The 144,179-nt window shown below is 36.0% G+C and overlaps 4 protein-coding genes across 5 annotated transcripts; all 4 read right to left on the bottom strand.

Moving 5' to 3' along the window:
* Positions 1-856: 856 nt before the first annotated feature.
* LOC308491751 (serine protease inhibitor Kazal-type 6) lies at positions 857-12,142 on the bottom strand (the record flags this gene model as incomplete). Of its 2 annotated transcripts, XM_081035769.1 has the most annotated exons (5): positions 857-902; positions 2,495-2,610; positions 5,330-5,404; positions 9,328-9,350; positions 12,085-12,142. In XM_081035769.1, the coding sequence occupies 5 exons, from the start codon at positions 12,140-12,142 to the stop codon at positions 857-859; spliced, it is 318 nt and encodes a 105-aa protein (XP_080891895.1). The 2 variants fall into 2 exon arrangements, with proteins under 2 accessions (XP_080891895.1, XP_080891896.1); XM_081035770.1 differs by lacking the exon at positions 5,330-5,404.
* A 20,348-nt stretch (positions 12,143-32,490) lies between these two features.
* Positions 32,491-36,276, bottom strand: SPINK14 (serine peptidase inhibitor Kazal type 14 (putative); the record flags this gene model as incomplete). Its single annotated transcript, XM_081035425.1, has 3 exons — positions 32,491-32,631; positions 35,203-35,246; positions 36,207-36,276. 3 exons carry the CDS (start codon positions 36,274-36,276, stop codon positions 32,491-32,493), a joined length of 255 nt encoding a protein of 84 aa, XP_080891551.1.
* Positions 36,277-46,753: 10,477 nt separating this feature from the next.
* Positions 46,754-50,646, bottom strand: LOC308491522 (double-headed protease inhibitor, submandibular gland-like; the record flags this gene model as incomplete). The annotated part of the gene is made up of 5 exons (XM_081035269.1): positions 46,754-46,799; positions 47,261-47,367; positions 48,547-48,589; positions 49,321-49,444; positions 50,580-50,646. The coding sequence occupies 5 exons, from the start codon at positions 50,644-50,646 to the stop codon at positions 46,754-46,756; spliced, it is 387 nt and encodes a 128-aa protein (XP_080891395.1).
* Positions 50,647-64,958: 14,312 nt separating this feature from the next.
* SPINK5 (serine peptidase inhibitor Kazal type 5) lies at positions 64,959-136,325 on the bottom strand (the record flags this gene model as incomplete). Its single annotated transcript, XM_081035550.1, has 31 exons — positions 64,959-65,093; positions 69,014-69,101; positions 69,905-70,032; positions 70,929-71,001; positions 71,785-71,912; positions 74,809-74,884; positions 75,038-75,165; positions 76,044-76,116; positions 80,755-80,882; positions 81,995-82,091; positions 83,648-83,775; positions 86,087-86,153; positions 86,808-86,935; positions 89,439-89,526; positions 91,527-91,654; positions 93,672-93,720; positions 96,016-96,143; positions 96,487-96,568; positions 97,869-97,996; positions 99,266-99,341; positions 100,564-100,691; positions 102,421-102,508; positions 103,884-104,011; positions 106,783-106,849; positions 108,344-108,471; positions 110,106-110,169; positions 111,911-112,038; positions 128,507-128,579; positions 130,391-130,518; positions 135,051-135,076; positions 136,271-136,325. The coding sequence occupies 31 exons, from the start codon at positions 136,323-136,325 to the stop codon at positions 64,959-64,961; spliced, it is 3,069 nt and encodes a 1,022-aa protein (XP_080891676.1).
* Positions 136,326-144,179: the final 7,854 nt, after the last annotated feature.

Below are 144,179 nucleotides of genomic sequence, written 5' to 3'. Positions count from 1 at the left end.
TCAAAGGGAGATTTTCCATGACTTCCATCTGGATTACTCAGAATGAGATATTTATGTCTCCAACTTGTCTTCATAAGATTGAGCCAACTACGTGGGGACTGAGCTTGTTATCAAAAGAACTGTGTTGTGACCTTGACTCTTCTACTACTAACGAGTTTTTTCATTTGGCAGTAACTAATTCACCTTTCTCTGGGCCTTAAGATTCTTCATATTTCATCCAGTTCTCTTATTTCATGATAAGACCAATTACTATATTCTTTAAATGTACGTGCTTTTAGAGACTTTACGTCTATTCAATGTTTACCGGATATTCACTCTTTATTGAATAGTTATTCACTACTTTCTATCTGCTAGAAACTGATGTTGCTGAAAAAATAATGTATGTCTTTAAATAGTATATAGTCCAAATCCACCATTTCATAGAGATGAAAAAACTATGGTCTAGAGGATAAGTGTCTTATTTTTATATAAAATGCTTTTCCTGAAATTGGGAAAAAACCAACATTACAAGAATAAGAGAGGAGAAGAAATTTTCCTAACATCCCACAGTGACTTCATAGTTGATTTAGATCAGAAAGACAGGTCTTTTTATCCAGGTTTATGTCAGGTCAATTAGTCCATATTGAGATCAAGACTTCTTGATCTCAAAGTAAAAACACAGGCCAGGCTTTTGCAGAATTAATTTTATTGTTAAGTGACTCAAAAGAAAAAGATACATGTTGAACTCCCCAAAACACAAGCAGCATAGGAGGTGTGCCTTTATAAATTTAAAAGATCTCCTAAAGAAAAATAAAAGCAGAAGCAAGAAAAGAAGGATGAAAAAGCTGGCAGGTCAGCACAAAACACTGGCTGTAATTCAGCATTTTCCCTGATGCTTTAGGTTGATCTTCCCGCCACTTTCCCTATAAAAGAGAAAGACAAATATATGCTCAGTGTAACATCATGTAATATTTTTAGTATTCATCACAGAGGTTGGAAAAGGTTTAACTAGGTCCTAGTCTATGTAAGCATTTGATTTTAAGCATCCATGTCTATAATTTGGCAGAGGTCGATGAAATGCACTCAGAGGTGACATCTGGCCTAATTACAGAAAGGATGAATCTTAAACAAACAAATTTCAGAGTTATAATAAGGCTTAGATCTTTCAATTTCAGTTGTTCCTTCTCTGAGAAGGAATGCACACACACACACACACACAAAACTGGAAAAGGTGAAAGTGACAGGAGAAATAATGACAACGAGACAAGAGTCTTATAGTTCTGTTCTGATACAAGACAGAAGAAGTTAAACCAAATATTCAGGCATTTGGCATTGTGTGTCAGACCACATATGCAGGCTTTCTTTCAGGAATAAGTGTCCATCATACCAAATCTCAACTTACCCTACTGCACTTCTCTTGGGAAAAGTTTGGTATTAATTAGTCAGATATATTATATATAAATGTAGGCACATATTTATTATGTATTGATTCAATATTTATTAATTTAATGCTATGTGCTTGGCTCAGTTTTATTGATAGAGAGTTACATAATCACCATGCTTAGGAATTTTACAGCAAAGTCGAGGGAAACTAAGACATTCATAGAAGAAACTCTAATAGAAGAAAATGATGACAATGTGAAGAAGTGAGGTTACTGTCATCTGAGTTAAACAAGGGTTATAATTCTCTTGATTTTTGAACAATCAGAGTAAATGATTGATTGATTGAATAAATTTTTATTCATTATAAACTATGTTCCATCAGAAACCTCACAGTCTATTGGCTAAAATCTATAGCACCTGTTGTGTTCTTTATAAACGTAAGTTCAATAAATATTGGCCTTTGATAGAATCTTCCTGGTATACTATCTGTAAAGTTCAGATAGTCTGGATAATAAAGGATGAACCTCTCCTCTATTCTTTATTGAAAGGCTCTTCTCATAAGACTAAAACAGAGGAATGAATGGGAATTGGTGCCTTAACAACATAGAATTTTGTCTCAAAATAACATGGATAAAATAATATTTTTATTGGTAATGAATTTTCTAACAAGCTTGTCATGTTTCTGATTTTGATGGATTTTCAAATTTACCTACATCACTAAAAATTTTCTTCATCTTCTCTAAAATTAATAATAGTTGTATTAGTAACAAACATAATTGAATAAAATTATTAAAATTTTTAACTAGAAACAAAAAAATAAGAAAATATATCAAAATTCTTAAGGTTGCATAATTTTTTAAAAAATTTCCCTAAGATGAGTCCAATATAATAGTAATAAAGTAAAGTAATGAAGTTCCTGTTTTCAAATAATGTATTATGTAAACTTTTTATTTGTTGTTGACCCATTTGTTTTCAACCCATTTGCCCGAAGCTTATTTCTTCAGTCTCTGGGGGCAGGGGGAGAGGGTGGTATGAGTAGACTATCTTTTTAGAATATCGCACAGAAAGTGTCATTGTGTTACACTGGAAGTTTGCGTTTGCAAGGGACAGGTTAGGTGAGCATGATACTTACGCCATCGCCTTACAGAAGGCACACTTATTGCCATATGTCTGGCCATTGGAACCACAGTGGGGATTCGATTCCCGAGTACAGTACACCTTAGGATCCTTGAAATCACCGCAGTCAATCTGTAGAAATAAGCACAGTGGCATGGACATTACTGCATTCTGTACGAGGGACAGTTCCTCAGAACTGAAGCTTTGGACAGCAAACTTAAAATTATGCACCTATAGAAATATATAAAATTATACACACACACACATATCCATATCTCATAGATACATATATACATATTTGTGATGTAAAGCTCTCTGAAATAGAAAATGGCTTTCCTTATCTTCTTCACTAACAGGTATTAACCAAAATTGAGTTTTTCTTGGTGACACACGAAACTCATTTCTGTAGTTATTGTATTCCGGAGTAAGTTAATGATGTAAGGCAGACGCCAACTCCTTACAATTAAGGAGTAAGGCAAATGCCATAGATATGACTTTTTGCTCCAACACTAACTTGTTCCAATGGAGAGCAGTTTGGGTCTTTCAATGACATTTGATTTTTCTTTTACTTTTCTTTTACTATATTTCTTTTTCTTTTATCTTTGACAGCACTCTTTCTGTATTGTTACAAAGATACAGACGCTACAGATACCATGCTATCTGATGGCTTGTTTATTTTCCCTGGGGCTGCTACGTCCATTTAGTATCTCCTGAAAACAAAATTCCACTGTCTTTATATCTCAGAGTCTGTTTGTAGTATTTCAACTTTTGTGCATACTATAATAATTTAGTAATGGCTGCCTAAGCTGCTCTATTTAGGATTCTGAGGTTGAATCCTACGTTGGTGAGAACACATGCTGTGACTGATGAAGAGTTATCATTATGAACTCTGCAGAAGGAATGGTAGCACCTACGCCATTAATATATCCTTCAGTTATTGTGGTCTCTCAGAAGAAGTCTGGAGTTTTACTTTTTTTTCTATTCCATATCCATTGAATCAATATTTGGGGTGCAAATGACATTTGAGTCATTTTATTCCAGGGTACGGGCAACACGCAATAGACAGAACTTCTCCAAATGTCCGCTGTGTGGAATGAAGTGAACTTTAACATGCGTAGAGGGACCATACTTTATCCCTCGCCTAGCTCCATTAAAATAATACTGTCTCACGTTTATGAATTGCTTCATAATATTCAAACCATATGGATTAAGTTAGATGAGCCTCACGATAACCCTGAGATATACATTGAGCAATATTATAATAACCAGCTTACAGATGTGAATACCGGTCCTCAAAATAATCAAGAAGCTTCCAACGCCACACAATCAGGAAGCATTAAGATTAGTGCTTGAACATACATGTATTTCTGCTTGTTGCCGATCCAGAATTTCCAACAATTTACTATGGTTGATTTCCAATACATCCTCATTGAGAGAAATAAAGACCAACTGTCACGATATAACCATACTTACAGTCAGGATATGTAGGCGTTATGAAAGTACTTTATTAGGGAAATATATGGGCATAGCTAAGAGGAATCATTTGTTTAAGATGTTAGCAAACAATTATATACTGACAAAGCTCTCCAAATGTTTGCATGGGAAAAATCTCAGCAAAATAGTCATACAACTGAGTTAAAAAATATTATCTCATATACCAGATGTAAGGCACCTGAGACTATTAAATACACGTTTTTGTTGAAATTTCATACCTGTACTATTTCACACCTAGTATGGTACTTCCCAGAGATCCTCTTAGGGCTTGGTTGAATAGAAGATATCTAGTTTTTTTTTTTTATAGTCTCACTACAATCCCACTTTTTCCCACTGCTCTTAAAGATAACTCCATCCCTTCATATTGCTTCTGAGACACTAATCTTTCCTGTAGGTCCCCAAATAGAAACAAGGCTGGAAAATCTGTAGGGGATGATAAACCATAGGATACATTTTTTTTCTCAAAAGCTACGTAACTATTCTGTATTTAAGTCATTAACATACACATTTGCAATTGTGTGCTTGGGTCAAGAAAGGACTATACCATATGATCTCACTTATATGCGGAATCTAAAGAAAAAATTAAGTGAATGAACCAATCAGAAACAGTTTTGGGGACAAAAAGGAAAAAACTGAGAGTTGTTAGATGGGGGGGGGTAAGGGGAAAGGTGAAGGGATTAGGAAACAGTTGGTAACCACAAATGGCCTCAGGGTTTTTGAAAATTAATTTGGGGAACGTAATCATTAATGTTGTAAAGATTTTGTTGGGTATCCGATGGACATGTGTCCTATTTGGGAGACCACCTCAGGGATACTGTGGATGCCTGATCATGGCATTGTACATCAGAAGCTAAACAATAATGAATGCCAACTATAATTTTATATATATAATGTGATGGCTTGGTGCGAGGTCGGAGGGATAGTGGATGGGGGGAGGGGGGCTCACAGTGTGATGGATATAAATGATGAACGTCTAAGTATTACCTTGTCTTATACACCTTTAACTAATAACTTATAAAAAAAAATTTTAAAAAAAGAATGGACTATAAACCACAGAATAATCATTGATATTTTCACTTGTTCCACAAGCTGCCATTGGGTAACTAATATGTGGAAGACATGGTCATGGATTCTCATGATACAAAGAGGAATTATTTATAAACACTATCTCAATAAGTTCACCATCTTATTTGCATTAGGAAAGCAGAGAAGAACGTAGATAATTACAACACGATGTGTGATAAATACCATAGTGGGACAAGCACAGGCAGTGTGAAAGCTGAGAAAAGGGCATCTCAGTGGTATCCGTATCCCTATAGTCAGGTCAGTAAGGAAAAGAAACAAGAAAGTATCTTACTTTAAAGAGAAGACTTCTTAAGCCACCTTTCCTTGGAAATCGACCCTCTGAGCTTGTGATCCAGCCTCTTTTGTCCTTTAGAAATCAGATATGGAAGTGGCACTTGGAAAGGGTATTCACTTGGAGAGTTGCTAAACCCCATCTTCCTCCCCAAACCCACTTTTCCCTTTCCATTTCCCCCTGGGAATAAGACTAGGAGGAGCAAAAAGGACTGTAATAAATAAAACCTAATCAATCAAATGGTGTATGAACCAACTTCCTTAGAACATAGATACATGTCATATTTCTAAATTGTAATATCCTTTGAGGATCCCTGAAGTAAGCTGGAGAATCGTGTCACAGAATTGTTCTGCCATTTGTCCTTGGCTAGTTGTGTCATCTCGGACAAAGCACTCACTATCTGAGCTTCAATTTTCTTAACCAAAAAAATAACTGTTGTCATGTTTCATTCCCAGGGCTGTTATTAGGATCAAATGGGGTCATAGAAGAGTTATAAAAAATTAGTGTAGAATGTTTGACACAGTCTTGGACTAGGCATGCAGAAAATAATCTTCTCATTATAGGCCTGCTTTAACTGTAGCTCTTACCACATTGAAAGGTGACTATAGCTCATACAAAATATTAAGTACCATTGGATGAGGGTCTTTATGTACTCTTCCAGCTTTGGTAATATAAGATTTAGCAGTGACTTCTTTCAATGAAGTGGCTTAAATAAGCTAAGTCCTTAGTTCTTCAAGTGGGTGGGAAAGATAACCATTGCCCAAATGCTTCCTTCTTTTATATCTAGAGGCCCCTCTTCATACACTGTGTGAGAAATTTTAGCATGGTGATTGGGGACATAAAGGGGCCACTCTCTGAAAGCTCCAGAAGTTGGAAAAGGTGAAGAATGCCTGCAGAGCCATCCAGAAATCCTTTCTGTGAGGCAAAGAGAGAGGCAGGAAAATGTTAGAATTGAGACTAGGAAGAGATCATAGCTCTCACAACCTGAAGAAACGTCAGTTAAGATTTCTGGATGTCATGCCTTTTCTCTGCCTAAATTTCCTCTCCTCTTTTATATTTTTATTTTGTCCTCCTATAAATAAAATCCAGATAACTGGTTCCTTACTGGACATCAAAGAAGGTCTAGACCACAGGTGTTAGGATTATCTTTCCTTCTTAAAGTTTCATCCATGAGGCATTTAGGGGGCCCAGGAGAGCTGAAAACCCCCTGAACGTATTTATAATACCCAGGTGTGCTGTAATTTTAGGAGATTGTCCTGCAGATGGAATTAGACTGACCCGGATTTGAGTTTTGCTTCTCCCACTTATTAGCTGCATTACCTTATGCAAACACCTAACTGCTCTGAGTTGAAATTTCTTCATCTTTAACTGGGGGCTGGCAATGTCTATCTTCTGGGGTTGTAATGCTAAGTCCTTTGAAAACAATTTGTAAAGTTTCAAGAATCATGTGGAAGATTGCTATTATAAACACTAAAAATGTAAATCGTACCACATTCGTGAATTTTTGGAACCCATTATTTCTTACCTATTTCAGTGAGGTTTTTTCATTGTTGTTGTCGTTTTGTTTTAGTTTATTTTAGATTGGTTTTGGGTTTAACAAAAGCCTCTACTTAATTTCCTTAGTCCACCTTCCAGGGACTAGTACTAGATACTTGGGTGCCAATGTTTAGTATCAGCCTGACCCCTTGTGGTTCTTCAAAGAACTGTACCTTCAAAAATATTTTGGAATTGGGGTGACCCGTTGGCCCAGTTGGTTAGAGCGCTGTGCTCATAACACTAAGGCTGCCGGTTTGATTCCCACAAGGACAAGTAAGCTGTGCCCTCCACAACTAGATTGAGAACAACAACTTGATTTGGAGCTAATGGGTCCTGGAAAAACACACTGTTCTCCAATATTCTCCAATAAAAATTGAAAAGAAAAAAAAAGAACTGAATCCGCTTAAAAAAAAAATTCTGGAATATAGTGACACTTTTGATACCTAGATTAGTTATCTTTGCTAATGGTGACTACAAAAATAATTTAATTTAGCTGGAAAATGAGCTTATATGGTCAGTAAATTAACTAAAAAGTCAGGATCATTGATATTTTAGTTTAGCATTTTAGTTCTACAAATAATATCAAGAAAATTTGGAAACACACACACACACACACACACACACCCCTAGGGTGTGAGACTTCATTTCTTTCTCCCTTTACTGAAAAATACTACCTATGTGGTTACATCAGCTTCTTTATTTAGCATACTAGTTTCTAAACCTCTCTCTGACTTGGCTTCTGTTTTCCCTGTTTTCAGATGCCTTCCACACTACCAAAGTGGCTCTAAAAATTTACACTTTTCAGGATACATTGGCTATTTATGAAATGTTCAGGAATTCTTTATGATATGTGTTACTTCTTTTTCAAACTTTTTCTTGACTTCTGTAACATATCAATACTCTGGCTCCCCAACTAGTTCTTCTCTATTCCTTTTATTACCTTTTTTACTATCCTCCTGAGTGTTATTCATTATGGTCATTTTCAGGAAAATTTTATATACTTGATTTTCTCTCTGATGATACTGATGAGTCCTCGACATTTTTTTTTTCTTGAGTCTTCATCAAACCCTCAAACTCTAATCCCTAATTGTCAGAAATATACAGGACACTTTTAGTCAACAATTGATTCATACTTAATACTCATTTATGTCCAAAATCTAACTTTTTATCTTTCCCTTCAAACTAATTTTACATTCTAATTTTTCCCTTTTACATAGTAGTACCATTCTTCAGATTTCTCAGCCTACCCTTAGATTAAAACAGTGCCATTTCTTCCCCTTTGCAAGTGTTACCTTTGGTGTATTTTTTTAAATCTCAAGTCTTCTTCACCAATTCCAAGTTTACTACCTGTGCCAATCTTCAAGATTTCTTGCCTGTGCCAATGCAGTAAATTCTGCTCTGTTTCCATTTCCTCTAAGTCTCAAAATCCCTCTTACACGTGGAGACAAGTAACCCTACGTTAAGCCACTGTGTTCATTATGTTACTCCTTTGTTTAAGAAGGGAGTATCCATTGCAAAATACATGCCAATTTCTGAGATACTAAAATGTGAAGGGGGAGAAAAAGCTCTTATGCAATATAGTAGGCATACTAGGGTTGGAAAATATTTTCAGTTCTTTGGCCAACTCCAACCAGTTGGCAGTAGTGTCTGCAAACTATTCATGTAAAGGGCCCTGGGGCACATCAGCGCTAACAAGAACTAGTGCCAAGGTCAAGTAGAAATGTTCAATATGGACACAGGAGCAGGATTGGAAGACCAAATACCACTGCCTATGTTGTCTTTTAATAGAACAAGAAATCTGGAAAAAACATTGGTGGATTAATTTGAAACAATATCAGCCAGAGAAGGAAAATAATTCATGCCCATTCCAATATTTAACATAAATTGTATTTAAATATGAGTGAACCAGTTTATACATACTCAATACAGAACGTTTTTGTCTACTCTTGGTTGTCTTAATGCTACAAAGGAAATAATAACGTCTGTCCTACCTTCTTCAGCAGCTGTTCATTATTAATCAATAATTAATTCTTTTACAGTTACCAAATGCTGCCATGTGGTTTATAGAATTTAAATCTGACTACAATTCTATGAGGTAAATAATATTATCCCTTTTTTTATAGTTGTGGAAACTGTAGTTCAGAAAACCTGAGTAACTCACCCAAGATTACAGTGAAAGCAGTGATAAAGCATACATGTTATCACAGATTTACCCTATTTTTATTACATTTGTTTTACTTTAACAAAATCTGAGAATGGATGTTTAGGCTCTTTTAAACTGAAAACAGGATATCCATAGAGAGATTGAAGCTAGAAAATAAATAAATGCCCCTGATTTCTGCATTTGGCCGGCTTGTTCATTGTTTTTGTTCTTTTTTCTCATAGCCAAACCTCTCTTTGGCTGGGGAATGCCAGCCAAGCACAACCTGAGGTCTGAGGAATAAATAAAAATATGCACTGACCTGTTCTCCTTGACTGAAGACACCTGGGGGGAAAAAAATCCAAACTGTAATTTCCGTATGTGCAAAACGTGAGCTTTGTAAAATTAGGATATCCTCAAGCCTGGGATGACAGTTGTTCTTGGTTCTTGTTCATCTCAACAAGTCACAGCATGGTTGTTTTATTTTTTGTACCTTCTTAGGGAAGCAGAGAAACTTGGAAAGTAATAGAAGGGGATGGACCACGATGAGCTCATATTTCTTGGAGGTTGGGTTGGAGTGAGAGAAAATAGTTGAAGGATCTGGAGATTCATGTTACAGCCCATGTTACACTGTTTTACTATGGGAATGACCTTATCATCTCTGGTCCTACTTTGGAGAAGTTCCATTGGAAAGACTTCTCTAACTTTGACACTCTGAGGTTCAGTACATTCTGTCCCTCTCTAAAGCCTTTGTTACAGGCAGTTTGGGAAGGGATTCACTTTGCAGTTTGTTCTGTGAGCCCCAAATTTATTTTTTCTGCCCTCTTATAGTCCAGCTTTAAAGACTTGACCCAAATCAAGTCAAACTCATTCGGCAAGGACAAACTCATTCTCTGTTCTGTGATTCATTTCTCTCGCTACATCTCTAAATTCCTGAAAGAGGGGAGGAAAAAGTCTACACCTACAGTCTTGATTCTCACAGTCTTAATTCTCCCTCCATCTTTTGATTACGTCTGTAAATTTAGGTTGTGGCTAAGTAGCTCAGTGGTTTAAAACACTGAAATAATGAAAGTCTTGGGTTTAGTACAGGTATGAGCTGCATTCTGGTGATTTTTGTGGAACTCCTAATGCCAGTGATACCTCTTACGTTAAGCCCAAAGCCACCTTGATGACAGAAAGTATATGAATAAGTGCGATCCTTCTCCAGTGCTGGTCAGCACTTGAGGATGACAACTGGATATACCTCAAGGTACATTCTCTATTAATGGGGATGAGGAGAGAACACGGCTTTTAAATTTGAAGGAAGTTAATGATCATCTACTTTAGTGATCACTAATCTTAATGGAACAGTGTGGCTTGTTATTAAAAATACAGACTTTTATGACAATCACTTGAAAATTCCATTATAGACCAAGTAAAGCCTGGAAGTCTATATTTTTATAACCACTCCAAGTGATTTTTACAACAGATGAAAACTCATTATTACAATTCTCAGCCATTTTGTCACTATACAAATCTTTGATCAGAAGATGAGAGATTTTGCCCAATGTTTTATATGAAGGAAATATCAAGGCAGAAGAATTAATATCAACAACACTTGAGTTCAATCTAATAGTCTTATTATTAAACTTTAACACTGGCAATACTAGGAGACATTTGTTGACCACTTACTATGTCCCGCCCACTATGTTCCGCACTTGTCATACATCCTTTCATTTAATTGTCCATGCAGGGACATTCCCTTAATATCCTTATTTTACAGATGAGGAAAATGAGACTCAGAAAGATCACACACCTATAAAAGTGAAATGCCAGGACTGAAAGTCATTTCTTTTGGTTTCAATATTAAGGCCTATCTTCCCAAATACCAATATATCTATGAAGGACCATATTTTGGTAAATTAAGTGTCCAATGAAAAGATCAGTTCACCTTCGTAAGCTAAGCTGTAAGAGCATAACAGTTAATTTCTGAGGGCATCTCAGCAAGTACATTTTAATATAGTCATATCTATTTTTTATGCCAACCCAGCAGTTGACAGCACCACATTCATGTTACTCAGCCTTAGTAGTCAAACTTATTCCATAATATCACAGAAATCCTTTATCCAACTTTTTTCATATTTCCAAATGTTTTTATGTAAGTATGACCAGTTTCCAGTGAATAATGACTTCTCTATCTGCTCATTCTCACTGAAAAATTGTTGTTTTTACATGCCCAGGCATTTAAAAATCTCCGATAGCTGCAAAAGGTCACTACAATTGTCACAGAAAAATGATAGACCAGATGTGGAAGGTCTCAGAACTCAGTCTCATTTGGAGCTTTCTACAAATGAGAGACTGTCTCAGAGACCTGAGCTATTTCTCCAGTCTGCACAACCCTCATTGGAATAGATGGGCCGAGGTCTTGGGTCTAGAGAGTCCAGCCCCAGCGGGGGTTTTTCCACTAAAACAGCACAAAGTAGCAAAATGAAAAAAGGACAGAAAGAGATACCGTGGCCCTGTTCGTTCACATGGCGCTCTGATGAAAAATATTAGATCAAAGTACGACTGTCCTTTGAGCAAACCGCATTGATAGAATATCTGACTGTTGCTCATGACGGTGGCCACAGGTGCCCCCTGCTGGAAGAATTGCATAGTTCACCAGCAGCATATAGGTTTCAGCATTCTAAGGTTTGATCACTTCTTTTCTGAAGGAGTCTCTCATTGAGTTTCCTATTTTCCCCTTGTTTCCATTTTAATGATTTGAGTTACAATTACTATATAAAAATAAAGATAACAGGAAAACTTTGCTTTGTCTTAGAAAACCAAGCTAGTATTTTAAACAACTAGTCATCTCCTAGACTGGTTTTGTGGAACAAACATAAACTGATGGCTAGAAGATCTGATCAAATTCTCCTTACTAGTTTTTTTTTTATTTTTATCATTATTACTATCACCATTTTCATCATCACCATTATGATAATTTCTCTTCTACATAAACATTGTTAGAATTTTGAAAGATGGTGGGCAAATACACTCGTCATTTCCAGTTCAGTATAAATATTGGATTTCAATTTTAAGGAGAAAAAAAAAAACTCACCTGAGAAAAAGCAGAAAAGAGCTAGAGAGAGGAGCAGAAAGACACCTGATATTTTCATGGTGCCAGTTAGCTCACTCAGATCAAGGCTGTTTGTCCTACTCAGGTTCTCTGTCAAGACACTTCCCAGAGCACTAACACACACTCAGACATATATGTATATACATATATATATATAGACATGATAGAGGGAGTTGGGATCTCCACCTTCTTTATAAGTCACATTCTGAAACCATATGCTGTCCTATACACTAGGCATTTATTAGGACCTGTCACCAACATAAATATTTAATGATTCCCATCAATCTTAAAATTAGGACAGTTATGTGAGTTGCACCTTAGATCTTATTAATAGAGGATGTCATTTACCACCGGTAGACTAGATTTTCCTAACAACCAATACACCCTCCCTGTTCTTCCCTCAAAGGTTTCACTACATGAAAGGGATGAGTCACTGGGGGAGCCCCACTTGATGTCTGTGACTCTTTCAAGACAAGTCCTACATGTCTGTGGTCTGGATGAGTGACAGCAGAGGAATGGAATCTTGGGTGTAACTTGGATTTTCAGACTTCACATCATCCAAGATGTACCTTTAAAAAAATAGGTATTCTATATAGTCACCAAAACTGCATCAGAAAAAGCATTTTCTGGGCAGGAATTAGCCTGCCAATTTTAAAAATCATTATTGTGGTCAAGTGGCAGTGATTTTCAGTTTTTAACATGGGAGGCAATGTATAATTTTTCAGTTTGTAAAAAATACACTATAGTTACTGAATTGAGGAATTTTGAAATAAGGAATATTTAATATTTCCCCTTTTCTACAAAGTAAAAACATTAGATATAACAAAGTTCTTTATGTTTTAACTTCTTGAAAGTATACTTTTACATAATTTCAGATGAATTCCATTAACTATCATGGCCAATTTAATTGCAAGACAGATCAAAGAGTGAGATTCCATAGCTTTTTTTGGGAGAACAAAAAATAAATAAACAATGGTTATAGTGATAATGAGAAAGTCTGTTTCAAATCATAAACAGCTACTTAAAATATTATGAAAAAATATAATAATTTAAAGTATGGGAAGAATACACAAAATGTGCCCAATTTAAACATAAATGATTAACTCAATGTATGTATGAATAACTCAGAAATTATACATCTAAATAATTGGTTTCCTTTTAAAGTAGTCACTTTGAGAAAATATATACATAGTTATTGCTCCCTGTATTTCAGGACATTTGTTTTCTTTCTGAAAATCACATAGTTTTAGAAATTTAATTTGATTTATCTCAATATTGAGGATGAATTTTCTGTCTTTGAAGAGTGTGAATATATTTTATTGAATTTTATAATTTAAGAGCTATTACTATTTAATAAAAAACATGAAGCATGACTGTGATAAAAATAAGAAGTTTTGTTATATGCTTTGCTGACAATTTTAAGAGACCTGAACTTAAAGGGAAGAGAGAAGCACAGGTAGGAAAAAGGAGAAAGGAATAAGAAAGAAGAAAACATATGTGCGTGGGAAGTATTAAAAGCGTTTACATTCTAAGGTGGTTTGATAACACACACACATACACAGACACGCACACACTCACATATACATGTGCAAGTCCTTTACAGAAAGTTATAGGTCAGATGTTAGACACTGAAGGTTTCAAAGACACTAACGAACAAACTTAAAAATTTTATGGAAATTTTTCTTGATCACTATGGGAAGAGGAGTCTGGGAATATTTATAAAAACAAAATAATTGGGAAATTGCTTAAGGAAAGCTATGGAATTTTCACATCACAATTTTGTCTACTTGTCACGATCTTTAATTATTTTTGCCTTGTTAAATGAGATAATATAAAGAGCAGTGGTTGGAAACTACATCATTTCATGGGCTTGGTTTTAGGTACTATTGCTGCCTTCCTCCCTCTTCCCTATTCCACTCCCAATGTTTCCTCCTGCCTTTCCCTTCTCCCCTTCCTTCTCCTTTTGGGATCAGAATATATGAGGCCTGTCTAAGCATAGCCTCACATCCCAAAATGGCCAGAGTTCAAAAGCATTAACAATAATAAACAAAAATGTCATAGTGGTAGTCAGTGACATGCCATCACAAAATCCATGGTGGCCTTCCTAAAATTTCTGTTTAAACCTCTCCTCTCCCAAAAGTGTCATTTATGATAGTTGCTTCTCATACTTTATTCTAAATTCTCAAAATCACGGTACACCTAAATGTTACTCTCTCTCTTCATCTTCTATTCTATCCTTCCCAACCTCCCCCATCCTTCGAGCTTTTCTTCAATAGGTGTTTTCGGTTGAATGATTCTTAGGTAGAATGGTTCTAATCCTCTTTTTCTGAAAGTTTTCAGTTCTGTACCAACATTTCCGCTGCTCTCCACAACAAAGCTTGGGAGCCTGGAAGCACTCATTAAGTCCTGACTCGGGGCAGATGTCTGGGAAAGACTGTTATATCAAAGGATTATATTTTAAGAAGCCTGGGGCCTTGAACAATAGAGTTTTTTTTGTTAGGTTTCTGAGCCCATGGGAAAGACAGTTTTTGTGTTTTTTTCTTTTTATAAAATATAAAAGAAAAGGTAGGAAACATTCTCTGGGAAGCACTTAATTAGTTCCTTAAATAAGAAGCTGAGATAATAGAAGGTTACATAGAAGTTGCAGGCATATTCGCAAACATTAAAGAAGGTATGTGTAAGTCTAGTCTTTTGGCTGCAAAGTAGCTGAGAACAGTTTGAATTCTGTTTTTTGTAACACTCTGAAATGAAAATAGAAAAAGTTTGAACAATCATAACATTGAAGGGTAGGTTTTAATGAAGTGAATCGTGAAAAAAAAAAGAAACAGGGAAAAAATAAAAGAAAGTGAGATGTGGGAAAAGGCAGTAGAAGTAAAGCCTTTTTACAGACAGTAGAATGAAGTCCCAACAGACGTATAGTTGATTCCCAAAAATTAGCTATGTGCATTTTCTTTTATGTAATTAAAGACAAAAACACTGTAAGATTATATTTTCCAAGTACCATTTATCATATAAACATGATTACATTTACTCACAAATATTACCATTCAGGGTAGCATACACAAAATCATCTACATTTTACTTAATACACATTTAAGGGACTTTTCAGGGTAATTCTGATTCTATAATTTCTGCTGCTGATTCTACAATATTGCTTCATCTATTGAGGTGCAGCTTCATTGCTTTTAAGCAGCTTAGGTCCGGGCCCAGGAATATAGGAGTACACATATCTGTTTATAGGTTTTAGCATTTTATTGGTTCATATACATTTCCCCCCAGTGTTGTTCATATGTAGTACGATGTGTTATTTTCAAATATCACTTCTCAAATAGTTATGTCCTTTTCTCCAAACCCTTGGACCCTTCCTCTATTTAGCATATGTCATGAGATAGACGCATATTTTCAAAAGAGGACAGCCAACACACCTTAATACAGGAAATCACTGCTCAGCATTCAATTATGATATGGCTTTTTTTTAAACATTAGCCATACAATAAACTAAAATCAAGAATTTTTTATTTGCAATAATCAATCTGTTCTTAGTAAAATGGCTTTTCTTGAAACTTCCATTGCACCATATAGGAACGAGGAAAACCCATTCCTAGGTCTGAAGGGAGGTGTCTGGGAAAAGAATAAAAAAGGGGTTCCAGAATTCAGACTTCAGCGGCCTGGCTTAATTCAAAAACCCTGGCTTTTAGAGAAGGATAAAGATGCCCCATCTGACTTGGCATGGGTGAACCAGGGCGGCAAGGGAGGTACCCAAGTATTTGAACTTGATAGCATTCTTACAAGGGTCTCTTACATTGCAATGATGTTTAGGAAAGGCAGATGAAATTCATAGTCTCAAAGACATGAGTGCTGAGAGCACAACGAGGAGGCTCAGAGTTGAGATAATACAACTAAAAGCCTGATAGGAGAAGTCACATAATTCAGCAGAGGGTGCTAGGACTTCAGACAGATAATGGGGGTAGGGGTAGGGAATACAGTGACCATGGGAGCTATGTTACACTGCAGCATTTCATGGGGAGATAGAAGTTAATATCCAGGAACCAATTGGTAAGAAACACCTCACCAGAGGCCAGTGTAGATGAGACCCTGTTCTGCAAATGTGAAGTTTTCCCTCTGGATCCAGATGCCATCTTTGGAGGAAAGGGAATGAGGAGAACCCATGAAAAGGGAAAGCCAGAACCACACTCACTTGGTAAAATGTGAGACCTTGATGGGGGAAAATTTTGTGCAGTACTTTCATATGTTCTTAGCAATTAATAGGCACTTGGAAAATGTTATATGACTGAGAATGAAATGTCTGTAATTGTTAAGATGAGTATTTTTGGTGATTACGGTAAAATGAAGAAAAGAACAATTAAAATAAGAAAAATCTCATTTTTTGGCACATGAACTTTAGCTTATGTAAAATTAGTTCCACTCTACTCAATGTTTGGTCCAAACTTGACCAATGTTTTTATCAGAAAAAAAGATAGACTTTTTAATTAATTGTGACCTTAAATGATATTTATCTCAGTCTTCCACTCAATACAAAATATGATCTGAAGTTCTAAGAAATACATAGTATTTTTTATACTTTGTGGTTCTGTGAGGGAGAAGAAACAGCATAGACTGATTCCAGATGGACCTGGAAAGTATATTCCATTTCTGCCACAAACTATATGATTTGAGGGATATTAATTAATATTTCTGAGTCTTAATATTCTTAATAAGATGGCTTTCTGGGTTATTTAAATGCATCTGATACTTATTTTTTTGGCTGAGATACACCTTCACTGTTTTATTGAGATTTTTGCCCTCAGTCTCTCAAAATTAGTTAATGTCATAACATTAGTGTTCCCTCCCAACTTTGTATCAACTATACATCTAGTGAACACTTCTTGACATCATAAATATCATTGAAAAAGTGTTGGACAAAACAGGCATGAAGCTATTTCACCGACTTACCTCCATGGGCATTGTACTGAAATTAACGTTCATATTTTTTCTGGCATGGCGCCAAGCTTATGAAACACAATGAGGCATATTTGGGATGACTTGCTTTTAAATAATCTACTGATCATCCTGTAGTCTTCCGGTAGACTACTGATCATCCTCACCTTCTTTCCAAAATGCCCATATTATCATATTTCCTGCTCCCCATCATAGACTCTACACTTCTTCCAAAATAAGCTCTTCATAGTTTCTCATTTATTTCCATTATATTTCTACCTCCCTTCCTTAACTCACAGCATTGCCTTAGCCTGGGATGTTCTTTTCTTTAATCACCACATGTCTAAATTCTCAATATCATACCATGAGAAGTCCAAATTACAATATTCTTCACAGAGCACCTCTTAATCCTGTAAGGCAGACATCTTGAACTAGAAACATGAAGATTTACTGTGGCTTGTTGCTATGTTGTATTTGGCCCACACGATAGTTTTAAAATTTTAAAAATAGTCCACAACTTTTAAACTTCGAGTATTTAACGAAAATAAACAAATAAAACATGAGATTAAAAAGAAATATTTGGGCCCTTTATTGTCAGGGCAAAAATCAGCTGAAGTTTAGTTCACTCATCTACCTTACTTGTTGCAGGCCCTAGAAGGTATTTTAGTGAGAATCTGGCAGTTTGACACTGGTAATCCTGATTCTTCTTAATTCTCATGACACATGTCTTTACTTTTCTTGTGAAACTGTTCTACTTTGTAAAATTATGCCCATCTGACACCTCTATTTGTCTAGAGGCTCTCTCTGAATAGAATCTATACCTTAGTAATCTTTTATCCTTCAAATTTCTGTCTTGTATTTAGCAACTATTTCACATTTATTTACAAAAAGTAAGATTTTAAAAATATGATTTGCATTATATATTCATCAGAGATCATTAGCTACAGTTGTAGCCAACATTTTCCACAATCTATTGTTTTCCTTTTTTGAAACATCTACCTGTAGTCATTGCACATTTTCTACAATTCCTTTCATTTCTTTCATTTCCTATAGACATATTTCAACAGGACTGCAACCTCACTAATAATTCTCTCTGTTCTTACCTGTTTTCTAATGAGCTGGAGGGAATTAGTCCAATACTCACTGATTCACATACAATATCACACAGATAGCCCATTATATGATTGGGAGTCAGATTTTGCAATTTGATAATGGTTGAATGGCAATTCTCTCTCCATTCAAACCACATAACTTGTTCCATTAATTGCTCCACTATCCACATTTCCTTCGTATCCCATTTTATTATGATCAAGGCTATCTACATTTCTTTATATTACTTTAACCACAATAAAAATCAAACTAAGTCATTTAGTTTGCTTTATGAAACTTTTGGAAGTTAACTGATGTTATGAATTTTAGTATAGTATTAAGGATTTTTTATTTCATTTAAAATGTTCTCTTCCTAATTTTCTTTTTCATATTTTTGTATATTTTTACATTGATTCATTTTTAAGGATGAATTTTGTATTTATGTTTTTATATTAAGCCTCCTCAAATCTCTTACTTTAAAATTCAAGTGTTATATCTTAACATTAATTTGGATAAAATTCAAGAAGAGATTACTATAGTATAGGTTTAGGAATACTGTGGGGGAAAATGCCATTATCCTTAAGTATCCAAAAAACACACACACACACACAAAAAAACTGAAAACCAAAGGTCAGGATAACTTTGGTTTTTTTGATTAGGCTGGTAGATCTGAGATATATTGGAAACATAATGGATTGAATATCGGCAAGGCATTAAATAAAGTCTCTCATGCTGTCATTGCAAAAGGATAAAAATCATGAGTAGATAACTATATCTGGTTGAATAACTGAACAAAAAGCTGCTGATGGATGAATTGACATAACTGAGAGGAAGAGAACGCTGTCCCAGTCAGGACTTTTATAACTGACTTAAATGAAGATATAGAAATCACGCTTTAAAAATAAAGTCATATCTCTGTTATCCTCTCGTTTTGTGGTTCATTTTCTTGACTTCCTTAGGTAGTGTTTCATCTTGTTCATTTTAGCCAATCATCACTCCCAAATGTAGAAATCTTTTTCACTCCTGACATGGAATCCCTCCTTTAATGATTGCATCAAATTTATCAATAAAAGTGTTTAAGATAACATGGGTCCAGTCTATTTCTGAGATCATTTATCTCTCTCTTCTTAGAGCTTTCTAAGTTGTTCCACAGACGTCAGTACTGAATTGCTATGTTACTGATTATTTTTTGTTTGGTAGTTTTATCTACAACATGAGATTATAATGATCTTGAGGGCAAGACAGGAGTTTACCTTATTTTTCTTTTTAATTCTCCTATTGATTTCCCTGGGCTGAGCCCATAAAATATTTTTTGAATGAAAAAATGCAAACTATTTTTATATTTATTTACATTTTTTACCTAGCAATCTTTTGGTTATCTTATCTAAACTGCCTCCTACACTTTGAACCCCCAACAAAATCTTTACAACATTATTTAATACGTTCCCCAAATTAATTTTCAAAAACCCTGAGGCCATCTTGTGGTTACCAGCTGCTTGAGGGATATAAATGATGAACGTCTAAGTATTACCTTGTCTTGTACACCTGAAACTAATAAATTAAAATAAAAAAAATAAATAAAAAATAAACTGCCTCCTAATTTTCTATTCCATTCTTTGAATGTTGAGGTTTCTCAGTGGTTTCTATCAGTTTGCTTGGCTTGCTCTCTCTACATTCTCATAGTGATTTGCTCATGCCTCTAACATAGTACTTATAACACTGTGTTAACCCTGAAGTCAAGGAGCTTACAGTTTAGCAAGTCAGATATATACAATATAATTCACATGTAATGTAATAACTTTCTAGAAAACATATTTTTTCAAAATTCTATGAGTGCATAAATAAAGATTCAACTAATTCTGTTAGGATAGTGTCATCCGAGGTCTCATAAGAAAAGAAAAAGATACACTTGCACAGGTGTGAATCTTGAAGGATAAATAAAAGTTCTGTAGCAAAATAAGACTGGTTGGAAGTGGAGGAGTGGTGTTGAAGAAGAGGAGGACACACAGGTATAGATAAAGGCAAGCTAAAATCTGCAAGAAAAGACATGACATGTGAAGACAAATGACTATAGGAACACCAACTACAACTACCTCAGTAGGCTAAAGCACAGGTTCCTTGCTAAAGGTGGCTGAAAAGGAGACTGAAAATAGGCCGGGTCCAAATCGGTCCTGAAACGTCGTGCTGTTTACACAACGCACAGCAACCTAAGGTGAAATGAATCAGACAATAATAAAAACTCTTGCTGGCATACTGGCTTTCTCTACTACCTTAAGTTGAAACGTTTATTCTCTCTCTGGCAAGTGTGATGGGAAAGCTAGGGTGAACTGTACTTTGGTAACAATGGAAATAAGGAAATAGTTTCAGTTCAACTAAATGTCTGGCTTTGCCTGTTCCCTTTGATGCTTAATTATAACCATCACGGGAAGCCTCTTAAATGATTGCTAACGCACTCTACAATATGAGGGAGAAGTTGGCCAACATCTTTTAAAATCACAATGAAGCAGTATTGCCCAGGTCAGGTGATGTATAAATAAATACAGGTGATGTATTTATTACAGACATTATTACATTTGCCCTAAATACTGGGAAAGCCTCTGCAAGAATTTTTATTTCTAAGTTCCACAACATTATTACTTCTCTACACATTCTTTCCCAAGCCTACCAACTCTGGTTCTGACAAGCTACCCCAAGGAAAAAATACCTGGGAGTGCCTCTCCATTGCTTAACAAAGCTTAGCCAATAAAATTAAAGAGCTTTAGCTTGGGATTCAGTGTTCTGTGATCTGACATACCTTCTGTGTCAATTTCATCTCCCAGTTTCCTTTCCCAACATCAGAGGCTCAAACCACTAGAATTTTGAGTATGCTGTATTTTCCTCTTTCTGTACTTTTGCCCATTAACATTTGCGCTGTCTCAAACACATTGTTGCTACCTCTGCCCATCAAAATCTGACCCAGTTTCCTGGCCAACCTAACATAAAGCCCATTCGAAAATATGTTCCACAGTTACCCAAGAAAGAACAAATCACTCTCTCTCTTCTGACTTATAATAATTACCAACATTTTATCTTTCACAGCATGTAGCATGTGGTATATTATGACTATACACCTACCTTCTAGAAGTTTTTCATTATTACTTAAAATACCATATAGCCTTTGAGGGTAGGGATTTATTTGACTGATTTATTTATATATCTTTCAGAACCACTAGGAAAAAAAACAGTGTTTTTTTATATTTAGTTATAAAAAGCTATTAGTTATTTAGCTATTTAGCTATTTAGTTATTTAGAAGCTAAATAACTTCTATTGGGTAGAAGGATCAATGCTTGTATGATCCAATTTACAAAAGCTTGATTTATTTTATTTAATTATTTGCACATAGAGGGCAATATGTATGACTAGGGCTTATTGCCTGAATATGCAAAAGACTGAACCCTGTTTGTATCAGTTAGTACAATCCAGTAGCTCCCTTATCTCCATACCCTGATGCAGGTAAATTGTGCATTATACTTTTTTATTACAAATTGTTTCATGTAGGATGATCTCAGTTGATATAACAAATTACCCCCTATGTATATTAACTTACACAGGAGGAAGTCTGTTTCTCAGATGAGTCTCTCAGGCTTATAGGCAGCTTTTCTCCAAGTTGTGATGGACAGATCCAGTCTCCTTTCAGTTCTGGCTTCCACATCTGGCTCAGATTTGCAATGCTCATTTGCATCAAGGTGATGGGAAGATGAAAAACACTGTGAAGGGTTCACACCTGATTCTTTACCAACTTGGCTTACAAGTGAAACAGCAGTCATCCTTGATGAGAATTAGTCACATAATCATCCTTATATGCAAATGGAGGTAGAAAAAGCAAGCAAGCGCCTTGTTGGGCTTCCACTCCCCAGCAATGAGTCTATATTATAGCAGTGGAGTGTGAATTTTTCTAGACAATTTGCCCCTGTAACTACCAGACAGCCATGCACATCCTTTTCCCCACACTTAGGACATACTTATTCGACTCCTCATAAGACACAATCTAAACCATTAACCAGTCATTGCACGAGCTAAAAGTTCAGGATTGCTGAAAGTGGTGCTTTATGGAGACCTGTGCATTATTATAAGGTATGCTATCAGCCCCTATCTCCTCCTCCACATGCAATGTGTAATAGAGGGGCTTCGACAGGATCACCACAATTCAAGCTCCCATTCAGAAAAAAGGTATAATGAGATACATGGACATCACTGGCACATAGCACTGATAAACTCCTGCTTACCTGGGCTGGTGAAAACTCCGGCCCTGGTAGAGGGGGCACATTCTTTGATAAGACTCTGAATTTGTTTATCTGAAACAATGCCCCTTTCCCTACTTCTTTGTAGTTTCTGGCTCTGTCCTCTAATAGGATCTTACTTGCTCTTCTTTCATCAGTGACCAGTCTGAGATGGAATTGGGAAACATGTTTACCTTTGGGGCTGCACTATTTTCAAAACCTACTTCTTTACGGTCAAGTTCAGGGGTTTCAAACTTATTGAAGGTAAGAGGCTCCTTTTTCTGCGTATCGTTTCTCTGGCAAATCAATCCTCAAAATTTAGAAGGTCCTTGAACTATTTCCTTTTACTTGTGTCCATATAATACAGGTAACGATGTTCAAAGTCCCTTCTAACTTCAATTCTAAGGCCTGTCCTATGACTTTTCTGTCTTGATGCTTTTTTTCCATATCTATTATTTAACGGTGGATAGCTTGTGGCATCTGAAATAAGCTTAGTGGGAAAATAGCATCTTTAATGTGATGTTGGCAACAAACCTGAATGACTTTTTTAAACTGAGGAAATGCATGTGGCTTTCGTTACTGAAGGGCTTTTTGAGTTTTATTTCTTACTATGTGGGAGTCTAGAAACATCATTTTAATCTCCTCTGAAACCCCACATTTCTGTGTTCTCTACATTGTCTTGAATTTCTATTCATAAGCCTCAAAATACTGCAGCGCTATATCCTAGACCAGAGACAAACTATAAATCCCCTATTGCCTGCTCCCTGCCCCCATAGATTCCATAAATAGAATACAATTGTTGTTATTTTATACTACTAATTTAAAGTTTGTTTGTAATGCAGAAGTAATAAATGGAACTAAATTTGGTGTCTGGAAATTATGTTTGGCAATAATAAAAATCTAAACATGTGTCATTGGCTTTGGGACAAGGTGGTAGGCAGAAGCTTAGAAGGATCTTGAAGAAACAATTAGCAGAAGCCTGATAAGCCCCACGCAGCCTGTTGGAAATAGCATAAATAAAAATGGAAAAGGAAATGTTATAGTAAACTGGAGGAACGGCGACATATTTTATTTAGTGTTGAAAAGTTTAGCAAAACCGAGGTCTGGACTAATGTAGAATATAGAAAATTATCATCTAATGAGCTGATTGATCTTGCTAAGCAGAATTCCAGGTTAAATGCTGAAAATATCAACTAATTTCATCATAAGGCACAGAAAAAGAGAGCTGATTTAAAGGAGGAATTATTCAGCTTTCAAGAAGAACCTAGAGGGAACACAAAGGACCTAGGACTTTCTGGATTAGAAAGCATGATTGTTTCTCAGCCCCAGGATCTCCCAGAAAGTAGACTTGGGACAAAAATAAAAGCATATTTACTGCCAGTAAAATATCTCAAGGTAAAGATATATCCAAGTATGGAACTGTCAGACCCTTTTAAACCACAGTTAGTTTTCAGGTGGTCCCGTGTAGGCCCTTTGTAGTAATCAATAGACCTAGGTATCTTAAGGATGTGTCTCATAAGTTCTGTGTGAAACAACAGAGCTTCCAAATGCATTGTCTGTCAGTAACCACACAGGGACCAAAGGTTCAGAAGGGCTTTTCTTGAATAGATTTGAAGTGTGCCTTTGCCCAATAAAGTGTAATGCAAAAATTATGCATAAAGAACTCAAAACATTTTTGAAGACATTAAGCTTAGACTCAAAAGGACAGATAATGAAAATGAAGAAACCGTGTTTGCGCAATTGGATACAAAACATCTATGGGCAGGAAGCAGGCTAAGAAAATTACTCAGCTGTAAACAACAGGCCATTTTTTATGGTGGTGGGGAGGGGAGGTGACTCAGAGGGAATAACCCACAGACCTGAGGACACAACCGAAAACAACAGAGAATACTCTCAGGTAGTAGCAACTGGCCTTTATGAAAGAGCTGGCAAGTTGTGCCTGGTTATTAGAGGCTTATGATGAAGGAAGTGGCATGATAAAAATTATATTTAGACAGAATTATTCTGTCTGAACGCATAGTGCTGGTGTATAATGTTGAAGACAATACTGAAAGAGCAGACACAAGAATGGTAATTAGAAGATTATTATAGTAATTCAAGTGAAATAAGACAGTGGCTCGTACTAAGGGATTAAAGTGGAGGTGATAAAAAGTGGTTAGCTTTAGGGTATATTTTGAAGACAGAGCCAACAGAATTTGCTGACGGATTACATGTTGGGTGTGAGAGAAAGAGTGGAGCGAAGGATGACTTTAAGGTTTTGGGAACTAGAAAAACTGGAGTTGCCATCCTTCGCTCCACTCTTTCTTTCTATTGAGTTGGGGAGCAATAGGGAAGAAACAATTTTGGGGGAAAGGATGTCAAGAGCTCAGTTTAGGACAGAATACACGAGATTTTGATTAGATATTGAAATAAAAATGAGGCGTGGGCTATATGTATATAAGAATCTAGATTTGGGGGAAGTCTGACTTAGAAGTCAATTTTATTAATCTTCTCAAAAGTACAGATATGAGATCTAAATCTGGATAGAGGCAAGATCACTAAGAGAATGACCATAGGCAAAATCCAGAATAGGTCCAAAGGCTGAAACCCTATAGCCCTCCACTTTTTAGTGGTCAGCTGATGAAGAGGAACTTGCAGAGAGAAGATGGAGTATCTCTAAGAGGAAGTTGTTATGGAAGCCACATGGGGGAAAAACATTTTATAGAGGAAGGAGTGTTTAACTGTATGGAATGCTATTGATATGTAAAATGAAATGAGGATTAAGAATTGACCATTGGCTTTAGCAACATAAAAGGACATTGATAATAAGTTTTGTTGTAGTCATAAATGGAACTTGATTCGACTTTATTAAAAATAGAAAGAAATAAATTGGAGTCCGTATGAATAGCCTACCCTTTAGAGGAGTGTTGGCTTAAAAGGAGGAAGTTAATGAAGAAAAATCAAGGAAGATATGGAATCCAGGAAGTATTTATTTTTTCTGTTTTATTTTTCTGAACGGTAGAAATAACATGAAGTATATAAGCTATGGGAAAGGTCTAAAAGGAAAAGTAAAATTGAGAATTCGGGACATTGATAAAATTGCTGAAATAGCATTCCTGTGAAAACAAGAGTAGATGAGCTAGTGAGCACAGGAGGAGAGGTTGGTCTTTTATTTCTTAATAAAAATTGTGTATATTTAAGGTATACAACATGATGATTTAATACTGCGTTTCCCTGAAAATAAGACTTAGCTGGACCATCAGTTCTAATGCGTCTTTTGGAGCAAAAATTAATATAAGACCTGGTATTATATTATATTATATTATATTATATTATATTATATTATATTATATTATATTATATTATATTATATTATATTATATTATACCTGGTCTTATATTATAGTAAAATAAGACCGGGTCTTACATTAATTTTTGCTCCAAAAGACGCATTAGAGCTGATGGTCCGGCTAGGTCTTATTTTCGGGGAAACACGGCAGTTGGTGTTTTACTTTTTACTCTACTAATGGTGTATTTTGATGAACTGAAATTTATAATTTTAGTATTGTACAGTTTACCACAGTTTTATTTACACTTAGTGCTTTTTTGCCAGGTTAAGCAATATTTGCGTACTTTATATATACTTTATATATACTTTAAGTTCTTGAAGATATATTTCCTTCTAAAAGATTTTTTGAATTGGCTTTTTGAATATTAATTCAAATTGAAATTGAGTCAAGATTCATTTACTCCCATGTGTATATCCAATAGATTCAGCATAATTTAATAAAGAGAATCCTTTCATAATGTTATTACAGTGTCTTTTTGTGATAAATCAAATGACCATATATGTGTGGGTCTATTTCTGTACTCTAAATTCCATTCTGGTGCTCTATTTGTCTTCTTTGCATCTTGTATTTTCTTTATTATTATTGCTTGAGAATAAGTCTTGTTACCTGGTAATGTTAAGACCTCCAGTTTTGTTCTTCCTCAACATTATCTTGTCTATTCTTTATCCCTATTGGTTTTCACACAAATTTGAAAATCATACTGCTATTTTCTCAAAAAAAATTTGCTTGAGTAAGATTATGTTGACTCTATAAAACATTTTAGAATGAGTGTACCTCTTTACAATATTGAATTTTTTAATTGACAAATAGGTACATATTTCCATGTTTTAGGATTTCTTTAAAATCTTTGATTAATTTTTTTGTAACATTCAGGATAGAGATTATACATACTGTTCGTTAGAGTTGCTTTTCCGTATGTATTTATTTTTGATATTCTGGGAAGTAATATCTTTTAAATAAGTTTTATTTTCAATGTATTTATTGCACACATTCAGAATGTAATTTCTTCTTCATTTGTATATTGACCTGTATTCAATAAGCTCTCCTTTCAAAAGTAGCATGTATAGTATGTTCCTTTTTATGATATCATTTCTATCACACTCTTAGTCATTAAAAGAGGAAGAAGAAGAGCTCAGGAAAGATTTTTAGCTAAATTTGATGACAGTAAGCCGTGGTTGCAATGTTTTACATAATTTTATTTTTTAATTAAAATTTACTTTTCTGTATTTTTGAATTCTTGTTAGGAAAGTATATATTAGTTTTTTTAAGTAAAATAATAGTAAAATACAAATTTTAAATTTAAATTTAAAAAATTAGCCACATTGTAGGTTTGTTTGTATGTTATTTCAATGAACCTCTTTGGCTGCCTACACATACCCATACTTCAAGTAATTTCTAACTTCTGTTTAGAAAACAAATGATAGATAGCTTACTCAAGTGTTATCTTTGAATCCACTAACATTCTTTGGGTAAAAAGTAGAGGAGAAGAGGGGAGGGGAAGGGTGAAGAGGAGAGCTAAGAACTCCATAGAATTATAACAGCAGGTTCGTTCAATTGGTTAGAACCAAAGGGCCACTGTACGCTGTGTCCTCCTTAGACAGAAGCAAACAAAAGAAGTAACAGTAATGTTCCGTCTAGTAGTTAGAAATGTTTTCCTACTCTCCCAACCAATGGAAGACCGGGATAAGAGTTCAGCATGGAGTATGTTAGGAGATTTCACCTTCCTGGGAAGAAGAAAAATCAGAAACACATCAAACACATCAAGAAAAATCAGAAAAAACATCAGAAAGTGCTGGAATCTCTTTCCATTTTGAAATCTTCCCCTTAATTGGGTTCAGAAATGGGGATTCATAAATAGACAATGAAAGAGGGCCCTCTTGCTTCTACTTAAGGTTTTGCCCTCATTTGTTACTCGCTGTACATCCCTATTTAAAATTTTTTTGGAGCTTCACTTCTCAAAGTCAGGTATGTGCTATTATTATCATTGTTTTAAAGTGACGAGAAATCTACAGCTTAGAAACTTGTTCATAATCACATTGTTGGTATGTGACGAATTGGCCATAGGTCTAGTGAAAGTTATTGGTTTAAGCAGCAGTGCATTACTGCCACCTTGTGGGAAAATAGGGTTGGTTATAAATCCTATAAGAACATTACGGTTGAAGTTGGGCTTTCGAGAGTGCCTGTAGCAGATGAAATAAAGTGTCTGGTAAGTCATACTATGATAGTGATCTTTGAAACAGGTCATATTTTAATGATACAATAATGGAGATAGGATTATGGGTGGGAGAATAAAATGCAGGCTGCGTTGAACAGTTAAGAAGAATATCAAAATAACCTATTAAAACATGGTGAAGACTTGGATGAAATACATGTTCATGTGTTTAATTTATATTTAAGATAAAATAAGGAATATATATATATATATATATATATATATATATATATATATATACTGAAATCGATTTAGACTGAGAAAGACTCAGAGTAGGTACATTGACTTTCATTAAATCAAAATGTGGAGGAGCACATTTAGAAAGAAAAAAATAGGACTTATATTTGATAGATTGATTTTAAAGATTCTATGAGCCAATGAAGTATCTGCTATATAGTATCTGATATATAAGATGGGTACAGTCTTATGATGAGGATCCATGAGTTTTAAGTACACAGGCAATAGTGTAATTACAGATGTGAGTGGGATTGTAAAACAGAGAAAGTATGCTGGGGAAAGAGAAGATAGCATTGACAAAAATTTGGGACTCATCAATAATTAGAGGATTAAAAATAAGGGGAACCAGACAGAGGGATTTCAAAATTGAAAACGCCAGAGAGGGAGAGGGAGAAGGTGAGAGCAAAGGAGGGGGAGTGACGAGGGGGAGGGGAGAGAGCGAGAGAGGAGCACATGTAGTGGCTGTCAGAGCTAGGACACTTAGAGGAAAGCTCCTTTTATGTTGGCAGTGGTAGGATATGTGTAGAAATGATTAGCTTTTAGGAATTGCACTGAAAGGAGGGATGTCTTGCATTGAGATAAATATGCTGACTTCCTTTCTTTCTTAGAAAATGTATACGATCAAATGATAGAAAAAATATTAAGATGACAGTCCTTCTTAATCTTGTATATAACAAACTTAAGTAAATGCTTTATTGTCCACTGAAAAAAATTGTATTATTACAGAGCACAACTCTTATTGTTTGGAAATCTTAGAAAATTAGAATAATGACATTATGCTGTAGTCTAGATTTTAGAAGGCGTTAGAGGAAAACATAACTACAGTTGTCCCTTGATATCCACAGGGGATTGATTCCAGGACCCTCCGGTGATACCAAAATCCACAGATGCTCAAGTCACTTATATAAAATGGCCTATATTTGTATATAACCTACTCACATCCTCCCATATATTTTAAATCATCTCTAGATCACTTACAATAATTAACACAGTGTAAATGCCATGTCCATAGTTGTCATACTGTATTATTTAGGGAATCATGACAAAAAAAAAAAAAGTCTGTACAGGTCCAGTACAGATGCAACCATGGTAGGCCTAACTACATAGTACACGTCTACAACAACGTAACACCTTATTTAAAATCTTTTTCTTGATCTGCAGTTGGTTGAATCATAGAAGCGGAGTCTGGGGATACAGACAGCCAACTGCACAATGACATGATAAAGATAAAGCTGACTTTTACTTTCAGATAATATGGAGTAAGATAAACCAGATATACCTCCTACCTAAGAAGAAAACAAAATGTCACACAAAAATATATGAAACCATGATACTAGACATCAGGCAATGAAGGATAGTGATTCCTGATAGATGGGAAATAAATATGGTGAATTCTATGACTAGCCTTGGTTTCTTCATTGTGCTATGTTCTAAGAATAGGAAAGAGGAACTCAGATGGAGCAAGTCGATTCCCTGAATTGAGGAGAGAGCTGAGAGGAGAGAGATCAAAGTGGTTATAGTTTGCAAGACCACAGCACTGGAGAGGTGGACAGAAAGCTCAACAGATTACTGGCTGGTGCTTACATGTACGGACACTACCCAAACCCACGAAAGGACCACCAGAGAGAATTAGACATAACAGAGCCCAGATCTCATATAGGGCTGATATTGGTGCCTGTTCCTATCAGCCAGAATAGAAAAACTTCATAATTCACAGAGCATTGAGTAGGGTACTCAAAAGGGTCTTGCCTCAGCAGTGAGGTATTATTAGCTCTCTTAGTGAATACTGCACTGGTCCCACCTAACAACTCTTAAAAACAATATTCCAGGGAGTCAGACTATTTCCATGTAATTGAGCAGTGTCTCAGAACAAAGCTTAAGAATATTTCTAGAAAAACAAAAACACTCAGAACCAAACAAGATAAAACTCACACTGTCTGGTATCCTAAGATACAATCCATAATGAAAAGAAAATCAACAAACCCAAACGTACCTAGAACTGACAGATATTAGAATTAGCAGATAAAAATCATAAAAAAATAATTATTATAATTACATTCCAGTTATAATAACTTTTTTGAAAAGTTAGAAACACGGAAGATATAAATCAAACTTGTAGAGATTAAGTTAAAATGTTTGAGATAAAAACAATCTACTGAATGATAACAGATTGATTATTGCAGAAGAAAGGATTTGTGAACAGGAAGTCAAAGCAATTGTGTTGGAGAACAGTCCTCCCTGGAGTTCTTGGTGTTCCTACATATGGCCCAAGACTTGGAACAATGGAAAGTGACACACTATAAAGAGAGAGAAGATTTCATTTTCCCCAGAACTATTTGCTTTCCATATTCTAAAGATAATAGACCAAAGGGGACTGTTTCTTTTTCAATGGAGTCGTATATCCACCGTGTAATTGCCATGGTAGTCAAGGTCAAAGAGTTAACAGAACATATAAACTCTCTGACCGTAGTCTTATGGGATATTCAGAGGCAGAAGAATGCTCCTTCCTAAGCCAATAGGGAGCAAGCTGCTCTCAGAAGAGGTCATAGCAGTGTACATCAGTCTTCTCTCCTTATGAAAACACTCACACACAACTCAAAGAAGTACACTCCCCTTATATTGCAGAGGTTAAAATGTGTCAAAAATTTAAGAAAACGACCAGTGACCAATGGTGCATTCCTGGATACCATCAATTGGGCCTCCTTCTATGGAGAAAAGTAGAGCCAGTGAAAGCGTTGGACTCTGTTGAACTAAGCCAGACATGAGTAAATGCTTCTCTTTCAAGGCTGAGTCTAAAAGGGGGGCTGTTTGATGAGGAGTTTGCAGAAAGTAGGCAAGAGGAATAACTAGGAAGAGCAGAGTGCTTCATAGTTCTAATTGTTTTTTCTTTTCTTTTTTTAATGCCAAAGGAATATAGAAAAACTTTCTGTCATGTTCCTTGGAAGACAGCCGGGGCCTTGACATCGATTACTCCACTGTTCACTGTATCAGAGAGCTGATTAATCCCAATGTTTGTCTTTGACCCTCGGCTCAAATGTTTAATTTGTTCTACTTCTGAGACTTGAGACACAGATATGAAACCCAAGTGAAATCAGACTTTCAGAACATTTTATTTGGGACAGCAAGGAGGGCAGTAAGTCCATGAAGGAAGAGATCTAAAGAAAGAACATTTAGCTGTCTGATACAAGCTCTGTAAGAGCAACTCTATCACCAAGAACACACGTAAGGAGGGGTGAAGGACAGGTGAGTTGCAAGGGGAGGATTGATGGAGAGAAACAGAAGGTATCTTCTTTCCCATCCAAGTCCACTCAGCTAGCATTCTCCATCATGTAGGAACTTAATTTTTCCCTTAGATTTCCTAAAGGAAGAGTCAGAATAAATAGTACATTAAATAATAGAATGTCAGAGCTACAAGAATACTTTAAAAATTTTCTTATCTAGCACCCTTATTTTATATTTGAGGAAACAAAGAGCCAGAGCATAACGGGGAATTGACAAAAGACAAAAGTCAAATTATTGCATTTCCTACCCAATTATCCTTTTATGATTCTAAGATGTCACTGAAGGTATTATGACCTATGCTACAATCTCTTTGAAAATAGGTCATCGAATTAGTCCTGCGCTTGAGATATGTGAGGCATATCAACCCTCATTGTATCTGTCGATACTCACACACTTTGGCTGAATTACTTATTAATTCTGATGACCTGGCGTTTACACACTCCTGTCATTGCTCCGTGCACAAAATTACAAAATAATAATTGGGATGAGGGCTCTAGTCTGATGTCATGGGGATAATTTTTCTCCCTATGAACTGCACTGGCTTATCCAGAGATCAAAACTGAAGTCATAGTTTTATGAGATCTCCATATCTAATCACAGAATCGTGTCACATAAATCCAACAAATCTAAACACTCCTTCTTAGCTGAAGGACCCAAATTTGCTGTCACCTCCTCCTAGTTCAGAGTTTTAGACACATCAGAGGTTGAATATATCTGAGAAAAGGCAAAACCACAATTTGTCTTAAAAATCAAAGAATTTTAGGACTCGAAGGGATATTTGAAGCTTCAAGTGAAAATCCATCCATCACTTGGCACATGGGGGTGCCAGGGCTCAGAGAGAAGAAAGGGTCGAACAAACACCACTGAGCACAGAGAGTCTGCCTTCTATTCCAAAGGGCTTTAGATGACCAAATGCTCTTTTGAAGAGGGACTGGTTATTATTTGTGCAAATTCCCGGCATCAACACTGATAGAGAAGAGGTAGATAATAATTGCTGTGGCCTAAGCTTGTCCATTGTTCTCTCCTTTTCCCCAAATAGTACTCACAAGCTCTCAATGCACAAGATACAGGGGTTTTCATAGGTGATGAAATTGGTGCCACAGATGGGTTGATATACACCAAGGCAGGGGTTTATTGTTCCTTTGAACCAATGCAAGTCTACTTTTTCATATGGACATTTCACCTGAAATTCAATTGAAAAGAACGATACAATTAGAACCACACACACAGATGGGTAGGTCACCTCTGGATTTTATTAGGAAAATCTAAACATAGCCAGGATCATATTCCAGTCTCACCAAAGCTCTCACAGTTCCCTTCTCCCCAAAGCAATGCAATCAGAAGCTATGTATACCTCATCTGATAACAACATGATGCCCTCGTTGTCAGGACCTCCTGAAAGTAATAGAGAATAGAGGCCTGCTATGCTATGCTAGAGTGAGAGTAGGAAGACTGGATAAACAGAATCTATTTTGAAAATTTAGCTTCTCTCTCAATCTCCTTTGCTCCCAGAGTATTAGAGCTGGAAATATTCTGAGAGATTTTTCTATGCCAACTCAGCTAAGGAATCTAAAGCCCCATAATTGGAAAAGATGCTTCACTGAAATCCATGTGCCTTGATTTAAAATATTTATCACATTTCATCCACTCTAAAAACCCCAAGTCAACTCTTATTTTGAAGTTTTGAAATGTGAGATCATTTGGAATAACTCCCTGATTTTGTAAGGAAAAGTGAAAACAAAGGAAGGAACGTGTTATCAGGGATTAGAACCCATGTCTACTTGCGAAGCTGGTGTCAGTGATGGCTTGAAGCAGTGACTCTGGGATGATGGAGCTTGAGGATGGTGGTCTCTCGGGCTGTATGAGTGCCATGTGATAGATAAAATACCTTTGATCCAAGGTGGGAGAGAGTTTTGGCTGAGTATTTAGAGAAAGAGAATTCATATTTGAGCTTAGAAACTCTTCTTCCTACTTTCCTTATCTATCCACCACCACCACCACGGCCACGCTCCCATCATCCTGTATCTCTGTCTCTATGACCCATGTCCTCTAGTTTCCATCATTTAAACATCAATGGAAGCATTTTATTCCCTTGATCCGTTAATTACACCTCATTTCCCATAAAAAAATGTTCTTAGTATGGGATAGAAGACCTTATGTGATCTGGATCCTCCCTTCTCTTCCAAGTTTGCCATATACCACCTTGCTCTTTGCCTTTTTAGTTTTATTTTTCCCAAATGCTCCACGTTCCCTTCATCTCAGGTTTGTCATGCCCAACCCACCAAACATATTTTTTTCCAGAATTTAAACTCATTCTACCTTCAGAACTCAGGTTATGTAACCCACTTGTTCAGCAATACCTCTCAAAATACAATCCCAACTCTCCATTTTTTCTTTTTATACCTCTCATTAGCATGTAATAAAGCACATGTGTAATTATTTGCCTAATTTCACATGCTGCCAAAATTATAAGCCCATGAGGGTAAGGTCTGTATCTGATTAGACTAACCATTGTGTGCCTGGCACAAATATTGGCACTTAGCCATTACATAAATGAGTGAGATATAAAATAGTTTAATCTGAATTAATATAGAGTAATCAAATAAAAAAAGCAAGAACAGTTAGTATCATTTTCTATAAATATAGCTACATTTTTTTCCCCTCTTTGGAGTGAGATGTTTTCATCAGGCTGTAATTGTAGCACCTGCTGCACTCCTCACTCTCTCTATATTCCAGTCACACAGGTGTTCAATCAGTGACTCAAGTAGGTAAAGGCTGCCTCACTGCTCTCCACCTGGGTGGCACCTTTTTACCCTTCAGGTCTCAGCTTAGATGTCCCCATGCCAGAGAGGCCATCACTGATCACACTGTTATAGTAGTATCTCTACTCCCAATATATATTCTCTATGGTACCATCCTACTTCTTTTATTTATGGAATTTACTACAAATAGTCATTGTCCCTTTCCCTTTTTTCTGGCTGTTTGTAAGCTTCTGGGAAAAGGAGATATATCTCTTTTCCTCGATATTGTACCCTAGGGCACAGCACAGAAGTTACGTAAATATTTCTTAAAGAAAATAAGTAAAAATGAGTAAGTTAATTTTTATTTATGGATTGCTAGGCAAGGGGATACAGGCAACTTTCTGGAGAGGAAAATGCTAAAACTGGACTCTATGGGACCAGAGGATAAATCCTGGACAAATTCTGCAGATTCTTTCGCTGGAGCTGCAGCCTCTGTCAGGTTCTACACTCTGATCTATGGGTCCCTTGAAAGCCAAGCTGCCCTCGTAATGCCTTTCTCACCTGTCAGCTCATAGCTCACTTTTTAAAAGAAGTCTGTTCATGGGTTTCCTATTCCTTCACATTTTCCTCAATACGTATCTCAGAGGTTGTATTCCCTATTCACGATTCACTTAGGCATCATCTGTAGTCTCAGAGCATTTAGGAGCATTCCCTCCTCCAAACTGTGAGTTCCTTGAGAGCAAAAACCGTGTTATGCCCAAGTCTGTGGGCTCTTCCGAGCCTGCCCTGTCTCTGGCAGTCGTCAATGTTCACGCGCATTCCCCAGGCCCTCTGGGAGGTTCCCTAGTGTTCGCTGACCAAATCTCAGCTTGGTTCTCAGTTTGGATCACTCTACTCTGGGCTCCTATACCTGCAGTGTACCTGTCACAGTAATATGAGTGGCCCTTGAAACAGCAATTCCAAAGAAAACTCAGATCAGATCCTCGGTCCCGGGAAATCTAGTGGGAGATTACCTTAATATTTCCATGCGGTGGCCACCAGTGTCGAGGGCCTGAAACTAAGACACACTGAAAATAGTTACAGAATCTAATATCTGGAAAAATCACGTCTCAATAAGTTAGCAGAACAAAAGACTTCCAAATTATTACCAAGGAAGCTTACAATAATTTCAAACATTATTTCATTTATACTTGGACATGTATTCCCTTATTTGTTTTTCAAAAATGTGGAACAACTCTTCTACTCCTGATAATCAGCAGACAACTACATCGATGCGTCACTGCTCTCATAAATGTTGCCAATCCAGTAAATCAAGGAACTTTTTGGTTAACAGGAATTAACCTCAGCTTGAGCAGATTCCGAACCAGCAGCCCATATATGAAAAAAAAAAAAAAAAAGAAAGAAAGAAAAAAAAGAAATGCTAGAACTTTCTAGAGACTTTTTAGCCCAATCTCCACATTTTGCAGAGAGGGGAAAAAAGACACTCGCTCATGAAATGCCTGGCAATTCATGGCAGATATATGAAAAAAATCAAACTCTTCAGTCTTTAAGGCTAGGTGACTTTATAACTCCCTACATGACTCTTCTGTAAAAGAGGATACCAAAAATAATAAACCAATCAAATACATGCATGGCAAAGCATTTTCAAAAGTTCTGAGTTTTTAAGATGCACTGCAATGTAAGCATATTGCCAATCATTTCTATATGTTACTTCACTGCATTACGCAAACCCCCTGGTCCCCATGAATTGGGTCTCATAATCGGCATTAATAGATGGAAAAACTAAGGCTCTTTGCCCATTGGCCAAGAGACTTTTTTCCGACCCTCACTCCATTGTCTTTCTCTCTATAGAAACAGATATATAGGTATAGTAAAATGATACCTTTAAATAAAAATAAATAAATAAATAAATAAATAAATAAATAAATAAGAACTTCGAAGCATTCTATTTCAGATCACAATGTTAGAGCCCACAAATCAACCTTACATGCCTGCCAGCACCAGCCAAATTACTCACCAGAAGGTAACACCCAGTGTATCAGGATGAAGAACAAAAGTGAGTAGAGCGCTGGGAAAGCTTTGGCCATGTTTTCCTCCTGGTATGTCCTTAGAATGATGCTCTGCGATATTGTCTCAGGATGTTGCCCTCTAATAAAATCACCAAAGCAGAATAATCAGGATATTAAGACCAGGAATTTTCACCTTTGAAGTGAAAATTCATTTCTAGTCTATCCATTGTATTGTAAACTTTCATGCTTCACTTGGACAGTCTATTCCACCCTTCCCTAAGAACAAATGCTCAGGAAAGTTAAATTTTGGTTAGTCAAAATTACAAGTATAGACCTCAGTGACAGATCTGTGACTACTCAGAGGACAGAAGTAAATCAGAGGTTACTCTTTGGGCATAATTGTATTATTTTAGTATGGAGGTGTCCTGAAAAGGCAACTCCTTACCTGAAGATTCAACCGTTTTTTTTTTTTTTCTTTAAAGGGCTACAAAGAAGGTGATGAGGCCACTAGAGGCTTCTAGATAACAAAAGCTTCTCACAGAAGAAGCCAGTCTGTACTTGCTCATGAAGCAGAGACCATCTCTTTGGATTAAGACGAAAATTGCTAATGCTCCAGGTACACTTGGCTGTGTTGACAATTTTCTGACTGGGAATGCTAGATAGATTCTCTTGGAGCATTCTGAGAGAGTGCGTCGGGAGAAAAACCATTTTGTGCCATCTCAGGGGGGCCCCAGAGCTATTTTCTTCCAGATAGGAAAGGGAGACATCAATGATCAAATCCTTCTGTGGGATTGCCTCACCTGTAGCAGCCTTCCCAACCCTAGAGACTGGCATATGCACATTCTAGGGCCTGATCTAGGACCCCACTGAACTCTTCCTGTCTCCCTAATGCTGCAAATGTGACCTGGTCCTCCCTATGCCCTTTAGGGCCTTAATTTCTGCTCTGCAGCATGTGTCAAGGTAATTTACATGAACTCTTTGCTGATGCCCTGTGATGAGACATATTTCCTGAGACGTTGAAATGTCTCCTCAGTACTCCACTCCCCAGGATGCTTGGAGGTCCTTGGCACACAACTGCCTACTCTGCCTGTTCCTGAGACCATCTAGGACACCATGTTTTGGTTAAGCACACTCCCATCTCTTCCTGACATCTTCCCCGATTCCTTCAGAAATGGAGCAGCAACAGTGGAAGATCCAACTACGCTAAACCTCAATGCCAGATGTCCACTCTCCCCACCATGTGTGCCCCAATTGACCCACCTCAGAAAGAAGAGGAAAGGAAGAGAGTTGAGACATGCTTTTGTGGCTGGTGCCTTTCGTGTAAGGAGCATGTGTTAGTGCCTCAGGAGGGGATAGAGTAGCTGCGTAGGAGAAGGCACTGAGGCATTGTGTGCTGGGCTGAGCAGACCCTGGGAGGCCAAACATTCAGGTTGACTCAACCCCAAACCTCAGCAGGAGGCATTGGGGAAGGAAGCACAGAGCTGCCTAGAAGACTTGGGAGGTGGACAGAGCGGCCTTGGGCAGGCATTCCAAAGAGGCAACAGCATGAGGCAACATACCATAGTAAGAAAGAGCACAGCAGAAAAAGCATAGGGTGTTCCACAACAATAACTAGTACCTTGGGCTAGAATGCAAAATATGGAAACAGCTGAGGAAGAGAGGAGGTTGCAGTGACAGATGAGGTAATACATGCCATTTGCCAGTGGATCCAGGATTGTTCCCATATCAATCCAGAGTCTTTGCAGCTTTGCAACAGGGAAGATATGTCATATAGTAGCTGAGTTTCCTCCTGTTATCTGAACTTCTGGCCTCTCTCTCTTCCTTTTTCGTAAAGAACAATTGTTCTAAGAAATTGTGGTACATATATACAATGGAATATTACTCCACCATAAAAAGAATAAAATCTTACCATTTGAGACAACATGGATAGACCTAGGAGATATTATGCTGAGTGAAATAAGCCAGACAGAGAAAGACAAATGCCATATGATCTCATTTATAATGTGGAATCTAAAGAACAAAATAAAAGAACAAACAAAAGAGACAGAGGCAGACTCATATATAGCGAGAACAAATTGATGGTTACCGGAGGGGAGGGGGGGTTGGGGAGCTGGGTGAAGGGATTAAGAAATACAAATTGGTAGTTAGAAAATAGTCATGGGGACGTAAAGTACAGCATAGAGAATATAGTCAACAATGTTGCAACAACTATATATAGTGCCTGGTTGGGTACTAGACCAATCAGGGCAGATCACTGTAATTATTTAAATTATATAAATGTCTAACCACTCTGCTGTATGAATGTAAAACGAACGTAAAATAATATTGAATGTCAACTATAACTGAAAAAAATAAATAATTAAAAACAATTGTTCTTATAGCAAGGAAATATGTGTTAACTTTAGAAAATTAGAAAAACAGAAATATAAAAGAAGAGAATATGTGATATCTCAAAACCCAGAGATACTGTTAAGTATATGTTGAATTATATCATTCCAGGTTTTAAAATATATATATACACACTTATGAACACATATATACGTTCTTATTGTCATATTCAAATTTTTGTAGTATATATACCTAGTTTTCTGCTTTTTCACTTAGAAATGTACTATGACATTTTCTTGATCTTTAAATATAGTCACATTGAACATGAATTTAGATACCTCATGTCATATTTCATCACATATATGGATTATATTATACCACTATTCTTCCATTGCTGCTCAATTAGGTTGATTCCAATATTCATTATTAGTAACAATGCCGAATTAACAAATTTTTTATTTACCTCAGGTGATTTATCTCTTACTTCATTTTAATAAGTGACTAAAAACAAACCTACTGAAAACTTCCAGAAAGGACCTGGGTCACATAGAACATGAAAGAGGTGGTTTTCATCCAATTTGTGGGCTCTGTGCTTATAACCTACCATGGAGCATTTTGAAAATACCCTGTCACCTTCCTAAGTGAATCATTTGCCTCCCAGTTCAGAGAGGTAGAGCCACCTCATCATCTAGAAAGGATTCTGGACAGAATGAAAACAGAAGATCTAGTTATAATAGTTTGTCAGCTTGGAAAGTATAATCATTTCTTCTCTCTGGACAGAATTTTCCCATCACGAGATCATCAAACCTTCCTTAAGAAGTTCTTTGGAGGTTTAATTGAACTAACATTTAAACAGCTTGGGAAACTGCCTGACCCCCATTAGCCACCAATAAATGCTATTTATTTTGGCTCTTTCTTTGCCACAGTGACTGCGTGGGCCTCGTAGGCTCTGAGCTGAAGATTCAGGCTATTATGTGAATATTCAAAAATAATGAGTGTGAAATTACTTCACACCTGAGGAAAAATAATTTATATTTTAACTTGGCTTTGTCACAGATTTTCTTATGAGCAGAGCCTCACTGGTTAAGGGAGTTCCCGTAGGCCTTCTACTGTCTGGCACTCTGATTTGTCAGGAGCTGTGTGGAACACTGAAAATACAGCCGTCAAAAAGACGCACATCTTCCTCACCCTAATGGAGATTATATCATGGCAGGGGAAAATCATCAAACAAATAATTACCATGGCAGGCAGACTTGAGGAAGGAATTGCCAATATTTAAGTTTTCTGAATCTTGTGAAATTCAGGTATTAAACATGGCCCCTGTGATTCTTATCCACATCAGCCCTGAAAAATCAAACAACAAATTCCACAAATTCAATATATCAAATAGGTAAAAGGGAAGCAAATTATCCTAAGATAAAAAGAATTGCGTACCGGTATTGTCGTTATGTGGCTCTATTTAATAGATGCAAAAACAAGATAACAGAGGGAGGTCTATAAACATTACTCAACACGAAAGCACACCGAGAAAAAAGTAAAACATCATAGAAAAGAAATAAGGCTAAAATATCTTTAGCTTTTCCATACTCTCCTCAATTCCAGTTGAACTAATATTGAGAGAAGAGAATAAGTAAAATAAAGGTATCACATGTCCCTAAGAGAATCCTTAGTCTATGATTTCGTCATCATCTGTCACATGCATGGCTTAATTTCAAAAGCTACAACCTGGGGGCTTTGTCCCTGGATGTCAGGCTCCTATTCGTAGCTATGGAAAAATTCAGTTTACATGTTCCATTATCACCTCAAACCAGCTCCTCACTCTATAGTCCAGGGGTGTCCAAACTGCAGCCCGCGGGCCAACTGCGGCCCATGATCCATTGTTAATTGGCCCGCAGCAAATTCCAAAAATATATGTAGTTTACTTAAATAAACAGGTGAGGCAATACGTACTTCACCTCGAGTGAGTGGCCGGGCTGTTTGGTATTTTACTGCATATGGCCCTTGGTGAAAAATGTTGGAAAAAGTTTGGACAGCCCTGCTCTAGTCTAAAGCAGACTCCTATAACCTTGCAAGGATGTCAAAATCCTTCACAGAGTTTAACTTAAGGCATGCACTGTGTGCATGGCACACACCACAATTTTCACAGTCTAGCCCAGTCTTTAAACAATTATTTCTCCACTATGGTACTGAATTGTCTTCCTTTAGGTCTCAACAGCTATTTCTCCATCACAGAAGTGCCACCACACAAATGATCAGTCCCACCACAGCCTGTAGGATACAGTCTTTCCCTTCTCAGGGGTTATATGGAAGCCAGAGGTTAGTATTAGCCATGTCTGTATATTCTCCTGCTGTTTTTTTTTTTTCTTTTTTCTTTTAACTTTCATGGGAGTAACTTTGATTAATGACGGTACATAATTGGCAGGTGTACAGTATAATTCTACATCTGTATACCCTACTGTGCCCTCACCACCTGGAGTTCACTTTCCTCCCATTTCCATATATTTGATTCCTTTACCTGTGTACTTATGGACATTGGTATCAGAGGTGTTTCTGTGAATTTGATCCCAAAGGCAAAGGAAACAAAAGCAAAAATAAATGAATGGGACTACATCTAGCTAAAAAACTTTTGCACATCAAAAGAAATCATCAACAAAACAAAAAGGCAACCAATGGAATAGGAGAAGATATTTGCAAATGTTATTTCCAATAAGGGACTATCATCCTGCCCTTTTCTTTCTTTTCTCCTATCTCCTTCTCTCTCTCTCTCTCTCTCTCTCTCTCTCACTCTCTCTCTCTCTCTCTCTCTCTCTCTGCTTTAATGTTCCGCTCAGCTTGGCTAAACTTTAAACAGACTTGTATCTGACTTTAGGCCCCTGGTGACCTCTCTTATCTTCCATCATTTGCTTGAGAAAACTTGTAATAGTAAGATCTCTTTCCCTTTGATATGTAAATCTTTTTAGAAGCCTCTTGCCAGTTTTATAATCTCAAGGTCCTAGGAGCCATTCCTTTCGAATATAACCCTCAAGGAAGACAGTGCAGGTTTTTCCTAGTATCTGTGGAAGAGCAGAAACTTAACTTTTTAAGGGCACTTTGCTCCAAGTTGCAAAACTACCTCCTTTCATAAAGATATGTGAAGTTTACTTTCCTTTAGATAAGCCAATTAGCAAGTGCAGATGGCCGATGACTTCCCCCTAAACACCTCCAGCACTTTCCCACCAACTCACCCCAGACCTTAAAAGCCCTCCTCCTTTTTGCTGTAGAGTTGAGTTCAGACAGGTTCTGGCCTCTCAGCCTAGTGCAACAGCCTTGAATAAATTCTTTCTTGCCTAGTGTCAAGCGGGGCGGCCTGCGGGGTCTCAGCTTCCGCTCCCCACATAAGAACGCAGGATATGGTGAGGCCAAAAAGGAACACCCACGGAGCCATAAGTAGGGGAGTCATATCACTATATTCTCGCTGGTGCCTGGGTTGGAGACACAGGAAGCAGGAGCCACACTGTTCGCAATCCTCACTGCACCGCTTGTAGGCTCAGCCACCATCTTCTTGCTAGCCCCCATTTTTTTCTGCTAACGTAGCCACAGCAGTTATATTAGTGGCCAATGGCTTACGGGTTACAGCTGACGGCCAACTAGCCACAGCTGATGGCCATCTGATTACAGTTGATGACCATTTACTACCTGAGCCAGCATCTTTCTATGTGAGGCTGAGAGCTTGGAAAGTGCTTTCTGGGGCTCTGTCCCCACACCTACTTTCTCCAATGTTGTTTTATTTTGACAAGACCATCTCACATGCCAAATAAGACTAGTTTTCGTATTATCCCTTCGGTGTGGATAGAATTACTGTTTTGTTATTTCCTAGACTCCTTTTTTGTGAAGACCAGTGTTCAATCTTGTATAACTCAACTGTCCTCCTTTCTGCCTTTCAAAGGTGCAATTCCTCTAGCACAAAGTGGAACCACTATTTTATAAGCTTATTTCTTTCCTAAGTGGTCCACTTACTTACCCTTCTCTGTCATTCTGAGCTCCTCCCTGAACTATGCACTCACTAGCTGGCTGGTCCCCACTGGTAACTCCCCGTGGGGAGGGCTACTTCCTGGCCCTTAGGATTAACCAAGAGCTGGCACTGAGACAAGCCACTCTTCCTTTTTTTGCCCTAACCCTTCATTCTCCCCAAAGCACCCCCGGCTGTACAGATGTACATGAATTGATTTACTAAAAGGGTGGAGGGAGGGAAAACTTTAAATGGAATTACTGAGAAGGGGAAAAGTAAAAAGCTATTACATAGAGATGGGTTTCCTGAAAGATTAGGAGGAAAATAACTTAGAAGTCCTTCAGGTGAGGCCTTGGTCGTGAGCTCACCCAGTGTTTGATCTGATTCCTCTTCCTTCTGGTTTATGTCCCTTTTCAAAGACTGTTTTTTTTTTTTCCATTTCATTTTGGGACAACAAACCCTGCCCACAATATCTTATAGGGTGCCTGGAAGGAGAGGTTTGACGATCTAAATCTTGGTGGGGGCCCAGGTTGGGGTGGACCCTCTGGATTAACTCTTCTTTGCAACAGTGTGAGTTGAAGATATCCCTCTTTCTTTTCACGGTTGTACCTGACACAAAAGTGTGAGCACACACACACAGAAACACATTCATGTTGCCCAAATTAAGCATTAATTCTCAGGACAGTACAGTGCAAGTTTTTCAAATTCCATATTGTGACTCTTTAGTGGGTTGTAAAATTTATTTTGTTACCATCACTATTTTTAAATAAAATACAATAAAACAAAGTAAAATAAAGTAGAATAAAATAAGAATACAATGCATCTTAAATAGTGTGTGCGTATGTATGTGCGTATGTTTCTAGGTGGTGAGGTAAATACATTTTTTTTTTTTACTGTATTTCACAGTGAAGAAAGTTTAAAAGTCTCTAGACCAAACCTACAAATAAGGAAACAAAACTTTGCTACCTACAAGTTGTGAGCCTCTCACAAGGAGAAAATAACTTTTATTTTCTTTCATGTTTTGAGAAGGAACCCTTTCAGGTTTGCCAGAATAATAAAGAAACAAAATATCCTTACATGAAAAGGTCTATCCGTTTTATTTGTAATATATTTGGAAAGACCATTTTAGTGAGGACTTAAATTCTTGGATAGAAATTCTTGGTCTCCTGAGGCTCCAAACAAAAGAATGAAAAATGATGTTCTGTTCTGCTCTTACCTTCCATTTTCTTTCTTTTTCCTGATATCCATGGGAGTACTACCCTAAGTGCAGGTGTGCATTTCCTCATCTAGCATTCTCCCTATCTATTGGCTTGGATTTCCCTATGTGGCTTACCTCTAAGAATACTAATATCCATGAAGGCAGAATTTGTCTTCGGCATCACAGGACCCCTGGAACCTGGCACAAGGTCTGACGATGGTGGGGGATAAATTACAGTCATTGAAACTGCGTTTCATCCTTTCTTTCCATTGCTTTCTGGGCACCAACCTCTTACCATATCTCAGTAAGACCAATCACCAGTCTAGACTCCCAACCCCTGCAAAATAGTAGTCAATGCATATATATTTGCAAGAGGTGCATAGATAATGAAGCGTATGGAAGACTGGAAGATGGAGGCACGCTCAGAGAGTGCCCTGACTCTGGCCAGTTCTTTGCACAGAGGGTTACTGGTGGTCCTATAACTGTTTTGAAGATTAATCCAATAAAACTTGATTATCAGACATTGTGAGTAAGAATAATTTAACAATTTGGAAGACGTTTTTGTAAGATATTTAAAAAGAAGGAGATACTTGGAAGGGGGTATTTGGATACATTTTATAAAAATATATTTCAATACTGGGAGACATGATTTCTTAAAAAAGAGTACAAACCCAAACTATAGGCTCAAAAGTGTAGAGAAGTATTGACTACATTAAATTTAAAATTTTTTGGTTTATGCTTACATGGCTTCATATTTTAATAATATGGCCTAAAATTTGTCCTTTCTTTCTCTTCAGATTTGCATCTCAGCTGATGAATGTTAGTAATTATAATTTATTTATATTTATATAAGATATTTATATAATATTATAATATAATTATATATATTAATATAAGATAATAATATAATATAATATAATATAATATAATATAATATAATAAATATATAAAGATATTTATATAATTTATTTATATTACCTATTGTAGAGTAGATTTACTTATATAACTTGTTTTAAAAATATGTATAATTGTGCAATTACAAAATTTTGTGTTTTAATCTATAAATTGGAAAGGTGAGTTTATTTACATAAACTGTTTTTGTCTAATCAAATTTTTCCCAGTATTTAAACATTTTCTTCTAAAAATATAGTAGACACTCTATTCATTTAATGATACCACATCTTTATTATTATTTTATCAACATATAATTGCTATTTTTACTTAACTTACTGTTTTTCAGTTGGAAAGTATTTATTTGATATTAACCTTAAGTTTCTACTTTCTTAAAGCCCACAAGGAGTATTGTGATTATGAATTATTTTATTTGTACTACCGTGTTTCCCCAAAAGTAAGACCTAGCTGGACAATCAGCTTTAATGCGTCTTTTGAAGTAAAAATTAATGTAAGACCGAGTGTTATATATCACATCATATCATATCAATCATATTTTATCATATCATATTAAAGACCCAGTCTTATAGTACAGTAAAATAAGACCGGGTCTTATATTAATTTTTGCTCTAAAAGACACATTAGAGCTGATTGTCCGGCTAGGTCTTATTTTCAGGGAAACACGGTACATGCATATTATGAAATCAAACATGAATATGAAGACTTGATTAAATAAAAAATATAATTACATGTTATGTTTTAGTATTTTTAGTCTAATATCAGCTTGAGATTTCACTTTACTTGGCAATTTTGTTTTGGTTGCTATTATAGACTGAATTATGTGCCCCCTTAAAATTCGTATGTTGAGACCCTACCCCCCAGTATCTCAGAATGTGACTGTTTTTGGAGACAGGGTCTTTAAACAGGTTAGTAAGGTTAAATGTGGCCATTGGTTGGGCCCTAATCTTATGTGACTGGTGTCCTTATAAGAACAGATTGTAAAACAGACAGGCACAGAGGAAAAAAACATGTGAAGCCACAGGAGGATGGTCCCCTCCAAGTCAAAGAGAGAGGCCTCAGAAGAAATTTATGTCTATATCCTCATCTGTCCCAGCTACCTTGAATTTTCCTCAGCCCTTTTTAATGACTTCAACATTTAATCATATCATATTGTTTTTAATCTCTGCCCCAACATGATCAACTCAGGTCTGTTTAAATGGTAATAACCTAAAGTATAAGTTATTCCTGGTCTATTCTGATTAGCTTGTACTGTGGATTCTCACTCTATCTTCCTCCAAATCTGAACTTTCCACTCTTCAAAAGGTAATGTAAGACTAGTGGTCAGATCCACCCTTGGACACGTTTACTTAAAAACATTTGAGTCTTTTTAAAATGGGGGCCGGCCCAGTGGCTCAGGTGGTTAGAGCATCAGGCTCCTAACGCCGAGGTCGCCAGTTCGATTCCCACATGGGCCAGTGAGCTGCGCCCTCTACAGCTAAGATTGTGAGCAACGGCTCCCCCTGCAGCTGTGCTGCCCCTGGAGCTGGGCTGCTGTGAGCAGCCAGAGGTTGGCATGGGCTGCTGAGTGCTGCTTCGGGTTACCGTGTGCCAGCGTAATGTCGTGGCTGCCATGGACTACCGTGTACTGCCATGAGCTGCTGTGAGAGGCTGACAGATGACTGGTGACCGACTGCCTCAGTGCAGGAGAGCACAAGGCTCATAATACCAGCATGGGCCAAGGAGCTGTGTCCTACACAACTGGACTGAGAAACAATGGCTTAAGCCAGAGTGGGGGTGGGGGAGGTGGAAGAAGGTGGAAAAAAGAAAAATAAATAAATAAATAAATAAATAAATAAATAAATAAATAAATGAAATGGGATGCTATGAGTAGATTTTGTTCTCCACTCCCAACATGAGTAGAAATAGAGGAAATCTTTCCATGTGACTTATAGTTCAGGAAATGACCATAGTTATTCTCCTCAAGAGAAGAATCACATCCACAGAAAAAAGCCTGACGACAGTTTTCTGCTGAAATTCGTTTATTGAAGATACAAATCCATATATTTGCCCCCATATCCATTCTAGAGGGAACTGGTTCTCTATGTGGAATCTGCCAAAGGGATCTTGGGGCCCTTGAGCATCAGAGAGACTCAGCATGTTCCATACTTTGCCAAAAATAATGCACCACGGCTCTGCCTATAAGAGAAATCATATTTTTAAATGGAAGACCCCTGAATTGTCTCTATACTTGTTCATGACTTTAAATTTAAAGTTTGATATCCTTAGATCGGGCCAGGCAAATGAGTACACAGCATGAACAGTGAGCAGTTAACACTGAGTTTCAGCATGGTGAATAAAATAATTCAGTATGCTAGTAAAAGCCAGTGTTAGGAGGCAAAAAAAAAAAAAAAGTAAATTTCTCTTTTTATCTGCCACTTAATAATATTATAAGTCTTTAGCTTTCCTAGCTTCAGTTTCTTCCTACTATCTACTTTCTCTTTCTCTCTTCTTACTTTTTGTAAAAATATTATGATGATCAGTGAACCATCTCACTCTTATGCTCCATAGCAGCGTCTAGCTTATTAGGGAGCTAAGATGATTTCTGGCTCTGCGAGAAAGGTTATTTCTGCAAATAACATACTGAATCCAGCACTTACACAACACTGTTGCAAAACAAGCATCTGTTGGCATACACTACTCCATCAGATCCACAGTGAGGATTATATTCCATGGTACATACATCAGCATAGTGGGTGCACTCAACCTGCCCATGTCCAAAAAAAAAAAAGGGAAAAAAGAAAAAATAATTTCAAATCATTAAATCATAGAAAATGAACTTTTAAAAGACCTTGAGGGATCATTTAGTCCAAAATCCCACATGCAAAAGACATAGCCTCCGCAGTTTATATAATGTGACCCAACAGTGTGGGGAATATCGTCTCAGCAAGGGACAGCTCAGCTCAAGTCTAGGGCGCCCTTCTCTCTCATTCTCTACATCTCAGAGACAAATGCATCGGTGGATTCAATCTTGTACTTCATTTCCAAATTAGTCCTCTCCTCACCATACTGTCATTCAGGCTCTTGGTATGTCTTGCCTACACATTTGCAATTGTCTGCCAATTTATTGCCCAGCCTCCATGCTTTATCTGAGATTTCAATTACTCCACACTGATGCCAAAGTGATCTCTTACAAATCAAATTAGATCTTGTTCTCCACCAACAGAAAGTCCCCTCATAATTTAAGGACTGGATTCCCTGAGGGTTTCCTACTGCTGAACGTCCCTGTGCTTTTGCTCATGGTGTCTTTCCTCCACTGCATGGTTTTATCCTCTTTATCCATCAGACCAACTCCTATTCCTCCTTAAAAGTCAGTTTATCTACTTTTATAATAGTTTCATGATGACATTTCTCGCTCATCCACCAAATTGGGTTGTGTGCCCCTCCTTAAAATGAACTGTCATTACTACCAAAACCCCATGTTTACAATTCTCTTATATCACACTTCAAACTCTATTAATGTTATTGACATCCCACTCACGTAGCTCCTTACCCCTGAATTGTCTCTATACTTGTTTGTGAATTTTTTTTGTGCTTTAAAAAAATAGCTTCCTTTATTGTTATGAGAGTATCCTTGAGTCTCCGATTACCCTTGAAATCCTTTTCTTAACCTGCTGATTAGTTGCAGTGTTAGAAAATAAGCACATGTATAACAATCTGCCCCAATTAAGGGCTATGAGTAAAGTTTGTGGAGTCTTCCTCTGGGTAAATCAATTAACTATACTTCAGGTCATCTGTTTAGACTGGCCAGGTGTCTTACATATGACTATATATAGTCATAGATAATTTCTAGAATACACATTTTAAAATAGGTTTTCTCTATGATAGTGAGGAATTAGAGTAACATTTTATATTAAGAATAAATAAAATTTCTGCATATACTTACACACTTGTCATCATGAAGTTTTCTGAGGATAATTCTTTTATTCCTGGAAGAGAAGATTTTATTGACTGGGTAATACAGTTACTTGATATTTCATAATCTACAGAGTAAAACACAGTCCCATGTCATTCTGTGTTGTCTAACCTGGACTGAGAATGAGGATTTTTGGTTAATATAGTCAATGCTAGTTGGCTAATATTGACCATTAACATCTTTGTTGGATAATCATTTTGCAAACAAAAATTCTCAAGATCAACACTAGAAGGAGATTGGGCATTTTAAAAATAGTCCACGAATATTAAGATGAAAATCAAAGGCATGATATAGTGTGAAAATATTTTTGAGTTAAGAAAAAGAAAATATGCTCAAATCCATTTCTGGCACTTACTAGTGGGGTTAATTTTGTGATAGTCACTTTTCCTTTCTGTGTATTAGATTCCTGCCTTCTAAAGAGAATATGAGATAAGTAATAGATAAGATCTTTTCAGTCTTTCATGCCCTGTGAGAATAAAGATGTCTATATATAGCAGCTAATGGCCAAGGGATAGTGTTATAGGAATGAGAATTTGGTTGGATAGCAAAGAAATATATATATCCTTAGAGATATAGGTACATTTATTTATTTTAACAAAGCAATGTTCAAAGAGTATTGGAGGAGTATGACAAAAGAGGATTTGTCAAAACATGTTTTTAAAAACCAAGGAGATTTTGGCCAATGTGGACTTTGTGATCTTTAAAAAAAGGTGGTAGGGTCTTCAAATTGAGTACCACACTTACTGGTTTAGGAAGCAATACATGCATTCATTACTGTAAGTTCTCTGATCTGCTCCACATATTGGTTTGTACTCCCTTGAGCATGGAATCTTGCTTCCTTCTCTCATGTATTTGGAGCAGTCTACCTGTAATTGGAAGAAAAAAATAATGCTCTACATTCTCTTGCTTCAATTCTGTAGTCATTCTCATATCAAAATGGTAAGGAGAAAAACGAGTGGAAAGAGTACTAGCCTCTTCAACTTTTCAGCAAACATGTCCGGAAGATCTTCAATGGACAAGGTGCTGTGCTACAAAAATTAACATTCCTAAAACATTCCTGAAGCAAAATGCGAATTAGCTGTTTAAAAAGGGAATATTAATCTCCCCTTTTAGGGTTATAGTGAGAGTCCAAAGGAATAACGAATGTAAAAAAAAAATTCAGAAAAGTTTAAATGCTACCCAAAGGTAAAATTTCACTTTATCTGCTGCTCTCCTTTTACAAGGAAATTCCTTTTGTAACCTTTAAAGAAAGAAACGCCACCAGAGGAATCAGAGTAAGAAGAGTTTTATCTCCTGAGGAATTATTTCAGTCTATCGTGAGCCAGTTTAACTATGTATCTCCCCAGGTCCATTTACACATTAGCTTTGATTTCATTTTTACAAAAACCACAGAGAAGATTGCACTCACCCTTGTCCCTATTGCTTGATCACCGAAGACAGTGGGATGAGATGCAGTTGGAGAGAAGGAATTGGAGAAAAAGGAAATCCCACAGTTAGAAATGCCAAGCTGCATTCATTGTTCACAATAATTAAAACCATTTCCTGACATCCCTTGCCCAGGCCAGATGTAAGAGAGGTCACTTCTTAACTCAGGGCCAACTCCGAGTGAAGACAGACATGTCTGTGATCCTGGTAAGAAAACCTGGGGGAAATCCCTGGTCATTGGGGAAGGGCTGTCACAGGTATCCACGCGTGCCTGTGGCCACGCCCAGTGTAGGGTTGAGTTATGGTCTCAAAGTTGCATAAGTGGTTTGTGAAAGGGCAAGTCAGAAACCTGAGGGATCCTGGAGCCTGATCAGGAACTGAGTGAAGAGCCGACAATTCTTCTATTCTTCTCTGTCTCTCTTCCTGAAGGTCTGAACCACCCCCACATTGTTAATTGGAGCAATCCAAATAGATCCCTTCTAAATTATCTCTGGACTTTCACATTCTATAATTACTGAAGGCTGAATGTATTGCAGTTAACGTAAAGGTCTGAGCATTTCAAATGAATCCTAACTTACCAGGAGGTGAGACAGCCCATGTAGTAGCTGCCAGAGCAAGAATGGCAAAAGCAGTGATGCTCTTCATTGTGCTGTTGAGTTAGAGTAGTAGAGATGGGCTGCTCTGAGACCAGAAGCCCAGCGAAAGAGAGAAGAAACAGTCTGACACACACAAACATGCAGTGGATATATATACATGGAAGGCAGGGTCGCACCCTCATTACAACTTGACTTTTTCAATGATGATTGGCTGTTAACCCAAGCTAGGGCCTTTTTTTTCCCCTTTGTCAAGGAAAGCTTCCTTATTATCTTGATTTATAGACAGTTAGAACAGGTACGCCCTGAAACTCATTGACCATAAGATATTTTGCGTAATATTCTTTGATTTCTTAACAAATACAAATGGCAGGGCTATATTTGAGGACAAATAAATCACAGGTGTAGGAAGGAGAAAGAAGAATTAAAATGACACGTAGAAAGGGTAAGTTTGCACAGTGACAGATAACTACTGGGATTAGTGGGGTGATCACATTGTAAGGTATAAAAATGTCGAATCACAATCTTGTACACCTGAAACCAACATAACTAATATAATATTGTACACCAACTATACTTAAATAAAAAAATTTTAAAAGGTTATATTAAATACAGGAAAGTTGAAATAGACAATAGAAGCATGAGGACATTTCTTTAAAATCTACAGTAGTAGACGACATTAATAGTTTGCACCGTAATACCTTGCTTTGCTAGAGTATGAAGATACTTACAATGTTCTCTGAAGGTTTGTTAAATGATTAAAATAAACTGGTGAATTATTTAGAGCATTATTATTGCTATTTAGCAGATGGGACAACAAACTCAGAAAGATTGAATGTATTCTATTTAGTCCAGAGTTCATTATCAGGATAGCCAGTTCTTCAAAATCCTAGGTCTGTACTTCTCTCCCAAAATATCTTTTCCCTCATTAAGATATACTACTTCAATAACTAAAATGGGTACAGTGGTACCTTGGTTTTCGAACGTCTCCATTGAAGAACATTTTGGTTTATGAACGCCGTAAACCCGGAAGTAAATGCTTCTGTTTTCTAACACGACTCAGAAGTCAAACACGTCACACGGCTTCCGCTGAGTGCAAGATCCTGAGGCCTAGCTGTTGGCTGTTTTTGAACGTTTCAGAACTCATGGATTATGTTAAAAAACTGAGGTACCACTGTATTTCTAATGAAAATTCTGAGTTTTGCATACTGTCTCGTGACTCATACGGTTATAACCATGATATTCTGTTTAACACAATCCCCTGCACTCACACCTATATATTTCTCTCTGTCCACAAAACCAATATTCTTTTTCAATAACACAGGCCCAGTGATTTCCAATTACTTAGCACTTTCATCCCTATTATCCCATGTGGTCCTCACATCAGCTTTCCAGAAGATAGAGTGAAAATAATTAATTCACAAAGGACAAACTCAAAGACTGGAGGAGTTAAGCAAATTCTTCAAAGCAGACAGCTACTGGATGATAGAATCTTGACCAAAACTACATCTTCCAATTTCAGATCGTATGACTTCACAGTAACTGCATTTGTTTCTAGTTCTTTAAGGAACACATCTCTCATTCATATTTTCCATTTTCTAATACCACTTCTTTTTTTCTCAGTTAGCATTCTACAGTTTTAGTTTATGCCATTGTATAATTAGAATACTTATACCTCACCCGTATTTCAATGCTGCATCACCATTCGAAATATTAATATGTATACTTCAATGAAATGCTCCCCAAAAGCTTTTGTGAATAGGATAAATGATCTTCTTCCTAAGTTACAGTGAAGCATCTCCTTAGACTCCCATGTTCTAAGAAGACAGAAATCAAAACAATGGCTCAGGGAATTTAGAGCTGATGGGTCCCTGAACAAGCACCTGGGTCTGTAGTTTTCAAACTTTTTGCTGTTGTTTAATTAAGAAATGGAACTTTCCCCCCCCCAAATGTAATTCTAAAAGACAAACAATAAAAGAAGCAGATTTTTAAAGAGACGTTAACTTAAATGGAAGCAAGACAGGGTTCAAGAGTACCTACTTTTCTACATTTCCACCACACACCTCAAGATTCCATGTAAATCCATTTGAGAACTTCCGATCAAGACCCGCCCTTCAACCAAAAAAAAAAAAAGTGAGGCCACTCAGTGAATCAGACCTCCTGATTCTTTGCTTTGCCATATTTTCTCACACCACAGCCCTGTGTCAACATGGGATTTCTGCTCTACTTACTTTTCCAAAGAAGGTGAGGATCTGCCACATCGGTCCTAGACTCAGTTCTTCACTACTTACTGGACATCACCTCTGGATATCCCAGAGCACCTTCGCGGTCAACATGTTCTCCCAAAAGCTTGAAGCTAAATCTCATTTTTAATGGCTTCTCTCCACTGTCACTCTATTAATAATAATAGTTGTCAATAATAACCCAATCCAGGAAAGTTCAGGAGTCTTCATTTCCTCTCTGATTTTCACATTCTCATCTAATGTCTTACCAACTGGTTTTTCATTTGTGCGTATGCTTTCTTCTCCAAGAAGAATAAAAGTTTGGAGAAAATTTTTTCCCCTTTTATCACTCACAGTTCATGAATAACGGTGCAGAAATCCACCTCCCATGTTCCTCCCTTTCTGGAAATTCTCATGGGAATGACAGAGAAAGTGATCCCATCAGTACATTCTAACAAGGCTGAATTTTTCTTTCTTTTGCCACCCACTCAATAACTAAGGGTTTAAAAACAATGCATAGAATTATGTTGAACTCAGCATCCCCACAACATATTGCCCAAATGAAAAGTCACTTCAAAGAATCCACACCCATTTCTATTATGAATTGCTCAAGGTTCTTGTTTCACAACAAATTGACTGGCTGTGACTATCTGGTAGCCCCCCCTTGGTGAGGATCTGCACTACTCATGAATCCTCAGCGCTCCCCATGCATACTAGAGGTGCGTTTCGATCAAGAAATGTGGATGTACAAAATGGTCTATTCCTTCTTTTTCTCTAAATAAAATGACATCTGATTCTGAGCCCCTCCATGCTCCCTGGATTTGGGGACATTTGGCCCCATTCATTATTGGAGTTTATGAGGATGTAAGATGCTTCAGCCGTGCTGAGAAAATGAGAGCAGGCCCTCCAGTCTGGACAATCTTGGTTGTTGCCTGGCATCCTGATGGCCCAAGGCAGCCATAAGTGGTTCCCTTCAGTGAGGTTGCTCCCTGATTCTGTGCCACACGTGGGACATGGTGAATTTCGACTGAGACTGAGAACCCCTGAAGCTAAGGTTTGGCAGACTCTTTTTGTAATCACACACTCAGCAGTTTCTGCCTTTTCAGGATGCTGCCAAGCAGCAGTCTTGGTCAGTGTTAGAACCCGGTTCCTTTCATTTTTCCTGAAAGTTTTGTTCCTTCTGTTTTGGTTACTTTCTAAAGTCTTCAAGCCACTAGGTGTCATTTCTTGCCTATTATTTATGCATTTGTCCAGTTTAACTCAAACATCCTCTAACGCAAAAGTACACACCTTTACCTGCCAGCTTTATGATGAGAGGGAAGGAAAGCTACAAGGAAACTAGTTAATAGCTTTTAGCTACTGCTTTCATTGTTGATGCTGTATTATTATTTCTTGTTTGACATATTGATACTAAAACGACTGTATCAAAATTCCATTCTTCTTTAGAATCTTATCGTGTGCTTTCAGTTAAGTGTTGATCAAGGGTTAGCAACTTCACCAGGAATCCTTCAGTGGGCATGTAAAACTCGAGCTCATCCAACCTTTTTTGAGGGTACAAGAACAGCCTCTGGGTGGGAAAAGATGTGGCATTTCCTGTTTGATTCATGTCTGTCCTGTAACCAGAGGCCGGGACCTAAGCAGATATCCTTTGTGGACACAGCTCATTTTTAGAGAACTTGGCAACAGTTCTGGCAACTTTCTCACTTAAAATTTTACAAGCAGTGTGGATCCAGAGATGTAAATATAATAAACTGGCAACTTTTCATTTTATCACTTGTTCTCTGTACTTCTTTTATGGAAGCCAAGCCATTGGCATCCACTTTTCACTGCCAATGCCATTACTGTATGCTAAAAACTCTGTACTTTCTCCTGACGCATGTTCCATAGATTTGGAATTGAAGTATTCCACAAATGAGCAGAAGTGACCATTTCTGTACATAATGAACACTTTTATAGGATCACTGAATACAAAATCCATTTCTTTTATCTGAAAACATAATCAGATAGATAATTTCATTTACATGAAGAGAATGGAACTCATAGTCATGAGGCCAGAGAGACTGGTGTAAGGAATATGAGCGTAAAAGCCACACACTTGAATTTGGATTTCTGATTTACACCTATTTGGGTAAGCTCAGAAAATTACTTTCCCTTCGTTGGCTTCAGGATTCCCATACATTAAATACACTAGCTAAATCATCTCTAATTTTCTTCTAGCTCTGTCAGCCTAGGATTGTATCAACCTAAAATAAAATAACCTTTTTCCTGAGAGTGTCTTTTTCACTATGTATCATATATTTATTTGATAAAAAGCAGTTAATTAGTTGAAAGTTAATACAATGTTAATTACAACAATACTCTTCACAGCATAATTTTCTGGTTTCATGCTGCTCTTTGCATTCCTCCTCATCATTAGCTTTTGCTAATGATTCTGAGAAACACCTCATGAATCTAGCTTTTCTGGGGGTGGGAAGTTACATTTTATATGTTCTTATGTTCATGTAACTACTTTGTTTCCAACCATCAGTGCCAGCAATTTTTAATTTGCAATATCTCTAAATTCTTTGCAGAATAATGGTGCTCTCCTATCCTCGTAGGCTTTATGTCATAGGCCAGAACTGAGAATGTCTGTCCTAAATTTCCTTTAAAAGCTTTTATCTTAAGGGTCTAGGTTTACTCAACAACTTTTAATAAGCAATTGCTCCATACCAGGAATTGTACTAGGAACTGGGGATTTAAACAAGAATATTAAACTGTCTCTTTGCTTAAAGAAGTCATAGTCTAGTGAGAGAGATGGACTTGTAAATAAGCAAAAGAACAATGACAGCTGGTAATATAGGTGTAAGGACAGGACGTTATGGGACCATAACAAAGAAATAATTAATTCACACTCTGAGAAAAAAGAGTTCATGGAAGTCTTCCAAAAATAGTCTGCACCTTTAATGAGGTGAGAAAAAATTAGTCTAGAGTTTAGAGGGACGAACCTTGTGAAACAGAAGGAAAAAATGGGAGGACTAGTGGTGTATTAAAAAAAAGAAGGACCAACCGGAGAAGGACCAGTGGTGGATATGTTAGGAAGAGGGGACACGTAAGATCAGGTTCAAGGAAATTAGTCAAGGGCTTAAGGGAAATGCAATGCAAGAGTTGAAGATGGAGAGGTGAACAGAAGCCCTTGCATGTCTAGCGTTCATCTTGGGAGCTAGCAACGCTGCTTAAAAGTTTTAAGCATAATACCATCCAATTTGGGCTTCAGATCGTTACTCTGCCTACAGTGGAGAATGCAATGGAACGGAGAAGGCTGAAGCAGGAAGATCATTTATGAGGCTATTGTAGTCAATCATGAAAGGATGATGATGGCTTGAACCAAAGAGCTTATCAAAGTTGGTGATTAACTCTATGGAGGACCAAAGAGTGTAGGGAAGACAATGCCTAGTTTTCAGGTTTGTCTCTTTTTGCTTGGTTCTAGTGCAGTGTGGCTGAAGTTTAAACAGGGGAATTAAACAAATCTGCTTGGAAGAGGTCATTTGGATATTAAACAAACAAACAAGAATGAAGATAAGCAAGTCAGTTAGGCTACTGAAGAAGTTCACTGACAAAAAGGATCTAACATCCATAAAAGAAGAAGAAAATAAGGTAAAAATGTAAGATGTCTAGAAGCTTGAATAATATTTACAAGCACTGGGAGGAAGGCAGCACATCAAAATAACCCAGAAGGAGCTCTACGGTCAAATGAAAATTCCATCAAGAATGACAAATATTTGATTTATTTTCCTGGGACTGATCTTCAATTGACAAAGCTTTCTCTCTGTTCTCCTTCATGCTTGAAGGATGACTTACAGTCACATATTATTTAGATAGAACTTTAATTTCCATTCTGTGAAGGAAAAGGGATCTATCTGCGTGCCAAGATGGTGTCAGGGAAAAAACAAGATGTCTTGTTACGCTTTTTTAAATGAGAGAAACAAATGCCATTGGTAAAGGCCACAGGGAGTGTCATTGAAGGGCACATTCCCTTCATTTACTATAACCTAACTGTGTAATATATGACACTGGCCTTGGTCAAAGTCAACCAAGAAGGTCACAAAGAACACTGCATTGGGTCTTGCCATGTGCTTTCCTCAGTTTCAAGCATGTATTAAGTGTTTAGAAATGTTAACATTTATTATTTTCTATTATCATTATCATAGAATGAGAAGTGTAGTTGGTGTTTAAAAGTATAGAAGGGAGCAAAGAGAAGACAGTTAACATACAAAGAAGAAGGAAAAGAGACAGATTCTTACCCCTTACTGGTTTATAGCCCACAGGTCAAATTGGGCCTACCACCTATGTTTGTAAATATAGTCTCATTGGAACACAAGCATGCATATTTATTTACATAATGTAAATTCATGTATTTACACAACAGCAGCATTGAGTCGTTCTGCCAGACACTAAATGTCCCGCAAAGCCTGAACGCTTTTCTATCTGGCTCTTTACAGAAAAGTTTGTTCATCCATAGTCTAGACATGGGCTTTCTGAAGACTTGAAGGACAGAGGAAGACTTCAGGTGAGAAGTCTTTGCATGAGAAAATAAGGAGTTTGATAGTGGTAAATCTACGACAACCTGTATTCTTAAAATGGAAATATGAAATGCTAGTTATGGAGAAATATGTAACCTGTGGTAGTGACCAGGAAGAGATGACAGAAATAGCTTTGCTGTCTTTACTTCTCTGAGGATCACTTGTCACTTTTAGGTTTCGAATTATAGCGCTGGTTTCTGAAACCTCAGTGAGACGGGCCTGATTTTGAATTGCCTCCCATCCATCAGGATATAACTTATCCATCAGGAGGCAACTCAGAAACTTACTTGATATTTAATGCAACTATTTTGTTGTGACCTTTTTGAGACTGACATTTTATATTCACCTCTAATCTGTGTCTCAGAAAAATAAACTTTCAGTTTTTTAAAAATCCTAAATAATGTGTTCAACGCATTCCCACTTGTATCCCCAGTCATTGATCCTCAGTCCATTCTCTATTTTCCTTTGTCCTCATCTCATTCTTGTCCTCCACTCCACCCTGGACCCTTATTGGGTCCCTGGGCCTTTCTCCATGTCTCATCCCTTTCTAGACAATCCGATCGTCCACCCTACCCTATTCCTACGCCAGGCTCTTTCTCTGGTGCTCAGAATGATTACCAAGGATTGGTTAAGTTCTAAGCGTTGAATAACAAAGTCTTTGTGTATATTACCTAATATTCATAATCATAATAAAAATAATGATAATAATAAAAGAAATGTAAAGGGTTTGTTGTTTATGTTTCCGTAACATGATCAAAATGGTATAACAAAGCAACCACTTCTCAAAAAATAATGTCTTGGTCATGACCTGTATATAGGATATCCTATAAATAACCAGGAAGGAGACATAGTCTCACATGTTATAGAATCTCTAAACCATCGCATACATCCTGGAATTGCCAAAGAAAATAGCATCATTTTTGTCTCACTTTTTTTTTCTGAAATTTTCATGCTTGAAAAACGATGTATAAGCCTTCTTTCTTTCTTTTTTTTCTTAATGACAATACAAGGGGGAAAAGCGTAGGAATTAATTTATTTTCACTTCATTACAAAGGCAAAGGATTACAAGATTGACCTAGTGACAATGTATCTAAAATTTAAAAAGCAGAGGAAAAAATACAAAATGAACTTCCCAAATCCAAGTAGGCCTGCCATTCTGGGCACAGTTCTTCTGAAGCTGAGAATAACTTGAACAGGGATGGATTCTCCACAGGCTTTCACCCTCTACAGGGGGTTCAGCACCAGCCCAGAATCGGAAAGTGAACAACATATCTCAGTACTGTCACAAGACACCAGCAGCAAGACTCTGAGCATGATGACTCTGAGCATGACAGTTACCGCTTGTTTCATCCCACCCCTCTCTAAAGCATGTGTCCCCTGATAGATGTTTCATGTGCTTTAGCTCACTAAATTTAGTAGCCTCTAGCCACGTGTAGTTATGGAGCACTTCACATGTGGCCAGCCCAAAGTGAGACGTGCTGTAAGTATAAAATACATACCAATAGCAAAGATTTAGTCAAAAAAAAAAAAAAAGTTCATATTGATTATACTTTGAAATAATAGTTTTGATATATTGGGGTAAATAAAATATATTAAAATTAATTTTACCCGTTTCTTTTATAGCTACTACAAAATTTAAAATTCCATATGTGACTTATATGATGTTTCTATCGACAGTGCTGTCCTAGAGAATTACACACATTGGTAACTCTCATTTCCTTAGTCTTCTCCCAAACTATGGAACTAAGGCCCTGACATAAGACATTCTTAAGAGGCAACATGATTGGATGTAGGAAATTCCTGGCTTGTGTCACCATATGGGGCCTATGTAACTGAGAGACAGTTATGCTACTCATGGAAATAGAGGCACTAAAAAGGGAAGCTGGGGAGGTGACAGATAGTGAAGGTGAGGCTGAGTCATAGTTGGTTGGCTTTATGTAAAAAACAATTTCCTACTAGCCAGGCAGTGGCAAAGAAATCCCAGAAAGGGTGTTCTGCTGGGTGTACTTTTATTGAACAAGTAGTTGGACAGACAGCATTGTGATCAGGAGGTTTTTAGAGCACAGACTGGGTGGAGATGTCTCTGTGCCCTCCAATCACAGAATTGAGGAGGAAAGAGATGGAGAAGACTGAAAGTCAGTGAGTCCATTCCCCTCAACAGCTCTCTATTGTTTTCTATAGGTAATAAGACGAGCTCTGAAGAATTCTTTGTATACACAGTTGGTGAAGGTAGGCAATTCAGAATTAGGGCATACACTTTCCCTCATGGCTGTCACCAATCCTCACATCATTCATCCTAGAAGAGAAGATAGGTATGTTAGATAGCAGAAATTCAGAGACATTGTAGAAATGTGGGGTATGCCTTTATAGCTGTACCATGGTCAAAGAAATCCATAGATTTCTGCATTCTACCAAGAACTCGCAATTTAAAATCACTTTCACATTTTATTCAGTTGAGCCAATGGGCATTTATGGAGCACCTAGTATGTACTACCTGTTGAGAAAGATACAAAAATGAACTCTGCTCTTGATTACATGTGACCCTCACAGTAATGCAGAGAGATAAGTGTTATTAACATCATTTCACAGAGGAGGAAACTGAGCTTCAGAGACGGTTAGTGACTTGCCAAGGTCTCACATTTGGTCAGGACTTATAACCTAATTTCTCTAACATTAATGTTTTAACTCTTATAGTTTGTTTTAGGTCATGAGAATATATTCAGCTGTTTTCCTTGCCTGACTCATCCAATAGTCATTAATTCTTTAAAAGAACATTTCAAATATTAAATCAACACATAAAGTTTTTGTTTGTTTTTTTAAAAGGGGTAAGGGCCTCAGGAAGTTCTCTCCCACATAACCGTCCATCTTCAGCTAGTACTGCCTGGAGCTCTAGTAGCACTATCATTTCACACTCAAACTTTCAGCTTTCACATCGAAATTAAAATTAGGATATTTCCTTTGGTTTGAGAGTGACAAGCTATGGTCTTGTTAAACCCGTGAAAATCTTTGTTATTGAATTGAGAATTGTCATTTATTCGTCTCGTAAAATAGTATTGGTATTTTTCTTAATATAGGAATTTCCTTCCAAGGTAGCTAACCTTTATTTGAGATAATGCCTTCTCTAAAGCCCCTGGTTTTCAGAATCTCCAGACAACTAAAGGATAATGGCAGAACATCAGAAACAAAGTCAGAAAATCTATATTGGACCCACGACATAATACTGAACAACTCTGATAAATTGCAGGATTTTTTCCCCAGGCTGATTTTCTGTCAAATAAGAAGGATAATGATCCCTGCCCAAATCACATGACTATCACGAGGACGCAAAAGGAAAATCACATAAAGCTCTAGAGCAGGGGTGTCCAAACTTTTTTCAACGTTTTTCACCAAGGGCCATATGCAGTAAAATACACAAACAGTCGGGCCACTCACTCGAGGTGAAGTACGTATTGCCTCACCTGGTTTATTTAAGTAAACTAAATACATTTTTGGAATTTGCTGCGGGCCAATGAACAATGGATTGCGGACCGCAGTTGGCCCGCGGGCCGCAGTTTGGACACCCCTGCTCTAAAGGATTCCATTAATCTTAGTAGCTATATAATAGAAAGTACTTTTTAGATAGTAAGCAAAAGTATGGGTTTAAGGCTCCTTCATCTATTTTTCCAGGAATGTTGTGATTGCCTGGCCTTTTATTCCATTCTTGGGATTCCAAACTCTCTCAGAGAATCTTCTATCCAGGAGCAAGTTTCAGGCAATAGGTTCTATTCTTCCGGATATGCCTCCATAATAGTTATCAGAGCAATGCTGAGCCATGACCCACCGGTACCACCTTAGCGTATCAAAAATCGTAGCACTGAATCACAGAGGGAACTGAAACCATGCCCTGGACACCTTTTGTTCTACTGCCTGTTGCGTCAGTTACATCATGAATAATTCCTCTCATGAATAACGACTGCTATGCAACCCTACTGGGAAGAAAACACCCCAAAATGAAAGGAAGGAACTCCCTTACAAACCTTTTGTGCTTAGCCCTGGCAAGATTCTTTATTATTTGAATAAATACATCTTATCAGTGTTATCCTATGGCAACTTCCTTATAAAGAAGTTTTTGTCAAGTTGTCTACGTGAGATTGCAGCAAGGTGTGCTCTAAGGTGTGGTCTATAAGACTTGTATAAAGATTATATTTACCTCCTGTTCCTCACATATCTGTGACCAGGAGTGGTTGTGAGATGGGGGCACAGTATGTTCTGTCCATAAAATGAGGGCCAAACCTTTAAGAATTGATGTGGAATAAGAGAGCAAACACAATACGGGGACTATAGCAAAAGTGTAACCCCTCTCTTTATAGGTGTGTAAAGACCCAGAGTAGATAGATGGTCTCCTGATTTCATCCCAGTATTCCGCCTCCTCTATCTGCCTTCCAGCTGCTTGTGTAAAACGAGAAACACCTAGCTTATAGCTCTTAGTTTTCTAGTTTCCCATATCAAGGTTCACTGAGTAGCTCTTTACAATATGGTCTCATCTAGTGTTGCTTAAGATCCTTAAATCTGGCAGAATAGTTTCCAATTCCATTACTGCCAAAGCTATTCGTGACAGTGGAGTAAAAACAGTTGTGGATAATAGTAAATAATTATTTATTAAGTATGATTTATTAAAATGTTGTTTGCTTGAATTAAAAATACATTTGTGAATATCAAATATAAATTTTTAAAATATAATTCATTAAACATATTAAAAATAAATAAGCACAGTGCCGAGGTCTGTTTCTTTAAGTTCATACTTTGGTCTCTTAGATGTAATAAATAATAGTGATAGCAAAAATAAATGCCATTAATTATTAGACACTGTGCCAAATGCTTAAAAGTCAGTATTAATTTAATATTTTCAATAATCAGTGAGATCTTTAGTTTAGATATTTATGTGACTTGTCAAAAGTCTCATATATGAACAACATCAACACCTGGAATTGGAGCCCTTATTTATCTGGTAGCAAAAATTTTTCTCTTATTTGAAAATTGCTAGTTGTTTTCTCCGTGTTGCCTATCGTCTTGCTACAGGAAGAGATTCCTCAAACGCAGTTGCTAGGGAGAATGTCAAACTCAGGAATGTGTGTCAAAATATCCTTGTAGGAATTTAAATGAAAAAGTCAATTTTTCATTTTGGGAGGCAGTTTGACACAATGTAAAAATGCAAGGATATTGGGGTTACTCAGAAATGGGTTAAATCCAGTTCTGTCGCAATCTGACTTCTCTTGGTCTCTGTCTCATCTTCTTATTGTACATCACAGAAAAGACATACTCTGTGAAACTGCTGTGAGGGATAGTGCTACTGAAAAAATCTACTAAGGATCTCAGTAGTAGATTTACTGTTTGCTCTCAGTAAACAGTAAATATCTTTCAATAGTAACTATTGTGTTATTCTTCCCACATATTTTAGCAACCACTTAATTATTTTCACAATGAACATGTGAGCGGTTCTGGGGTTACCTGACCTCGTATCACTTCCCTGGCCAGAGAAATGTCCATTACTCAGTACAAGAGAAGAGAAGCAGAACCAACTGGTCCTAATACTATAATCATGGACGCCAGTGTACTTACGGAGGCTGGCATGCTGGGTGTTGTTGTTCCTTGGGTGCTATGCTCCTCACACTTCCCTTCGCTGAGTATGCGTGTATTAGTTTGGCGTATTCTAAAACAGAACAGAATCAGTTTCAAAGATAAAACAAAACCCAGGGATCAGTGTGGGTGACATTTGGGTGTCAAACCAGAACTGTAATATGGGGTAGGGCGTAGGCTCTGCATTCAACTCTTTTTTTTCCAGTAGGCATAATCCAGGTTTAGTCTCTGTCTTCTGATTTAGCTCCAGATTTGTTCCCCAGCCTTGGATCTATTTTGTCACATTTCATTCATACTCATAGAACTGCTTTATGTTGGAAATAAACTTGAAGATCATCTAGTCCGAAAGCTATTGTGTTACATATGGGAAAATTGGATCCCAGAGAGATGACTTTATTGAGTACGTATAATGTGACTTAAAGATTATAATATATATTTTATACAAATAGAATCATGCAAAATATAAGGAAAATACAGATTCCATACATAAAAATATATTTTACAAAGTATAACGAGACATAATCATATAATCTGCGTATACGTGTATTAGTTTGGCGCATTCTAAAACAGAATAGAATAAGTTTCAAAGATAGGACAAAACCCAAGGATCAATGTGGGTGACATTTGGGTGTCAGACCAGAACTGCAATTAGGGGTAGGGTGGACGATCTGGAAAGAGGTAACTTTCTTCATATTGTCAAAGGAATCTTTGACTCCCAATTTCTTAAGGATAGAACAGTAGTGTAGTGGAGAGAAAAGAAAACTATTATCCCCAAATCAACAAGGTTAAAATCCTATATGATCTACTTCCAGCTTTGTGACTTTAAAGAAATTACCTGGACTCTTTGAGCCTCAGATTAACCCTCTGTACAACGATGATAACACCACTCTATAGCAGGTACTGAGGATTCAATGAATGTGGGGCTGAATGTGAAAGTGCCTTGTCCACAGATGTGAGAACACATAAAGCACTTGTATGAAGATTTTATTCTAAGTATATGAACTGCAGAATGCTTCTTTATTTATGAGTTACTTGACTTAAAAGGAAATAAATGGAAACTCAAATATTTTTCAAGGATTGGAATGCAAGATATCAGACCCATCCTCACATTCTGGTCCTTTCTTTAGAGTCCTAAGAAAGATAAAATATGCATGGACTGCAGCGTAAGTCTGGGGTGGAGTGGGTAGAAAAGTTAAGATTTGTCACTATGCTCTCATTTAAAGCTAGTCAAGTGGAGGCTGGGAAAAGCTGAGGAATTTGAATGGAGGAAAGGGTAAGATAGCATTTGAGCAGAAAAGCAACAACAAAGCTACAACCAATAATGAAAGTATTAAAACGAAATCTTTGTGTTTAACTTAAAAATTACAATTCTCAATAATCGTGTGAAGTCAGTTGGCTCAGAGGCCTGGTTCCACTTCTCCAATGAAGAAACTGAACCTCAGAATGATGAGGTAATGGGCCCATAGATGCACAAATAATAATAAATCTGCGAGCAGAGGCCAGGTCTGCCATTTGCTCCACTGCGCTTTCTTTCGCATGCTACCTCTTTCTGCTACAAGAAGACTCAGGGAGGATGTGAAATCCACGACTAGCAGGTGGTCATAAGGTCCTAGAGATTATAGGCTGTGCTGCAATGATTCTTGACTTTTTTCTGTTAGACAAAGGATGGATGATGTTTGCCCTCCCATCAGTAACATGGGCTTATCGACATTTTCTTCAATTATAACCTCACCACTTTTTCCTTTCTCTCCCACTCAGTAAAGGACATAAACAATTTTATGAAAGGGATAACCTTAAATCTTCTCTGTTTTATATATGATGAAGATCATTCGCAAAATTAAGTTTTGAACTGCTATGATTGGTAGATTGGTTGCAGCACACCTCAAACTGCTATCGGTACACTATTGTGGGTCAAAGGGTAGTCAGGAACATCTACTCTGAAAGATACGATGGTTTGACTTGTATACTTACAGGTTTTCATGACAGAGCATGCAGGGGTTGTTGTATGTCTGGCCATCGTCACCACAGACAGGCTGTAAGTCCTTTGGGCAAAGGTAACCCATCTTGGGCAATACTCGGTAGTGTTTGCACATCTCAGAATCCTGAACAAGCAAAACATAAATCAGAATTGCTTCAGTGACACTCAGGAGGGGTTAGCTGGGGGGAACAATCTCGACTTCCTCCACCACATTTGAATAACTGGTTTGCAAAGTTACTGCCACCCAGGTCAGACAAATTCACATATTTATTTCACACCATTAGTAGGTAGATTTAACCTCCTGGATTTGACTTCTTTTTACTAAAGAAGGTAAGCAGCTAAACCAAGAAATAAGGGAGAGCAAAGCAATAAGACAGTAGAAACCCTACATGATATTGGGCACAGAGAAACTGAGGCATGGCCATAGGAAGAAAACTAGGATGATGGTAATCATACAAGAATAGAATCTTATTTTTTTTCTTAAATGGAGGCACTAGTTACATGTAATCTAGAAAGGAAAGACTCAGAGATAAATACTAATTACCTAATTAACTGCCTTGGGTTTTGAGTCCCAGCTCTGCCACAGAACTAGAGGAACGATTTACCTAACTTCTCTGAACCTTCGTTTCTCATCTGAAAGTCATGAATAGCTCTTGTCTTGTATTGGTTTATGAGAGCAAATCAGATAATGCATTTAAATGTATGCATAACACAGTGTTTGGCACATACTAAGGGCTCAGTATATGTTAATTGCTAGTATGTTCCCCAAGATAAAATATATATATTTTTTCACATATAAGATGGAACATATTTGTTCCTTGTAGTCTTTCAGAAGTGTGAATTCAATAATGATAATAATAATAACTTTATTAATTAAAGAAAAATAGATCCAAAGGGAAAAATAAGACAGAGAAATTTAAAAAATAGAATTATGGAAGATTTAAATATAATTGTGTCAATAGTTACATTAAATATTAATAAGACTAAGTACTCTAGTTAAAGAATAGAGACGATTAGCCTGGAAAAACAAAAAGACTCAACTATATAATGTTTACAAGAAGTATACTTTAAATATGTCTTTATATTTCAACCAGTAGGTTGAAAGTAAAATGAGAGACAATATATACATGTAAACACTCATAATACAAAAGCGACATATCTATGTTAATATCACATAAAGTACCATTTAGGACAAAAGGTATTAGCAGAAATAAAAAAAATTTCTAATGATAAAACAATTGATTCATTAATATCAAATCAAACATGCATGTATCTAAAGTATAGTTTCAAAATATACAAGGCAAAAATTGACTGACTAAAAGGAGAAATAGGCAAATTTGTAAACATATGGAAATATTAACTTACTTCTTTCAGTAATTGGTAGCAGAGACAAAAAAAAACCCAAAAAACAAGATACAGAATATTTTAAAATTACCTAGTTTGACTTAAATGATACTTAGACTTCTATATCTAACAACTGCAGATTACACATTCTTTTTAAGTGCACATGAAATTATTACCAAATAGAAAAGTCTGGACTGTTAAGCAACTGTCAATAAATTCCAAAGAACTGAAGTCATAAAATGCACGTTTTATGACCACAGTGGTACAATACTGGGGTTCCTATGTATTTAGGAACTCTAAATAACTCATGCCTCAAAATAATCATAATAGAAATGTTTGAACTGAATGAAAATGAAAATATAAACTATCATATCACAGCAGCTAAAGCAATGATTTGAGGGTAAGGTGTAAATAAGTACATAATTAGAAAGATTTAAAATCAATGATCGAAACATACATCTCAAAAAGCTAACAAAAATGGGCAAATTAAGCTCAAAGAAAACAGAAAAAACCAAATAATCAAGACGGGAAATTTTTGAACCAGAAAACAGAACAAAGTCAAACATTGGTTGTTTGAAAAAATTACTAATTAATAAGCCATTTGAAAAATTGACAAAAAGGCAAGAAATGCACATTACCAATATTAAGTATAAAAAGGGATGTCACAATATTAATACAGATATTTAAAGAGTAATGTGGAAATGTTATAAATAATTACATGTCAATATATTTGACAACAGATGCAACTAACAAGTTCCTTGAAAAGCACTATCTGAAACAGACATAAAGAAGAAACAGAAAACTTAATAATATTGAATCTGTTAATATTCATTTCAGAGGCATAAAGAAGTATTTGTTTTCTAGTTTGTTTTGATAAATATTTCAAACGTATAAATGGACTTTGGATTGTAGTGAGTTCCATATCAATAGAGATATTAAAGGAGAATTTAGATAAGTACCATCTATGTATCACTGACAAAGGTAGGACTAAACCATTAGATTTTTAGTATATATAGAAGGTACCCAAAAAATGTATATACATTTTAAGAAAAGAAAAAGCTATTAAAATTGTAATATTCAATATGTACTAATAACAAAAGATGAATGCAAGTCACGTTTGACTTCTGCAATTACAAGAGGTGATCAAAGTGGTTACCATCAGCGTCCAGACACTTCTAATTATGGCAAACTACTGCTTGAGAAACATCAACCAAAGTGTCAATTTGTATACATAGTTTTGGCACCCAAGTATATACTAAAATAATATGTGTATATATAGTGCATATACATATATATGTATATATAAATATATATGTAATATACTTATATGTACTAAATATATATTTATTAACAGTATAACACACATATATAAAATAAAATATTATTCTGTTAGAAGAAAGAAGGAAATTCTGCCATTTAAGACAATTTGGATGAAACTTGAGAGTATTATGCTATGTGAAATAAGTTAGGCAAAGGACAAATACTGTATGATCTCACTTATATATGGAATCTTATAAAGAAAGCCAAACTCAGAAACAGAGAGTAGAATGGTGGTTACCAGGGGCTGGGATTGGGGGAAATGGGAAGATGGCTGAAAAGTACAAACTTTCAGTTATAGGATGAATAAGTTTTGGTATCTAATATCCAGCAGGGTGATTATAGCTTATAATACTCTATTATATACTTGAAAGTTGCTAAGTGAGTAGATCTTAAATGTTTCACCTCAAAAACAGAAATGGTCCCTATGCGAGATGATGGAGGTACTAGAAAATGCTATATGGTGGTAATGATTTTGTAAAACACAAGTGTCTCAGATCAACACCTTATACATCTTAAACTTATATAATATGTGAAATCGTAATAAAGCTGGGGAAAAAAGAACAGATTTTTGTGAATAGCTCTTCTCCATGCCAGAGATCACCAGTGTAGTGCCTAATTTACTGGAAATATGTAATTGTTATACATTTCACTAGTGCAAATCATCTATTATCCTAGCTAAATCGAGCAAGTAATTAGGTAAAATTCATGTTTGATACCTTTCTTTCTTCTTTCTGGGTCATTGACAAGGTGCAAAAGTCTCCCTTTTAGGGCCCAATTTGAGATTATGCTCTCATCATTCCTTTCCTCCTTTCTGCTCCTGACCTTGTCAAAGCTCTAAAACAGCAATCCGATTAGGCTGATTTACACTATGATATACCCCACTGATGGCCATCAGGCTATATTTTAAATAAAAAGTTTTAACTATTGCCAATTACCGATTGGTGGCATTTCCCAAGTGGTCAGCACGGCACTCTAGGCTATTGGGCAAAGGATTTGGTTTGAGGAGGGGGAGTGAGAGGAAGCTGGGTGAGGAACCTTTTTGGTCTGCTGACATTACAGAATTGAGGCTCCCAGCCACTTACATGACCACCTGTGAGATAAGTCACATTCATTACACACTCACTTTTAAAACTTTAAAAAAGTACTACATGGGCGTGGAATGGGATTAATAATCTCAAAGAGCGATCCACTGATGACTAATTCCAGGACTCTCACCAAACATGAACTACATTTAATCCTCAAAGGACCTGAGGCTGCACTGAATCAGCCTTTTCCAGACTTTTCTATGAAAATGAGATTTATAGAGGGCAAGGGGCAATAGGCCCCCCAAAACAAGTGAATTAAGTAAAAAGGTAGCTTTTCAGAAAGAGTCATTCTTACCAGAGTAGAAATACGGGAATCCTCTTCAGAAGCTCTAAAGTGCGATGGCTTTTCTTGAAGTTTTGCCCTTTCCAAAGCTTCTTTCTGACTAAAAAAGAAAACAAAAAGTAATTTAAAGTTTTAGCAACAAAGATTAGCTCCTATAACTTCCAGTGGAGAGTAAGCAATTCTAATAAAATATGATGGAACCATAGAACATTCTATCAGAGAGCAACTAGGATAACGTGAAGAAAAAAGCACACCGCTGGGAGCTGGTGTAGAGCTTTGATCACTTAATAGGTGTGTAACCTTGGACACGTGCTTACATTCCTTGAGTTTAGACTTTTTAAAACATTAAAAAAAAGTTAGTATAGATAATTCCTATCTCAAGGAACATACTACAGAGAGCTAAACAAATACTGATTGATTATTATTATTGTGTTTAGTTTTTCAAAACCATTGTGGCCATCATCATTATCTGTCACATTCATTGGTCTCCAAATGTGGTTGTTCATCAGAATAACTCAGTGACCTGTTCTTAAAAACAAATTCCTTAGCTGTGGAGACTGACTTCATATATTTTTGGGGTAAAAAAAAATTCGTTTTTTTTTTTTACAGAAACCCTTCTTTGTTGGGTCTGATCTAGTTTGGAACAAAATTCTGGAACAATTTCTTATAACCATCATCCCGAGAGTTGAAAAAAGTTTTTTTTTTTAAGTGAAAACTAGTAAATATGATGGTTGGCATTTACATGTGAATTTGCTGTCTTCCAGATTCAGGCATTCTTTGTCTTGTATCGGGGCCCTGAATCGAAAGACTTATTTTAAGGACCTTATGGTTCATTTTAAACAGCAGTTTCTAAAAATGCAGTTCGCCCACCACCTGAAAGGGTAACAGGATCCTTTTACTTACAAGACATCTCTGCACATGTAGCACTCGTTTTTGTATAACGTCCCGTCAGCTCCTCGCACGGGGTCATTCTCTCGAGTGCACAAGAGCTCGTCATTCCTCATATACCTCCGAAAGTTACCACACTGGTCCTAGAATATGAGAAAGGGGAAGTGAACATGGCTTTTTCCCTTCTTGGCTTGGAGGTTTTCTCAAACTTGGTTTTAGGAGGTCTTCTCTTGGCTCTGGGCTCAGACTCACTGCACTTATCCCGGCAAGGGAGGCCAAGGAACACCCTCTGACTGTCTAAACTTTCCATCCTCTGCTTCATTCCGAACCTCTCTGGGCTGGTCCTGGAAATGCAGGGAAACATAAAACCCCTGATAGACCTTCTTGTCTCCTTTATCCTTTCCTTCCAGCCTTCCTATCCCATTTTCCACATGAGATGCACCCTTGACCAAAGGACATTTTTCACGAAAATCTAAGGCTACAAATGTGATTATCACTGTTAAAGGACTGAATAACAATGTCTTCTTTGCAGTCTTGAAAAGTGAATAGAAAAGGCAGCATCATGCATGCACTTATTGATTTGTTGATGCTGAGAAAATGATCTGGAGAAAACAGAAAAAAGACATCAAAGAGAGAAGCTAAAGACGAGGCTTTGAGATTAGTTTACATTGCCTGAATTGTTAAAATCAATGTCATCAAGCTCCCTGAAACCTCCTTTCACATTTAGTGTCAGATAAGCATGCACCTGAGGTGGCAAGGAATTTTGCCCTCTATTTTTCAATCCACATTTCTCCCAAGAAGAGAGACTAAAGCAATGATTGACACACAATGCAGGAGAATTCTCTACAAAATTGAGAAAAACATTAAATATTCAAGTCAGAAAAAGAAAATCTTATTATAAACCAAAGTGATAATATTGTCAAAATCGATTTTTTCTGAGGCAAAAGATTAACATCTTTGCTATCCAAAAACTTGAGAAGAATGGAAGATCTGAGGATGAAAATTAAAACTGTTTTCTGTATATCTTTTAAGAAATTACCTTTGCATCATTTGAAGGCTGGTCATGTGGTTTTTCTTCATCATTCCCTTTTCTTTCACTAGCTTCTCGCTCACTGCAGAATAGAAAAGGATAATGTAGTTTTTCCAGGGTTATTTTGAAAATTTTCAACCAAGTATTTCTCCAATTCTAAACATTAGCGAATCTAACACTACTTTCTCATATCTAAAATATATCTGAAATTCTTTCTTGACTAATGAGTTCTGGTTGTTAGAATTTTCACAATTTGTGGCAATGCTATCAACTTTCCTAAATTCAGTTACTATATTGTTATTCAGAATGATATATTGCAAGGCCATTATGTTTTTCCTTAGTAGAATCTATTATGTCTTTCATGTAGAGAGTTGCTTCTGTTCTCCTTTTTATTTTTTGTTATTAAATCACAACTAAACTCTCCAGTATAGATTATTCTTTACATAGTTCTACTGCTTTAAAGTTTACAAACATTTAAAATTATACTATGTCCTTGAATCCCTACAAATCTGTATTATGAAATTATCATTCCCTTTATACACAGGAGGAACTGAGGCTCTACATAGTAAAGTGGTCTGTCCCACGTTACTTAGCTGACACGTGTCCTCTTTGAAAGTCAATGATTTGGGCACTATACAATAGCTAACTCCCTCTCACAGATGCTCCACGTATGGTTATGCTGCTCATCACCAAAATGATTTCTTACGAAAGTGTTTTGGAAACTTACGGTCCTCTTCTAGAGTAAGGGGCTATTATTATATTTTTAATGTGTGATGTCAAGTGCCCTAAGTTTTCAATTAAGAGGAACTATTTTCTGGCTAACAGGCACAAGGTATCAAATTGATCAATAAACCTCTTCACGTACAAGATGCTCTGACACATTGCACACTTGTTGACGTGCATCTTGCCATAGGGACCTCGAACTGGGTCATTTTCTCTGGTGCAGATGAGCTTTCCATCTCTCACCATGCTCCGAAATTCATGGCACTGATCCTGCCAAGAGGAGCAAAAAAGATGTTACTACACTAGTCTGATCTTAAACACTGAAAACATGACATAAACTCATAACATGTGAGGGGGGGAAATCTAGAGAAAATGAAATTTTATAGAGACGGAATGTGTTTTAAAGGCACTTTAGTCAATTTCTGCTTAGAATCCTCTCCACGGCATCCTTCTTAAATAATTGTCTTGCCCCAGTGGAATTTCACTACCACCTAAGGCAGCCCATACCATTTTTATACAGTTTTCTATTAGGCTGAGCCCCAAATCTGTCTCCCAGCCACTGTATCCATTACTCCACACAGAAAAAGCCCTGAAATGAACTAAAAGATGCTCTTTTGGCAAGACATACTAAAATGTAAACTTCTATCTGGACATTTTCTATGTATACATGTATAAAGAACATTTAAATTGACCAAGATTATCAGTAGAATAGATGGTCTATAGAGATCATTTGAAGTTGTGCAATAAAGCCTTTTCTCAAAGTCGTTCATGTACCAAAATGTATAACAGATATCCCCAATACAGTATTTTTTAAAACATGATAATTACTATTAATGTTTCATGTTGTTTAGTCAGTATAGACCTGGTGAAAGAAAAGTTGCTTCATTAATGGGAAAACCTCCCTAGGGAAATTTCAATATTTTACTTTTGTAATTGGAGTTCATAGATGCATTAGAAGAGATTGTCCTTTGAAGTCAAATTCATAAATTCCTCTTTGAACCCAAGGTCCATAAATTTAGTACCTATGTTTTCTTCTATGCAGTGTATTGTTTCAGGTCTTATGTTTAGGTCTTTGATCCATTTTGAATTAATTTTGGTATACGGTCACAGATAGCAGTCTAATTTCATTCTTTTGCATGTGGCTTTCCAATTTTCCCAGAAACATTTTTTGAAGACGCTGTCTTTTCTCCATTGTATGTTTTTGGCTTCTTTGTCAAAAATTATCGGTCCATATTTATGTGGGTTTCTGTCTGGGTTCCCAATTCTATTCTATTGGTCTGTGTATCATTTTTTCTGCCAGTACCATACTATTTTGATTATTGTTGCCCTGTAGTACAAGCTGAAGTCAGGGAGTGTGATACCTCCAGCATTGTTCTTTTTTCTGAGGATTGCTTTGGTTATTCAGGGTCTTTTGTGGTTCCAAACAAATCTGATAATTTTTTGATCTATTTCTTTAAAAAACGCCATTGGGATTTTGATGGGGATTGCATTAAATCTCTATATTGCTTTGGGTAATATAGCTATTTTAAATATGTTGATTCTTCCAATCCATGAGCACGGAATGTCTTTACATTTCTTTGTGTTTTCTTCAATTTCTTTTAAAAATGTCTTATAGTTTTCAGTATAAAGGCAAGGGAATTAAAAGATAAAATAAATGAATGGGACTATATCAAACTAAAAAGCTTCTGCACAGCAAAAGAAACCATCTACAAAATAAAGAGGCAACCAACTGAATGGGAGAAGGTTTTTGAGAACAACGCCTCCAATAAGAGGCTACTATCTAAAATATATAAGGAATTCATACAACTCAACAAACAATCCAATTGAAAAATGGGCAGAGGACCTGAAGAGACATTTCTCCAAAGAGAAAAAATGCTCAACATCACTAATCATCAGAGAAATGCAAATTAAAAACCACAGTGAGATATCACCTCATACCAGTCAGAATGGCTATCATCAACAAGACAAATAATAACAAGTGCTGGAGAGGCTGTGGAACAAAAGGAACCCTCATACTTGTCGGTGGGAATGCACATTGGTGCAGTCGCTATGGAAGGCAGTGTGGAGGTTCCTCAAAAGATTAAAAATAAAATTATCGTGTGACCCAGCAATTCCTCTCCTGGGTATCTACCCCCAAAAATCTGAAAACATTTATCCGTAAAGATATATGTGCTCCATATATCTTTCACTGCAGCTGGATGTTCACTGCAGCTTTATTTACCATGGCCAAGACATGGAAACAACCAAAGTGTCCTTTGATAGATGAATGGATAAATCATACACGATGGAATACTATTCGGCAGTAAGAAAAGATGAAATAGTACCATTTGCAACAACATGGATGGATCTTGAGATTATAATGCTAAGCGAAATAAGTCAGACAGAAAAGGTAGAGAACCACAAGATTTCACTGATATGTGGTATATAAAGCTGAAAACAACAAAAGAACAAGAAAAACAAATGAAGAAACAAAAACTCATAGACACAGACAATAGTTTAGTGGTTACCAGTGGGTAAGGGGGGAAGGAGGCTGGTAGATGAGGGTAAAGGGGATCAAATATATAGTGATGGAGAGAACTGACTCTGGGTGGTGAACACACAATGTGATATATAGATGATGTATTACAGAATTGTGCACCTTAAATCTATGTAACTTTGCTAACATTGATCACCCCACTAAACTTTAACTAAAAAAAAAAAACAGGAGGCAGAAGAGATTGTGCTGCGTCATATTCTATGTGGTGGTGTTGTAAAGCACTGAACATCATTTGTTAAAGCCCCAAACTGAACACAAGATGGCACTGTAAGGCCAACTTAAGAATGTATCACCTAGAGCTCCCAGTTTTTCGTACTTGCTTTCTTGTTTGTAATTTTAGTATCTGTTTGCTTGGTTATTTGTTTTAAAACTTCAGAAAAGAAATTCACTGGATAACAACAATTTGGCAATTGTTACTGGTCCTACAAATGTGTGGTAACTGTATCAGAGTTGCGCTTAGGGTACCGATTAGCATGCTATTTCTTTGCAAGATCTGGCCATATCTTTCTTGTTCACCGTTATAGCCACAATGACTCTGACAGAGTAGACATTTCATAAATGTTTGTTGGATGAATTAACCATACAACCAACTGTCCAAATTTTAGTATTAGCATATCTAACATATATTACCTGTTTTTCATTGTTCTTTTCTCTTGTGTTTGTCCTATTATTTTCCTCTTTTTTTCTTTCTGCTGCTTCCCTTTCCCTGGAAGGAAAAAATGGAAAGAAACATTTCAACCAAAATGAACAAACAACTCACAGATCTGCTTTTTAAAAATGCCATTTTCTCAAACTGATGAGAAATGATTATTACACTTTAAGATTCACAATTAAAGGCCAATTTTTGAAAATTACTCACAGCTTTTCCTTACACATAGCACATTTATTGCCATGTGTTTTGCCATTTGAATCCCGGACAGGGTCACTTTCTCGAGTACAGATAAGTTGTCCATTTTTCATTTGGCTTCTGAACTCATCACACATATCCTGAAAAGAAGGAAAGAATACATTGGAAATGGCTGTTTTCACAAAGTATTTGATTGGACTTGAAAATCTGAAGATTTCGGCTAACAGTCAGGCAACCACTTAACCTTGCTATGAAATGGGAGTATAATGGCCCATGAAGATTTCCACCCCTAATTCCTGGAACCTGTAAATATGTTGGCTTACACAGAAAGGAGGAATTAAGGTCTAAGATGGAATTAAAATTACTAATCAGCTGACAAACCTTAAAATAGAGAAATTATTCTCGATTATCTGGGTAGGCCCAATATAATCACTAGGGTTCTTATGAGTGAAAGAGGGAAGCAGAAGAGTCAGTGTCAGAGGGATAAAACATGAAAAAGTTTCAACTGATCATTACTGGTTTTAGATGGCCACAAGCCAAGGAGTGCAGGCAGCCTCTAAAAGTTATGAAGGGCAAAGAAACAAATCCTCCCCCAGGAGCCCTGCGGACACCTTGGTTTTAACACAGGGAGACCCAGTTAGGACTTTGAACTCCACATATATATGAAAATAAATTTGTGTGGTTTTAAGCCTCTGGTGGTAGTAACTTGTTATGTACCTAAACCTCATTTTCCCCATCTATAAAATAAGATTTAAAAAATGTATTTGATCAGGCTGTTGAGAGACTTAAATAAACTACAGTTTATAAGAGTGCTTTGTAAAGTATTAGACTGAAAAGCCTCCACTTAGCATTAAATTTCCACACTGAACAAGTTACCAGTGATATTTACATTAATGAAGGCTTCCGAACTAAGGGCAAGATCTTGGTTGGCAACACTGACACACTCTTTCTATATTTTTGTTAGCCAAGTGTTGACTTACAGAAAGACCATTCTTTCAAAAGCTAGTTAATGACTCACCTTTCCTGATGTAAATTCAGTCCCATTTGATCTGGAGCCAGCATGCTTGTTTTTTTCATCTGCTTCTCTTTGCCTGGAAGACAAAAGAGTCAATAGTCATCTTGTTAACACATACTCAGGTTTCAAAGGAACCATGAAGTTTATGTACCCCAAACCAGTTCCTTCACAGAGAATCTCTCTGCCTGTCCCCATGATGGATAGTCAGCTCAGTTATGTCTTTTTTTATTAGTTTCAGGTATACAAAACAATGTAATAAATATTTATCATTTATATCCCTCACACAGTGATAACCTCCCTCCCCCCATTTACTACCCCTCTGACATCGCACACAGCCATTACATTTCCACTGTCTCTATTCCTAATACTGAACTCCACTTCTTGTAACTATATATATATATATATATATATATATAATTGTGGTTGACATTCATTATTGTTCAGCTTCAGCTTCAGGTGTACAGTGCAGTGATCAGGCATCTACATGATCCCTCAGGTGGTCTCCCTAATGGGAGCCGTTATGGAAAACAATATGGAGGTATCTCAAAAAACTGAAAATAGAACTACCTTATGAACTAGCAATTCCACTCCTAGGTATCTATGCGGAAAAATCCAAAACTCTAATTCAAAAAATACGTATGCACCTGATGTTTCCTGCAGCTCTATACACAATAGCCAAGACATGGAAACAACTGGAATGCCCATCGGTAGATGACTGGATTAAGAAACTGTGGTACATTTATACAAGGGAGTATTACGCAGCCATAAAGAAGAATGAAACCAGCTCAGTTATTAAGAAGCTCCCTCATCACGGGTAGGTTAGATCAACTCAAGGAATTTCAAAGTCCCCTTTATTTGTGTCGAAATGTATCTTCCTATAACTTCCATCCTTTAGTCTTATTTCACATTCTCAGCACAACACAGAACAAGCCTGCTGAATCCATTACCTCTTCCTGATAGTAATCCTTCAGATATTTGAAGGAAAGTTTCAGGTCTCCAAGCCCAGCTTCCTTAGGTCTTTCATCATGAGCTGTGGTTTTTAAATTCCCCACCAACTCACCATTCTAGTTCCTTGATATGTAGCTCAATCTATAATCATACTATTTCTTAAAGTATGGAGTCCAAGACACTAGAAAGGAGACAAGTGATCTAGAAAAGTACCTTAGGATCATTTTTAAACCTGATAAATTTTTAATGGTAGTGGTCCTTAAGTCTATAGGTGCTTTAAGAATCATCTGTACAATTTTTGAAATTCAGATGCAGGAACCATCTCAACAGTTGTATTGACAAGGTCTAGACTGGGACTCAGTGACCTAATTTATCACAAGCAAAGCCACGTAATTCTGATGCATTTTGCCCAATATCCAAATACTGAAAATCTCTAGTACACATATTTCTCTTTCAAACTTTCTTTAGTTGTTTTTTTCCCACAAAACAAACATATGTGTGAATATATATAACACAAATATGTACACACACACACACACACACATAATTTTTAGGGAGCTCTCTTTGAAATAGGGAAGTGGTGGTAAAATATATCCTGAAGATTCAATCACGTATTAATTCATGAAATATTAATCAAGTAAACTACTGGAAAAAGAGAGTGCCTAGAATGATTCAGTTTGGTGGACTTATAGTTATAGTCAGGGCTTACTCAAAAACCTTCACTGGCCTCCAATCACACATAGACTAAAACCCAGTGTCCTTCTCTGGACCTGAAAAGCCTTATATAATCTTTCCGAACTCATATCTCACAATTTTCCATGCAATGATCTTGATATACAGTGACCTCCTTTGTGTTTCTGAGCTTGCTAATTTCATAATAATCTTCAGATCTCTGTGTTGGTTCTTGCTCTGCCTGAAATGTTCTCCTCCAGATAATCAAATGGTTCACTTCAGTCCTTTTTATAGGTCACCCTCACGTGTCAGGTCTTCCCTGAACACCATAAACAAGTAGCAACTTCAATCCCTTTCGGTTGCCTTATTCTGCTGTATTTTTCTGATTACCATCTGGCCTTGTGTTATGTAGCTATTCCCTTATTTGTTTACAATCTGTCCTCCCTGTGTTATATTATAGATTCATAATGGAAGGAACTTTGTCTTGTTCCCTTGAAGTATACTTATCCATGAATTGCGCCTGTTACATAGTAGACGGTCACAAACCATTTATTGTCAGATAAATGGTTTCCAAAGATCGTAAAAAATTATTCCATTTATGTTGTGTTTTGTTAAATACTCCAGGTAAGTATCTTATAACATAGGTGACACTGATCACATCAGATAATTTTTATCTTAATAATTTTCTACATCTGAGAATCATCATTTGTTCTTTCACAAAATTATCCCCTATTAATATGTGATGGATCAACAAATAAGTGCTGGCGCGGATGTGGAGAAAAAGGAACCCTTGTGTACCGTTGGTGGGATTGCAGGTTGGTGCAGCCACTATGGAAATCAGTATGGTGGTATCTCAAAAAACTGGAAATGGATCTACCTCATGACCCAGCAATTCCACTCTTAGGTATCTCTCAAGAGAAATCCAAAACGCTAAATCAAAAAAAAATCTATGCACCCGTGTTTATTGCAGGACTATATACAATAGCATGACATGGAAACAACCGAAATGCCCATCCGTAGATGAATGGAGTAAGAAACTGTGGTACATTTATACAATGGAGTATTACTCGGCCATAAAGAAGAATGAAATCTTACCATTTGCAATGATATGGATGGACCTAGAGAATATTATGCTAAGTGAAATAAGTGAGATGAAGAAAGACAAATACCATATGATCTCACTTATATGTAGAATCTAAAGAACTGAATAAATGAGCAAACTAAACGAAATAGTCTCAGACATAGAGGAAAAACTGAGGGTTGCTGGATGGGAGAGAGGTGGGGATGAAGGAGAAGGTGAGGGGACTGGAAAGCACAAATTTGTATTCACAATATTGCCACAGGGATATGAAAGACAGTTTGAGGAATACAATCAATAATATTGTAAAGATTTTGTAGGGTATCAGATGAGCACTTGTCTTATTAGGGAGACCATGTCACGGATGGTGTAAATGCTTAACCACTGCAGTGTACACCTGAAGCTGAAACTGAATAATACTGAATGTAAACTATAATTTTATATATATGTATATATATATATATATACATATATATATATATATATATATATATATATATATATATACATATATATATACACACACACATAATCATGGGATATGGAGTACAGCATAGGGAATAGTGTCAATGGAATTATAATAGCTATCTATATACGATGTCAGTATGGTAATAGATGGGGGAGGAGGGTCATCACTTTGTGAGGGATGAAATGTCTAACTATTACATTGTTTGACACACCTGAAACTAATAAAAAAATAGTAAAAGTCATTAAAAAATGTGATGCAGAAAGAAACAAAGGCACAACTGAAAAGCTATTTCAATTATGTTTGTCATATCTTCAAAGTATCAGTTGTGCAAAGGAGCAGCATGTTATATTATAAGGGAGCCTAAATTATTTATTAGTATTAATGGTGACACCTATTATTTACTGAACTTTAATGGCAATGCTAATAGTGCTAACTCACATTCATTGCATGCCTACTTTGTGCTAGGCACTATGCTAAGAGTTTTGCATGGTTCCTCTCATTTACCTTTCAAAAGAAACACTATTGGCTACTATGATTATTGTTGCCTTTCCCCCATTATAAATAAGAGCTGATTGAAGCCTCAGGAAGTGAAATAACTTGTCTGAGAACGTGGAGCTGAAATAGCCATCCGATACCAAAGCCCTGGCCCTGCGCCACTCTGCCACCCTACTTCTAGTAAAGCATTTTTACAATGTGAATAAATACTAGACTGGTGTTCAGAAGAACTGAATTCTAGTTTCATCTCTGAAGCTTACTTCCCCTTGAGACCTTGAACGGAAAAAAAAAAAAAATCAGTAATTCTCATCTGTAAAATGCAGCTTTTGGATTAGATTTTCTCATATGGCCTATACTACTACAATATTGTAATCATTTTGCAAGGATAAAGGTGAAAAAAAGAGTGTGTGTGTGTGTGTGTGTGTGTAGAAGCATTAGATACTTATTAAATACATATCAATCAAGTGCCACAATTAATAGCATTGTAATATACACATCAAATTTTAGAACTATGTTGGATACCTTGATGGATACCATCAAGGTCTCCTAGAAAACCACCTCAATATACAGATGGGATGGACAGTGGTTATGTTACTTGCTCCAGTAACACAAATAAAGAGTGGTTGAATTGGTTCATAAAGCACTTTAATTCAGTACCATTCACCAAGGGAAAAGAACTGGAACACACCCTGGATTATGCAATAAATGTGCCCCACATACATGACAAGAGGTAACTCTCTTGAACTATGTGGGTCAACTATTCCAAATGGCCCTCACAAACTCTCCCTAGGATGTAGGCACGATTATCCATGATGATGGCACTTATGGGTCATAGAATTATGATAGAACATAGAGTAGGAATCAGCCACTGATTAGCTACCCTTGCTAGGGCTCACTGTTCCTTCAGGGAAACAAGAGAAAGAGATAATATTTGGGAATTAACAGAAAGAATGATTTTCATGAAGAGAGCCCTAAGGAATTAAGAAATAGCCATTCATTCAGGAGGAGTATGCAGCTATCTTTTAGACATGCCTGTTGAGAGAAGTACTTACAGTATCTCTTTGCACATGGTACACTTATTGTTGTATGATTTGCCATCAGCATCACGTACAGGATCACTCTCCCTGGTACAGCTGAGTCTTCCATTTTTCATGTTTTCCCGAAACTCAGCACATTTGTCCTGAAAAGAGAGAAGAGAGCAGGCCTTCTGGATTACTTGGTCTGTTGAATTGTTATTAAATGTGTTAAACCATTTGAGTAAGAAAAGGTCCTGTTTACCTCCTCTTATAAGGAATATAACTTCTAGGATTGCTATCTACAGAGAAAGAGGGGCTGGAATCATCCATATTCTAAGAGGTCAGCTGTCATGGCTAATAATGTTGCTGTTAAGGTTTTATACAGAGAATAGCTGGCTGGGATTTAATAACATAGATCAAGGGTCAGTAAAGTATAGCCTACAGAACTAATCTATTCTGCGGCCTCTTCGTATACATAAAGTTCTATATATAAAACTTGAAATGCACCCACATTCGTGCATTTATTCACTTACATAATACTATTTTCAGCTCCTGTCCCAAAATAGTGGTAGAGTTCAATAGCTGCAACAGAGACCATGTAACCCATAATGCCTAAAATATTTGCTATCTGGCCTTTTATAAAAAAAATAAAAGCTAACCTCTGTTGTGGATAGAAGGGAGAAAGAAATGAGCAAAAAGCTTTGTAAAATGCTAAGGAAGATAGGTTTGAGCAAATGATGGAGAAGACAGACAAGGGGTCTTGTCGGATCTATCACTTGAGAATGAGAACTCAGCCTCCTAAAGGAGAAAAGATGGAAAAACAGACAAGCCAGAATTTATCAAAGGCGAATATTGGGCCTGTGTTGGATCTGGAAGCAAAGAGATGGTCTTGATATCCCAAGGTCAAAGGAGAGAAATAAAGGGTCTGTAGTCTTTCAAAATTGTGTTCACATGCTCAAGGAGCGGGTTTGCACACAACACTGTCATGCTGACACTTAGGAATCTCTCAGGAGACGTGCTATCCACTTCCCTCGGCTATTTTATCTTGTCCTTGTAAGAGTCCTGCTACACTTGAGTTCAGTGACATGAAGTAACTTATTTAATGCTTCATAAGACCCAAGTGTCAGGGACAGGGCTGTACCCCAAACTATCTGACTCCAAAACCTTGGATCAACAGAAATCCATTCTGCACACATTCGCCTTTCACCACAGGCCATGTCATGGTCCCACTGTGAGTTGAGCCCACACAGGTTATGAAAAGTAGAGGGGCTCTTACCTGAGCTTTCCCTCTTTCACCACCATTGGAATCATGCTCTGTAGCAATTCTCTGACTTTCCTGTTCTTTTCTCTTTCTTTCTTCATCTTCTTTCTGGCTGGAAATCAGAAAGTGGGAGGTAGGGAATAGTAGATTACCGAGAGTGGAGTGCATTTCTATGAGTTTCTCATCATTTGACCTGATTAGATTGGCATAGAATTCACCAGCACTTACTGAACATCTACAATGTTGCAGGCCCTCTTTGAAAATAAAAAGATGAATTGCATGGGGTCCTTTTGTCGGGAAAAGCCCTCATCTCAGTAGAAGGAAACCAATATTTATATAACCACAAGCAAGAGCAGGTGAGCAATTAATTAGCATTTCTTAAATGCTCTCTGTGAATCTCCAGCTGGATTGCTCTCAAATACCTCATATTCAAGAGGTCCAAAAATAAGTTTCTTTTCCATGAAATGTGTTCTTCCTTCTGGATTTTCTGCCTTTCATGAAGAACAAAACACTGGAGTGATCTCTAACGGCTCCCTCTCCTTCAGCTCAGATAGCTGTTGCCACATTCATTTCACCTTCACAGTGTCTCCCATGATGACCCGCTCACTTTCTGTCCTATTTCCCTTGTTCTACTTACTTCTTACCGGGTCATAACAAACCCCTACCACCAGCAGCAGCATTCTGATTTTTAGTCCCTTCCTTCTCTTTTTCTCCTTCTTACTGCTGACATATGAATCTTCCTAAAAGACCATATTTATGCCACTTCTTCTCCTACCTAAAAAAATTCAGCTCCCCACTATACATAGAATTGACTTCAAAATCCTTGATCTGGCATTCAAAGCTGGTGAAATGGCTAAGTTCTAACTCCACTAAATGACCTATATTTTGCATACTATAGTATAGTATAGTTTTCTTAATTTTATGTCTTTGCTTATGCTGTCCTCCTCTTTTCCTCTCATTCCTTCCAATACTGCCCATATAGTATCCAAATGAGAGAGTCCAGTTCTATTCCTCCAAAATCTTTCTACTAACTTTTCCTTCCCTGAAGTACCATAACACACTGTACACATCATTTTTCATTGTTCTGTCTCCCCTTTGTATTATATTAACTAAAGTCCATGTCTAATCTCTAGTAGCTATGATTTCTAGGAAGACTGTTTCATTCATCTTTGTATAATCACTAAGCATATTATATATTATAGATGTTCAATAAATGACTGTTGAATCACAAATATTTCAGGTGTACCTCCAAACACTGTGCAAAAAGCAATTTTTCATTTCCTGAAAATGTGATATTTTTAAAAATGTAGGTAGAAGAGTTAGATTGCTGGTAACATCTATGTGTTTTCTTCCCAATAGGAATTATAAAACAATCCGGAGAAGGGATTGAACTGACAGCAAAGAATTTAGAATTTTATCAAGAAAGATGTGATCTATTGATAGGCTTTCCCCCCAAACTAACGGAGAATATAACTTACTCATATATTGTCTAATTCTAGAATTGTGAATCTTAGCCTTCATAAAGACAGATTCACCTAAAAATGCTTTACAGGTAATTATTTGTTGCTTTTATATGTAAAAGAAGGACAAACAGTATTTATTATCTTCCCGGCTATTTGCCTCCCCAACTCTGTCAACCCACAGCAGGACCTTCATTTGTGCACTCACAAGACTGATTTACACATGGCACACATGTTGCCATGGGTCTTGCCGTCTGGGCCACGCACAGGATCATTTTCTCGTGTGCAGAAAAGATTTCCATCTTGCAAAAGACTCCGATATTCATTGCACCTATCCTAAAAGGAGGAGAAAAGGCAAGAGCTTGGGTATTTTATTGGAAATTACTTTGTTGGGTTCCTTGAAAATGACCTAAGGATTTTTTTTCCTGGCAATTGTTACGTTCAATTCCTACTAAGCACACAGGACTTAAAAGGCAGTTTCTCTTTCATTTTCCTTGAGATTTAGCCCCCAAGTCCATACTGAACCCACAATCACAAACAAGCAGGACTCTTTTAATAAAGTAGGTTCTCTGATGACTGGTCACATTCCTTACTCAGGGTTTTAGTGTCCATCTCTGTTACAATGACAACATCGAACGTGCCACAGAACCAAAAAAAATTCAAGTTCAGATAGAACTTCAAAGTTTATCTGGTCCAACCGGCCATATTATATCTCAATCCCCTTTATATCATGCCTGCCAAGAAGCTGTCTAATTTGCTTTGGTGCACTCCTGCAGTAATAAAAAGTTCATTAGCCTTCAGAGAGTTCATGCCAAAATTTCTGTTAGATAGTTCCTACAAATTAACCATAGTGCTACTTATGGGAGATCTTGAAAAATAGTAAGTCCTATAGGATCCCTGCTCTTAGGGTTTGATTTTTCTAAGATGTCACTGCAATTGGGATGAGTATGTTTCTTCAGACCAGTAAGAAAAGTCAAAGTATTTCACTTCCCTCGGAGAAAATGAGAATATTTTTCTCCTTCCACATGAGAGTCCTTCGGATATGTGCAGAAAGCTTTCTTGTCTTTCTCCCAGAACTCCCTATGTTCTTTTCCAAGAGCTAAACATCCTCCAGATACTTCAGTCATTCTGTTTCAATCATCTGTATCATTTCTTATTCTGAATTCTTCCCCTTTCCTAAAAAATTAACATAATATTCCAGGTATGTCTGGACAAGCACTAACATGTTGACAACTATATCCCATTATTAATTTTAATTCCAATGTGCCACCAAGAGACTTCAGCTGAGGGGTGTTGCCTCTCTGTGCATCAGTTACCTCATTTATACAATGAAAATAATAATAGAATCTATTCTATCTGGTTAAAATAATAATGGCCAGTATGCACTAAATATTCAATATATGTCCTGGATTGTTGTGAGAATAACGTGAGATAATATACGCATGTATATAGACAATGACTAACATCTAAAACAGTAAATGTTAGCTCCAGAGTTACATGAGGAATTCAGAGAGAATAATCGAATCACTTAAGATCATGCAGTTAATTACCGGTAGCAATTGGAATTGCATTTGTGGGGATTTCTTATTCTTTGTTTGTTATATCTTTTAGTTCAAGTTGAAACTCAATGAGGATAAAAGTGAGTTTTTCTCTTAGCTCTGCTTTAAAGTTCACTGCCAGATTCCTTAATTGGTCATATTTAGCAAAAGAAATACGATACGAGAAGATAGTTTGTTGATAGTAGCTAACGTGAAATCAGAAATTGTCTCATTCTGAAGAATTTCCTGTTATAGATGGTGAAAAGTGAGTCATATGACCTAGTCATACTATTTTTAAATTCAGATTTACAATTGTGGGAAATACACTTGTAAGCAAGCCAATCATAGAGAATTCCAAATGTGATGCTTTTCTTTAGAAATGATTTTTAATATCAAAACTTTTTGATGGAGGCAAGAAAATGACCATAAACCTGGGAAAATATACCTGGAATCAACCTCTGTGAAAACGAGAAAATGGTATTTGGGAAAGTTGTTTTTCTTTTTTTCCCCAAATGCTGGCACCAGAAATAATTAAAGGTAAAATAAGAAACACATCTGGTTTGACCAAACATAGTCATCTAAAACTAAACAGTATGTTAGAAATGGTGCTAGATTTGGTGTCAGGACGTCTAGGTTTGAATTGTATTGCTTCCACTTTTCAATTATGAAATCTATGAAATATGAAGATATGGATTCTGATACCAATATTCCCACTACCTTTCTAAGCAAGTTCTTCTTTCTTTCTCATTTTAAATCTTCATTTAAAAGTATGGGAATGAAGTAAACCAGGAGGTTTGTGAATGATGACCTGTGAGCAAAATCTGGCCTAACACGTTCTTTTTTAAATAAAGCTTTATTGGAACACAGCCACACCCATTTGCTTGCATATGATCTCTGGCTTTTTTAGAGCTACAACAGCAAAGTTGCGTATTTGTGTCACACCTTAAAATATTTATTTTCTGGCCCTTTAAGAAAAGTATGTCAACCCCTGAACTAAATTAACCTTGAGTTCTTTCACATAGGTTTTCAGTAATCTCATGAGTTATTTTGAAAGAGAAACTGCAAAACCTCATCTTTTCACTGTGGTATGAACCTTCCACGACAGCTACCTTTTCAGCTTCTCTCTTCACTTTTATTCTGGATTCAGCTTCTTCTTTTTCTTTTGCTTCTTGCTGGCTGTAAGAGAGTAGGGAGTTGGAGGGGTGTGAATGATTCCTAGCACCCAATACATATTATCCCAAAGGAGAAATATCTCTAGATAAAAATATTCCATTACTTCCATATTTCTAACCACTTAATTTGGGAGTAGAAAGGTAAATACACACCCCTACATATTGTTCTTCTTGCTTTTGATGCTGCTTAGAGAATAAGATACTAATGCCATAGCAAACCAGTAAATAAATTTTCACTATAATATTTCTTTTAGAAAATATATTGTCCTCCCCAGAAAGAAGCTCAAATACTTAAAAATAGTGGCTAGATATTAGCAGATGTTCAATTTGTTAGACCCAGTCAGTACATCTTTGGGTTATTCATGACAGTACATATATGGAGAACAGATCCAAGTCCTTGCAGGCCATTAACTCTGGAGAATTTGTCCTTAGCATGTGGTCCTCCCTTGATGGTGATGCAAGTACCTTTCAGAACACTGAGAACACTACAAAGAAATATGCTAAATATATGGCTTCATAATAGGAGATCCCCAAACTCAGTGCGAAGATAGCCTTCATGTTCTACGTCCTAGAGAAAACGTTCAATGACATCTCTCTCGCCCACCCAGGCCCATCTTCTTCTACACTCAGCAGTGGCAGTGGCTGCGGCTTGACTCACAAGAAGGCCTCACACATGGAGCAGGTGTTGCCATGGATTTTCCCATCAAGGCCTTCGATGGGATCATTCTCTCTGGTGCAGAAAAGTCGTTTGTTTCTCACAAATTTACGGTATTCACTGCACAGCGCCTGACAAATGAGAAGGGATTTAAGAACCAGGTAGCTAAATACTGGAAAGCTCCCTCCATATTACTCCTTTGAAAACTATCATATAATGCCCCAGGACATAAAGGATGCGTGGGAAAGGTGATGCAGAAGGTGGATATTAGCCACAATGTTTTTCAGAGACCCGGGTCACATGTTATTTGGAATATAAGATTGCTGTTGTGTATCTCATTAAAAGAAGAACTTCAACTCAATTCAAATATTATTCTCTGCTAGGCACTATGAGAGATATCAAGAAGAATAAATTATTGTTTCTTTTGTAAGGAAATTTGTGGTAGGCAGGATAACACTCCCAAACCCCAAATTTGTACAAGTCCTAACACCCAGGACCTGTGACTACATTGCCTTGTAGGGAAAAGGGACTTTGCGGATGTGATTGAAGATGAGGAAATGAAGATGGGGAGATTATCCTGGATCATTCTAGTGTGCCCATGTAATTACAAAGGTCAGCCCTTAGAACTGGAAGAGTGAGACAGAAGAGATAGCGAGAAGGAGATGTGATTACAGAAGAACAGTCAGAGATGCAATGTTGTTGACTTTGCAAATGACGAAGGGGTCCAAGAGCCAAAGAACATGGAGAGCCTCTAAAACCTAAAAAAAGCTAAGTGACAGATTGTCCCCTAGAGATTCTAGAAACGAATGCAGCCCTGTCAATCATTTTATTTTGCCCAGTAAATCCATGTTAGACTTCCAAACTACAGAACCATAAGATAATAATTTTGTGTTCTTTTAAGCTGCTAAGTTTGTGGTAATTGGTTAATGCAACCATAAAATACTAATTTTTTTTGTTTCTTTGGAGGAAATACATAGAAACATCCATAAGTTAGAATAAAATAGACGATAGAATTGAGAAATAAAGGAAAATTGCCAGGATAATAGTTATTACGTATATTGTATAAATGGGGAAAATCTTTAGGGAACAGCTAATACTTATTCTGAGCCATGAAAAGTGGCCAGAATTTCGACAGATAGAGGGAAGGGACATTCATGACTGAGTGTGAGCAAAGCCACACAAAAGGTAAAATTCATTGCACGTATAATACAGAGGACTTAAAAAGATATGTGAGGGATTGTGCTGTTACACGTGGGTAAGTTCCTTAGGACTTCATAAAAATAATCTACTTCGCCGTTGTCATCATCATCTCCTTATTTTATAAACGAGAAATCCATGGCACAAAGGTGTTAACTGTCTGACCTAACTGGTAGGGGGATGGAGCCAGTATTTGAACCCTGATAGCCTGAGTCCAGAGTTCAGGTTTTTAAGCACGATGGTATTGAGTCCACAAGATGAGAAGCCTTGAATCAATGCTTGGTGTGTCCAAGAAACAATAAGGTGACTAGTATGGCTGGCGTAAGAGTAGCAATGTGCAGAATGATAGGAAATGAGATCTGAGAGGTGGCAGAGGTCAGATCACATGGTATTGTAAGCCCCTAGAAGAACCTTGGTTCTTACTCTGAGTGAGATGATAATAGATTATAGGAAGCAAAGATCAGAGGAGGGAAAACAGTAAGAAATGCGATCTTTCACATAGAAAAGGATAAAGGGAAAGAGAAATGAAGACCTGAGACACAGCCTGTAGGAATATTACAAATTGATGGAGGGTGAAAAATCTAAAGCACACCATGGGCTAAAGGGGGTCAAATATATGCTGACTGAAGGAGATTTGACTTTGGATAGTGAGCATACAGTGTAATATACAGATGATGTATTATAGAATTGTACACTTGAAGCCTATGTAATTTTATTAACCAATGTCACCCCAATCAGTTTAATAAAAAATTTTTAAAAAGCCAGAACTGGTGGTCCAATTGCTAGCTCTCAAAATACTAATGATATATATTTCCTAACTTCTTATCTGAGCCTCTGAGTCCTCTTCTATAAAGTACAGATAATAATACATGTCTTGAATGGCTACTACAAAGATCAGTCATAAAACTGTTATGTCACATGGCATACAGTAGCATGAAATAATTAATAGCCATCACCATTACCACCGTCATCATTATCATCATGTGAGACATTATAGATGCCAGCCCAAGGCTCCAAGTTGCTGTTAAGTAATTTTCCCAAAGCCTCAGAGAAGGAACTGAGATGAAAACCTAGGTGTTTTGTTTGTTTGTTTGTTTTTAACTAAACACAATTATACAGAAAGGTATGGAGAAAAATCTAAAATCTGCTTTTACTAGTTTGTATTCAGAACAATCTGTATACACTTCTTTCTTAGAATAATATCATTATTTCAGTGGAGAAAAGGGTGATTGACTTCTTTTCAAATGCACCAGCAACTAGATCAGATTTGGTATGAATAAACTGAGTAAGGAAGAGGGATCCTCTAATACATGAGGATCCAAATACATTTTCTGAGTTTGCAAAGTCACTAAGGACACTGGGATTAGAAGGAGGGTGTGGGGCCTGGCCCAGAGAGAATGGAAGAGCCACTTGGTTTCGATGACCTGGAACAACTACCTGTACTGCTTCTCTCTTAACTTTCTGAGCTTCAGCTTTCTCCTTTTCTTCCTTGCTATCAGTTTTCTTTTCTTCTTCTTCAAGTTTGCTGCAATAAAAAAAAAGAAGAAGAAAGAAAGAAAGAAAGAAAGAAAGAAAGAAAGAAAGGAAGGAAGGAAGGAAGGAAGGAAGGAAGGAAGGAAGGAAGGAAGGAAGGAAGGAAGGAAGGAAGAAAGAAAGAAAGAAAGAAAGAAAGAAAGAAAGAAAGAAAGAAAGAAAGAAAGAAAGAAAGAAAGAAAGAAAGAAAGAAAAGAAAGACAAGCTAAGTATAACTTCCCATTTTCTTTGGTAATGTATTTTCAGAAGGAATGAGGGGTTTCCAAACCAAAGATCAGATCCAGCCTTCGGTACAAATTTATCCAGTCCAAGAGGTACTATTACTTTGCCCATTATTGCAGATAAATTCAGTAGTTTACAATACCCTTAAAACAATAAAACCAACATGCTTTTTAAATCAGTATGTGACCTTCAGGTGGTCTTTTTTCTATCAATGACTTCAACAATAATCTGAAAAAAGACACCTGCCTTGACTTTTTAAAGAAAAATTGTGAAAACTTGTCCTATCTAAATAACTACCACATCAATGGTGAAAGCCGGGGATGAAACCAAGTCAGATGATGGTCCCATAATTAAAATAGACCATGTTTCACTACAAAATAAAAATTTTAAATATTATTTTAATGGCATTAATACTGTGTTTCCCCAAAAATAAGACCTAGCCGAACCATCAGCTCTAATGTGTCTTTTGGAGCAAAAATTAATGTCAGACCTGGTATTATATTATATTATATTATATTATATTATATTATATTATATTATATTAAGACACGGTCTTATATTATAGTAAAATAAGACCAGGTCTTATATTAATTTTTGCTCCAAAAGATAGATGGTCTGGCTAGGTCTTATTTTCGGGGAAACATGGTATTCAAGTTGAAATTCAAGTTTTAGAGTGTAATAGTGACTCAAGTCCAAAAAGATTCAACAACTAATATTTTGAGGTCGACCAGGAACCTAAGATTCTGGCATTCTTGCCATTTTCTACTGACATAAAGCATATAAAGCTGGGAAAAATCCTTAGCATTTATCATGTCTAATCTAGCCATTAACACAGAACTAGCAAATTGAGCATGTGAGAGAAGAGCCCTGATTTCTTCAATCTCAGCCCACTGTTTACTAGCCTACTCTGTCAATCTCTCTTTTAAGAAACTACGTGTATATACTTAAGGTTGGACCAAGACGCATGAAAGGGACAACAGTAACTTTGCACCTCTTTCAACAGATATTATTTAAATATTTTTCTTAACATTTATTTTAGTTTGAGGCTCAGTAGGGGATTAGGAGTCTAAGAAGGAGAAGAACCAGAGGTGGTATGATGGAATTAACTTCTATATTGTCCCACACAGTGGAGCTCTGGTCCCACTCAGCAAAATAATGGTCTTTTAGGCCCTACACCTGGATTAATAAGAAGGCATTTTAATAAACATTTATTACATAGATTGCCTCTTATGGGTTTTACTCTCTACACTAACCCACTTATCAAAGTATTTATTTCACCTGTATACAATAAAGTCCCTCAAAGGATAAGTACAATCCTTTCTATTCCATTTCTTGTTCAGGTTATTTTAACAGTCTTTACATACTGGCCCCATAGATCTCTGTCTAACTGCTTTTCCCTTAAACAAGATCTGAATATACTCACAGAATCATAAAATGTCAGGGGTGGAAGAGAGACCAGTGAGATCTTCCCAACCAGATCACCAAATTTCTGCTCTCTCTTCGTTATGAATGACAATTATCAAGTATTAAAAATGTATTATCATTAAATTAAGACTTTTCCCATAACTCAACTAGAAAATAGAAAGATAATTGAATAAAAAATAACATAGTCACTATGTAATTCAATATTACCAAATGTCTTGTCCGTGTGCTTTTAGAATTATCTAGGATACCACCCACGATATATATTCTGCACATTTCTTAAGACACTGAGACTCAGAGAAGATCAATGATGAAGATATCAGTGGAGAGATGAGGGCAAATACTCACAACACACTTGCACACATGGCACACTTGTTTCCGTGCATTTTGCCATCTGGGCCACGGACAGGGTCTCTCTCCCTGGTGCAGGGGAGTATTCCATTCCTTACTTGGTTCTGAAATTCATTGCAGAGTTCCTGGAAAATGAAGAAAATATCTTCTAAGAGCACTTTTCTACCTTTCTTGTACATTTGCCTATTAGAAGGAATAAGTGATGACTAAGCAATACAGGATAAGCAGGAAAAATAAAAGTGATTGTGTGTTTAGTTCATCAATAGGTATTTTGGAAGCTTCCATCATGGACTCAGAACTGTCCTGGTGAGATAGTGGGTCTGTAAATATTTATCATCATTCTTCTGAGGGTGTTTATAATCTAGGAGCAGAAGAAGGCTGACACCATTGATAAAGACCAATATAAAATATATGCTTGTGTTGTGTTGCACATCAAAGGCTCTAAAAGCTATGCAAGATCAAAGCTAAGAAGGCCCAGAAGGGGAGGCTTCCTGGAGGAACTGACAATATTGCTGAGCCTTCATGAGAAAGAAGGAAATCCTGCTGTTCACCACAACTTGGATGAAACCTGAGGGCCACTGTGCTATGTGAAATAAGTGAGACAGAGAAAGAAGTACTGGATAATCTCACACGTGAAATCTGAAAAAGCCTATGGAAACAGAGAGCAAAGTCACGGTTACCAGGTGCTGGGGGTGGGTGAAATGGGGAATTGTTGGTTCGAAGGTACTTCCGGTTATATGACAAATAAGTTCCAGAGATCTAACATTGAGCATGGTGATTACAGTTAACAATACTGTAATAAATACTTGAAAGTTGCTAAGAGAGGAAATCTAAAACGTTCTCACCACACACACACACACACACACACACACACACATACTCACAATGTAATTGTGTGACATGATGGAGGTGTTAGCTAAAACTGTGGTGGTAATCATTTTGCAGTATGCAAGTATACCAAATCAACATATGGTACATATTAAAATTATACAATGTTATATGTCAATCATACCTCCAGAAAGCTGGGGAAAATAAAACAAGAATAATGTGCAAAAAAAAATATTGCTGAGCCTTGATCTGTTTTTAGAAGGCTGAGGAAAAGAAAAAAACATGCTCAAACTAAGAAATAAAGGTATATCTGAAATAAAGTTATGGAGGTTAGAATAAGTATGACACCTGGAGAAGCTGACACCTTTCTGAGAGTTACTTGATAAAGTTCAGGCATGGGAGATACGTATTTGAAAGAGGAGAGTCACAGAAGTGGAGAGAAAGGGAAACGTGTTAGGATCATTTGAAAAAATCTAAGACAACTTTGCAACTGATCAGATATTATGGATAAAACAAATTTTCAATTCTAAATTACAAATACAAAGATGGTTCCAGCTAACAGAAATAAAGTTATTGAGAAAGTGAGTCAGTTTAAAGGTGAACTTTTAAAACTGTGTCAATTTTCCCCAAATAATTATTAGGCTATTCTTTGCAGCTATTGTTAGGATGCAGACTATATAAAGGTAAATCTTGTATATAGCTATTATATAGAGTAATCAAACATCTACATACAGACAGATTTTGTTCTGCTACTTGTAAAATTATAAAAATATAAAAGAATGTACAGTAGATTAAAAATAATTGGAGAGTCAAAAATGTACTTAATAACAGTTAATTGGGGGTAAGAATACTAGTACTTCCTCCATCTTTCGGATGTGACAAAAATAAAATACAATAATATGTGTGCATTTTGTTTTATTAATTGAACTAATGTGAATGATAGGGATGTTGTACTCCCTATTTGAAATAATACAGGTTCAAATGACCTGAATTGAAATTAGTACATTGTAAAGATTGATATTAGTAATCTGTGTCTGGCAATAGAAATATTAAAAAAGCCACATATGGAGAATATCCCTTACAAAGTAAGTTAACACTCCATTTTTTATGAAATGAAACTCAAAATTTGAGTTATGAAATAAAACGATACTCTGGAAACTTTTAATCAAGACCCTTTTTTCTCAGGTTAAAGGTTTTCTTTGTTCATTTCTGGCATGAAAACTGAACAGGAAAATAAAATAATAAGATATCTAGAATGCTAGCACAGAAAAAAAAACCCATCAAGCATAGCATTGGTGTGCCTGAGAAAATTACCTTTGCAGTTTCTCTTTTAGCCTTTGCTCTTGCTCTTTCTTCTTGTTGACTATAAGGAACAGGGGAGGGGAAAGAGAGGAAGAGAAGAAATGGATCTTAATACAGCAGAGCAGATCCTTGACATTTACAAGTTGATCATTCAGTGCTATAACTATTCTCCAACAACCCCAAAGATCCACTCGTAGTAGTTTGCAATTTTATTGGATAATAAATTAGAAGGGTTCACCTCATCTCAAGAGAATGGTGTGCAAGAGAAAGTCCCTTCATGAGTAAATCCATTTAGCTTCCCAGCAAATGGATTATACTGTAATAAGACTTTCTTGTTTGCTGATTTTCTTTTTTGCATTTGTAACACCTCTTTAAATGTGGTAATATTTGGCCTCTGAGAGGCAGTATAGTGTGGTGGGTAAGAAGAAAAACTATGGAGCCAGATTGCATAAGGAACACAAAAAGTCTCTTAAATTCTTTGTAGCTTCCTCATCTTTAAATGGGAAGGGTAGGAAGGGATAGGAGAGGTAATAAGAATACTTTTCTCATAGGATTGTTGTGAGTATTAAATAAGCTGATACCTGTAAAGCAATTAGAATTAGTATCTGGTCCATAATAAAATGATCGACAAGAGTGATATCCGTGATTGGTATCACAATCATTGTAATCATTATTAAAAAGTGAATTCTCAAAAAATAGGCATATGATGGAAATGAAGTGTGAGTGATAGTTCTTAACCATTTTGGATAACTAACAGAGTTGCAAATTGAGTTTACTGAACTGGATCAATAGCACAGTTGAATCTACAACACAAATAATACAATCTTGTTGTATAGATAGAAAAAAAAAAACTTGTGAAAACATTTTAATATGTTCCAATTGACATAAGACTTGCTCAAAAATCAAATCACAACTTTTTAAAAGTTGAAAAGACTGCATATAGTTTGAAACTGCAAGAAAAGACTATATGGCCTTTGCTAACATATCCATAAAATATGAAGTGATAAACCTTTATTTCTTCTTGATATGAAATTTTATAGTGATGGGAGAAAATTACTAAAATGATCCAAAGCTGAGAATTCTCATACTTTTTTAAGAGAAAAACTGATCTAAACTTTATCATGAGTCTAGTTGAGTAAAAAATTCGGGAAGCACTTTCTTTCCATACTGGAAATTATCAGAGGAAGCAGCAGAACTGAGCACTAGGTGGCAGAATTACTTCTTTGTCACTGAAAGATTAATGTAAAGGTGACTAAATCAAGCCTAAATACAGCAACTGTAACTATCCAGAAGTTGATAACGGCTTTGCTGAATGATTATATACTGTCTACACCATACAGTGAGAAACATTTTCATTTTTTCCTGTGCTGATATTTCTATTGTTCTCAACTTCTCAGGACCTTTATTTTTCCATCAAAAACTTGTAATAATATAGACGCTGTTTCATATGTTTGTGCTGAAGATTAAATGAGATTAGGTAGGAAAGCTCTTAGCAAGTATATGATGATTACATGCATTCAATAAATGTTAGCTATGATGTTTACATGGTCATTATATGGACTTCCACCTCAGAGACTTTTAGTGATTCTATGTTTATATTCTATGGTTGTATTACTCTCTACCAAGGAAGACAGCCTGACTCAATTCTTTCAGATATTCTGGGCATATAAAAAATAAATTGGAGTATCCCTTGGGACAATGATCAAAAGACTAAAGGAACATCATAGACTCTTGTACGAGGGCACATATCATGTCATTTATTCTACAGTTATATTTCAGTTCCCTATAAATGGGCATCTAACTCCTACACAACAAAATCACCATTCCTGAAGCAGCCTTTCCCTACTTTACTTATTGCAAAGTTCATCTTCATTTTGCACCCAAATCTGTCTTTCTATAGCTCTTATTCATTTTAATTATATTCCTTGAGATCACACAGAATGAATAAGAAGAGAGGTAATGAACTAAAACATATAAAATCTAAAGTTTGCTGTGCACCATAATGACATTTTACATGTAATCTCATCCATTTCCTATTTTAGCTGATAATCCTTCAGGAAAATAAAGGCAGTGAGAAACGTTATCAGTGTTCTCTTCTCTGAATAAAAGATTCTGAGTTCTTTCTGAAATATCCTAAAGGAAATTATTCTGCATCTCTTTACATCACAATCATTATCATCTGAGAGCTCTCCACTTGCTTTTTGGTTTTGTGTGGGGTTTTTTTTTTTAATTTATTTACATGTGACACCCAAAATTGAATGTTACACTGAAGAGGAAAATGAATTCTTCACAACTGTTTGAAAACGTCTCTTAGTGGCAGCTCCCCACTCCTTCAGAAGCCCCGAGCTCTACTCACAAGAAGGCCTCGCACATGGAGCAGGTGTTGCCATGCATTTTCCCGTCTGGGCCCTGGATGGGGTCATTCTCTCTGGTGCAGAGGAGTGGTCCATTCCTCCTCGATTTGCGGAATTCACTGCACAAGTCCTGTGAAATCAAGGAAGAAAGTTTGAGGTGCTGCACACAGGTTGGATGATATTGCAGAAATATCTGAAGTTTAGACTTTTTCTTAAACAAGAATCCGCAATTGGCCTATTTTAGAATAGCTCTTAACTTGGAAGACACAAATATTTTTAAGTGATAAAAGTAACGGACCCTCAACCTAGAAGTAGTCACATATGCCACTATGTGTATATGCACACAAATAAACAAACACAAGAACACAAACTGTCCAAATGTTTCATACAGGTTCAGGGAATTTATGGGTTCCCTGAATATCATCTATGGATCTCAGGTCCACATGCCTCTGACTTGGAGAAGATCCCCTCACCTCAAAGGAAGTTGTATTCTCAGATTGTCGCTTATTTCTTGATTCAGTTTCCTTCTTTTTCTTTTCTTCTTCTTCTGCTTGGCTAAAAGAGAGTGATTAAGAAAGCGATCAGTAAGAATCAATGAATCTCCAGATTGAAAGTGATCTTGAATATCATTTAATTGCTACACTTAATATTTATTAGATTCTTACTATGTGCCTAACCTTGTGCTCACACCAATGAAATCCTCACAGGTGCATGTAGCAAAACTACTATTATAACCCCAGTTTACAGATAAGACAGAACATATGACTTTCTCAAGGACATATCTGATAAATGCAGACTAAGGATTTAAGCCCTAGCCCAGGGATGGTTTTCTAAACTTCCAATACTCACAACTGTATCTCTGGTTACTATCTAGCTTTGCTTTAATCTGCCAGTAAATTCTCTACCTATGTCATCCTTGAAATCCCATGTACGTCATTTCATCCTTGCAGTCCTCCATCCATTAGAAAACTCCTCCTCTCATAGAGCTGAACCTGTGTCCCAGGCCTTTCACTCACTGGCCCCACTTTCTTCCATGGAGACAAGCTAGAACTACGTAGTCCTGTTTCCACATTTAAAAACAAACACTACTTGGATATTTTAAGACTGTCACTTTTCCCTGGCTAAAAGTGCCAAGGCTCAGTAACCCTCAAAGGCCATGGTTTTTATACGTTTCCATTTCCTTTAAATTATGTGATTTAGAGGAAGTTGACGTACCTCCTTATAACTGAATACAGAAATGAAGCAGAAAGTTATTCTGAACTCAGTGCTTACATTTTCTAGAATCCCTGTCATAATAATGATAATTGTCTAGTGGAAGAGAGAAATGTTAAACAAATAGTCACACACATAAATTTATAGCCACTGTGAGTAGGACGAGGAAGGAAAAGTCCTGCTTTGCAAGAGGAGGGATTTCAGGGTTAGGGGCATAGAAGAGACTTCTACAAAGTTCTTCAAGCTAACAAGAAACGTGAGAAGAGTTAATGCCACCAGATCCTAGCCATTCCTTATTCGAAGTCATTCCCCAGGTCCTGTGTAGGAACTGAGGCATGGTTTGCATATTGCTTTGTTTGGTCTGGGATTTCTTGTGTGATTTCAGATGGTTTCAAATTCCACTCTGCACGGGTAAGATTCTTGTTCTACATCTTTCACATCTCCACAGGAACTCAGCTAGTGATTGCCATGAAAGAATTATTCTTTGATGATTATAACATCAGGCAAAAATGTGGGACAAAATGTGCCAAGAAACAAACACAATTTAAGAAACAATATTTAATAAAGCTCAAAAAACAAAGAAAAAGAAATGGATCAGAAAGGCCAAAACCTCCCTCATTTTCCCAGGTGCGGCTCTACTTACAAGAAGGCCCCACACATTAAGCAGGTGTTGCCGTAGATTTTCCCATCAGGACCTTGGACGAGGTCGTCCTCTCTGAAGCAAGGGAGTAGTCCATTCTTCACATACTTGCGGTAGTCACTGCACAGCTCCTGTCAAGACAGAGCAAGTAAGTTGGACATACATATCATTCCTATTCAAAGCAGAAGATTGGAACATTGGCAGAAATGAATGCTATGTTTCTTCAAGCCCAGGATTTCAGTTGTATTTCTCTCAAATCAAAATTCAACGCAACAAACAAAACTCATCAGTTACGAAGAGATGGGAACAAATAAGACATACTAGGATATCACAATTTAATAAAATAAGACAAGCAAACTCCACTATAATTGAAACAAAATGAAATCGTTGTAAACATATTGGTACAAGAAAAGCTGAGAACTCAGAAGATGGGACCATGGAATCTGATGGTGGAAACCAGGGGCAGTGTCAGGAAACAAGAATAATTTGCTGCTGTGGGCTGCCGACTGACTACTGGTGACCGACTGCTTAGCTGGGGGAAGCAAAAGGCTCCTAGTACCAACATGGGCCAGGGAGCTGTGTCTTACACAATTAAACTGAGAAACAACGGCTTGAACCAGAGTGAGGGTGGGAGGAGGCGCAAGAAGGGGGGAAAAAAAGAATAATTTGAGTGAGACTATAATGAGTAAATAGGATTTCTCTAGGTAAGAAATAGATTGGGAAACATGCATACTAGATTGTTAAAATAAGCTGAGAAACACAAGGAGAACACTACATGGCATAGAGCAGAAGGTGAATTTCCAAATGAATCCTGGAGTTGATGATGAGCTATATGTGGGCTTAAGCAGAGCGGTGCTGTGCTATGATTAACATTTGGAAACTTTAGCTGTATTAGGAAGGATAGCTGGACAAAGGGAAAGAATAGGACTTGGAGGGAAAATCAGGGCACTTTCACCAGCTAAACAATAGTTGATAATAACTTACATAAGATGATGGAAACAAATATACTATTTCAAAGGTAAAAACCATGTTTTGTGAGTGGGATTGAGGTATTTTTATCCCAACACATTTGTGAAATTCCAAAAACCCATATGTAGAAAATATACATGTAGAATCACTGAAAAGTGCTTAGCAAAAGCTAGCACAGTCTGTAACTGATGAAATTAGAAGTGGAACTCAGTTTTTCAGGCTTCAAATCAGTTATTTTTATTGTACAGGCTTAGTCTCTAAAGCAGAGAGAATTGAGCAAGCTCCCACAGCATTCATCTCAATGTCCTCCACAGACTCAAGGGTTAAGATTTTCTGAGGATTTTTACAGGGCACCATTCCAGCCTTTGGGCTCTTTGAAGTACGTTCAAATTATAACGTCAAGCAGCTTTTATTGGATAGGTTCCACTCACTGAAAATGAGGGTGCTTTTTCAGATTCTCTTTTACTTTTTGCATCTGCCTTTTTCTTTTCTTCGGCTTCTGCTTGGCTGAATGAGAGAGAAAAAGAGAGAATCCATAGGACCAAACAAAGGCAATGATTTCTCCACATTCCTGCATTGTTAACCTCTCCTCCTTTCTTGGGAAGAAGAAATTTTGTCCTTTGATCACTACATACCAACGAGAAGCAACAAAACAGCTTCAAGTGTGGTAAAATACTATAACTTCTTCACGGTTTCTGCTTAACATTGAAACAGGGATAGTAATTGTGGATCTGGAAAGCTCTCTTTCTATAAATTACCTATCTTGCTTGTGGTCAGAAAAGAAACATCACTAATATCCATAAAGGAGATTACCAAAACTGGTACCGAGGCTGACAGTGGCCTTAACAAAGCACAATGACTGGTCCCCTTGTTTCACAGAGAGGAGGTGAGGCAGAGAGGGCTTTGGCTACACTCTCAGGATACGACTACAACTAGCCAAGGTCGCTCCTCTCAAATCTATGGTCTATCTATCACATCCTGCAAACCCAGCTTTCTTAATTCAACTGGAATGTGTTCCTGACTCATGGCTGTGTTATCGAAAGACAAAATGTCGGGCAGCTGGGAAAATGCCAATAATTTCACACACTGACAAACCCAATGAACCTAAATTGGCTTTGAACAATAGAATTGCTTGTTATGTACTAGTTAACTGAGGGTATTTCAGCCATACATGATGGTCAATCAAAAAACCTAGATTCAACATGTAAATCAACTACTTAATCTGAGCTCAATACACTGAGAGCAGTTCCACATTTTGAAAGCACACTGTCAATTGAACTGATTGATAAATGTCACATTATATAAAGTAACATTTACTGTGGTTGAATAAGGGTTCGTGGTTGTTTCATGGGCCACTTTAAATCTACTAATCAATTTCTGCATTGAGTGCTAACTTTAGTCCCTACTGCCTCTGAAAGATTGGATGCCTATGAACCTGTACAATGGGGTCACACATGAAGCTTCAGCAATGGGAAGAAGTTGATATTTGCACAAGCTCATGTTTGTCAGGATGTTCCAGTGCTAAGAGAATGAGTGCCGGGGGACAAGAGCTTGGAATAAATAGCTCTAGGTACTTACTCCCAGCTCTATTACTAACATTTTCAGGGTAACTTATTCAACTCCGTTCCCTACTTTGAGCCACAGTTTTCCCATCTATGACAGAAGCTGGTTTTACTAGTTTATCTGTAAGATCCCATCTCTCCTTGATATTCTAAAACTCCATACTCACTAGAAAGCTTGACACATGGAACATAAATTGCCATGCATTTTCCCATCTGGACCACGAACGGGGTCATTTTCTCTGGTACAGAAAAACATTCCATTCCTTGAATGGTTCTGATATTCACGGCAGAGTTTCTGCGTAATGAAAATAAGACAGTTTAGATATAGTTCTCTGTCGATAAATTTTAGATGCTGTTTACCAAAGATATTAAAAAAGAAGAATTAAGAATAAAAAATAAGACATTTAGGATTTAGTAGCATCCAAAAATTTTGTGATATTTCTCTCCTTGTAATATTTATCCATTTAAGTATTCAACAAATGTATTAAGTGAAGGGGATATAAACATAAATGTGGTTTAGCTCCCTTATCACTCAAGTGGAAAAGTTAAGGAATTGTAATATAAAAAGCTAAGGGACATGACACAGGTCTGAAATAAGTGAGTACAAGCACAAAGGAAGAATGATTGGCGGATATTCAGAGAAGAGCTTGCATCTGAGTTGTATCTTTAGGATGTATCCAGGAAAACAGTGGAGCAAAAAGTCCTCCAAGAGGAATTATGACAGCAAAGACATAGAGGCAGAAAACAAATGGTATTTCAAGATAATCTATTACAGCCATGAACACAGTGGCTAAAGAATTAGCTGGGCAAAGAGAGGGAAGTTTGGGAACTTGTCAAAAAGGAGACCTTGAAGATAAGTCAAAACCAGGCAACTAAACTTTGAAAGGAATTTGGACTTTATTCTTAGGAAATGGGGAAATGATAATTATTTACAGCAGAGAAGGAAGGACATAATCAAATATTTGTTTCCCGATGTGTAGAGGTTTTGAGTGACTAGAGACTGGAGTGAGGGAAACTAGAAGAAAGGAAAGAGGGAGAAAGGGAGGGAGGAAAGGAAAGATGGAGGGAAGAAAAAAGGGAGGGGGGAGGAGGTAAGGAGGGAAGATAGAAAGAAAAGGAAGAAGGAAAGAGACAGAAATTGCAAATGAAAAATAAAAGAATAGTTGAGGAACATTTAAGAACTAAATTAAAAGGACTTTGCAATTTAGGATTGAGGGGAAGAAAGCAGTTGGATGAGGCTTAGGCAATAAGATGGAGTTACATGAAGGCAGAAGATGAACTAATGCAGTGGGCAATTTTATAAAATTATGAACTACACATCACAGAAGGTAGTATAACTTTCTGTAAGAAATAAGTTAAATAGGGTGTCTTCAAAGAGTGAAATGGTCCAAATATACCAATATAGGATAACTTCAAATGTTGGATTTTCATAATGCCATTGGTTCATGGAAATATTTTCTACTCTATGAAAACAGTGTGGAAGATGAATTGCATCTTGAGGATCGAGGAAGATATTTGCTGGGAGTATAGACATCAGGCAGGTTGCTAATTATAATTAATCAATGCAAAGGAAAGCTATTAGGTATCTGAGGTAGGATGGTAGCATAGAAAAAAGGCAGATGACTAGTTGGGACATGTTTAGAAAACAGAATGTATTATCATTTTAGAGGGAGAATATTAAAAATTTTCATTTATATTGTTTTCAAAATAAAAACTTCCAAAATAACTACCACACATTTGAAGAAGACATATCAAACAAGATAATGCTTTGATATATGCCTTCGTTTAGGAATGTGAAACTATTTTACTAAGATGACTTGAAGAATTTCCTCCAAATACAACTAAAACATTGTAATGCCATAATTATTTTTCTAAATCTTATAAAATAATAACTTGAAATTAGTTTCCAGAAATCTGATGAGTAGTGGAGGAAAAATGAACCAGTACTGAAAATGCCTTCTAGAGTAAAATGCCCACACACATGCCACAAAAGTCATAACTAGATTGATCAAACTAATTCTCACCTCAGTTTCTCTTTTAACTTTAACTTTTTCTTCAGCCTTTCTCAGGTTTTCATCTGCTTTATTTCTTTCTTCTGAAAAACGCCGTTTGCTGGAGAAAGAAACAAAAGTAAATAAATGAATATAGATGCTTTAAACTTTCATGTTCTAAAATTGTCATTTAGGTGCAGGTGGAAAAATAGCTAAGTGTTCCTGAGTTCTTGTAAGAACACTTTCCAATCACTGTAAAGTTCCTTATTAAAATGAAATCTTCACTATTTCCCCAAAGACCCCTTTAGTATGTTATTCCCTTCCACTATAATGAACATTTTTTGTCGTCTTCCTTTCTTTTAAATTTCCCCAGCTTAAAGTCTACCTTCTTTAAGAAGACATCTCAGACCTCAAAGTGGAAATGAGTTCTATATCTCTCACTGTATTTTTATACCTGAATATTCTTCTCTTATGGGATAATTTTCATTCTGTCTTGCAGTGTGAGTGTGTGTGTGTGTGTGTGTGTGTGCACGCACGTGTGCTCATATCCATGGCTCATTCCTGCTATTTAGCCTTAAGCTCCTTGAGAACAGGGATCTTTGTTCATAAATTCATTTGAGATTTAGTTAGTAACTACTTTTTGGAGAGCACTGGCCTGAGCCCTGGGCACATAGTACAGTAGTGCAAAAAACAAACACGTACACCCATCGTCTTGGAACTTATAGCCAAGTTGAGAAGACTGACAGTCAACAAGTAGTCATAGAAATTATCATACAGTTACCAACTGCAATGATTGTTATGAAATAAAATCGTTAAGAGTTATAAGGATTGAATTTCAATTAGGGATTTTAAGAGGTCTTATCCAAGGAAGTATAACCTTGAAATGTGATATACAGAAGAGAAGACAATAGCTGACCAAGACTGAGACAAACTGTCAGTAGGACAGCATATAGGAAAGAGATTACAGAGTTTAAGGATCTGAAAGAAAGTGTGATGAGACCTTGTCTGAGACATCTTCATAAATGCTACAATTTACATGCTGTGGGGTTTGCTGTTCCCCCAAAGTCAGATGTCCAAGATGAAAAGATAAAGTTAATCCAATTCACATACAAACATGAATTTTTTGCGGGCATCTTATCTAACTCTGTCACAATAGGATAATTACTAAAGGAAACAATCAAAGTCTTGATATCTGTTTTTGTCCTCATTGTTTATTAACACTATCTCATAAAAAGGCTTACAAAGGTCAGGAGAGGAAATGTTAAGAAGTATTGTATAACCCAGTCTTTCAACTGGAAAAATAGAATCCATTTGTACTCAGAAATAGATAGACATCATTAGGATCTACTTAGTAGGTAGGTAGTATTATGCTTTATAGAAAGCATAAAACTGCCCCCAAATTCTCAACAACAAATCCTCACAGTTCTTACTCATCATTCCAATCAATCTCCACTTCACTGTCTGAGTCACTCCAAAGAAACCACATCTATACTCACAAAACTTCAGCACACAGGGCACATTTGTTGCCATGCATCCTGCCATCAGGACCACGGACTGGGTCACTCTCCCGTGTACAAAAAAGTCTTCCATTCCTCACTTGGTTTTCATATTCTTTGCAAAAATCCTTTAAAAAGACAGGTAATAACATTTAGCACTTTTCTACTTTTTACTACAGAAAATATACGTCACGGATTTATAGTCAAAGAATGTCAGGTCTTGAATGTGTTGGTAAGCACATGTAACATACTGAACATTAATAAGAAACAGTAATGGCATTGTGAAAGTGCTGTCTACAACTGCTACATGATCTATTTGTTAACAGGCCAAAGAGCCTTAGAAAGCATAAGGTTGAGCAAATAGTTCTTGTTAATTTTCAAATGTATGAAAAAAGATAAGAAAAACAAAAAGATATTACATGGAGTTTCAACAAATACATAACAAAATGCAGCGGCCAAGACAGGAAAAAAAAAAAGTTGCCAGTGAGCAGAATATAGAATATGTGAGATGAGATGAGCAAACATTACTTAATATGGATCAAGTCAAGGACAATCCAAATTAGTTGGCAGGGAAAAAGGAATGAGATGGTATCCAACAGCACTATACCGACTTCAGTTTATTTTTTGTGTGGATCTGGGGTTCATTTATATGTACACTGCCTCCTTTATTGATGTTCATTTCTAATACAGTAGGTGGAAACCTCAGAGAGTGAATCTAATTTTCCTTTACTCCCATCTAAGACAGGTAGAACATCAAGACAAATATTTACTTAAAAAACCTTTAAAAAGTGGTGACTCCCGCAAAAAGATCCAAAAGAGGTTTGTACCCAGATTTCCTGATGCTTTGGTTCAGTACTTCTACATTTTCTCTGTGTTTTGAAAACTCTACTATTTGATGAGGGCGAAACTTCACACACACACACACACACACACACACACACACACACACCAAATTACACTTGGGAATTTCTATGCCAATAAACATATTTTGTGATGACATATATTACTATAATATAACCTACCAAAAAAATGCTTCTCTTTAGGCTTCTTTTCAACTATCACCCTCGTCTTCCCATATCAGCCAAGAAAACATGAGCATAAAGAGTGCGGTCTGGAGGCCGAAGACCTGGCAGCGAGACTGTGCTTCTAACTCACCAGAAGAACACAGAAAAGACCTGCAGTCTTTGAGTCCCAAATCTCACCACCTACACAAGGAGGTTTTTGGAACCTTTTTTAGAGCTTAAAGAAAAAATTTGCCGATTTTTTCTTTAAATAAAACGTATTTCATTAGGACACTTTAAAAGAGAATTCGAATTGCCTCCTAACAAGAAGATATTTGTTTTTGGAGGAGCAACTTTCTGGTTGTGACAATCTAGGAATACAAACGCAGAAGACAGTCACCTGATAACTTAATGATTCCCATAAAAAAAAAAACAACACAATGATTATTTCAGTTTATAGGTTGTGATTCGTCTGAAGAGATTCTGAAGAAATACTTTTGGGAGCAACCTACTGACAGTTTAATTATGGGGCAGATACTGAGCTATCACTACAAAACAGTCCTATTCAACACAATCATGTCCAATGACTCCACCAAAACAATGACCCCAGCCACAAAGAGGCAGAGGGGGAAAAAGCTGAGATGTGATAAAAGACAGGGAAAAGAGCTCTCTGTGATTATGGAGTAATAACATGCTGAATATCACAAGATGACTCCAAGTTTTAGACTGAAATTTAACAACTACCACGAAAGAACTGCTCTGCAGATTTCAGTGAATGCTGAACAAATTGTTGACAACGTCGAATGCTCCGTGTTTCTTAACTGAAACACTGAATGCCCTATTTATGGTGGGACATTTGCTTCATTGAATAGCATTATGAAGTGGAAGGTCAGCCCTAGACTACCAGAAACTAGACTTATGCCTCCCTTAGGAAATTGTATGCTCTACAATCCACTCAAGTAGTATACTTGTAGTAGCACAAAAGGGTGCAAAACAGACCACAATCTAACAGGAAAGCAAACTGAGATCATTTATCCAACCTCCTTAAGGCCCAGAGAGAAGACCACGTGCTCAGTTTCACACACCCAGATCATGGCAGAACTAAGGCTAAAATTCAGGTGCTCTGACTTCTCAGCAGAAGGATAGTCATTTAGCAAAGTAACAGCTATCACTGTAATTGAAAGGCGTTTAATAATCTTGGTGATTTGGGAAATCCAAGTTGCATCACCTACAACGCCTAATCTATTAAGAAAATGAATAAGTTTTTATACTAGATGGAAAAATTAAATCATCTAATGATTCGGAAAAACTTAATTTTAAGGTTATTTTTAAAACCACAATCTCAATATTTGTTTGAGATTTTTGTTTAAACAGAATCAAGACCTTTACAAATGCAAGCCTCATTGAATGTAATAACCATAGGGGGAAAATGAACAACTCCAATTTTTGTCGATGGGATTGTCCATAAGATATACCAGTGGAAATAGTGTTTAAAAGACTCTGAAATTATTTTAAAGTTATTTCTGATGTATAGTATGTTGCATTTTTAAAATAATTTATTCAAAGCAAGATTAATTAACCCTAAAACAGGGAGCAGTCTGGTGGAAATTAAGCAGAATTTAATTTGCATAAACTTTCTGACTAACATTCTTTTTTTTTTTTTAAGTAAGCAAAGAGAGAAATTGCACGTTTTGAGCTGTTGGTGGGAAATGCTGTTTAATTTGAATCTCATGATTAATATACTAGGAATCACCAACTTGGGGAATTGTGAAATTAAGGGGAAAAATACAATGTGATAATGAAGAACAATGACACTATTAAACTACCTCAAATGGTCAAGTATACGTTTGTTAATATTTATAGCCACAGGAACCAAATTGTGTTAGTGAGTAATTTACCTTCTCAGCACCTCTTCGAATTCTGGTTTCATTATATTGCTTGGTATTTTCTTCAGCTTCCTTTAAACTGTTAGGAAAGAAAATTGGCCAGTTTATGGCTCAATCATAACTTCAGTGTCCAGTTCTGTGTTAAGCACTTTCCTATCCTTTGTCCTAACTTGTTAAACTGATCCACTTAACATGACACAAGCTTTTCTCTGTCTGGAGTGTCTGAGCCAGAAAATTGCTAAAGATAAGCAAGGGTGTGAACCTGACGTACTGACAGTCAATTAGAAGCTTTGTTCTGTAAAACTGAATGGGTGTGACTCCTTCATTGACAAACCCAGAAGACTGTCAGGAAAATTCCCCTTAACAAGCAGAACCCAGAGCTTCAAAACAATGCTGTGTCCAGGGTGAAACCAAACTGAGTATTTGAAACACTGTCATCCACACCCTTCGGTATAGCTATTTATACATTGTAAAAGCATTTGTTTGCTTCATGTAAAAGCATTACTGTTAATCAAAACTGCATCCAGCTGAACTTCAAAGTCCTTTCGTTATCTATTCTCTAACTGCAGTCTCATCCTGAGATAGACATTATTATCTCAGTTCCACAGAGTAGGAAACCAGGAGGTAGGCAGGTCAAATTCACTTTTTAGCTGGTACATGAAAAGAATCAGAAAGTCTCAGGATTCGTGCAGGCTTGAACACTAGAAGCACATGTCTTCTAGATTAAAAAAAAAAAGTGGAAATAAGACTGATTTCCTGTCTGGAAACCAGTTATAATCACTGTTTCGTAAACCTGATAGGACACGCCCTAGAAGTCTAGGACAGTGCACTGTAATTTTCAAAGGCAGGTGTGAAGTTTATCAGTCTATAAATCTTTCTCTGCCCTGAGTTTAAAGATCCAATGATGTATGTATAGATCACTTTGAGGGTTGCTGACATACAGATTAGAGTCTGTACCTTGTTTAACACCCACATTAAAGACTCTGGATCATATTCATACCTGGGTCTCAATGTTCAGACCCAACCAAGACAGGCAATCAGAGGGAGATTAATCCAACAGTTCTTCCCTCTCACAAAGTTCCACCTTATACGCTAATAATGAACGCAGCGACATTATTGTTATTCGTATTATTTAAAATTAGGCTGTCATTTTTAGTAGGAGTCTCTACACATTCCCAAATGAAGAAATGCATGTCAAATGACTAATCTAGATCATTCCATATGAAAGTGCTTTTTAAATTTTAAAACATTGTGCCTTACAAAATATTGTGCATTTTCAAGTCATTCTAATTAAATCAATCAAGAGTCTTCAATGTAACAACTAACATAACCACCTTGGCCACTCTTTTTAAGAAACACACCATCTACTCCTTATAAGAAACTTGAGCAGATGATATAAATTAAAAAGAGCAAAGGCACTCTGGGAACAAGGATTATTTTAATTTATAAAGACAAAGGATTGCGTGCCTCATGAAAAGGACTTTATGCTTCTGTGGAGTGGTTCTTAGGACAGCAACCCAGTGCATCCTGAGAAGGCCCCCTGCTTGGTCTGCTTGGGGATGGTGATACTCACAACAGCTCAGCACACATTGCACATTTATTGCCATGTGTCCTTCCATCAGGACCAAGAACTGGATCATTTTCCCTTGTGCATCCAAGTCTTCCATCTCTCACATAAGCCCGAAAAGCACTGCATACATCCTGAAGAACAGGGAAAGAATTTGACATTCACCATTGTGATTGTAATGCTAAAACACTGCTTTCAGAAATTTTATGGAACTCAGTGCCTGTCTGTGCAATGTACACTAGCCACCTATTGTGTAATTCAAATGGATAAGTATGGAACTCATTCACTTATGTATTCACTTACAGCTAAACTTGGGTAACCTACCATGTGCTTAGAACACAGTCCTTGCCCTCAACTTGCTCGCAGTCAACTGGGTGACACAGGCAAAGAGAGATTTAAAATATGTGCTAGCAACTCTCAGTTTTTCCTCTGTGTCTCTGAGACTGTTTCTGATTAGTTCATTCATTTATTCTTTTCTTTAGATTCCACATATAAGTGAGATCACATAGGGAGGGATAAGGGGGAAGGTGACGGATTAGAAAGCACAATGGGTAACCACAAGATTGCCACGGGGATACAAAAGTCAATTTGTGGAATGTAATCAACACTGTTGTAAAGGTTTTGTAGGGTATCCGATGGACACTTGTCTTATTAAGGAGACCACCTCAGGGAAGATGTAGATGCCTGATCACTGCAGTGTACACCTGAAACTGAAGCTGAACTATAATGAATCCCAACTATAATTTTATGTATATATATGTATGTATATATATTTATATATACAGATATACATATAAATGTATATATATGTACATATATACATTTAAAAGAAGTAGAGTACAGCATTAGGAATAGAGACAGTGGAAATGTAATGGCTGTATGTGATGTCTCAGAGGGGTAGTAGATTGGGCGAGGGGGGTCATCACTTAGTGAGGGATATAAATGATAAATGTCTAACTGTTACATTGTTTTGTGCACCTGAAACTAATAAAATAAATAAATAAAATATGTGCTAAATATCTTGGTGGAGGGAACCTCAGGTGCTCTAGCTGCATATAAAAAGTGCACCAAACATTAACTTACGAAAATCATTCAGCTAGAAAAAGTCAAGTGGGACATGTTGAGACGTCCACTTCCTTCCCTTACCATTACAGGCTCAGAGAATTTAGAGTAGAAAGAGCTATTTATTTCAAATCTTGTTTTTAGACATAGAAACACTGGTACTACAAGGTTACGTAATTTGCCCAAAGTCTCCTGACAGTAAGTGACAATGCGGGGATTTCAACTCAGATTAAGTGACTGAAATGTAGTATCCTTTCTACTATACATGTAGTTTCCTTTTGATTTCTCTACTTTCCCTCCCTCTCTCCCTCCCTCCCTCCCTGCCTCTTCCTGTCCTTTCCTGTCCTTTCCTTTCCTTTCTTTTCCTTCCCTGTACCCTTTCCTTCATTCATTCTTTCCCTTCTCCCTCCTTCCCTCCCTTCTTTTCTTCTTTCCTTCCCTCCTTGTCTGCCTGCCTGTCTGTCTGCCTGCCTGTCTTTTTGTTTGTTTGTTTTCATAGAGAGCAGAAATAGAGCTGAAAGTTCTAACTACCACATAACCTGCACCAGTTTTAGAAACTATCAATTGTTTCTCACCAAACTAGCAGTATCCCATTTCAAGTACACCAAGAATCACTTCCAACCACCCGACCAAAGAAGGAAGAGGAAAGCATCTTCTCTCTTCTTAGCCCCCCAGTGTTTCCCACCACTGGGGCATTTGTCCTCACCTGCTCTGGATTACTGCCTTTGCATTCCCCTTCATGTTTTACGCCAACTTGGGACCTGGTTTTACTGTAATTGAAAGTTAGTAGACACAGCAGTTTAATATCACAGAACTTCTCATCATTCAAGTATAACTTAACTTCTTGTATTGTAATTCTCCTTTGTTCTTGAAAACAGGTGTCACATTGTATTCTTTAGTTACTCTTTATAATGAGAACCTATGTTCATAACTGCCAGTCAAAGGAATGGAATCACATGGATGGGCCGATGAGATTCACACCTGTAAATATTATTTCCAGATTTTTTTATCTCCTATGTCCAGAGGGGATCCATATCAGAGGTGTAGGAAATAGTAAAGCCTGAAACCAGATATCAGATGCCCCTCAAGGATCTTTGCTGTTGTTGTTTTAAATAAACAAATTCAAGTTTATAGTATCTAGCATCCTATTACACCACTTTTCACTGGGGTGGTACTAATATTTTGTTTTTTATGGAAAGTATATAAAGTCCTAATAATTAATTTTATTCAGTCTAATAAATAGAGCTTTAAGGCATATCTGAAAACATAGAAGAACCATAGATGTAAGACATATGCTTCCTACTTCCTAAAAAGATAAGGCAGGATACAACTATAGCATTTGTATAACAATAAGAACAATATAAAGAAAAAACTAAGCAGTTAAAAGTGATAACAAAAAAGTTATATCAAAAGCTATCAGCTGAGTAAAACAAACAAAAGAAAAACTGAATTCCAATGCTATTTCAGAGTCTTCTAGTAGATAGAGCTAAGAAAGAAACACCATTAGTGATAATGACTCTCACTGTGCAATAAAAGAAGTATACCAGAAATCAGGGGAGGGAACTTTCACCTGAACCAGACATTTAAAGAATCTATCACAGGATCCACACTTAAGACATTTACAAAACACATATCTCATAAAAACCTGTATTTTCTTCCTATGCCTGTTTTTGTTTTCTGTTTATGTTGACCCTTGGTGAGAGTGGAAGGTATCATTTTAGAGTATATCTCTGAAAATGCAGTCATTGAGGGATCAGAGTGATTTAATTCACTTGCGTTTTGGTCAAGATACTTGGGGATACTTGGGGATAAAGCCTGCAGAAGCTCAAAGAGTATCATAACCTCTACTAGCCTTCTCAAACATTGGTTGCTAATATTTACAAAAACTGAAGAGCAGACAATTCAAGATTGAGGTCACAAGCCAGAACCTGTAAAGCAGGTATGCTATCTTGTTGGTTGAAGACAATCAATAACCAAACCTAGTATTGAGGGTGGGGAAAGAACCCAATGGGGACAAAATATAGGACAGCGAGATGCTTTAGCAATGTGGTGAAGGTTGAGTGATGGGAAGAAGTTCAACATTAAAAGCCCCAATCTCCCACTCTAAATAGTATAAATTATTGAGCACTTAATAAATAAATATAATTTGATGATTAAATAATTCTCTATGAGAAAGGATATATTCAGAAATAGAGAGAAAATAGGTGTGTGTAATATATGTACGTGTGTGTATATATGTATATGTGTAGATATAGGTACATCATGTCTATCTACTTCATAGAGACAATGGTAAACATCTGGTAAATTGCACAAACAGTGCTTTGTAAAATATAAAGTGTTATAAATATTTTTTATTTAAGAGTAGTAAAAGAAGTAGTCCTACTAATTTATGGATGACTAAACTCCCACAAAATGGATTGTTATCTTAAAGATCATAAGAAAAAAAAATGTGTCATGTAATTATGCAGCAAACATACTCTAAGAAGAAAGCCTGCTTCAGAAAATACTCACATGTTCTCAGCACACAGTGCACATCTGTTGCTGTATGTTTTCCCATCTGTGCCACAGACAGCTGCAATATCAAAGGGACAGATAAAATCCCCATCTCTTTCTCCTTTCTCGAAATCATCACAATTCAACTGCAAGAGACATGATCAAAGAACATAAAATATACAGAGATAAAAATTCCTTACATAATTAGGTTAATGTTTTAAGCCCACAAGAATAAAACTCACTAGAAAAGAAAAACATACTAAGGAGGCTATAGGGAGCTAATAAAATCATAGATAATAAAACATGGTTCAAGAACAGAGATATAATTATATTTCACAAGGAAGAATTTCAGTATAATTTCAGCTACTCACAGTCTGGATGAGGTAGATCCAATCACCTCTCCGAAACTTAGCACTGTACTGTTTGTCTATCAAATCCTGCCTGACTTCTCTACACAATGGTATTGTGATCCAGTAGATAATGGATATGAAAACTCTCTGTAAACTATAAGCTGTGAAAAAGTTTCTATTATTACAGATTATGGGAGTGATTAAGAGCCAGGTTTCTGGGTTCACAGTTCTAACTGCCACTCACTGGTTGTGTGATTAGGAAAACTTAACCCCTCTGTGCTTTAGTATCCTCATTTGCAAAATGCATATAATATTATCAACCTGCTAGGATTATAAAGATATTTCAATGTATTAATATATGTATAGCACTTAAAACAGTACCTAGCACATCATAACCGTTTGTTGTTTTTATTACCACTGTTGTTATTTTAAATGTTTTCTCTACCAACAATCAAGCCAATAAAAATAAATACCTTTTTAGGGATAATGGGAGAAATCCCCCAATCTCTTCTCTAATAATATGACATATATTTATGGACAAACCTGTATGGTGAGAAAAAGAACTGCACTAAGTAATAACTGAAGACCAGTGTTTGAATCTCAGATCTGCCACCCACTTCACCTCTTTGAACTTCACTTTCCTCATCTGAACAATGGGAATTCATACCCTATCCACATTACAGACTTATGGTGACTATCAAATGAATACTTACAAAGCATTTGGCAACTCACTATTGTGACATAGGCTAGCTAAAGAAAACATAGAGCTAACTTGAATTTATTTCCTATCAAAAAAATCAAAGAATAAAACTGGAGGTTTTTCTTTATGACATCACATTGCCAAATAAAAATGTTGAGGCCATTATTGTCATAATAAAAATATTTTCAAAAAAAAAATATTTTCATTATAGATATGAAATATTTAGAATATAGATCTGTGACCTAGTGTGTCATACAATATAAAAAAAAATAAAAGTAGGATGGATACAAATATATAATGAATTTGTGAACCAGAAGAGTACATTGAGGAACTCTCCTAGAAGACAATTAAAAAAGAAAAAAATTAAAATAGAAAAGCTATAAAAGATATCCCACTATTCATAGCATATGTTTAAGAAGTGAAAAAGAGAATGAAAACAGGATAATGGCCATATGTGTTACTTTCATTCATTTGGTTGTTCACTTACTCCTTAAAAGCCATTACACGTTCACTAGTAAGAAACTTGCATTGTGATAGGAAGAGATAGACAATAAATACAATAACTTTAAATTCTAGTAAGTGCTATGAAAAATAAACTGAAAAACACAATAGTACCTAGGAGAGTGGCTATTTTAAAAATAGTGTCAAGAAGAATCTCTCTGCAGTGGTAATACTTGCGGTGAGATGAGATTAATGAGAAGAAGCCAGATATTAAAATCTGAGGGAAAGACGTTGGAGGCATAGAGAGCTACCACTGCAAAGGATTTGTATCAGGACCAGACTGTCCTGTTTGATGAGCAGAAAGAGGAGAAGTATGGATGGAGTATAAGAAAACAGCAAGAGAGCTGCCGGTTTTCTCTCAAAAATCATTTCTGGAGACCCTATAGAAGCATTGGGGATATGGATCACAGTAATTAACTTTCACAATCACTGCTATCCCCGTTCACCAGCAAAGCCAACAGTGGCATACTAGGTCACAGGTGTTAGCAGCATGATGACAGGGCAGATCAAAAGCCCAGCTGGGAGGTGATGAGAACAGGTGCAAGCATTTACTATGCCACCTCCTCCTCCAAACCCCAAAGGCTGGTGGATCACAACCTACGTAGAACACCTCTTCCTACTGCCAACAATTTCTGAGAACGTACAGATGGATTCCTGACCTGGTGGAGTAGCAGCAAACTTGGGTGTATAACACTGGCTCCAGAACCTTCAGCTCTGTGGGCCTTATCCCTTTTTCTATCCTTACACTCATCAGGAGAGGAAGAGACTAAAGCTTGGCCTTGAATATTATCTAACCTCACTTTAGTCGAAAAAAATAATAACTACAACCAGTATGGAATCTTAACAGTTAAAATATCTGTATATCTGAGGAGTGAAACAACCCAAAAGAAATATGGTAATGTGCACAATATTCAGTAATAATTAAAGCAGAATTATTGGAATGCACAGAAAAATAATTTATTTAGAGAGATAAGGGAAGATACCTGCAATACAAAGCAAGAAAAAAAGAAGTTACCAAGGAAGAAAAAGTTGAATCTTTAGCTATGAAAAATACTTAAATGGTAATAAGTAAACCAATGTGAAAAATAAAAATAGGATAGGTACAAATACATAATGAATTTTTGAACTAGAAGATCAGATTAGGAAACTCTCATAGAAGGTATAAAGAAAAACTAATTTAACATAGAAAAGAAAATCTAAAAAACATAAAGAATAAAATTAGAAATCTCAAAAGGAAAGTAAATATATATGGTAGGAAGAATATTTGAAGAAATAGGGAAAATCTCTAGAATTAATGAAAAGTAAAAGAACAAGAGAAAGAGAGAAATAGCCATAATAATTCAAATCTAAAATCTGGTCAGTAATAAAATTGTGGACATTTAGAAGATTTTCACAAAGTTGAATTAAGAGCAGATTAACACACATTAGGGGAGAAAATAGAGATATTAACAATAAACAGAGACATTAGCAATAGTGATAATTATAAATACAAATATTTGGTTAAAGGTAGTCATAAAAAAAACAAAAAAGGTGTTACATTTAAATCATCATCAAAGAAAAGCTGTGAGGAAGAAACAACTTTAAAAATAATTTTTAAAAAAGGCTGGTAACTGAAAATACGAAAAATTGGGAAAATCAACTCCTAGTGTAACATAAATAAAAAAATGTAAATGGACTAACCCCCCAAATTAAAAGACTATGATTGGATTAAAAAAGGATCAAACTAGATATTGTTCACAAGAGAAAAATTCAAATTAAAAGGCATTCAAATATTAAAACAATAGGATAAGAAAAGATATACAAGGTAAAACTGAATAAGAGAGCAGAAGCAGCAATATTAATACTTAAAATATAGAATTCAGTCCAAAATGCATGGTAAGTAACAAAGAGGGACATTATGTAAAGTCAAAGGAAGAATATGGGCACATTCACCTAATAATAAAGGCTCTAAATATCTCAACAACCAGCAGAATGTGATATATAAATCAATAATTGGAGTTAGAGATTTCAGCACACACTTCTCAGAAACTAATATATCAAGGGGAAAAAACTTAAGATGCTTAAGTTTGGCTTAAGATGCTTAAGCCATTAGCTTTTTATAGAAAACCACATCCAAGAAACAGAAAATAAATATTTTTCCAGAACATCTGAAATATTTATGAAAGTAGAATATTAGGCCAGGAGAAACTTAGGAAATTCCAAAAGATCCACACCATGTGGTCTATGTTCTCTGACCAAAATTCAATCAAATTAGAAGTTAATTTAAAATAGAAAAAAGTGCCACATATTTGAAAATCAAATTATGTATTACTAAATTATGTATTTCAAATTATGTAACTCCGGGAGGGAGGAAAACAAAGAAATGTTGTCAAAGAATGACAAATGGAAACATTTAAGTACAAATCTTAAGACAGATGATCATTAATATATTCAACCACCCTTGCCATGACATTTAAAAAGTTAAAATTTCAATAAGCAGGTATTGCTCAATCCATTGTAAAATGAGCAATAGAGCAAACCTAAAGAAACAGGAATGAATGACATAGGTAACAAAAACGATAGAGAAGACTAACAAAAAAGCTGATATCATAGATTTCTAGTATGATTTATAAAAGATAAACAAGATAAAAATTAAAAAATACATGCAATGTTAATTGAAAAGAACTGTATAAACACTAAGAAATAAAAACAATGAAAGGACAAATGTACAATTCAACACTTTTTAGTAAATTTATGGAGTTATACAACCACAACCAAATTTAGATTATTTCCATTACCCCAAGAGTTTCTTCCCCTGTGCCTATTTACAGGTAATCCCAGCTCCCAGCTCCAGCCTTAGGCAACCACTAAACTTTCTGAGTTTACCTTTTCTGGATATTTCACATAAATGGAATAATAAATAATTGATTCTGGCTTCTTCAACTTTGCATAATATTTTTGAGGTTCATCTGTGTTGTAATAGTATCAGTGGTACATTCCTTTTTATTGCTGAAAAATATTTCCTTGTATAAATGTGACTCATTGTATTTATCCATTCACCAGTGGACATTCAGATATTTGGATTATTTTCAGTTTTGGATTATTAAAAGCAATGCTGCAATGAACATTCACATGCCTGACTTTGTAGGAACATGTAGTTGCACTTCAGTGGGATAGATTTCCAGGACTGAATTTTCTAATATGATAATAATATATCATATTAAACATCGTATTAACAACATAACATCATGAAAATAACATATCATAGTAAACATAAATTTATGTTTAGCTTGTTCAAAACTGCCAAACTGTTTTCCAATGTATGTGGATCCTTGTATACTCTTCCCAGTGATCTGTAAATATTCCAGTTTCTCCACAACCTTAACAACATATTGTATTTTCTATATGATCATAACTGTACTTTATTGTATAACTGTCCTTCATTGTGATTTTAATGTGCATTTATTTCCCTAAGTAATAGCAATGTAGAACATCTATTTATGTCTTGCTCGCTAGCCAGTAATATATCTTTAGTGTAATGTTTATTTTTAGTTCAGTTGTTTGTCTTTTATAATTGAGTTGTAAGAGGTCCTTAAATACATACTGTGGATAGAAGTCTTGTACCCAACATATGATTTGTGAACATTTCTCCCAGCTCATGACTTGCTGTCTCAATGATCTCAGTTGAAGCACAAAAGTTTCTAATTTTAATGAAGTCCAAATTATTAATTTTGTATTTATGAATAATGCTTTTGGTTTCAAATAAAAAAACGGTCTAAACCGAATTCATTATTTTTTTCTGTTATGTTTTGCTCTAAAGGTTTTATAGTTATAGCTCTTACACTTAGGACCATAACCCATTTTGACTTAACATTTGTGTATTCTGTAAACTAAGAATCTAAGTTTATTTTTATGATTATGGATATTCAATTTCCCAAGTGCTGGTTTATCTTGACATGTTGGTCAAATGTTAATTGAGCATAAATGTAGGTTTCTCAATTCTATTCCATTGATCTTTATATCTATCCTTACACCAATAATACATTATTTTGATCACTGTTACTTTATAATAAATTTTGAAGTCAGTTGCTATTAAGTGTCTCAACATTTCTATATAGATACTAGGATCAACTTGTCAATTTCTACCAAAAAAAAAAAAAAAAAGGTGGGGGGTAGTACGGCCCAGTGGCTCAGGCGGTTGGAGCGCCATGCTCCTAACTCTGAAGGCTGCCGGTTCAATTCCCACATGGGCCAGTTGGCTCTCAACCTCAAGGTGGCTAGTTCAACTCCTCGAGTCCCGCAAGGGCTGGTGGCAGCTCCCCCTGCAACTAAGATTGAACTTGGCACCTTGAGCTGAGCTGCCGCTGAGCTCCCGGATGGCTCAGTTGGTTGGAGCGCATCCTCTCAACCACAAGGTTGCCTGTTGGACTCCCGCAAGGGACAGTGGGCTGCGCCCCCTGCAACTAGCAATGGCAACTGGACCTGGAGCTGAGCTGCGCCCTCCACAACTAAGACTGAAAGGACAACTTGAAGCTGAATGGCACTCTCCACAACTAAGATTGAAAGGACAACAACTTGACTTGGAAAAAAGTCCTAGAAGTACACACTGTTCCTGATAAAGTCCTGCTCCCCTTCCCTCAAAGGGCCACTTTATGTGATTATAGTAACAAATGTTTTAAAAAGAAATATGCCAGAAATTCATAGGAAATGTGTTAAATTTATAGATTAATTTTAGGAGAATTTCCATACTGACAATACTGAGTTTCCAATCTATAAACATGGACTACCTCACCATTTATTTAGATCTTTCATTTCTCTCTGCTGTGTTGTGTAGTTTCTAGTGTACAAATCTTGCATTTGTAAATTTATTTCAACATGTTTTATTGTTTTATGCTATTGTGAATGAAATTAATAATTTAAATTTTGGATTGTTCATTGCTAGTATATAGAAATACAATTCAGTTTGTATTATTGGTTTTGTATACTGTCCTTGTTAAATTTGTTTACCAATTCTAATTTTCTTTTAGAAGAGCTGATGGATCTTCAGGGTTTTCTATATAAAATATCATTTCCTTATAATTAAAGACAGTTGCTTCTTTTCCAATCAGGATATCTCTAATTAATTAAGAAACTTTGCCTTATTATATTGGCTACATTCTCCAGTTGAATGTTGAAAAGAAAGAATTTCTTTGCTTTCTTCTTAATCTTAATGCCAAAGTATTCACTCTCTAATCATTCAGTATAATGTTAGCTGTTGTTTTTTTAATAGCTACCCATTATCAGCTGAGAAAATTTGCCTGTTGGTAGTTATTTTGTGTGAACTTTTCTCTTGAATGAATCTTGGGTTTTGTTAAGTGCTTTTTCTTCATCTGTTGAAATAATAGTGTAGTTTTGACCTTTATTCTATCAGTACAATGTATGTATTAGATTTTCTATTGTTAAACCAATTTTGCATTCCTAGAATAATTCCTGCTTGGTTATGGTTTTATCTTTTTTATGTTGTTCACTAATATTTTAAGAATTTTTCCATCTATTTTTATGAGGGGTATTTGTCAGTAATTTTCTGTACTTGTGATACCTTCTTTTGGATTTTGTATTAGAATAATACTGGCTTCATAAAATGGCTGGTGTTACCCCCTGCTCTATTTCCTGAATGAGTCTGTAAAGGGTTGGTATTATTTCTTCTTTGAATACTTGATGGAAATCACCACTGCAGTCTTCTGGATCTGAGTTTTTCTTTGATTTAATTATGAATTTAATCACTTTACTTGCTATTGGTCTATTTTGATCTATTTCTTCTTGGGTCAGTTTTTAGTAATCAATCTTTTCAAAGTACCAACTTTTGGATTTATTAATTTTGTTCTATTTTTTAATGTTTTGTATTTTATTAATTTCTGCTTTAATCTTTTGTAACTTCTGTTGCTTGGGGTATAGTTTGCTCTTTTATTTTCTCAAAGTTTCTTAATGTGGAATTTTAGATTACTAAATTGTGACCTTTCTTTTCTGATTTAAGGCATTTAAAGCTCTCTACAGTTGGCACCGTTTAGGTTGAATTCATGGATGTGGAACCCATGGATACAAAGGAGCAACTAAGGGATTTGAGCATCGGCAGATTTTGGTATCCATGGGAGATCGTGGAACCAATCCCCCATGAATACCAAGGGATGGCTGTATACTGCTTTAGCTGAAACCCATAAGTCTTGAATTAGTATGTTTTTAATTTTATTCATTGCAAATTGTGTTCTAATTTCTCTAACAATTGTTTCTTTGACCCATCAGTTATTTAGAAGTATGTTTCTTAGTGTCCAAATATTTGGGAATTTCCATAGGTTTTATTTGTTGTGTAATCAATTCCGTTGTGGTAAGGAAACATACTTTGTGTAATTTTCTTTTTAATTTATTGAGACATATTTTATATCCTAGTATGTAGTCTATCTAGAAAAATGATCCACTATTATTTGACAATAATATGCCTTCTGCAATCATTGGGAGAGAACTCTCCATATTTCAGTTTAGGTTAATTGACAGTGTTGTTCAATATCCTATATCTTCAATGATATTTTGCCTAGCTGTTCTGTAAATTTTTGAGAGTAAATATCTATTATTGTTGAATTGTCTATTTATTCTTTTAGTTACAGCATATTTTGTGTCATACATTTTAAGCTTCAGGTAGTACTGTGTTTCCCCCAAAATAAGACCTAGCTGGACCATCAGCTCTAATGCATCTTTTGGAGCAAAAATTAATATAAGACCTTATATTATATTATATTATTTTATATTATATTATAGACACAGTCTTATAGTAAAATAAAACCAGGTTTTATATTAATTTTTGCTCCAAAAGACACATTAGAGCTGATGGTTCAGCTAGGTCTTATTTTCGGGGAAACATGGTAGATGCATATACATTTATAATTGTTTTATTCCCTGACATATTGTTATGTATCTCCTGATACATATTAATACAGAATTTAAAATTATGAAATGTCCTTATTTGTCTCTAATAATATTATTTGTCTTAACATCTATTTTGCCAGATAGTAATATCACAAATCTTGCTCTTGTATGGCTATATTTTGCATGGTATCACTCTTCCATCATTCCAGACTTTTCGTGTCTTTGAATCTAAGGTATTGGAGACAGTTTATAGTTGCTCTTTAATGATATAACAATCTCTGCCTTTTGGTTGGGGTGTTTAAATCATTTACATTTAGCATAATTATTGATATGGTTGTATTTATATTTGCTATGTTTCTATTAGTTTTCTTTCTTTTTTTTTTTTTTCTATTAGTTTTCAATGTGCTCTTGTCCTTTTTATTTCTCTGTTCTTCTGCTACTGCCTTCTTCTGGGTTGACTATTTCTCGTGTGTTTTTAATTTATTTGTGTATTTTATGTATTTATTATATATGTCATTTTATTAGTAGTTAGTCTAGTGATTACAACATGCATTCTAATTTATCATAATTTATTACAGATTAATACTTAATTCTAGTAAAATACAGAAACTTTGTCCCAATATAACTCTATTTCCTTCATCCCCCTTTGTGTTATAGTGATCATATATATTATATCTATGAGTGTATACCCAATAAAAGAGCATTATAATTATTGCTTCATACAATATTATATTTTTGAAAGAGGCAAGGTGAAAATAAGAACAATATATTTATAGAGTTAACCCATTACTACATCTAAAGTAGGTTTGTAGCAACAAGTTCTCTCAGATTTCATTGATATGGGGATATCTTTATTTTGCCTTAATTTTTAAAAGAATTTTGGTACATATAGAATATTAACATTTTTTTCTTTCAGCACTTTCAGCATGTCATTTCATTGCATTCTAGCCTTCATTATTTTACATGAGAAGCCAATCATTAATTGTATATATCACTTTTCTTTTGTGACTTTTAAAATTTTCTCTTGATTTCAACATTTTTTATGATGAGCCAAGGTATGGCTCTCCTTGTATTTATTCTACTTGGAACTTGTCGAAATTCTTGAATGCAAAGATGAATTTTGTTCATCAAATTTAACACATTTTGAGGAATTATTTCTATTTTTAACTGTTATTTCTTCTTTAATTTTATTAATTTTTAACATTTAAGTTTAAAGTGTACCTCATGGTGATTTGATATACATATACATTGTGATAGAATTCTCTCTATCTAATTAAGAAATCTATCACCTCACATTTTATCTTTATTTCATTGCGTGTGAGAATATTTAAGTTGTACTCTAATAGCAAATTTCAACTACACAGTGTAGTATTATCAGTTACAGTCACCATGATTTACATCAGCCACTCAGACCTTATTTATGTTATAGCTGCTGTTCCCATTCCCTAGCTCCGGACAACCACTTTTCCTTTTCTACTCTCTGCTTCTGTGCATTTGATTTTTTGTTTTTGCAAATGGCAGAATTTCTTTCTTTCTAATGACAGAATAATACTGCATTGTTCATATCTACCGTATTTTCTTCTTTCTTCACCCTTAAAATTATTTTATTTGTTATTTTAGTATTAGTTTCAGGTGTACAAAACAACATAGTGATTGTATATTTATATGCCTCACAAAATGATAACCCCAATAAGTCTATCACCCATCTGACACTGTACATAGTTTTTGTAATATTACTTACTATATTCCCTATGCTGTACTTTATATCCCTTGACGAATTTTGACATTCAATATTATTTTATGTTAGTTTCAGAGGTATAGCATACTGGTTAGACATTTATGCAATTTATGAAGCAATTGTCCACTAAGTCTAGTAGCCATCTGACATGATACATAGTTTTTATAATATTATTGACTGTATTCCCCTTACTGTACTTTACATCCCCATGACTATTTTGTAACTACCAATTTGTACTACTTGATCCCTTCACCATTCTCACCCAGTCCCCAAACCCTCTCTCATCTAGTAACCATCAGTTTGTTCTCTGTATCTATGAGTCTATTTCTCTTTTGTTTGTTCATTTATTCTGTTCTTTAGATTCTACATATAAATGAGATTATATGGTATTTTTCTTTCTCAGTCTAACTTATTTTACTTAGCATTAATACTATTTAGGTCCATCCATATTGTTGCAAATGGTAAGACTTCATTCTTTTTTATGGAAGAGTAATATTGATAAGGGGTTAATATCAAAAATTTATTTTAAAAAACAACAACACAAAAAACTCATACAACTCAACACCAAAAAAACAATTGAATCAAAAAATGGGGAGAGGACCTGAATAGGCATTTCTCCAAAGAGGACATGCAGATGACCAATAGATATATGAAAAGACGCTCAACGTCACTAATCATCAAAGAAATGCAAATAAAAACCACAATGAGATATCACCTCACTCCTATCAGAATGGCCAACATCAATAAATCAACAAACAGCAAGTGTTGGCGAGGATGTGGAGAACATGCACTTATGCACTTATGTGCTGTCGGTTGGATTGCCAATTAGTGTAACCACTATGGAAAATAGAATGCAGGTTCCTCAAAAAAATTAAAAATAGAATTACCTTATCACCCAGTAATCCTACTCCTGGGTATTTATCCAAAGAAATCCAAAACACTAATTCAAAAAGATATATGAACCCTTATATTCACTGCAGTGCTATTTACAATAGCCAAGATATGGAAACAACCGAAACAACCCATGCTAATGGATAACTGGATAAAGAAATTGTGGTACATATATACAATGGAGTATTAAGCCATTATTTCTTCAAATAATTTTTATTGTTTCTCTCTGCTCTATTTCTGATTTTCCTATTGATAAGTTTGTTGTTATCTCACGGACTCTGTGACTCTGTTCATTTTTCATCGATATTTTTCTCTCTGTACTTCCATTGTCAACTTTTATTGATCTTTCTACAAGTTACTATTTTTTTCTTAGGCATCTCAAAGCTTCTTTTGAGCCCCTCTACAGAATATTTCATTTTAGGTACTGTGCTCTTCAACTCCAGAATTTCCAATATCTGGAGTGTGTGTGTGTGTGTGTGTGTGTGTGTATGTTTTAGCTGAAACTCATAAATCTTGATTGTTCGAACCATTGTTCTAATACAAATATATGTATTTTCATTGAAAATCTCTTTCTTCATTATTATTATACTTTAAATCTTCAAATTTGGGTTTCTTAGTATTTGAACACTTTTTAAATAGCTGCTTCAAAGTCTTTGTTTGCCAAATTTAACCTGGAGACACTCAGTTTCCATTGACTTTTTTTTTCTGAGTATGGGTTATACATTCCTACTACTTTGTATATTTCATATTTTTTTGTTGAAAATTGACATTTTGGATAATATATTGTAGTGACTCAAGATTATTATTTTACTGTAAAGATTACTTTTGCTGTTTTATTTTTCATTTGTATCTTTGACTGGGACAAAAATCTTATTCCTTGCTTTCTTGCTATGTAACTGTTGATGTATCTGCTAAGAAAATATTTATTCATTCATTTATTTATTTTTTAAAGCCTGGCTTCCTAGGTTCCCCCCGCCATATTTGTATAACTTAGTGATAGGCCAATGACTGAAAGAGTTATGCTCAAACACCTCAAGCCAGTAAGCTTCTACCCTCTGCATATGGTCCTGTGTATATTGGGGAGGGCACACAAAATTCAGGCCATTTTTACATTTACCCCAGCATTTGTTTCCATTGGGATTTTTAAAATGTCTTCTAAGTGATGGTACACAGCCTATGGTCAGCCAGAAGTATGTGAATTGCTTGGTCCCTCTTTGGCCTCTGCTACCAAGATGTGAAAACAGCTAGAAATACAAGGTCTGACAATTAAGTTCACGAACTCATCCTAGAAAAAGTGCTACATACCTCATTGCTGAATATCACTACTGTCACCTACAAAGTACTCCCTTGGGAAGCTATACACTGATGCCAGTGCCTGGTCCACCCTTCAAAGCAATTTTAGAACTCTTTTTCTGGAATGGCCATCAGAGCTGACATTGTATTACCCTTGATTTTTTAATGTCATCAAAATGTCTTCCTTTCAATATTTCCTTTATCTTCAGGTAAAGAAAGAGGTCATTGGAGGCCAGATCAGCTGAGCAGGGAGGATGTTCCAATACAGTAATTTGTTTACTGGCTAAAAACTCCCTCACAGACAGTGCTGTGTGAGATGATGCATTGTCGTGATTCAAGAGCCATGAATTGTTGGCGAAAAGTTCAGGTTGTCTTTTTCCCGCAGCCTTTTCAGCACTTCCAAATAGTAAACTTGGTTAACTGTTTGTCCCATTGGTACACATTCATAATGAATAATCCCTTTGATATCAAAAAAGGTTAGCAACATTGTTGCAACAAGTTCGTGAACTTAATTGTCAGACCTCATATATTTGCTCCCACCATACAACTTCAGGCCATCCTCCTTACTCTAGGTGAAGGTCATAACTTTCATAAAAAACATCTGCGAATATGACTGTTGCCTACTACCTCAAATTAGGTAAAAGCCCCTTTCAACCATGGCAGTGCAGTTGCTGACCCTCATAGCCTACCCAGCTTTGGTAGACCCTCCGTACCAAACAAGCAACAGGGATAAGATAGGAGTATCCCTAAGCAAGAACATTATAGATTTCTATTGTTCTAATCCAAAGTTTACCAGTTTTGAAAGCTTAAATGCTTGTCAAGTTGATATAGGCTGCTGATCAATTTCCAGAGTGCTATAACAATTGTTTTGGTCAATTTGTCTAGATTTATAGTTGCATTTTGGGTAAAAGATTTGCTGACCTCCTTATTCAGCCATGGTTTGAAATGCTACCACTCAGGGTAACTGTCTACTGATTCCTAAACCAAATAAGAAGAAATTGAGAGAGAAAACTGTAGACTCATTTTACTTATGAAAATAATTTCAAGTTTTCTAAAGGAAATATTAACTATCCAAGTTCAACAATATATTAAAAATGTTATGGTTAAGTATTATTTACCCTAAGAAAACAATTGCTTAACATTAGCAAATTTATCAAAATTTTATTATATTAATAGACTAAAGGAAAAAATCAGAATATTGTTTCAATAGTTGCAGAGAAGGCATTTGATAATGATCAAAATATTCAGAAGATTAAGACCATAAAAGAACTTTCTAAACTTGCTAAAGTTAATAGAAAAAATACCTACAGTAAAGATTATACTTAACGGAGAAGCTTTAGATGTAGTGTCTTTAATATAGTGGAGAGAGGCAATATGATATTCATTATTATCACTACTGTTTAATTACTGAACTCTAGATCTTGTCCAATTGTATAAAGAAAGAAAAAGAAATGAAGATTGAAAGTGAAGTTATAAAACTATTATCTCCTATTATAAGCAGATAATGTGATCACCTACCAAGAAAAAAAAAGAATTAACAAATAAATGATCAAAATAGAAGATATCATAAAGTTGTTCAATATAAGATCAACCTGTATAAATAAATACAATTTATCTATATTAACAATAACCAGATAGAAATACCATAAACAACAAAATACCAATCAAAATAGCAATACATTTACAAATTTTCTAGATATTAACAAAATTACAAAAATCACTGTGGAGACTATTTTATAAATTTCATAAAATACACAAATTATAGGAATTAATGATAAGGTATTTTGTGCTTTTCAGTTGGCCAAGTCAATATTATAAAAAGTCAATTTCACTCAAATTAATTTATAAATTCTTTGTATCCCTAGTCACATTAGGTTCCCAAACTCAAATTGGATTTTTTCATAAACTCAGTAATTTTTGTTATTTCTATTAAATATATGAAAACATATTATCTACGCGTAGGTAAATCAACTTTGAAAAAGAAGAACTAAGAAAGGAAACTTGTCTTAATTATTAAAGCAATAAACTAATCTGAACTAGAATAGAGAACTTAGAAACATATATGTACATTATGTGTTAATATCCTCCAAAGTTGGCTTCCTAAATCAATGAGAAATACTGAATGAATCAATTAATCAATTAAAAAACAAAGGTCTCTACATGGACTAAATACATTAGAGATTAGAAATTATGAAGAATTTGACTGGGATGGTAGAAAGGGAAATGGTGAAAAGGAGTCAAATTTGGGATCTACTTTAGAGAATACCAACAAGACTTATTTATAGATTGGACATTAGAGTTGGAAGGTGAAAGAATAACATACTAATGAAGAAGAAATTGATGATGCAAGAGAGAGGATATCTGTAGGATGGAAATTCTTGAACAGGTAGAGCACCTTATTCTGAGAGTGAGTGTAACGATTAATTTTTGATGGGAGGAATCTAAGCAGAAAAAGTTGGTTGATTTTTTTCTGTTATAGTGGAGAAAAACACACCAAGAAAAACATAGCATAATTGCAGGAATCCATCTAAACACAGAAAAGTAAAAATCTAGACAGAAATTACCTGAAAGGCACAGCCAAACATTAATTGCCTTAACTTAGAAGTAAGTAGTTTCCTAGGGAGCAAAACATGTAACTGTAAACTTTACTTAGAGGTGAAAATTCTAATTCAGGTATAAGATGTTAAGAGAGAGGTAAAATGTCTTAAACTTTTGTAATTTTATTTCTTAAAAATCCTATTTGATTAAAATTCAATAAATGTGTGTCAACATATGAAAACATCTGACTAGTAATATTTTTAAAATAGCAAGTTTGTTAGAATTGAAACGTGTGTGTGTATGTGTGTTTTATTTTCGTGTCATTTGCTTATATACTATATTTTAAAACACCATTGAGGTATCAGTTTTTCATAAACGAAAAAAGAAGCAGAAAAGGGGGAAAATAAATCTAGAATGAGTGCTCTCTAAATGTGACAAATAAAGGCAAATTTCAAAGTCGCTAGTAAAATTTTCTGACCCTCCATAGATTTTGCAGAACACAGAAGCTGCTCCCTTTTGCTCAGATAAAGGATTTGCAAATTGATTAATTGAGTGGTGAGGGTGTTACTGTTTTAAAAGTGAGACTAGTTGAGCCCAGGCAAAGAATTTGGTTGACTAGTTTTTCTGCGGAGGCTGAGGTTCTCAGACATTCCTAAGTAATACTAACAAGGAAGATGGTAGCTTGGTTAGACCAAGGATGTTAAAGTCATTTGGGTGTGCCTGCCCCGACTGATTATTTTAATTATGTGTTAGAGACAGGAAAGGAGGAAGAGAAAAAATATTGGAGAAGAAGCTACATAGGAGACCTGGAGTGATGTAGTTGTCCTGAGTAGTTGTCAGGATGTATCCTGAGTAGCTGTCAGGATACCTGGTGATGGCACCAGCTTTGTCGATAACTTATTGTGAAACACTATAGGCCAGAACATTTTCCCCAATCTGGGCCTAGAATTTTTATTTATTGTTTTGTATAAATAGCAATTTTTATATAAATAAAAAAATACATTTATAAAGTGAAATGGTTGTATGGTGATTTGCATCTGTGCAATTTCTTTCACTTTAGATCATTTTTTTTTTAATTAAAAAATGTATTTTACTACGGAACTCTTTTCTCAAACAAACTTTGGCCTGAATCCCAATCTGGAAAAATAGCAACTCTCGTTGAATTAGGAGTACAATTCAGGTATTAGGAAAGAGCTTAGGAAAGTAAACAAAGAAAAGAAAAAGGAAATAAAATGAGTCAAATGCCTGCTAACACACGTGGAACACTGTAGCTGGTTTTTTAAACTTGGTTTCTCATTTGATCCATATTCCATTTCACAGATGAAAAAACTGAGGCTTAGAGATACGTCAATTGTCCAAGTGACACGATAAATAAGAACTCTGAAATTTGAACTTAGTTCTACAGTCCTATGGAGGCTGTTGTCGGAGCTAAGAAGGGACAGGGGAAATGAGAAATGGCCATGGGAGACAGACATCCCACTGGCTTACTCCACCCCTTAGCATCTGCCAGTGCCCAGAATGTTTTCAGAGACTTGGATCATGGGTTGGGCTTACGGACAAGCTGTACCAGATATTCAGCTCACCCGTGGACAAAGCCATGTTCACTCCCTTCTTAGTAGTATGCTTCACAACAGGTATGACCTAGTAATTGGGAAACACACAGCTCTACATAGAGTCAAATATAATCTCGAAAGCAAACATGGCAAATTGACTGTCAGTAGTCTCACCTTTGCTGGGGCAGTGGCCCTGGTGGCTCTTCCTAAATACCTGGCCCTTTTCTGGGGTTTTGCTTCTTTTTCCCTGGAAGAGAACAAGGAACAGCATAGCTTAGACATGCTCGCCCAGCTTCTAGGGATAACAGTATACATAGTCAACTTAATTCTGAATGTTTTCCTTGGTATGTCAGAAGTGGACTTATGTTCAGAAATGAGCCCAAGTAACACAAACCTCTCTTCAGTGCTGAAAAATACCTCAAACATGTTTCTACTGAAGGCAAGAATCTCTATCTCTAACTTCCTAATGGATAACCTCCCCCACACCTAAAATGCATCCAACATCCAGGTGGTCACCAACTCTAAAAGCTGTGTGTATCATTGTTGGAATGCTCTCTTTGAAAGGCAGTATTTATATTGAACCAAAATCTACCTGCCTGTTTTGGTCCTGGTTCCAATGTCTGAGGACCCACGGAGCAAATTCAGCAATCTGAGGATAGCTTTTATGTCTTGTACCATCACCTTCTTTCCAGGTTAAAAAACCAAGTTTATTCCAACATAGTTTACATAGGTAATAAAAATAATAAGTGAGTGGGTGACTTCGAAGTGGTAAATAAACTGCCTTGTGTGTCTTAAGTCTTCTCATTTTTATTTTAAATTAGTTTTCAGCAAATTTATTATATTCACAGTTTTAGTCTACTATCAAAATATCCTATCTAATAAGAAGGAGACTTCATAGTAAATAATACACTTGCTGGTTTATATTCAGCTTTCAAGAGAAGAAAGGATTTTTCAACTTTCCTGGGCCTCCTTCACCCTAAATCTTGCCCTGCCTTCCTTCATCTTCCCACAGTCTCTTCACTAGAAGCAGCACATGTAATCAGAGCTTCATTATCCCAATATTATTGACTGTCAAATTAAATCCACTGACACATACCAGCCTGGCATTTAAAAAGCTAATTATCACATAACTATCTTAAATTAAGCTTAGCATCGGTTTGGTAGCAATGTTGAGGTTTTCATGGTCAGAAACTGAGAATGACCTTGTTCAAAAATAAATTAGGACACCTTGATTTCAGGACTTGCAGTTGATAACTCAAGCTTTCTTCCACTTTTGGGGTGTCACTGAAGAGAAGGAATCAAGTTCAGAAACATTGCATAGATGTTGGGGAAATTCTGGGATACTAATTCTGAGTTACATGTAACTGAAGGTACAATCAACTTTTTAGTCCATCTCACCCTAGCTAATCATAGATGTCTGAAGATACTGGCAGCTCAGAGTCAGACGGTATCCTGCTTAAACCCTTCTACGGGTTGGCTGCCAGAAGAAATGCCTGGCATCATTTTCCAGGGGGTTTTCTCAGTCCCTAAGGTACAACAGACTCAGGTCTTAACAGGCCCAAGCAATCTGACTTTTTTTCTTTTTTTTCCCAGAGCCAGGAAACTCTAATTGGAACTACATTCTCAAAAGACTATTAAGTTTTACATAAGGTGTACTGGGCCCTCTGGGGTGTTTTGGAATACCAACTGAATGATTATTAAAATCTTTCCAGGTAGGTGGCACTTATCCAACTTGATCTGATGAGAGGTGCCAGAATGGTTTATGAAGTATTTTATTTAACCATTTCGATTTAGAAAAATATAATGCACAGAAAATAAAAAAGAATGCATTATATTTCATATAAGAAAATTGAAGAATCCTTTCTTATTCTCTTGAAAACTGAATGTAAACTAGCAGGTGTATTATTTACAATAAGCTTTCCTTCGTATTACATGTTTTTGATAATAGACTGAAACTATGAATATAATATAATATATAAAACTATAGACATTATAGTTTATGAGTTCAGAGAAGAGCTGGTAACTCAAACACTTAGAAGAAAGAGAATCTTTACTCACAGTATTATTTTGCACCTGGCACATTTTTTGAGGAAGCTCACTCCATCAGGGACTTTAAGAAGTTTTTTATCCTGGGAACAAAACAACTTCCCATTTCTCATCAATACCCGAAAATCATTGCATGTTTCCTAAGGGAAAGATGAAAAAAAAAAAAGTTGTGTTTATTGAAACCTCATCAAAGCAAGACTTTACCTTCTAAAAAGTTCCCTGAGCAATATTATTTAATAACCACTACCTCCTTTGTATGGAAGATATTCACTCAGTTTCTACAAAAAATACAAACAAAAATAGTGACTCCAGATTGCCTATTGGAGATTGCAAATTCACCTCACAAGTGTTCATTTAAAACAACTAGTGAACTGGAAGGAACAAGGGACTTGGGGTCAAAAGACTTCAATTTATACTCCAGGGTTCTCATTTACAAGCCCACCAGCCCTAGGAAATTAACTTCTCAAAGTCTCAGCTATCCTATCTGTAAAAACAAGGAATATAAATATATATGTTTCACAGGTTTTTAAGGATTAAATATTACAGGTATGTCAAGCCCTCAAAGAATGCCTGATACATAGTAGATATTCAATAAGCAGATTCTCCGTCGCTCCTCTTTCTCCTCTTTTATTATTATTGTTGCTTTTGTTGCTGTTGTCCTTACTATTACCGGCGTATGCTGATGGCACATGTAAAGTACCTAGAACACCGTAGGTCATAATGTGTTGTAAAAGGGACTGTGAAAAGGTTGCTGAGAGACTGAAACAAAGTGTGTGAGCGCTGAAAACTATGAAGTGCCTCTGCCCATATACCCCAAAGGATGTAGTGCAAGATACCAGCTCCTAGGAATGTTAACGGTTACTACATTTAATTTTTTTTAATTAGAAAAAAAGGATCCCTTGGTCATATATGTTTGGAAAACATATTTCTAGATTAGTTCTCTTCTGAAATAAACCTCAGATCCACTGATATACGTCTAATGGACACAAACTGACTTACGTAAAAGCTAACGAAGCTTAAGTTTCCAGACCCTTCATCGTCACATCCCCGGAGAGGCCTAATCATTTCATAGTTTCAAATTTGTGTTGTTTTCTTAACAAGTCCTTCCACCAGCGCCCCAACCTCCATCACCCCCATCACTACCAGAATCAAACTTTACAAACCTATGGAAATACTGTGCAATTTTCTCCAAACTTGCTTAAATCTCTCTCTTTCTCTTTTTTTCATTCATTTGTTCTTAATTTTCTTTTTCTGGTATATTCTCTGGTATTACTATTTTGCTACTCTGTGTGACTCCCTTCAAGACATGGTGCACTATACTTGGTTTTTGGTTTTCTTTGTGGAAATGCCAATGACAGCGCTGTACCAAATTTAGTGAGAAGAGTGCAAACCATTTTGAGTGATATTTTACTACATAGTGCAAATGCACTATTGATTTTAAGCTCCTAGAAAAAAGTGACATATAACAGTCCTTCAATAAATATACTGAATTAATAAATGAAATAAAAGAAAAAAACCCTCATTCTTAAAGATCTTCCCACTGTCCTATTTCCACCTATTCTATTATTCAAAATGATTTATATTCTCTAATAGTTTTGAAAATCCCCTGGACCTGTAGAGCAACTGTTTGAATCTAAGTTTTTTGGGTTTTTATTTTGTTTTGATTGTGGAAAAAAAAAATCTTGCTTCGAGATGCTTGTATCAGAAAAAAGTTAAATCAAGTCTTTGTTCCACCTCTGACAAATGCAACCTCTTCCAAAGGATTGATTATAGAATTCTATTCAGCTTCCCATATCTTTATAATGATCAATCAGCCAACAAACGCTTATTATGAAATTACTATATTTTGCCAGGTTCCATAGGTACAGCAGTAAATAGGCAGAAGGATCCTTGTCTAAATGTTGCTTACCATCTAATGGAAAGCAGTATACGTAACCTAGCATCTTAAACACGGGAGGCAGTTGGCTGAACTTACAGAATGATTAATGGTGAAAAAGAATAACTAACTAATGTCAGAAAACAGCCCTGGGAAATTCTGTTAAGGGTGACCTACTAAAATATCTCTAAGATTATTATCACCACCCAGTGATCTTATCTGATTAGCACGGTAATAATTTCTGACAACAGATGGACAACTGGGCCTCTTAAAACTGTCTAGTCTCTGATTCTATAGTATCTTATGCCAACACTGCAAGTTACTGCTTAGCTTGCCAGATATAACTGATTCTACAAAGTCTAGATAGTTTGTCATAGAATCAGAGCCTAGCGTCTTTGTAATAGAAATATGTTCCTTGTGAGGTAGGTCTAAAAGAATGTATTTAAATCAAAGACTCATAACACTAGAATGAAGCCTTAAGTAGTTTTTAGCAGTCAAATGAATACGAACATTTAAATCAGGATAATTCCTAAATTGGACTTTTCCAATATCACAATTAGATGAGCTCCTAATTCCTAGAAAAGACCCACCTTTTTTACAAATGGACAACCGAGGCCAAGAAAGTAGGTTAAGAAAGTAGTGTTTAATAAGTTAAGATTATTAAATCTATGCTATTTAATAATTCAATGCTATTTTTCTGAGTTATGATATAGGAAAAAGGCCATAAACATTGAAACAGTAGTTGGGTTTTTCTCTGGGAAAAATGTAATCTGCTCCCAATTACTGTAATAGAGAGGGTTGAAACAGGAGCACATCTGGACCAAAACGGCATCCTGAGGTGGGAACATGACTTTCTAACAACAGTTTCGTTGCAATCTAACTTCTGGGTTTTGTTTCATTTTGTTTTGCTATTGTTGCTGTTTGTGTTTTCTCCACATCTCAGGAAAACTGGAGTGCTCTAAGGCTCCTCTTTCTGTTTCCTTAGCTGGCTATTATATAGCCCGTTGTCTTCCATTGTCCCTCCCCAGAAACCATAATAAAGTGCCCCAGGTGCTGGCATCATTCCTTCTCTGTGTTAGGGCACTAACAAGGTTGTTTTTAGCTTTATAATAACCCTCTGTGATGACATATTTAAGAATATCGTAAAGATCCTTGCAGATTACTACACAGCTTTTCCATGCTGTTCCGGCTCATGTTCATAACATTCAACACTCTTTTATGGTACTAGAAAGAACTCAAGCTACTCAACTTGAAAAATAAAAATTCCAGCACCATAAAAAAGACTAAGTCAACAGTTTTCATTCCTGACAAAATATCCAAGGACTGTGATCAGAAACATTTCTGGAGAAATAATTACTTCTATATTCTTGCTTATGCCAGCAAAAGAGGTGGCTAAATTTATGTTTTTTTAAACATTTTTTAGTGAATTAAAGTTTGATGGCATAGAAAGTATTAGTGCAAAATTTGAAATAACTACCAGAAATCCCCACCCATTATCACAGACTGAAAAAAATAAATGGCTTTATGCACAATAAAGTTTACACAACACCCTTCTTTTTGCCAGCAAAAACATCCAAGTGATTTGATTCCCAAAAGTCCAGCCTTTTTCTTTACCATACCTAACTCTATTTATACCATAGAGGTTTCTAAACTACTCCTTAATCAGCAAATTTAGTCGAAATCATGGAGTCTATGATGAATCTTTAGAACATTCCTGTAAGAAGTTTCATTTAAGAGAAATGTTATAATAAAATATAGCAAGAAAGTATTTTAACTATGGTTCTGAGTTTCGTTGTAGAAAAGGGTTGTTTTACTGTTTTATTATTTTAATGTTTATGGCTTTTGAGATACATAGCAAATATTTTCTATATACTGAGCACTATTTTAACAACATAGTTGAGTGTGTAACTTAATATTTTTTTCCCGAATAAATAGTTCAACTTTTATAGAAAATGATTTTTTTATTCTGCAAACAAAAGGCCTCTAAGAAGAGGAAGGTGGTAAAGCACCCTCCCAAGTCAGGGCTCTGCCATCACATGTGTCTCTGCCTGGTCTACTCTAAACTGGAAATATCTTCACGACTCACTCCCTTGTCCCCTTCAGACCCTGTTCTAATGTTAGCATCAGGGAGAACTTAGCTGACTATCCCAAGAAGAACTGATACTATCTCCATCCTTGGAAATTCCTATCTTCCATCCTACTTTATTTTTCTTCTAGCACTAATCATCATTTAATGTACTATACATCTTACTAATTTACTTATCAACTTGTCTGTTTTCCTCCACTAAGATATAGATATAGATATAAACTCCATGAGGGCAGAGGTCTTATCTATTTCCTTTGCTTTTGAATATTCCCAGCATCTCAAATAAGGTCTGAAACATAACAGACGCTCAGTAAATATACATTGAATGAAATATTTACACTGACACATACAAGATATAAAGAAGCCCTTTTTAATACAATGATCACAAGAAAACTTATTTCTGCTTCTTATGTGTCATGACTTTTTCAGCTGTTAAACCGAACAATACTAAGTCACTGTTTGTTTGGGGGATTTCAAAGCACTCCTTTAGCATGGTAGATGGCCTCTTGCAGACATCCATTATTATTAATAGACTGAGGTGTGTGTGTCTGAGAGTCATGCCTTGATTCATAAAGACCTGTTTCTGTGTTTTAAACAAAAGCTATTAGTACTTATCAGTATAATATGTCTGCATTATTAACATTAAGATGTTGGCCACAAACATTAGAGATCTTGGGATGGATTCAATGGACAGAAAAAGCAGGACTAACCTGATTTTCATCCTTACTGGCAGCATCTGGGACAAAAATACAAAAACCAAAGTTAAGGGAATATAACATACTTAAGAAATAAAAAAACAATTCACTCAGTACAGTGTCTTGCTTATTTTAATGGCAATGTTATAGAATTATTTTTGAACACATTAAAATTGACCATGACAAACAAAATGAGGGCACTGCACCAGTAGGTTAGCATATACGCTCTGAAAGATTCAAATACTCAGAAAGGTCCAATTACTTTGGAAAATAATACTTACATGCTTTCTGACCTCCTCAAAATATCTAATTTCTAAAAAATTCTTTCATAGCAAACTATGTCAGACTTCTTTTAAAATTATAACATAATAAATATCAATCATATCCGTTATAATTTGAAAGTATAATTTGGCATAAAGTTTATACACATAAAATTAAATTTTCTGAATTCTGGTAACACTCCCTCCTTATTAGAGCTACACAAATTAGAGATCTGATAAAAATTAAGATTAATTAAAATCACAGACTATTATACTTTAGGAGTGGGAATCACTTGTTTATTGATCTCCTGGCCCTCCATCTCAGGTTTTCTTTTAAAAAACATAAATGCTTCAGAGCAAGATAACTCTATACAATCTCTGTTCCTTTTAAATTCAAGTAGCAAATACAAAATTCTACCACGTGGCTCCCAGTAAATTCCCTTACCTTTTAGGAGAAGTACCTTCAATCCATTTAGGATTTCAAAACACAAAAATTAAAATACACTAGAAGGCACTATTGCTTTAAAAGAAGAATAGATGACAGGATTTAATTTTTAAATATTTTTATAAATATGTCAATATGTGTAACACACATCTAAGTTTCAAATATCTATTCTATACATAATTCCTATCAGTATGAATTGATATGCTTGGTAAGGGGAAGAGGACAAAGAATCTATTAGCCTTTTAGAACCGACGTAGAATTAATGGAACGATTTCTCATGGAAAAAAATTCAGATTATCTCAAATTACTTGCCATTTCCAAAGATAAGAACATAGTCATAAAGCATAGTCATAAAACACATAATTCTTTAAAAATATGTCTGGCAAGATATTTCAGGATTACATATATGTATATAAATATAAAACATTGAATACCTTCAATGTATATATTGGGCAGGAGAAGGAGACTAGTCCCTGCCCAGGACTTTGCAATGTGTGGCAAGAGACTTAGATTACATGCAAATTGCTCACCTTGTATGAGGCAAAGAGCCAGGGTCAGAAGTACTGGCACCGGGACTATCTTCATGGTGAAGATGATGTAAGCCGGTTACAAGTCTGCTCCGTGCATTGCTCACCAGCTGGTGCTCTAGAACTGAACCCGGGGAGATGCAGCTTACTTTTATATATACAGATGACACCCACAACAACAGCCAACATTAAAAAACCAGTTGTTCCAGGTCGTGCTGGGCTTTATATACACGTCAGTTTTGCTTCTATCCTTTAGGATCCTGTCAAGGTAGCAGATTTGAATAGATAATGTCTATTTCCAAAGTAGCTTTAGTGTGTTCTCATGATACCTCCTCAAACAGCAATACATTGAATTCAAGGACCCTATACAAGAACTGAATTCCTCAGCCACACAAGATGCATTGCCTCGTAGACAAACATGTCTCTAACTGGGCTCCCTTCCTAAGTGGGAGGGGAGGAGAAAAGAAGACAGATTGGTTGTCCTACCAGTCAGTTAAACATTTAAAGATTTCACCACATCTGGAGAAAGCTGCTTAGAGTAAGAGAAGCTAGGATTCTTATTGTTTCCATCTACAGATGTTTTGAAGTATCTCCATTCAGTTCACAAATTAGAGTTGAAAGAGCCTAATAGATAATCTAGCAAAATTCTCACATTGAATACATGTGGAGACAGTAACTCAGAGAAGGAACAATGACTTTCCCAAGAGCACACAATTTAGATGGAAAAGGCAGAGGTAACAATTGAAAGACCATAAGTTCAACATTGTTTAATGCTATACAGTGCTTCACCATTACACATTATTAGGAAAGGCAGAAACTTTGTGAAATCAAAGCTTGCACAAAACTACTTTTTAAAATCCTCAATCTGAAGGATATTTTATATTCTAAAGCTTTATCTTATAGTCTAAACATAATAATCATAAATTTTAGAGACTCAAGGATTAACTTTCCACACAGCCCATCACTTGGAAGTTACAGTTGGGAAAACTTGGTTCAATCAGATTTCCTTTAAATTAAATTTACCTCTGTAGTGCCTATTAGTCAGTTTAAGAGAGCACCTGAAGAAATGTGCAAAGGTGACTGAAGCCAGAGTCAAAAGATTTGATTCCAGTACTCCACATCCATTGAAGGAAAGTTTTGGACTTTGTAGGATCAAAACCCTTTTAAAGAATGTTCCAGAAAAGCTGATCTAAGGCTGGTCAACTTTGGGATCGTGTCAATAGTCCATCAAAACCAAAGTATTTATTTTTCTTTTTTCATAAAATAATTTCTTTCCTAAAAACATAATCAATAGTTTCATGGTCTGCACTATTTGCTTTGCTTCTTTCCAATGGTTTAGTAAAATCAGTGACCATGGAAAGCAAGTTCCAACTCCATTACTGTTACAAGTTAGAAAATTGAGTCCATCATAGCTTAATGGAATAGGGAGTAAGGATATCTGTTTCTATTCCTGTCTTTGCAACAACACAGTGCAATGGAAATGAACCTGGCTTTGGGGTATGACAGATCTGGGTCCAAATCTTGATTCACCAATTATTAGCTATGTTGCCTTGGGCAAGTTACTTATTTTTCCTCAGCCTCAGTTTCCTAATGTGTAATAAGTGTTAGAGGTAGTGTGTGTGTGTGTGTGTGTGTGTGTGTGTGTGTAATGCTTAGAACAATTCCAAACATGTGTGATAAGCTCTATAGTTAACAATAGCTGGTATTGCATTTTTATATCATTATAATGATGTGGTTGTACTAGGTAATTTCTGAGGTTCCAAGAAAAGTCAACATCTCTTGAACGTGGACCTCAATAACAGATTAAGTTACTCAACGTAGATTAACATTCTCAACACATTCTGAAGTGAAATTAAAAAGTCAATCTATAAGTTCTCTTTTTCACTTTGTCATTATATTCTAAACCACAATACCTAAAACAAATCAAAGCCTTAGTCATTTAAAACTTGCAAAAGTCATTGCTAGATTTCCACCATCATTGATTCAGCTCCACCTGTAAAAGTCTCTTCTAACTATTGACATATCAATACTAATTTTTTATCTTTCATTTGCTCTGTCAGACCACATGAAATGTGTCCCAACCATACACTCTGTTATTGGTGGTAAGAAAATGGAATGCCTTACAATAGAGTTGGTGACTGTGTGCTACGCATACGCTCTGGTGAACCCCAAATCTAGCCCAAATGGACAGTATTCCCAGGAGTGGAAGTGGTGCTAGGGTGGAGCAAAAGAACCGAAATATGATTGCATCTCTAAAGAATTTCTGCTATGAGGAAAGGTTGAAGGAGTTGGTTTCCTTCTTACTGGAGAAGAGTTTCTCACTGACACCCAGAACCTTCTGAAATGATGAATAAGAGGCTTGGAACTGATAATCTATTCTAAGAGGAGAAGGTAGCCAAAAGAAGATTCAGTGTGCCCCTGCAATATTGGAAGTACATGTCAGCTGGCTCATGGCATCAGGGCTTTTTCCTATTTCATTTCAGGAATGAAGGAAATCTAGAGGTGTGTCATCACATACTCTCTCAATTCATCACATACTTACATAATCACTTTTATTTTTGAAAACCACCAAATATAAATTTAAATGAATGGGACTGAGGCTTTAGAGAATGGGCGTTTGGGTTACCAGAATACTTTTATATAAGGTTATCAGAGTACTTTTCTTAAGTTCTAACTTCCATCTTTTATTTCCCAGCTGTTTCAATTATTCATCAGACATGTAAAACCTTTTTTTTCCTCCTATTAAAAAGGAATGGAGCTAAGTTATAAAAAGTATGAATGTTACAATTCAACACATGTATCAAGTGGCCCAGAATCTGCATTCACATCAAGGATATTGACACAAAAGAAGAGATGAGAAAACAATGAAATAAACAAGATTTTGTAGACTAGTAATCTTACTGAAGACAAAGGTTATTTCCAGCATCCAAAGTTATCAGATCATTTTTCAAATCTTCTCTTTTTCTATGCAGACATATCCTGATGATCGTAATAGTTTAATAAATAACTATAGTCCCTTACCATTAAATCACCTTCCACATCTTTCCATCTGCCATTTATTAGATCTCTTGATTTGTTTATGCCATGCTGTGAAAGAGCAAAGTAGGTATTATTACCCTTTCCTTACCTGCCCAAAATGATACCATTAACAAAAGCCACAATAGGAACTAGGTTAGATGGTAATCCTAGCTTGCCACTTTCTCACCTTTTACACCGTATGTATGTGGTTATCTCCAAGCCTTTCTGGCAGTTCAAAGAGAATCCAGACATTCTAGTACTTTAAACTAGGTACAGCATTCCACTGCTAATGTAGTTCTTTCCTCTAATCCTCTGCTCTCACACACTCATACACACACACACATACACACTCATAATGACTTGGGGAAAATAAAAGGGTGTTGTGACCATGGTTGAAAAGTACATGTCCTAACAGATCATAGAATATGAAGTAATTTCTTTATTTTTAATTTTATTTCCTATAATTCTCATGTTTTCCCTTTTAATTCAATATCTCCACTATATTCTCCTTTGTGAAAGACACTAACCAAAAAACTGCCTTTAAACACCTTATCTTGAAATGTTCCACTAACAGTTAACTTCACTCCCAGCTAATTTCACTCTGAGAATTCCTTTCTGTTTGCCCAGAAAGGCTATGAAACTGTAGAGATAAGCATCTCACTTTATCGAAGAACAGGATGGTATAGGCACTCTCTGATCACTGAGTATACAGACCCTACTATTTATAGATATAATTGTTACTTTTATTAGATCAGTATTAAGAAAACAGTAAAGTTTCAATATCTAATTTTTAGCTGTATTAAGTTTTATGTATTGGATATTTGATTCTTAAATATAATATTCAATTTCTCCCTACAGTTCATGCTACTTGAACCCCTGTTCCATGGCCCCACACTGTCTATTACCTGAAAATTTTGTACATTCTGACATTTCCTAGGATTAATCTTTTTTAAAACAAAATTATTAAATGAATTGGGGTGACAGTGGTTAATAAAATTATATAGATTTTAAGTGTAATATTTTATAATACATCATCTATACATTGCATTGTGTGCTCACTACACACAGTCAGATCTCCTTCCATCACTATATATTTGACCCCCTTTACCTTCTTCTACCACCTGCCTCCCCCCTTATCCTCTGGTAACCACTAAATTGTTGTCTGTGTCTATGAGTTTTTGTTTGTTTGTCTTGTTCATTTGTTACTTTCAGTTTTATATCCCACATATCAGTGAAATTATACAGTCATCAACTTTTTCTGTCTGATTTATTTCACTTACCACCCTGAACATGCCTGATCTTGTACAAGGATTAATCTTGACTGTAGAAAACAGGTCTGTGGAGCTACAGTTTAAAAAAAAAAGCACAATAAATTAATTCTGAAATAGCTGGTTGGTATACAGAACTTTGGCAAAAGGATATTGTGTATCTCACATGTAAAACACTTATGCATACAAATACAATAAGCAAGATCAAAATTGTTAGATTTGTAAGCAAAATTAGGAAAAAGTGATCTATAGATCTTTATAAAATTATTTGCAGAGAAATATGAAATTTGCTAGCACTTATTGTGCACTTTACTAAGTGACAGGTTGGGGTTTGGTGAGATTCGATGACTTCCCTAAGGTCATACATGTAAGCCTTTAAGCAGTGGTCTTTGCAATTGATAATAGTCAAACTCCAGAGCCCATGCTCTTAAATACCATGCACTGTAGCGACCACATACATATACCTCTGACTAAGACATTCACTGTCTGCACTGAATTGTGTCCTTCTGAAAGGTATATTTGAAACCTTAATTCCCAATACCTCAGAATGTGACTGTATCTAGAGATAGGACCTTTAAACAGGTGACTGAGTTAGGATGGGCCCTGACACAAACTGACTGGTGGCCTTATGAAAAAGGGAAATTGGAACAAGACACACCAGGAATACTGTGTGCACAGCGACTTACACCAGACCACGTGTGGTCAAGCTGAGGCTCACTCTTAAGACAACATTTTTATAAATCAAGTAACAAGTTAAGTAGCACTGATGCTTGTGTCGTATCACAATCTTGATTCATTAGACAGGAAAAAAAAGAACGGGGAAATTAATAATACATATGAAATCAGAATTCTCAGGTATGGGAACAAATGACCAAAATGCGATTTAAAAAGTTAAAATTGTAAGGCCAAGGTTAGGTGTTATGGTATATCCAATAGATCCCATAATACTCCCCACATGAATACTATAAATATACAGAGGGTGCCAAAAAAATGTATACACATTTTAAGAAAGGAAAACTGCATTAAAATTGTAATTCTCAATATACACCGATAACAAAAGATGAATACCAGTCACGTTTGACTTCTGCAGTGACAAGAGGTGCTCAAAGTGGTTACCATCAGCATCCAACATTTCTGATTACAGTGAACCACTGCTTGAGCAACGTTGACCAAAGTGTCTGCTTGTATACATGTTTTTGGCAAAAATGGCACCGCATGTATACTAAATTCCTATATTTGCCTGAAACTTTATGAATAAAACAGACAAGTTTGCTGACCTCCAAGAGACTATAGTCAAGTGGGAGAGGTCGAAAATGATCATAGAAACCGTTGTTCAATAGAATCTGTGAAAATGTTTTTTTAAAAGATCTCCATTGAATAAAGCTAGCACATAATACAGATATTTGGCTTCTGGAGATTCCCTAATGAAATTAGGCTCAGTTCTTTAAAAATGAGCTGGGATTAAAAAAAGATATAGCCTCAGCTATCTGAAAAATTTGGCTAATCAGAACAAATTAATCCGTAAATAGTAATGAGAACCAAAGTTTTCCTACAGTAATTTCTTTCATCTGAAATATTTAGTTTCCACTATATCACTAGTTGGTTATCTAATACTATGGCAGGACAGGAGTACAGTTTAAAATTGAATAGAGAAATTATTTTACATTTAGTGAGATTTTTACTGAGTGACACCTCCCATGTGATATCAATGTCAATCATAAAGTGAAGATCAATATCAATTTTTAGGAGTCATGTTGAATTTTATTCATTGAAAGTTTGAAAACCCTAGGCTCTGGAAGTAAGGAGAGCAAAAATTTAAACAAAAAAATTATTCTGCCCTAAAGAATCAAGCAACCTAGTAGGGAAGATATAATACTTGTATCAGAAAATAAATGATTTAATAGAACATACAACATAAAGTAGTGTAAAAAAAGCATAGATGGAGAGTCTAGGAAAGATATATTATTTCTATCTGAGCGATAAGCAATGACTTTTTTGAAAGATGTGGCCGTTGAATTGGGCCTCAAGGTTTGAAGACATTTGAACAGGTGGGGATGGGAATGTGACTGATTTTGTTTAGAAGACCAGCATAAGCAAAGTCCCAGGAGCAAAACAGTGTGAGATCTCCATGAAAGAATATGTGGTACCTTTTGACTGCATCTATAGAAAAAAAAAAAGGTAGAAAATAATTTTAGAAGAGTAGAATGTCCAATGGCTAAAATAAACAATAGTGACCAAATCAAATGCTGGCAAGTATTTAGAGAAACCAGATATCGTGTATATTGCTGTTTGGAATGTAAAATGGTATAGCCACTCTGGAAAATAGCTTGGCAGTTGTAAAAAAACTAAAAATATACTTATTATACTACCCAGTAATTATATTCCTGGGCATTTATCCCAGAGATATGAAAACATATATCCACACAAAAACCTGTACACAATCGTTCAGAGTAGCTTTATTTATAATAGCCCCAAATTAGAAACAACCCAAATGTCCCTTAGTAGGTCACTGGTTAAGCAAATGTTAGTACACTGCACCATGGACTCCTATTCAGTAATAAAAAGGAATGAATTACATGTAATTGCAACAACTTAAATGGATCTCAAGGGCATTATGCTGAGTGAAAAAGCCCATCTCCAAAATTCATATACGATAATTCAATTTCTATAACATTTTTAAATTAAAAAATTATAGACGTGGAAAATAAATTACTGGTTGCCAGGAGTTAAGGATGCCTGTTGGACAGGGGGTCGATATAACTATATAGGAGTAGCATGAAAGAGATCTTTGTAGTGATGGAAAATTCTATACCCTGATTGAGGTGCTAATTACACAAATCTACGCATGCAGTAAAATAACACTGAATTATACACATTCATTTAATCAAAGTCAAATTTTTAGTTTTGATATTATTATGTAAGATTTAACTATTGGGGGAAACTGGGGAAAGATACACAGGACCTATTGTTGTATTACCCTCGCAAATTCCTGTGAATCTGTAATTATTTCCTCCCAAAAGTTTCTAAAAACCTAGATTATAAAATCTGACATTCTTTCTATAAAGTTAAACATACACTTACCACATGGCCCAGCAATCTCACTCCTAGTTATATACCCAAGAGAAGTTAAAATACGTGTCCCTTCAAAACCTGTAAAAAATATTTATTGCAACTTTATTCACAACCACTGAAAAACAGAAACAATCCAAATATATACCAATTTGTCAATGGATAAACAAACTGTCATACATCCATATGACAGATTTCTACTCAAGAAAAAAGAGAAATTAATTACCACACCTGCTACAACATGAATGAACATCAAGAGCATTATTCTAAGTGAAAGAAGACAGACACATAATTTTGCATACTTTGATTCCATTTATGTGACATTTTTAAAGTCACAAATTTATAGGGGCATAAATCAGATCAAAGTTGACAGGGGCTGGGAATCAAGGTAGAAGACTGACTACAAACGTACATGCGGAAATATTTTGGGGTGACAGCACTATCCTCTGTCTTGATTGTGCTGGTAGTTTCATAAGTGATTCTGCTTGTCAAAATTCATGTAACTACACTGCAAAGATTTTGAATTTTGCCTTTACATATTTTATTCAATAAGCCTT

Source organism: Rhinolophus hipposideros (genome assembly GCF_964194185.1).
Source record: "Rhinolophus hipposideros genome assembly, chromosome: 23".
Taxonomy (NCBI): domain Eukaryota; kingdom Metazoa; phylum Chordata; class Mammalia; order Chiroptera; family Rhinolophidae; genus Rhinolophus; species Rhinolophus hipposideros.
The sequence above is the reverse complement of the archived record's forward strand: the minus strand, read 5'-3'. Positions and strand labels throughout refer to the sequence as shown.